Source organism: Balaenoptera musculus, chromosome 13, assembly GCF_009873245.2.
Source record: "Balaenoptera musculus isolate JJ_BM4_2016_0621 chromosome 13, mBalMus1.pri.v3, whole genome shotgun sequence".
NCBI lineage: Eukaryota > Metazoa > Chordata > Mammalia > Artiodactyla > Balaenopteridae > Balaenoptera > Balaenoptera musculus.
In genome coordinates this window covers 12,044,718-12,188,272 of record NC_045797.1, presented here as the reverse complement: position 1 = coordinate 12,188,272, position 143,555 = coordinate 12,044,718, and the positions used below count along the sequence as shown (strand labels likewise).

Below are 143,555 nucleotides of genomic sequence, written 5' to 3'. Positions count from 1 at the left end.
AAAAGAACAAAAAAATACCTCTCAACATATCTACTAAAACCACTCAAAAGACACAGTACCTCTACATTACACTTACTTTACAATGTGTTGTACTGATGGGAAGGCCAATATTCGATGCAATTACTACAGTGAGGGCAGATGCCAGTTCAATACTGAAGCCGCTGTGGACACAAACAGATCACCTGTCAAGAATGGAACTTAAATTTTGGTAAGTTAGCACTATCCCAAAGTTCACGCAATCTTGCTGTGCTCTACCCGGTGCCAAAAACGCCACCAACATCTTTAGTTTGCTCTAACTCCTGAAATCTGCTTGAAATCAGGCCATGAGATTCCTCTTCCCTTTTCCAGCGTTTGAGGTTTTAAGGTTTTCTGGAAGCCCATTCTTAAAGCTTGCACTTTCACTTTGAATTTAGTAAGCATCAGTGTTGGCTCCATAAGGACAGAGATAAAAGCCAAGTGCACATAGCTAGTAACTCTTAGCACACACATCTTTCTCAGAAGTTATTTTGTTAAAAAGAGTCCACTGGAGTTGAACAGATAAATTATGTTTAAGGGCCAGACGATAAGGAAAATCTAAAAAGTTCACACCAAAGAGAGTAACATCGGGAACTTAGACAAACTTGGTTACTTTATGTAGTAGCACTGTACAGTATTACGTATCTTAAGAAAATGAGCATTAACCTAGTAAGACCTGCTTTACCAACTTACCTAGAGGGTGTGATTGGTGTCAGATCTTTCCCCATGGTCTGGATAACTCTCCTTCCCCAAACCCATAGACCAATACAGATACCAACACCACCATAGAGCAGAAGCCATATTGGTGTTGCTACTTTCGAGGAAACATCTCCCGTGTCATAAACCAGATACAAAGCAACCAGAGGACCGATGGCATTGCTGAAAGAAAAAAAGAGGGCAGGGATGATTTTTCTGGCAAAACTAAAACTTGGCAAGAATCTATTTGTTAACTGACTTACTTAGTTTTCTAAAGCAAAGCTTTCATTAGAAACTGGTCTTTCAAAGGAAATAGATGGAACCCCAACATACACAACAGAAGAAAATGAGAGCTCTTCTCAGAGGGGAAACGCCACGCATCTGGTGGCCTGTCTTCCTACAGGCCCACCTAAAGCAAATTTTGGGTTCCAACGAACAGCTGACAAACCACAGAACTAGGACTAACCACCTACAAATTCATTCTAGGGGGCAGTGATTCTATCAAAGAACTGGCTCCCATCTCGATAAAAGGCTTCTCTGTGAAAGATATATGTGTTTATCACCTACAGAGACAAACATATTCTTTGTAATCTCTCTGAAGAAAAAATTTTTCTTCCTGTTTTTTTAAGTCAATTAACTGCTATTACCTCACCCTTTCTACATTATTCAGTGTCCCACGGGTGGTATAAGTACCAAAGCCACAAGCAGAGCCTTATAAAAGGATTAGGCGGTATAAAAATAGCACGAGCAGTGCCAAGAATCATAATCGACTGACCTGACGTCATTGCCACCATGGGCGAATGACCCAAAGCAGGCCGTGAGAATCTGCAGGAACTGGAAGAGGAGAGACACTTCTGGTTTGTCCTGGTCACACCATTCTTCTAGAGAGTTGGTGCTTCCTTTTCTGTCGCCCAGACCCATCTCGGCCTTGACACTCATGTCGATCTCGGATGCTGAGTGAATATCAGACACGGCGTTGCAGTAACTGGTGTAACTGTCCATTCGAATTCGCTTCTTGCTGTCTCCGTTAGGCCACGTCAGCTTCTCCATCTCTTCACCCTTCTGTTCACCTTCTTTGGCACGGAATGAATCCAGGGGCATGCCACAGATCGCCATGGTATAGGAAGTGTAGCTATTATTGCGCCTCAAGGGTTTGTCGCCGGAGTCTCCCATGCAGTCGCCCACCTTGGCAAGATGTAACTTATGGAGCAGCTCTTTGTACAAGCCGGAATCTTTATGCACGGTGTGATACTGATAGTGGCCGCTGGAGTTTATCTGGTTACTGACAGCTTGACTGAACTGAACTAGGTTCCCGTTAGGTAACTGCACTGCACCTGGCCAAGACCAAAAGGTGACACTCAATGCCAGGAGCGTGAAGTCCGAACGCAGAGCCCCGCAGCAGTACTGCTAACAACGGGAAACTCGCCTTGCCCCGCCCGAGGGAGAGTCCACTCACCGTTCACGGTGCCGTCTATGCTGGTTTCCTCTTTCAGGTCCACGCTGGGAAGCCTCTCTCGCTCGGGAGCTTCCTCCAAGTCTCCAAGTTTGAACGAGACCGTTCTCTCCTCCACTGCAGCCCGGAGGGGCCCAGTGGCTGCCGACCCTACCTCCGTAACGGGATTCCTGGTTTCAGTATCACTGAGCGACAACTTTGTTTCTTCATGGTCTTCTTTCAAGCTATTCTTTTTTTCCATTAAGGGGCTTTCAGAAGGACTACACTTGATTTCTCCTAGAAAAGAAGGATGTTTTTGTTTGGTTTTGACCAAACTAACTTGCTCTACACTTCCCCTTTCCCTCACCTCAAAAAAAAAAAAAATCCTTCTTGAAATAAGACCACATGTAAACTTCAGTGAAAATTCAGGATAATTTTCCTGTCTGCTTTATCTGCCGTATCGCTTAATCTCTCACTTGGGAAGAAACCAGCAATACAAATGCAGAACACCCTATTACTAGGGGTTGCAAAGCTTTTCAGTGAAGGGCCAGACGGTAAAATCTTTTAGGCTCTGCGGACTCTGCTATAAATTCTTGTTCTTTACAGAACCCTTCACAAATGTGGAAACCATTCTGAGCCTCCTGCTGACCCCTTCTGAGGGGAAAGCAGCTCAAGCATGGGGCTGAGAGAAAACTGAAAATTCTGACTTCATCTAGTGCACGTTCTTTTTAAAAACTGGCCCCAAATTTCAGTCTGTGAGTTCAAGCAAAATGACACGGCTCAAGGCAGGCAACTAAAGGTGACTTGAATGTCCACCTCTAGAAAACAAAGACATGTGCCTTATGGTTCTAGGTCCCATGGCCAGGTAGGAACGCTTTCTGCCTCTGTACCAATGCCCAGTCTGTTTCCGTGTTCATTCAGGCATCCCAGTCAAGCTACAAAGCAGGATATAGAACATTAGCGAGACCTGTCTCATCTTCTCCCAGACTGAGGGAGAATCAAGGTCACGAAGGCCTGAAGGCCGGCAGACTAGCGCAGGGCCTCTCGGAGGCTCCGGAGCGCAGCTGCATGACGCAGCGCTCTTCTGGTGCCACTGCTGTCTGTGCAGCCCTCCACTTCTTCAAAGAACAAACTTAAATCACTACCCGAGCAGTTGCAGATGAAAAGGGCAGAAAAAGATCATTTCAAGAGAGTTCAAGTAGTAAGGAAAGGAATACAAGATTTAATTAAGACCTATACTAACCAAAACGGTATGCCATATTTGATTATACTGAAATACTCCATACAGTAATGGTCTAAATGATCCCTTCATGACACTTGAAAATGTCTACCTCTGGAATCTGTACTCCGATTCTGAGAATTAACCAAATCTAAAGTCAGATAATATATTAGCATAGCTCTGAATATCTGAATCTGAAGGCATTAGTTTTGGTAAATGTTTCCTGTGAAAATATTTCATACCTACCTTTTATTTTTCATTAAGGTATCCTCATCCCTCTCAATTAATGTAGACTACAACTTCTCTGTATTTATCTAGCATGTCACTGGCAAGTGATCAAGGTACAGTAAAAGAAGAAAAAATAGATTAAGTGCCTAGCTTGTCTGGCGGCCCAAATAAGGTCAAATATGCCTTATGACTAGGTCTCAGGTCATTTTAAGTTAATAAGAACATAGTTTGGACAATAAACCTATATCCGCAAATTTCCATGTAAATTTTCTGGCTTTACCAATCTATCCAAGTAGCGGATTTTTACAGATGGCTAAACAAAAAGCAGCAAGCACAACATTACTAGTTAAAATTTTCTGCTATAATTTGTTACTTACGTTCAATTTTTCTCTTCATCCTGGGACATACAAAGAACCAGACGATAAGGGCACAGAAAACTGCACATCCCACCGAGATGAGGATGGTACCCCACAGAGGAAGTTTGTCAAAGCCCAGCACTAGGAGATAAAATGGTGCATCTTGAAAACCCCAGGGCAACTGCCCCCCTGTAATAACGTGTAAACCCTCCTCTGGGGACTCTGGGGTTCCCCAAGCCAGCCCATCACCCTTTACAGCTGTTGCCAGCCTTAGGTCCACAGGATTTACTGTGTTAGTGGCTATACAAATTTGGGAGAAAAATCCCATAGTATCTGAAATCCACACCGGTCTGGCCCACTTTAAACACCTGCTAGACTGACATCTCCCAAGCTCCTTCACATTAGGCTTTTTCCTTTCTTTGCTTTAGAAGACAGATTACTACACTGAGGATCTGCCAACTGGCTATGAAAAAAAATGGAAGCATTCCACTGCCCAGCCTCCAGATGGGAGCGGCCACACGTTACATTTGCACATAAGATTTTAACGTTAAAAAAGGAAAGTGCCCCAGTCGTCACATTTCTCATACTGATATAATTAGTTCTCTGTGGAAGTTATCACATCCATTGTACTAGCAAAATCCTTTAGAGCAAGATTATCTCTTAGGACGCATTATCAAACTAAGATACATTTACCTATCAAGGGATAAGAATAGTTCAAAGGGCTGTCTTTCACAAAAAGAAAATAGAGTGGTAATCATACTAACAAGCCACATCTTAAACAGAGTCATGCCTACTTCTCACATGGCTCAGGGATCATTAACTAGTTATCTGGTTATCACGTAAACGCCAACAGCCTCCAAGCCACTCGTCTATATTTAATGACAGAAGCAAAGCACTAGACAACACTATTTAAGACTAAAAGATGTTATAATGATCTGTGGTTTATCCAAGAACAGCTTTAGTTACTTGTGGTTGTTTTGCTTATTAGGAATTACTTATAAAATGGAAATTCTATTGTTCTTCAAAATGATTAGTATATAAAAATCAGATATAAATTGAGGCCCCTTCAAAACTAAAGTTCTGTAATGACTAAATCTTTCCATTTTAATTCCTGCTATCAATTCTAATCATGTAGTTAGTCACACAAACTAAAATATACATGAAATTTAATCAATCTCTGTATCACAATTTAAATTTGCCTACGTTCCAAGTCAAAAAAGGGAAATGAGACTGGTTTTTCTTGTAAATGATCGACCAAAGGACAGGACAAAAATATCCACATTCCCTTTTCAAAGACGATTGAAAATGCAAGTCTCTAATTTCAATTTCACTGAACTATGAGCTTTGATGCTACCACATAAAACATCAGTGCTTAGAGCCTCATAGAGACTTTTTTAGTTTAACATGAAGAAGCCAATTTAAAACAGAATGGAAAGGTAGCAGGCAAGCTTTCCTTTGCCTGTAGCATTTGGTAAGGAGTCTGGTATCCCCTAAATAAGATCAACATCCTCATAAAGTTGTCCAATTTCTTTCCTGATTATTCTAATAAAGACATGGTTAAAAATACTTAGCTAACTCCATTTTTTGTCAGTGACTTATTACTTCAGTGAGGTTTATGAAGCAAGTTACAATCCATTAGTCAGAAATAAAATCAATTTGGTGGGCCACAATGAGCATTTTAAAAAGCTAAAAAGAATACTTGCAAATATGAGTGCATAGCACATAACAAGGTTAAGTAGCTTCAAGATACTATTCCAGTTATCCTTCCCTCTCTCCCCCTCCCTCTCTAAGTATGTGTGTGCCGGGCAGCAATGTACAATGTCTTTCTTCCAGTGTGTCACAACAGTCAAAAGATTGAAAGCCACTGACCTGACGGGTCAAAGGCCATCAAGCCAAATGAACCTAGACAGGAAAACTGACTGATCAAGACATGTACCGTCCTGTCTAACAAGTTACAGGTTATCAATCTTTTTCAATTGCTAAATGAAACACGTATCACAATTTAATCCATGTTTTGCCTTCGTTCCAACATAAAAGTCATCAACATTTCAATCTTTATATTCTCACAAATATTTTTCCTCTTAGCTGCATGAATTCTTCTTCCAAGTGCACTTAGGGCAGGTGTTAAACATCCCAACTCTTCTCATTCAAGCAGATTCAGGGGAGTAAATTTAGAAACAAAAAGGAGCTCCACTTGGGAGAGAAAAATGAGACTATCCAGCAAACCAGTCCTAAATGACTGATCATCGAAGACCAAATATAACTAATGACTCTTCAGTAGTCGAGGTAACATCAATTCCGGTATTTTTAGCATAGATAGGAAAGAGGGAGGGAGAAGATCAAATTATCGGTGGATCCTGTGAAGACTAAAGAGTAAAGGTCTGTAGTGATTTAGAATCTGAGCAGGTCTCTTTGGTTGAAAAACTATCTAGGTTAACTCAGCATACACTAGCCTGCAGCCTTCTGAAATGGGCGCAGGCCAGCCACCTTCTAGGAGATTTCAGCCCTGTAAACAAAAAGGGGTAAATTGGGCATTTAATGCAAGTTTTAGAAACAACTTTAAATTCACATTTAAATATTCTGATATGTACTTACAAGGTGCTCCAGTGTACATGATGGAAAAGAGGTTGATTCCAATTGTGCAGGCATAGAACACTGGCAAAGCTCGCAACCCATTAGGAACGGGATCTGCCTGTAAAATATCATTAGCACTAAGAGCAAGATCTTAAAAGCTGTAAAAACTTAACCCATTTCCATAGAACCTTATCAAAGGGCAGCTTCAGGAATTAGTTCCAATAACTATCTCTCCATAGCAGTTTCCAAGGCCAAATGGTCTTCTCTTACATTTGCTCCTGGAAGTTCCCCTACCAAGGCTGATCTCATCTTCTACATCTATCTGAATTTAACTATGTGTTTGGTTTAATGTTTGGGGGTTGGTTAGGTTTTTGTTGCTGTTATTCTTTTTTTTTGGCTTCGTTGCATCTTTGTTGCTTCGCTTGGGTTTTCTCCAGTTGTGTCAAGCGGGGGCTACTCTTTGTTGCAGTGCACGGGCTTCTCATTGCGGTGGCTTCTCTTGTTGCAGAGCATGGGCTCTAGACATGAGGGTTTCAGGAGTTGTGGCATGCGGGCTCAGTAGTTGTGGCTCGCGGGCTCTAGAGCACAGGCTCAGTAGTTGTGGTGCATGGGCTTAGCTGCTCCGTGGCATGTGGGATCTTCCCGGACCAGGGCTCGAATCCATGTCCCCTGCATTGGCAGGTGGATTCTTAAACCACTGTGCCACCAGGGAAGTCCCTGTTGCTGTTATTCTTAACAAGGCTACCTATTACTAGTGACTGGTGGTGTCCTGAATAATCAGTTTCAACCCCCAGGGCTCTAAGGTACCTCATGTCCAGATATAAATCTGAGCACACACCTGAAAATGTACTATATAGGAGAGATCAAGAAACAGACTATGAGATATTAATTTCTTACCTGACTTTATACCTGCAATGACTTCTTAAAAACAAAACATGTAGTAGAATATACCAGCAACAACCATCTTATCTAGACATTTGATAAATATGCCACAACTAATGATTTACCAAAGTGCTAAGATAAAAATCAATCGTACACTAGGTCACCTCCTCATTTAACAGACTGTGCCAAGCACTAAAATGTGGGAGTGAATGAGACAAAGTTCCTGCTCTCACAGAACTGACATTTACATTCTAGTACAGAATCACGCTATGAAGAAAAAAGAAGGGGAAGGAGGCAGGGGTGGAAGGAGGTGCACACTTTAATTCTTGGGGGGTGGGGCAGGAGATAGTCCAAAGACCATCAGTGGAGCAAAGACACAAATGTGTTAGGTCAACAAGCCATGAGCCAGGTACACACGCAGGGGTAGAAAGAGCAGCCAGAGAGCAGGCTGCCTGGAGGGCAGAGTATCCCAGAGACATCAGCAAGTACAAAGACCCTGAGGCAAACACTTGAACTGTCTGAGGAACAGCAAGGAGGCCAGTGTGACTGGAAACAGAGTTAAAAACAAGAGCACAGATCTGAATACATGGGAAGACTAAACTTTAAAGATATTGTGAGGTCAAAGGTTTAATGCTATCTTGAATCACAATCCAATGGAAAATCCTGGGGAGGAATAGACAAGGAGAAGAATCATAAATACATCAGAAGAGTGAGGTAATGGCTTAAGATCAAGGAAACGGAAAGTAGAGGTGCCATTCCAAATCAGCAGAGATGGGCCCTCAACGAAAACCACTCTGAATATTACCTTCCCTATCCGTAGTTTAAAAGAATGCTACAGGTAGGGAATTGGTCAAAACAAAAATAGCCAATAAAACCTAAGCATCAGGGCTTCCCTGGTGGCGCAGTGGTTAAGAATCCACCTGCCAATGCAGGGGACACGGGTTCAAGCCCTGGTCCGGGAAGATCCCACATGCCACAGAGCAACTAAGCCCGTGAGCCACAACTACTGAGCCTGCGCTCTAGAGCTCACGAGCCACAACTGCTGAGCCCATGTGCCATAACTACTGAAGCCTGCACGCCTAGAGTCTGTGCTCCGCAACAAGAGAAGCCACTGCAATGAGAAGCCCGCACACTGCAACGAAGAGTAGCCCCCGCTCACCACAAGTAGAGAAAGCCCACGTGCAGCAACGAAGACCCAACGCAGCCAAAAATTAATTAATTAATTTAAAAAAAAAAAAAAAACCTCATCATCTCTGAGTAACTCAACCATGTAGGTCCCACCCCAAGGGTAGTCAGTAAGGTTATGAACCTGAGGTGTATATACATTTTTCTTCTAAGAACTATCTGTGCTTTTAAGAAATTCTCCAAGGAACCTAAGACCACCCCCCGAAATCAAAATCCATAAGGGTTCTAGACATTTGCAGGGGCTTCTCTTTCTCCCTTTTGCTACCTCCGAACTCCTCTTAGCCACTCCCCCAGGAGGTAACCAGGGCTAACATTTTATTGAGTGTTTACCACCATATGACTCACCTAACACTTAAAACTTACAAGTAAATATCTCATCATCCAGTTATATGGGATGGGAAAGGGGGTCTTCATAACCCATTTTCAACCATAATAGTTCATTTTTTATATATCGGACGTTCCAGTAAACTAAAGGAAAAAGTTCCTGAGTTTGAAAAGATGACCTAGATATATTTAATGAGATTCCTGACAGAAGGGAGAATGCTGAAAGGCCCACTTTCTTTGACTAGAATTTAAACACTCAACAGGAAAGCTCCCTTTCCCCTATTCCTTGTTTACTGTTCCCAATCCTTAACCTCCACTCTGCTTTTTCCTACTAGACTACCCAACACCCTTGGAACATTCAGAAAGTTGAAAATTTTTAAAAGCACTTTTAATGTTAATTTCCAAAACAGAATCTTTAGTTGGAAAGTATCTTAATGGTCAAATATTTAGATTTTAACAGCCAAGACCACCAAAGGTTACTAGTGTAAAAATGTTTTTTTGAGATTTAAAATGTAACAGTAGAGCTTCCCTGGTGGCGCAGTGGTTGGGAGTCCGCCTGCTGGTGCGGGGAGCACGGGTTCGGGCCCTGGTCCGGGGGGATCCCACATGCCGCGGAGCAACTAAACACAACTACTGAGCCTGTGTGCCACAACTGCTGAGGCCGGCGTGCCTGGAGCCCGTGCTCCGCGGCGGGAGGGGCCCCCGGGGTGAGAGGCCCGCGCAGGGCAGTGAGGTGTGGCCCCTGCTCACCGCAGCCGAAGAGCCCGCGCGCAACAGGGAGGACCCAACACAGCCAAAATAAAATAAAATAACAAAATAAATAAAATTTTTTAAAAAATAAATTTAAAAAAATTTTTAAAAAATAAAATAAAATCTAACAGTAACCAGAAATATTCAGCCTCATCACCTAAAAATTCATCTGTTATTGATAGATTAAACACAAGAGTATGTGCCTGCCTGTGTGTGTGTGCGGATAGATTCTCAAAGTCCATATTGAATAGTTTTAAACACTATTCCAATCATTCCAATCATTTTTTTTAATATTTATTTATTTATTTTGGCTGTGCCGGATCTTTTTTTTTTTTTTTTTTTAATTTTTATTTATTTGTTTATTTATTTATGGCTGTGTTGGGTCTTCGTTTCTGTGCGAGGGCTTTCTCTAGTTGCGGCAAGCGGGGACCACTCTTCATCGCGGTGCGCGGGCCTCTCACTATCACGGCCTCTCTTGTTGCGGAGCCCAGGCTCCAGACGCGCAGGCTCAGTAATTGTGGCTCACGGGCCTAGTTGCTCCGCGGCATGTGGGATCTTCCCAGGCCAGGGCTCGAACCCGTGTCCCCCGCATTGGCAGGCAGATTCTCAACCACTGCGCCACCAGGGAAGCCCATGTGCCGGATCTTAGTTGCAGCACACAGGATCTTTTAGTTGTGGCATGCGGACTTCTTAGTTGCGACATGCAAACTCTTTAGTTGCAGCATGCATGCGTGATCTAGTTCCCTGACCAGGGATTGAACCTGGGCCCCCTCCATTGGGAGCAGAGAGTCTTACCCACTGGACCACCAGGGAAGACCTATTCCAATCATTCTTGATCATGTCCATCCTCATACCCCATGAAGAATATATAATTAAGAAGTTAATATATCTAACTTAAGGTCTCTAACTAAGGATAAAAATGCCTGGCATGCATTCCCCAAATGAGAGGTCTGGGCACCTGAAAATCCCACTTTGCACCTGAAAGCATGACCATTCCTCCTCCAGAAAAGAAGTTTATTTTGGCTTGAGACACACAAAGCCTCTCCAGAATCCGAACAATCTGTCTCTCAATAATCCACAAAGACCCAGTGTAAACCCTTATGAGCACAAATCCATAACAGGGGATCCTAGCAATTCTCCTGCTTCTCTGGTAAGGAGCAAGCTATACGGCTCTAAAAATACGAAGAGCTCTGATCCCTGACTACTACTAAGCTTCAAATGGAAGCATCACGTTATCATATTCTACAGCTGTGGGGAGTAGGAGGGTAGGTGCTATTCATTACCTGCTTGCTAAATAAGACAATGCCAAACTTTGAGTCCGTTAATATCAACGAACTGTTTACTCTCAAATTATACCAAGCTATAGAGGTTTCAAGTTTTCAAAGTATTACACTGCTATCTTTTGCCAGACTCAGGCCATGGTAAATAGTGATTAGTGAGTCACTTTACCAGTTATTGAATTTCTATAGAAAAGTACATATCCTTCCCTAGAGAAGCTCAGAACTAGACCAAACAAATGGCTCTGAATACATTCTTACCCCTTGGGATTAAGCTACCTATCTCCCTTCACTCAGATTTCTTCAGTTTAGAAGAATTTTTAAGAACTTACAATGGACCGTTAAGAGCCATTCACCTCAGGAAAAGGACAACTTTGTTTCCTGAGAAAAATGCATTTATTCTTACTGTAACTCAGTCCAACGACAACATCCCTTGTTGTCTACATTTATTTTGGAGCCAGCATCAGACTTCTTGATAAAAAAAAAATGCTATCAGGTCCCTCAAAAGGGATTTTCAAATGGACAGGAAATTAAATGGCTGTCTGGAATTTTTTTTTTTTTTTTTTTTTGCCAAGAAAAACAAAACAAAATTACCTTTACTGGTTCCTTTTTACCTATTCTGAGCTATTAGAGTCAAGTCACTGTGAGAGGTAGGGTGTCTACCATGAAGCTTACAAGCTGGTTTCAATAATCAACACTCTAGAAATAACTATGTAGGGACCCAAACTATTCCACTTTAACTGGCAGCTACGAAAAAGTCACCCAGGACATTGTGATTTGTTGAACCCTAAGCTTACAATTCAGACTGGCTTGCATATGATGGTGATTTAAAGTAGTAATCCGCATGCAGCTAAACAAAGCCACTCCAAATACATTTCCTTAATTTTTTCTTTCAGTCTCTCCAATTTCTTGGCACACTATAGTGTTCAATTTTTCCTTCCCAAATGCCTTCTTGGGTATTGAAAACTTGCTTCTTTCAGAAAATTCAACATACGAGAAGAGGTATACAAAACAAAGAATTTTTCTAACTTTCCAAGGCCACACTCCTACACACCGATCACATTTGCAAAAATGCTATCGGTTTGAATACCATTGAGTGTGACTTATTACAGGTCATGGGGGGAGAGAAAGATTACCTTACGGAGGATGAATGCACGAACAAGGAAGAATAAAATTCCAGACATAATACCAGAAAGCAGCGGTGAAACGAACCAAGACATCACTGGAATAGAACACATTAAGAAAAAAATGTCAACTAATGGAAATCAGGAACCAAAACACACTTTAAATTTTAGTCCTCTCTTCTCAAAACTTTAGTCCGTCCCTCCAATTTTACACCATATTCTCCCATACACAACGCCATGGTAACACGACAAGAAGAAAAGAATAAAAAGCCATTTAGAATTAAACATACCAATTTTTATCAGTTCTGACCACTTGACCCCCTCCTGCCCCTTCGCCACCAGGGAGAAACCAATGGTTGCACCAACGATACAATGGGTTCCAGAAATGGGAAGCTTCAAAAACGAAGCCACTAGTTGCCACACAGCAGAACCTGAAACACATCAAGTTTAATTAAGTACGTGACAAAATTCCATTATGTACGAAGTGCATATTACTGAATGTAATAATCTGAATCAAGGCAGAGCACAAGAATGGAACTACCCATGATAAGAATTTCCTCGCCCACCACTGTTAGGACGATACGAATAAAAAACTTACCAAACATCGCACTGACAGAGCCGGCCATCAGCAGCTCTTGGGTCGAGTTGTACATCTCCACGTCAATCAAGCCCTTCCTGATGGTTTCGCTCACTTTGGCCCCCAGCAGGACGGAGCCCACTGTCTCAAAGATACTAGCTAGGATGCAGGCTTGCTTCAGGGTCACTACACCTGATCCCACGGCTGTACCAAATGAATTTGCTACATCATTGGCTCCCACGGAGAACGCCAGGACAAATGCAATAATGAAGCCCAGGATAAGCATCCATAGGTAGTCCACCAACGGACCAGAAGCGGCAGTAGCAGCAATAGTAGTGGCAATCAGCGTTGCCATGGTAGATGCCATTCTCTAGAGTAGTGGTTCTTTAATTAATCAGAGAATTACTGAGCGGTTTTCGAGATGTGTAAACAGAATATGAGGTATCAAAAATGCTATAATAAATAATATATATTATATAAAATTAAATACTGTAAACTACGGCACAGAAACCGAGCTGGGGAGTTACTGCTATACGCTGCGTATGGGCATCTGTTGTCTGGGGTTTCTTTGGCTCTGGAGGGCTAGAAGCACGGAGCAGAATTCCATGGCGGAGAAGAGAAAGGACGCAAGTTCATCCTGGAAGGGGGGGTGGATAACAATAGCAGCGCGCTCTTGCGGTCCCGCCACCCCGCGACGGCCCACCGGGACTGGGGGCCCCCGGCCTTGCCCGCCGCCCGCGATCCGCTGTCCCGCGCCCCAAGCAGGACGCGCCGGGCGGCGGGCACGTGGCGCCGGGGACCACCTCGGCCCGCGCGCGCCCAGCCCGGCCCCCGCGCCGCCGGCCCGCGCGCGCCCTCCCCGCGAAAACCGGAAAAGGGCCGTTCCCGCGCGCGCCTCCCGGGGACCGCCAAAAAGGCCCGCGGGCGGGCGGATGGGGTGGCATGGGGCGGGGTGGGGGAGGGAGGCGGGTAGAGCCGAAAGCAGAACCCCACCGCGCCGCCAGCCCCGGCCCAGCCGGCCAGCCCCCGCGCCGCCGCGTCCGCGCCGGGCCCCGGGGAGAAGAAAGAGCCTTTCCAAGGTGGCGCCGCCACTCACCAAAGAAAACGAGGGGCCGAGCGGGAGACGAGGTCCAGGCTGCGGCGGCGGGCTAGGGCCACGGACGCACGCACCTGCTGTCGGCGAGCACACGGCCTGGGGCGGAGGCTCTAGGGATGGCTCGGCGGGGCTGGCGACCCACCCAGGAAGCAGCCGCGGACGCCTCAGCAGCCGAGAAGGAAAAGCACTCAGCGCGCGCCGGCAGCCATCACTCCAACAGCGCACCCCACCGGCCTCTACTTATAGCCGGCGCCGCGCACCGCGTGACCGGCCGCGCCTCGCGCCGCCCAGGAGCCCCGCCCCCGGGCTGACGCAGCCCCAGCGAACCCGGAGGGCCGGCCGGATGAGCCCGACCGCGGCGATCATTGGTCCGCCCAGCGCCGGCGGCCACGCCCCCAGCGGGGAGCCTGTCCACGTGGGGAGGGCCAGCCCCCTCCCTGCGGCCTTGCCCTGGCGTCTTGGCACCTTCTGGCCGCGCCTGCTGGTTAGCGGCGGAGGCCGCGGGGTGCCCTCACCCTGCCGCTGGAGGTCGTCAAGCGGGGATTGTAGAGGCCGCGACCAAGGTCATAGTTCCTCCCGCGCGAGCCCAGTTTTAAGGAGCTGGCCGCGCCTCAAGCCGCACTTTCAGCGCACTTGTGACCTGCCGCATCCGGAGGCCACACCTGGCCGAGTTCCCTCCCTCCCGTCCTCCCGGTGACGCTGCAGGAGAGCTCGCGCCCCGGGGCTCCGAATCCAGTCCCGGCACGTTGTCGCACCTGTGACTTGCCCTTGGCCAGACAGGCACTGTCCCTCGCCGGGGGAGGGAAAGGGCTCACGTGGTCGCTTTACTCCCGCAGTCATGCACTTGGGTGAAAACAGACTGAGCAGTCACGAGAACCAGGTTGTCTCCCAGTTATGGTGCAGAGCCCCAGGACGGCTGCGAGTCATCAGTTTCCCCGCGGCAGACCTGCGTTTTCTGCGCCGCAGCTGTGGCGCGTGGGGAAGGACGCTGCTCCGGATTCAAATCCTGACTCCTGCTTGCTGCAGTGTGTCACCTTGAGCGACTTCCAGATCTCTCTGACTGCGTTCTCAGGAATGTAAATTGTTAACAATCCCTACCTACCTGGTAGCGGGGATTAAGTGAGTTAACGTGTGTGAATGTGACTAGAACTCAGTAGGAGTTCAGTGAATGCTAATTTCCATCTTGCTCTTTCCGTGAATATTCCTGTTTTAGAATGTAGAAAAGGTTGTAAGGGTGTTCTCTTTGCATCCCGGAAGCTTTCCTATTTTGAGATAGATTGATTTCTGGCCCCCCTACATGGTATATAATGTAGTTTTGACATTAGTAAGATTTGCTCTGCACATTTAGGGGCATTTCACTCTTTGGCTTAAGTTCAAGACGAACCAATCATGCCAAGGGAGATTAAGGTCATCGTCTCTTGTCAGGGTTGTAGTGAGATTAAAGAATTCCCAACAGAAATATTTACCAGGCTTAGAATGTTCTGGAGCCCTCCCCGCCGTTTGCCATCTCTAGCAGCTGGGCACTGAATAGCAGGAACGAAGACGTTGTAAATCATTGCTATGTCCGGGTCATCTATAGAGGGTTAAACTCCACCGGAGTATCCTCTGACCTGCCTAGAAAATCTGGTGGAGTTATATGAGTAATTTACAAAGCTCTAAGTCCCAAGGTCATGTCCAAAAAAAGAAAATGCATGTCCGGGAGCACTGACCCTGGGGTGCAAATCTGATGTAATTCTGACATCTTAAATTGTACTCCTCCCTCCACCTTTACTTCATTTCCAGGTTATGAAAAAAAAATAAAGGACTGGTCTGTTAAAGGTCCTTAGTGTTCTGCCATTGAAAACAATAATTTTCAAAGCAGTTATTAAGGCAATTGCCTGGAACTTTTCCCAGTATGTGTTTTTTTTCATTCTGTCTGTTCTGTCTACTTTTGCTGGTCTGTGGTACTAGCTCTTTAAGTTGGCAAACACTTGCTGGACAGTGTCTGTTGAAGGCCGTGGGGCAGCCATGGTGCATATCTGTCAAGGCAAGGGCACAGTCCAGGCCTCCTGGGGTGGGTTTGAGGAGAGTGCTGGGGCAGAGATTCAGGAAATTCCCCTTGCGACACACATGAATGCTGTGAACATCTTCAGGCTCTAGAAGGGTTCTACCCTTTCTCCTTAGGACGACACTCAGAGTGAACTGGGCTGTAAAGGGACGTGGGGGGTTGCGTTGGGTTCTGGCCACCTCACCTGGGGAGAGAGGATCAGTGGGGTACAGCCCTTAGAGACCTGGACTTACCATGGTTGGGACGCCTCATCCTCCCATTGGGGAGGAGAGCTAGGGCTCTGCCTATGGAGAGAAGTTACAGTGCCTTGGAAATGGAAAAAGATGGAAAAATGAGGACCACCAATTCACACACAAATGGCGCTGGTTCTGACCTTACGGCTGAACACAGGAAAGAGGGCAGAGATCCCAAGGATGGTGTTTCTCTGTTAGAATCAAGGTGTTGGACACACTCTCTTGGACCCTAGCGAAGCCAGTTGGTCTAGTGGTTAAACGTATGGACAATAAAGCGGAACTACCTGCTCTGCTACTCACTAGTCACATAACCATGGGCAAGTACCTTCTATGCCTCAGTTTCCTCATCTGTAAAGGGGAGAGATTAAGAGTTGCTACTTCCTAGGGCTGTTGTGAGGACTCAATCAATGTACGTAAAGTCCTTTGAAAGGATGTCTACTCCGTGGCTGGTGTGATCTCGGCGCTCTTACTGAATTCAGTATCTAGCTGAAGGCCTACTGTGCAGAGCTCATGTTTAAAAGGAACTGTGTGTCACATGTCAGAGTTGCCATCCAGGCCAAGCTCTTTCAGACTTCTCCCATTGCTGGTAAAGAATGGGGGGCCACGAGAAACTGGGGCCCACTGCCGGGCCCTGCGGGGTGGGATGGGGTATAGTGTGTGCCTCAGGGCACATGAGTGGGCTTGCTGACCTAGGAGTGAGAGGCCTGGCCTGGCTCAGACCCTGACTGCCCCCAGGATCTTTGGTGAGTCCCTGCCACAGAGCCCGGGAGCTTAAGGGTCCCTTACCCACCCTCACCTCAAAGAGAACTGAACAGGGATTTCCCTGGCAGTCCAGTAGTTAGGATTCTGTGCTCTCACTGCCGAGGACCCAGGTTCGATCCCTGGTCGGGGAGCTAAGATCCCACAAGCCAGGCAGTGCAGCCAAAAAATTAAAAAAGAATTGAACAAGACAGCCTGCCGTGTGCCGCTGAACACCAGCCTGGGCACTATGGGTTTGGAGTTTTCTTGGAGATGCTTCCACCTCTCACTGACTCCATGGGTGGAGTTAAATTGTAGAGAGCTGGGAAAGCTGACCCACCAGCCCCTCCAGACCTGCAGAAGCATGGACAAAAGGAAGAGGCAGTACCACTTCTGCACTTTCTGAGCTCGGAGACCCTTGCAGTCAGAGAAATGCATCTGAGGTCACCATTCACTGGGCAGGAAGGAAGCATCCTGGAAAGGGTCTGCTTGGAGGAGGGGGCACTGCAGGGGGGAACGGAAACATTGTGGAGCCAGACCAGGATCCAAGGCAGTTTCAGAGGCCATCCATTCGGACTTGGATGGGAGATGGGAGAGGAACATTCAGGGAGAAGAAGGTGGGAGCCTTTGAGTAAAGGAAAACCACCTCTTCTCTACCCACCACTCCCCTCCGCTTGACTGCAGTCACAAATGAATGAAGTAGTGGTAATATCTACCATGTGTACTCTGCGCCAGACACTGTTTCAGATGCTCTACATGCATTAGCTCACGTGATGCTCTAATAAACCTCTCTTGACGTACTTTTACCTTATTTTACAGACGAAGAAACTGAGGCACAGAGAATGAAGCAACAGTTAAACCAGTGAAGAACCCCACAAACTTCGAGTCTGTAAGTGCTTTTTCCCTGGCTGTCAGTAAGTGCAGAGGCAAATAGGATGCCCTTAGGTGGTAACTCTTCTTTGCACTTAACCCGTTTACTTCCCCCTTCTTTCCTCTTTATTTTTGTTAACTCTGTTGCTTTTACAGCCTGTATTTTAAGCCTCTTCCAACCCTGTCAGAATAGAAAAGGGCATTTCTAGGAGACCTGACTTCAAGATTGCCCTCCCTTTCTCCAGAGTAAGAAGAGGCAGGAAGTCAGAGCACATGTTCTTCCCAAAAAGAAAGTTGATGCAATGGCCTGACCATGTCTTAGAGTTGCTGAAAACTCTGTTCTCTTCAGACTTCTCAAGAAAGGAAACGTGGGGAGTCCCCTGGTGGCCTAGTGTTCGGATTCCAGGCTTTCACTGCTGTGGCCTGGGTGCAATCCCTGATCGGGAAACTGAGATCTCATGCAAGCTGCTTGGCGCAGCCAAAAAAAAAAAAAGGAGAGAAAAGAAAGAAAGGGAACCTGTCTTGTACCCAGCTGTAGTCAATGCGTACAGAAATAGGTTCAAAATAACGATTCAAGTAAGGACCACACATCACCATCCCACCACCACACTCCCACCTGCTCTGGATGTGGCTGGCTTCCATCGTCAAATATTTCCTCACTCCCCATCAAACAGGACTGGCCACCCAGTATCCGTGGCTCTGCCCCCACAAGGTCCAGGGACAGTTCCGGAGAGAGAGGGAATGTAGGGGAGGGACGCTTTCAAGCACCCACACAGCCAAGCTCTGATGTGGAGAGCTGCCTCAGGCCAGCATCCCACAGCTATAAAGAGCTGGATTTTGTTTGTGCCAGACAAACGGGTCAGTCTGTTCTTCTGCCAACACAAGGGGTGGGGGACTAGCCCACCCACTCTAGACTTTCTGTGCCTCCTTCCGACTGCTCATCCCTGGTCTCTTCCCTTTGGTTTTGAGTTCACACACTTGGGCGTGATGTGGCGTAGGACCCAGACAGAGGGGGCAGCACCGAAGACCCAATGCAGCCAAAAAAAAAAAAAAAACCAAAACGAAACAAAAAAAGAAAGAATTCATATTTATCAGATTTGCATTCTGACTGTTTAGTTCACAAACTGTGGTCACTAAAAAAACGATCAAGCCCGTTGTTCCTGGGCACTTCTTCAGAAAGGCCTCTCCGGAGACCTCAACCAGGACTCCTTTTTCCCCAAGGCCCAACTTTCTCAGCTCTTACCAGGGAAGCACGGAAGAAAGGCAGCTCGTTGGCAACTCAGGAACCGTGTGTGATGACACTCCTGTGGCAGAAGGGACAAGGGGTCAGCTCGCCGTCCCCGTGCCCCTGGACACTTGGCTTTAGGCCGAGAAAGTGAGTGGGCAGCAGGATGTGAGTCATCCACACGGCCCTCCCACGGGCTGGGTAGAGGGTAATGGCCTCAGGCGCTCCATTGCTTTCCCAGCTCTTCATTCTTTCGCTCGTTGAACAAAAAAGTCTAGTATGGATCTGGCAGAGCAACAAGATTGACCAGCCCTCGCCCTCACAAAACACAAACTCCTTACACCCAGAATTTCACACCGAGGACCAGCCCTGAGCACAACAGCCAAGAAGGCAAAGTCAACCTTCCACCCTCCTCAGACCTGCCACTCCTGTTCCGGCCCACACAGTTCATCATCCAGGTCACTCTGATTCATCGTTCTTCTCTCAGCAAACATTTCCAGAGCACAGGAGGCTGCCCCCTGCTCTCCATGGGCGTCCCCCCAGCTGGCTCAGGGTCCCTCACTCATCTGATCCCCTCAGCAAGAGAAAGCTCTCCAAGAAGAGCCCGCCAGGGCTCAGTGGGTAAAGCTGGAGAAAAAGCTGTCTGTTAGGGGGGCGACCGGCCCCTGCAGGCCCAGAAATTCAGATGTTTGGGGGCTCGGAGGGGCTTCAGCTGTTGGGAACTGACTCACGGGAGACTGAGGTTCTAACAGAGCCCAGTTTCTTCATTTTCAGTGGGGAAATCCATTTCCAATTTCCCTCTTGCCCTCTGCCTAGAGCCTTGCTCCTGCAAGTGTGGTCTGCAGAGCAGCAACAAGGGAGCTGGCAGAACCCCAGGCCCACCCTAGACCTGCAGAATCAGAATCTGCATTTTAAAAAATGTGTTATTGAAGTATAGTTGATTTACAACATTGTGTTGATTTCTGCTGAACAGCAAAGTGATTCATTTATGCATACACATACATTTTTCATATTCTTTTCCATTATGGTTTATCACAAGTTACTGAATATAGTTCCCTGTGCTATACAGAAGGACCCTGTTGTTTATCCATCCTATATAATAGTTTGCATCTATTAATCCCAAACTCCCAATCCTCCTCCCACCCCGCTTGGCAACCACAAGTCTGTTCTCTAGGTAGAATCTGCATTTTTTTTTTAAATTTATTTATTTTTGGCTGTGTTGGGTCTTCGTTTCTGTGCGAGGGCTTTCTCCAGTTGCGGCAAGCGGGGGCCACTCTTCATCGTGGTGCGCGGGCCTCTCACTGTCGCGGCCTCTCATTGTGGAGCACAGGCTCCAGACGCGCAGGCTCAGTAGTTGTGGCGCACGGGCTTAGTTGCTCCGCGGCATGTGGGATCTTCCCAGACCAGGGCTCGAACCCGTGTCCCCTGCATTGGCAGGCAGATTCTCAACTACTGCGCCACCAGAGAAGCCCGAATCTGCATTTTTAACAAGGTCCACATGGGACTCATAGGCACGTTACAGTTTCAGAAGCAATTACAAGAAGAATAATGATTCTTGTTATCTGGAAAGTTTAGAAACAATATGTTAATACCTTCTTTTTCAGTCGGATGTTGAAAAGCCACCACTATTTTCTATTTTAAATCTGATCTTCCTGAGCAAGCACTCCGAGCATTTTAGCTAAGGGGTAGTTCAGCACCTAGGCTGACTATCTGCAATGAGAATCCTGCTCTACCATTTCCCTGCTATGACCTTAGGCAAATTACCTCACTTCCCTATGCCTCACATTCCTCCTTTGTAAAGTGGAGATACTAGGGTTGTTATAAGGATTAAATAAGTAAAGTGCTTGGCTCATACCTGGCATTTAGCAAGCACTCAATACACTTGGATACTAATTGGATTTGGGTGTCCCCCAATTTTCTATATACTGCACTTACCATCTGTTAAGATGAAATGCTGCTGGAGTTGGTGGTCTCATCCACTATGCACAGATGCTTCCCAGTTTTCTTTCTTTTTTTAAAAAAATATTTATTTATTTATTTATTTTGGCTGCACTGGGTCTTCGTCGCGGCTCGCGGGATCTTCATTGCAGCCTGCAGGATCTTTTAGTTGCAGCCTGCGGACTCAGCTGCGGCATGCATGCGGAATCTAGTTCCCCGACCAGAGATCGAACCCAGGACCCCTGCATCAGGAGCACGGAGTCTTACCCATTGGACCACCAGGAAAAGTCCCTACTTCCCAGTTTTCTTTTCTAAAGTGACTTAATTCCTGGGGCAACCTACTGTTACCCCGAATAGATTCATTTCAGGACTGTCCATTTAATTTATTCCATACCCGCCATCTGCAGGGAATTGAACTTTTTCACTGTGACTTGGATAATGCCTCTGACGATGATTTCTGAAACCTTGAATATTTGTGTAGGGCTCTTACCCTCCAGGTACCTTCAAAGCATTGTTTCATCTTCACAACTGTGTGATGTAGGCAGAACAAGTATTATTACCCTGCTGTACAGGGAAATGAGAATCTGAGAGGCCCATGGCCACACGGTAAGTGGCGGAGCAGGGCCTGGAATGCTGTCTGGTACAGGATGCCCTGGCAGGCCCTGGATGAATGACTCAAAACCCAGCGTTCTTGCCACACCCAGGGTTGCCTCCAATGTAAACCAGAGGAGCGACTTTCAGGGGTGAGGCTTTCAGGCCAGATAAGGGAGAGAGAGCAAAAGGAGAGACCTCAATTTCAAATACTCTGTTCCATTGTCCCCATAAGAATTCATATTTGGACTTCCCTGGTGCGCAGGGGTAAGAATCCACCTGCCAATGCAGGGGACACGGGTTCGATCCCTGGTCCAGGAAGATCCCACATGCCGCGGAGCAAGTAACCCCGTGCACCACAACTACTGAAGCCTGCACGCCACAACTACTGAAGCCCATGTGCCACAACTACTGAAGCCCGCGTGCCTAGAGCCCGTGCTCCGCAACAAGAGAAGCCACCGCAGTGAGAAGCCCACACGCCGCAACGAAGAGTAGCCCCCACTCGCCGCAACTAGAGAAAGCCCCCACGTAGCAATGAAGACCCAACGCAGCTAAAAAAAAAGAATTCATATTCGTATTTATCAGATTTGCATTCTGACTATTTAGTTCACAAACTGTGGTCACTAAAAAAACGATCAAGCTAAATAATACGTGCAGATGTTAAAAACTACACCATACATGGTGGGGGTGTAAATTGGTGCAGCCACTATGGAGAACAGTATGGAGGTTCCTTAAAAAACTAAAAATAGAACTACCATATGATCCAGCAATCCCACTCCTAGGCATATATCCAGAGAAAACCATGGTTCGAAAGGATACATGCACCCCAATGTTCATTGAAGCACTGTTTACAACAGCCAAGACATGGAAGCAGCCTAAATGTCCATGACAGATGAACAGATAAAGAAGATGTAGTACATGTATACAATAGGATATTACTCAGCCACTAAAAAGAATGAAATAATGCCATTTACAGCAACATGGATACCTGAGATTATCATACTAAGAGAAGTCAGACAGAGAAAGACAGATATCATATGATTTCACTTATATGTGGAATCTAAAAAACAAAAAGTGGTACAAATAAACTTATTTACAAAACAGAAACAGACTCACAGACTTAGAGATGAACTTATGGTTACCAAGGGGGAAGGATCGGGGGAAGGGATAGATTGGGAGGTTGGGATTGCCATACACACATTGCTATATTTAAAATAGATAACCAACAAGGACCTACTGTATAGCACAGGGAACTCTACTCAATATTCTGTAATAACCTAAATGGGAAAAGAACTTGAAAAAGAATAGATACACATATATGTATAACTGAATCACTTTGCTGTACCAATACAACATTGTTAATCAACTATATTCCAATATAAAATAATTTTTTTTTAATTTTTAAAAATTAAATTAAAAAAATATACACCATACAGAAGAGTTTCAAGTTAAAAGTGCCCCTACTTAGAACCCCAATTTTCTAATCTAACCCCCAAAATAACTGCTATTAACAGTTCCTTGTGAACTCATGACATCATTTAATATAATTAAATATGTACAGATTTTTGTATGTCAATCATACCTCAACAAAGTGGTTTCTTAAAAAATTCCTGTGACACACACATAGAAAGTATTTATGTTTTTCTATAATATAAAATACATACCATGTTTCTTTTTTTAATCAAGTGAAATCCTACCACGCAGTTATACAACTGGTTGTTTTCACTTAACATTTTTAGATACCTTTGCATATAGAGCTCCCTGATTCTTTTCTCTTAACATTTTTAGATACCTTTGCACATAGAGCTCCCTGATTCTTTTCTCTTAACATTTTTAGATACCTTTGCATATAGAGCTCCCTGATTCTTTTCTCTTAAAATCTGCATAATAGTCCATCATAAGGTGTATGTGTCCGTGCATGTGTGTCCTAGCATGAGTGGCGTAGCTGGATCATAGGCTATGTGAATGTTCTCATTTATAGGGTATTGCCAAACGACGAGTTAGGTGCCCACCTGTAAGCCTATAAGAGAAAATGCCAGTTTCAAGGCTCAGGATGTTTTAGATCTCCTTCAGGTCACACGTGGTCAGTGGCCTAATGGCCCACCTACGTCTCCTTCATCAATATCAACCTCCCTCTTTAGCATCTCTGAACTCTCTGTCAGAATGAGACCTTTTTTTGGGGGGGTTGGGGGGGGCGGTTCCCAGTGCACATAGAAGTTATATTTACGCTATACTGTAGTCCATTAAGTGTGCCATAGCACTGTGTCTAAAAAACAATGTACATACTTTAATTAAAAAATACTTTATTGCTAAAAAATTCTAACCATCATCTGACCCTTCAGCAAGTCATAATCCTTTTGCTGGTAGAGGGCCTTGCCTTGATGTTGGGGGCTGCTGACTGATCAGCGTGGTGGCTACTGAAGGTTGGGGTCGCCGTGGCAGTTTCTTAAAATAAGAAGACAATGAAGTTGGCCTCATCAATCACCTCTTCTGTTCAAGAACAGTTTCTCTGTAGCGTGCCGTACTGTTTGATAACATTTTACCCACAGTCAGAACTTCTTTCAGAATGAGACCTTTGGACCCTCATCCCCAGCAGTAGGCTTTTTTTTTTTCTCCTTCCAGCTCTTTACTTGTCCTTCCTGCACAAATCTGTCTTCCCCTTCACACAGTGCCTCGCAGTGTAGACCAAGACCACTCTCCTTCCTCCGTCCGTCTTCCCTTCCTGCCCTGCACTCTCTAGAGCAGCCTTCCCAGCCCAGCTGTGGTCATGCACCTCCTTCCCCCCTGGGGGTGTATGTTTGCTTTTCCAGTGAGGTCATCCTCGAAGTCACCTCCTTGCTTGTTGATGTTCCTATATCCACAGGGCCTGTTGGCCTGGTGCTCGTTAGGGGGTCAGCGTGGGTAACCAGATCCTGAAGAGACACGCTCTGCCACTGAGAGGACTTTAAATCTGTAGTTACTCACCACCTCAGCAAAGGCTGGCTGAGAACTTGCTGCCAAGAACTCTGATGATTAACCCCGGCCTCACCCCGCCCCCACTTCCTCGTGGTTACCCACTTCTACTTCCTGTCTGTCTGCTTGTGCCTGGGGAGCCTAAAACGGGGGCCAATCAGAGGGCTTCACGGACGTTTCCAACCCTCTGGACAACAGCTACCAGTTCTAATGGGGGCCTCTGCTAGAGAAAGGAGAGTGGAATCCAGGGCAAGAGGGAAAAGGAACTGATGCTGGTGCTCCGGGTCCCAGTGCTGAGCTGAGAACACCCTCGCCTTTCCCCAAAAGTGCCTCCCCTGGCCAGCCGCCCGACTTCCCTCTGCTGCCCAAGCCCAAGAGTGAGGAGCACAGACAGTGGGGGGACCCAGGAGCGGGCCCGAGATGAGGGGTGAGGGCGTGCAGCCTGTTGTGAAATCCAAGCTTAGCATCTCCATCCACCGCCTCCACCACGTCTGAGCCCTCTCTTCATTTTATCATCTCTCCGTAGCAGATTCAGTACTTTTCTCACCACTATCTCCTTCTGCCTTCAAACTTCCAGGAATCTCCTTTTGTTCTTACTGTCACTGAAACCAAGCAGGACCCTACGGGGCCCTCCCAGATACAAAAACCCCTCCGTGTCCCCCCTTTCTTGTTTGTAGAAAAAGGCTTTAGTCTCCTAGAACTTCCCTGAGTTCCAGAGCAGGAACAAGGAGTTACTCAGCAGGGAAGTGAGGGAATGCAGAAACAAAGGAAAAGCAGTTAAACAAGAAAAGTAATGACAATAGTTCAGTGAAAAAACAGAGTCCTGGTTCTATATCCCAGTCCTAGCCCTACATCCCAGAGTCTTCAAGGGATACACATCACAATGTGACACTATCTTAAAGTTTTCTGCCCAAACTAAGACCTCCACCGCCACCACCCCACCCCCCACCCCGCTCCCCCTGCCACCCGGGTACTGGCGCCCTGCAGATGAATGCTGTACCTTCCTTCACCACAACCCGGTGTCGGTATCGGTGACATCTCTTGTATCTACCACGCGCTCCTTGAGATGAGGAGCCTCTTCTCCACCCGTGGCTGTCTCTCTCTGAAATACATGGCCGTCTTCTCCACACCTGCCAAAACCTCTGCCACTCCCTGGCTCCAAACCCCAGCCTTTGCTCTGCTCTGATTTTCCTGAATCCTCTGCACTTGATGATGTCAGTGGACCTCTTTCTTAAGGTTGTCCTCTCTGCTGACATCTGTGTGCTCTCCCTCTCCGATTCCACGCCCGTCTTCTTCCCCAATGCCTCTCTCTCTCTCTTCTCTTTTTTTTTTCCCCCCCTCCACATCTCCCTTGGGATTCTTGCTCTAATCCACTGCCGCCCTAAATCACCACCTCCATCTCTGGGTCCACAGTTCTAAATGCCTGCTACCTATTTCATCCATCAAATGTAACACATTTCAACCAAAATTTCTCAACTTCTCGCCCCACCCCAGGCAGCTGCCTTCTCACGACTTCCCCATCTCCATGATTCAAGAGCTTTGTCTCTGTGCTGCTCTGAAGCTTCAAGCTTAGTGTCCTTGGATCCTTCAGCTTCCACACTGCCCAGTCTTTACATCCTTCAAACTTCCTCCCAAATTGGTACCTCTTTCCGGCTCCCACCCCCATCCGCGCCCCTGCTACCTTCCCTGGATTGTTCTGTGCCTTCCTCATTGCTCCCTTATGCAAACACCTCAGAGGTGCCCCCTGCTGCGTGTGGAATGAAGCCCAGCCAGGTGAAACTTCTCCAGGCGGTCCCCTCCTGGCCTTCCCCTTCCTGGAACATTCCTCCCTAGCCTCCATCCCAACATTCCTCTTCCGGGGAGGCTCAGTGTGCAACTCACCTCTGTACATTCCTCTATCATGACCTCCGTGGGAGATCTCTCGTCTAAACTCCAAAAATAGGATGTGTGTCCCACACACTGGGTCTGGCATGCTCAGTCTTCTTGGCCTGTATGTTTGTCTTATTTTCCCAGCCATCTCAGAAGCTCCTGGAGCATCTTTGTGTTTCTTAGGGTGGGGTTGGTAAATTCATAAGCTCAGGGGCGAGACAAGGAAGGCAAATACAGGAGGCAGAGAGGGGACAAGGGAGATGTGTAATAGAGTGAGAGGGCCTGTGTGGGCCAAACAGAAGCCATCTGCAGGGGGGATGGCCCTGTGGGCCACCAGTTTGACACCCTCACCCAGGTACCTTGCCCTGGCCAGCTGGTCCGTGAATATGTCTTTGATGCCCCAGAGGCAGCAGTCGGTGCCTCAGCATCTAGCAGAGGGAAGAGGGGCAGGGTGACCTGATTTCCTTGGCCCTGAGTGGAAGGAGCCACCGGCCTCAGCAGCCCAGAGGTGTCACCTCCCCTTCTCACCCACCCAGCTGTGCCGCACCTGACGTCAGGTGCTACCCTTTGGCTCGAGCTTCCTGTGAGGTGTAACCAGCACGAGCTTTTCTCACTCACAGACTAAAGAAAGGGTGGCATGCCCCTCCCGCTCATGACCCAGTCAGAGCCAGCCCGACCCCCCTGCACCCAGGGAGCACCCACTGGGCAGCAGCTGCGTTGTCTGAAGCACTGGCTGAGCCTCACGTATGCACTGACCTGGGCGGCAGAAGGACACACAGGGTGGATGTGGGGAGTAGGGGTGGCGTGGAGACAGAAGGAGGAGGAGGACTTCCCTGATGGTCCAGTGGTTAAGACTCTGCGCTCGCGATGCAGGGGGCTGGGCTCGATCCCTGGTCAGGGAACTAGATCCCGCATGCCGCAACTAAAGATCCTACATGCCGCAACTAAAGATCCTGCATGCCGCAACTAAGACCCGGTGCAGCCAAATAAATAAATAAATGAATAGTTAAAAAAAGAAGGACCTGGAGGAGAAAGGCAAAGACAGAGAGCAAGACTTGGGGGAGGGAGGGGGGAGGGGGCTGACAAAGAGCACAGGGAAGCCCAGTTTTGAGTCCTCCCATGGCCACCCTCTCACACCTGCCCCTCCCCTCACTCTCTCCTCCCTCAGTGCAGCCACTCGCCCCTACTCCCCAGCCCGCAGCCTCACCCCACTTCCAACCGAGCTACACAGGTGCCCAGACTAATCTGTTAGGCCATGACTTTCACGAAGGCTCCCTGCACGACCAATGCCAGGACACACTCCGGACGGTTCTGGCTGGCCGGGGCCCTTCTCTGTCCATCCAGCTCTTTTCCACTGATTCACCACAGGAAAAATCCAGTCGGCCTAGTCTGGCTCTTCGCTACCACCTTCCTTCCGCATGCGGAAGGCAACGGGCTCCAACGTCACCCGAGAAAGTTACCGACTTCTCACAAACCTCAGCTGCTGCCACCTATATCCCCTCGTTTCCCTCCTCCCAGCAGGCCTGGGTGCAGTACAGTCATCCTAATTCCAAGGACGAGAAGAAACTGGGGCTCAGAAGGTGTCAGTCACTTCCGGAAACCACAGGGCTGAGACCCCTCTGTGCTCCTCCCCTGGAGGCCTTCCCACTTTACCTGTCTTTTTTTTTTCTTTTTTTTTTTAAATTTTATTTACTTATTTATCTTTGGCTGTGTTGGGTCTTCGTTGCTGCGCGCGGGCTTCCTCTAGTTGCAGCGAGCGGGGGCTGCTCTTCGTTGTGGTGCACGGGCTTCTCATTGCAGTGGCTTCTCTTGGTGCAGAGCACGGGCTCTAGGCACATGGGCTTCAGTAGTTGTGGCTCACGGGCTCAGTAGTTGTGGCTCACGGGCTCTAGAGCGCAGGCTCAGTAGTTGTGGCGCACGGGCTTAGTTGCTCCATGGCATGTGGGATCTGAAAGAGCAAAGACACAAAGCGATTGGGGCCCAGACACAGGCAGCAGCCAGCTGGAATGTTCTGGGATGTTCTCACCCCGGTTCCTTCCTGAGGTGGCGAACCCTCTACGGAGCGGAGCTCTGTGTTTGTTGTTTCTTTCTGCGCGGAAGATGTGTGGTTACCACCAGCACAGGACCAGCAGAACCGTGACTTACATTTTCCGACATAATGTGATGTATGTACCATTTATGTTTCATGATCTGGGTCATTCCTGACCGTTCCAAAAACACTTGCTACCCAGAATATTGGTACATTGGCATGGGAGGTGGAGACACAGCACTGACTGCCCTCCGGCACAATTTTATACTCATCATCTGCTCAGAGCGAGGCACAGCAAGAGAGCAGAGGAAGCTCCAAGGCCCCGGGGTTGACTTTACCAGCAGCGAGTGACCTGGGTCACATTCATACTCTCAGTGCCAGGCCCTGAGTCGGTGGTCATCCGCCATTGTAATCAGGGCTCCAGGAACCCCAGTCCTCAGAGCCTGCCTCAGCACCAAAGTTCACCCTAAGCCCAGATTTATCGTCTTGATTTCTTCAGTTGTGAGGTTTCTGGACAAAGTGAAGAGATAACCGAGTTTTGGAAATTCACTGTTGAATTCCAGCCACTGCCCCTGGGCAGCTCCTGCCACCCTGCTCGTAGCAGCCTGCCCAGGCCTGCCGTTCCTGCGGCAGCTCGGAGCCTTCGGCCACTCCCGACCCAGCAACCGTGAGGAAGAGGTGACACCCGCCGACTCCCTGAGAGCAGTCCTTCATCTCTCCTCACTCACACAAGGCAGTCCTGTTGGGTGGCTTTCCCAGGCCAGGAGCCCTCCAGGCACCCAGGTGAGCGGCCAGCCGCGTGAAGAGGAATTGCATCACAGGCCAGTGTGATAAGACCAATCACAAAGGTATGCACAAAATATAGGTGATGCCCCAAGCCGAGCGAGAGGAAGTCTTTGTGAGGTGGAGGTGGCCCTGTTAAAGGAATGAAGGAAAGATAGAAAAGACTGAACGAGAAAGCTGCAAAGGGCACGCCCAGGCCCAGGTGCTGCCCGGAGTGTGACGTCCAGCATGTATCCACTAACCCTACCTGGGCCTCTGCTTCATAATGAGGCCAAGACCCTTGTCTGCACATCAGAGCTGGCTGAGGCCCTCATTTGTTTACACTTTAATCCTAACCTGATCCTGGCTGGAAGGGAAGCTCTTCTCCTTTCATGCTTTCGGACAGTGGCTTTCCACCTGCCAAGTCCCAACAAAGCATTTAGGAATAAAACGAAATAAAAGAGAAAATAACAGAGCGCATCTAACATAGTAAGTATTATTTCTTGAAACTCTTGTTTCAGTTATATACATGTGTGCATGAGTGTGTAAATTGGATCATAATGTAAAAAATACTTCTTACCGAGGTTGTGGTTTTAAGAAACATTGCTTTAAGGGAAAACATCCATCAGCTATTAAACAAATACTCTCAAAAACTGTATCTTGTTCTAGGGTAGAGAAAAAAGCAAGACTTGGTCCCTGCACTTAAACTCTGGATCCGGGGGTGAAAAGACAAACACACCACTAGGACAGGATGTGAAAAACCACACTGACAGAGGGGTGTGCCCAGCGCCTGGCGAGCCACCGCCTTGCCCAGGGTCCCAGTGCTCCCAACTGGGCGTTAGGGTGTGAATACAGAGCTGCAGGGGTTGGTGTGGCCACCCCGGGGCCAGGGGCTTCTCAGCAGGTGCTGGGGAAGGACGCAGGGGCAATGGTGCCAGGCAGGAGTGGAAAGATCAGAAGCGGTCAGCTGAGGATGTTCCCCTGGGGGAGATGTGGGATTATTCCTACTGTTTCAAAAAGGGGATGACATGGGGCAGGGGCCGGGGCGGGGTTGGGGGAGGGCACGCAGCAGCTTGAGAACCAGATGTTGCGTTTGTCCCTGGTTCAAGGATTCTTCAGGTTTGAACGTTGGTCCTGATGCAAACTTGGAAATACAGTGAACTGTTCATAAGTCTGATAGGAATATCCATATTTTGCTTTCCTTCACGCTTCTGCCTTGCTGTCCAGCTAGACCCAGTGTTGGTGTCTGCCCACCAGGCTCATTACCAGCCTGCTTTCCTCTCATTATCCCTGCTGAGCACCAGTGCCTTCCCCTGATACCTCTCCTTACACCCCGCGAGGGCTGCCTGCAAGCTGGCTGAGAAAGACACAGCAGGGCTGACGGTCTGATGTTCAGCTCAGCAAACAGGGAGTGACCTCTCTTTCTGCTTGTAAAAGTAGAAATGGAGGAGAAAAGCAAAAGCAACCAACAGAGCTAAGATTTGATTTCCCCTTTATGCAAAAACAGTTTTTGTCTGTAGATCCAGAATATAGTGTCTGCCTTTTCCTAGTAATCTCTCTGAGCCCAGTAATTGGAAAGCAACTAGGCAAATATCGATATGCAGCTACCCAAAGGGCTAACTTTTTTTTTTTTCCCTTGGAGTCTAGTTGATTAACAATGCAGAGGGCTAACTTTTAGAGGCTGGGAATCTGCTTTCTTTCCATGATATTCACCTTGACTTTGAACTCTTTTATTTATTTATTTATTTATTTTTTGGCTGCACCACTTGGCATGCGGGGTCTTAGTTCCCTGACCAGGCATTGAACCCACGCCCCCTGCAGTGGAAGCACGGAGTCTTAACCACTGGATGGCCAGGGAAGTCCCTGAACTCTTTTTAAGATGTACCCAGGAGAGTTATAATGTGTCCTTCTGTGTTGTCCATTCTTCTGCAAAGGCTCGTCTCCTTGGCTCTCCACACACCAAGCCCCTCTCTACACCTCTGCCACCAGTATGTTCTGGTGCCTGGAATTCCTTTGCCCATGTACTACACCTACCTGAATCCTACCTACAAGATGTGGTTCAAATCTCTTCTCCTCCAGAAAGCCAACCCACAAGGAGGACTTAGAATTCCTAAAATCTTTATCCTTTTAAATTGTTATGAATAAGGGACTCATTCATTTCCCTATTTTTATAGCCTCATCGTGTTAAGTGTTTATCACTGAGACTGTAGATTCCTGGAACCCAGAGACACTAACTCATACTTCTGTGCCTGGCACGGAGCTGAGTACATAATAGGATCTCAGGATTGATCTAATGCAAATATGATACAAAATATGAGTTCAAGTCTCTGGGACCTTGGGAGCTTCCTTAATGCCGCTGGGCTATAACTTCCTCTCTTGTAAAACTAGGATAGTAATAGTACCTACAATTTAGAGATGTTGCAGAAGTTAAATGAAACTATAGGAAAATGTTTAACACATAGCACAGGGATCTATTATTTACTATAAATTGGTAAGACAAGTCAAAGGACATTCTTTTTTATTTGCTTATTTCTATATCTAATTTTAGGGCTTTCCCCATCTTTAGGAGTTTTATTATATTTTTATTTATTTTTGAAATTTGCAATGTTACAATGGTTCCAAAGGCAAGTCAGAACAAAAAGCTATTTCAGAGAAGTGTCATTCCCCTCATTTCCTTTATTCTTTCAATCCTGTTCCCACTATGCTGTGCAGGTAACTAATCTCATTAGGGTTTTTTTGTTTGTTTGTTCCTTTTTCTGGTTCTTTTTCCTTGAATAAATAGGTTATTGAAACTTATTTGAGTGAAGGTTATTTCCTCCACTCAAATGATATTCTTAAGACCATGTTCTTTTGAGACCAGATTCTCAGGACCCTAGTCATCTTTGCACTTCAGTTTGGGAGGTGTTGCAAGCAGGAGCTCCATGACAATGGGGTCAGTTGGTGCTAATCCTCAAGGGATTAGTCATGGTGAGAATGAGCTGGCGTAAATCCTTGCCCCAGCTCCCAAAGGTATCTCTACGACTGGTAATGGGGCCACAGCCCCATTCCTGCTACTTGGGAGTTCCTGCTACTCGGAGGCTGAAGCGAAAGTTTTGTGCCCTAATGAAGCATCCCCACCGAGCCCACCGTGGCCTGCCGATTCTCCTGAGAGGGCAGCAATGCCAGGTTGCCTGAATAAAAAAATATAAGATTGGATTTTTAGAAAACCGTAGGACCTCATGTCAAGGAGTAAAACCGGAGTAAATAAAAGTGCACAGCCAGGGGGAGATGGCCAGAGGAAGCGAACGCCACAGCTGGAGGTTTTCATTGGAAAAAGCAGTAGGAGGAGAGGATCCTCACTCGGAGTCAGGCTGTCTGCAAGTCAGCTCCGAGGCTGTGACTCACCGCGAGGAAAAGGAGTGCCCTGTATTCCCGGCGAGGCTGCTTGCTCCAAACAGGGGATCGGTGGCCAAGGAAGGAAATGAAGCAATCCAAGACTAATCAGCAGCCGCGGGGCAGGGCAAGCTGGAAGCCCAAGTCATCCCCAACTACTGGAGCTTGATATTGACCCTGTGCCTCCAAGGGACAAACGACACGAAAGAGACGGGATTGGGGTGAGAAAGGGAGTCGGGCCCTATCCTGGGCAAGTAGTTCCCCCCGCCCTTTGCGCCCCTTAGTTTCTCACTGTAAGATGAAGGGGCAGACCTGGCAGTCAGGACCCCAACTCAGCCCAGGGCCATGTTTTATTTTTTCCCAATTAGAAAAACAAGTGAACGGAGGTGCTTTTGCACAAGGCTGGGCTTCCGGTTCACCATCGCCGCTGTAATTCCCCACCGTCTCTCGCCCTAAATCGGCATCACAAATCGAGGCTCACCGCCTGCCTCTGAAGTTATTTGAAATGTCAACTCCTGGACAAGCAGCCCCCCGAGGTTTTTTTTTTTCCAGCTCTGGGGCTCTAGGATTCTATGCCCTGGAAAAGACCGATTTTTGAATAGTGAGTAGAAACGGGGCGAGCAGGCTGCCCTGGGGTGAGAAGGAAATGATCCTTCGCCCCAGCATGCTAGAGAGGGCGAGCGTGGCAGGGCGCCAGGGCTGAGCATACGCCAGGCAGAAGCGACACAGCTTAGGGAGAATTCAAAACAGCATTTTTTTACAGCCTCCTGGTGCATCCTGTTTCTCTAGGGCTGCCACCGCCGCCAGCAAGTGGGCATCACGCCCAAACTGCAGTGGGCAGTGAGGGATAGGTACCCATCTGTCCGGTTTCCTGAGCAGGTGGCTGGGATCCTGGTGCCCAGGCTCCGGCTGCCCTCTTCTGGGCAAGCACAGAAGCTGCTTCCCAAGGGAAGGAGGCGCCCCTCTCCTGGAGTCCCCGCCTCTGGGAGGTGGGAAAGGTCTTCCGCTTTTCTGCCACCTTGCCAGGAAGGCTGGGGAAAGTATCAGCGCCTCCTACAAAGTCTCCAGTAAGACAGTCTCAGGTCTCTTAAGTCTTCTGCATTTAGTGAGAATGATTTTTCTGAACTAGGGTCTGACCCAATGATGTGCCCAATAAATATTAATGGAATAAATAACTAGCTCAGCAGTTACCCAAGGTAGAAACCGCTCCTGGCTTTGTTCGGGAGAACAGTTCCAGTTTATTGTCCCTCTTTTTGGAAATTCCTGTCTCTAGTAGGTCCTTCTCCCTGGCTCTCCCAGTTCCAACTGCTTCTACTGGAGATCCAACCTGGCCTTCTTCCTTCGGGATCCTGGAGGCTTCTCTCTTCTAACCCCTCAACCCAGCTCCCGGTTCCCAGCAGAGATGCTTACAAATCACGTCAGATCTCGTTCACAGCTTCTCCCCTTTCTCTCTCTCTTTAAATGTTTCCTTCTGTGTCCCTTTTGGACACCGGGATTCTCATCTGGCCTATAGTTCCTTGGACTTAGAGATTTTCTCTCTTTCCCTGAAGCAACCCCAGGCCGAGTTCTCTTTCCCTCATTAATTATTAACTGTTGTTACTTGACACTTGCAAATAACGTGGGCCTGGAGAAAGGGCTGGAAAGGACCTGTGGGACCCCCTGGAGTGAGCCTGGGAGAGGGCCTGGGGTAGGGCCTCAGGTCCAGGCCACTGAAGAGTATGATCAGTGAACACTGAACTTTTCTTCAAGCCTGTCTCAGGTGTTAACTAACCAAACCATACTTAAGTGTGTGTGTGTGTGTGTGTGTGTGAGTGTGTGTGTGAGTGTGCTCCTTACATTTTTTCCTATTATGCCTATTTCTCTTACAACTTGTTCTTCCTAATCAATAATAGGGATCTAACTTTTTTCTAAGCTAGGTGACATGTGGTGTTAAAAAATAAACTGAGGCGTATTACAATTTTTAAGAATTTATTTGAGCAAAAATCGATTCAAATCAGGCAGCACCCAATCTGGCAGATAGAAAGGAGCCCCAAGTAGCTGTACAAAATGAAAAACTTGTATAGGCACAAAGGAGCAGGAACAAGAAGTTATATCGGGCAAAAAAGTAGATTGGTTATTGCAAGGTTACTTCCCTTTAGGGGTTGGCAGAGGTCTACTAGGCAGCTGACCTCCTAGTGCTGGTCAGGCAATTCCTGATTGGCTGGGCTAAGATTCCACTTCAGGGAGAGCCAAAAGTATAAATAAGTTTCAGTATGGTGACGTAGGGTTTAGCATGAGCAACTCCATCTTGGGCATGTCATCTTGTTTGTTTGTTTGTTTGTTTTTAATTTATTTTATTTATTTATTTTTGGCTGCGTTGGGTCTTCATTGTGGTGTGTGGGCTTCTCATTGCAGTGGCTTCTCTTGTTGGGGAGCACGGGCTCTAGGCACGTGGGCTTCAGTAGTTGTGGCATGTGGGCTCAGTAGTTGTGGCTCACAGGCTCCAGAGCGCAGGCTCAGTAGTTGTGGTGCACGGGCTTAGTTGCTCCGCGGCATGTGGGATCTTCCCGGACCAGGGCTTGAACCCGTGTCCCCTGCATTGGCAGGCAGATTCTTAACCACTGTGCCACCAGGGAAGCCCCTGTCATCTTGTTTTTAACAATTGGTAGGAAAAATTCAAAGGACTGCACAGAGTCAGTAGAAAGTTGTGCTCACTGCCACTCCTTGCCCCATGTCCCTTGCCCACAGAAAGCCTGCTGCCATTTTCTTGTGCACCCTTATAGAAATAGTACTATGAACATACAGACATATGGGTATAGTCAGTCAATATTTACTGAGTACCTGCTATGATCCAAACACTGTCGTTGCCCAAAGTATACAAAAATTCTTGCTCTAGGGAACTTGCATTCTGATGAGAGGTGAGGGGATCAGGCAACAAATGCGATAAACCAGTCAAATCTATGATATGTTATATGTTGATAAGTGCAATAGAAAAAACGTAAGCAGGGTCAGAGAGCTGGGATGTGGTCCTGACTGCCCTTCCCCTCTGCTGCCCCGGCCACACCCTGAGAACCTGGGGCTGCCCTGGGCGGGTCATGCCTTCGCCACACTCCTCGGTGCTGGGGGTTGTGCCCTGCATGACCAGGTGGGGCTGTAGCAGGTCCTGGGGGGTCAGCTGGAGAGCCTCCAAAGCAGGCTGGGGGCTGCTCATCTTCATTTATCCTGGGTCACAGTTTATGAATATTTTTCTGGCTTTAAGTAAATATTACCAGAATTCTCTACATCAGTAGTTCTCAAAGTGTGGTCTATGGTCCTGCAGCTTTAGGACCAGCATCATCTGGGAACTTGTCAGAAATGCAGATTCTTCAGCCCCCTCCCCCAGTCCCACTGGATCATATACTCTAAAGTTGCAGTCCCGAAATCTGTGGGGTTTTTGTTGTTGTTGTTTTGTTTTGTTTTTTGGCCACATCACACGGCTTGTGGGATCTTAGTTACCTGACCAGGGACTGAACCCAGGTCCTCAGCAGTGAGAGCTCGGAGTCCTAACCACTGGACCACCAGGGAATTCCCTCTGAAATCTGTTTTAAATAGCCATAACATCTGCTCTACAGAAATGCTTTACCAATTCACATTCCTAACAGCTATGGTCATAAGCACACATTTTCTAGAGTTCTGCATTTTTTTAAAAATCTTTTCCAAATTAAATCCTAGGCTAGGGATAGAGATTATATATTAACAAGTAAAAGATAAATCTACTTTAAATGGAGTATAATCTATAAAAGTTTTGAATCATAAACATAGAAGTAAAAGATAAATCTTATAGCTCAATTATTTGAAAATAAGGATCAATTCATGTGATTCTCGAGGACTTAATCTATCCAATCTGTCATGTAAGAATATTCCTTCAACTTGATGGGTGACCTAATCCTAAATTCCTATCCCTAAATTCTGTGTTATTAAAAAACAACAGAAGTTGGAAATAAATGAGGAATAATTAAAAACTGACAATGTGGGTTGTTAAAATACAAATAAATGTAATATACATTTCTATTCCTCTTTACACTTTCCAGAAGAAGAATCGAATGGTATTGATGGTCGTTAGGCTGTATTCTAGGCAGTGTGGAAAGCACCTGGTAGGTAATTTTATCACAGCAGCACAAACAAGAAACTATCAGAAGAATATTTTTGGCTTTAATTTACAGATGAGCAAACAGGCTCAGGAAGCTTAAGGATCTTGCCTGGTATACACCTAGCAAGTGAGAGGATCTGGAATTGGATTCTTTAATCTCAGTCTGTGCTCATTTTACTGAAAGCCACATTTGTAGATAATGGTGCTTATCTGAGCCTAATCCCTGGAGTACTAGGATTCTTTGGACAGAGAGGCTTAGGCAGGTCAGGAGGAAGATAAGTCTTGGCCAGAGTCCATCTCACAGAAGGTCAAGTGGGATCCCAGACACACCTTGTGGCTATTTTGCCAGTCTTGCTTCCCTTACCAGAGGAATAATGTCTATTATGGCAGGAATGGCCAGTTGGAGTCCTGGAAAGGGCCTCCTACAGCCAAGATAATAACCTAAGAACAATTCTGTGCCCCGGAGGACATTGCAGAAATTAGTTCCATAAAGATTTGAAAGATGCAGGGCTAGTGATTTCTACAGCATCTGCATTTACCTTACCTGTCTGGTCAGTGTCACAGGCCAGCGGTGGTGGGGAATAAAGGTAAGTCAACACAGACAACCTATGGGTGTGGGATTGCCTACTCCACCCACAGCACTTCTGCCAGGAGAGAGGGCACCCACACTCAAGGGGAGGGAGTTACACAGGGAAGGCATGTACAGCAGGGGGTGGACTCTTGGGGGCCCCCTTGGAATTCTGCCTGCCACCCCTCCTCCCGCTTAGAGCACGGCTGCCAGCTCTAAGCTGTTTAGCTGCGTCACAGCCTGGGCACCAGACATCATCCGTGGTACCACGCTGGACCCCTTTTGTCTTGGTGTCACCCTGCACAAGGACCACAAGGATCTGGCACCTCTGACTTTTCACTTTCACTCTCTGTGTGAGTCATAAACTGCCTAATCTGAAAATGGGCTCGTTCTTTTTTTTTAAATTCTTATTGGCCAGAGGCCATCTCACAGAGGGTCAAGTGGGATCCCAGATACACCTTATGGCTAACATTTACAATGTTGTGTTAGTTTCTGCTGCAGAGCAAAGTGAATCAGTTATGCATATACATATATCCCCCCTTTTTTAGATTCTTTTCCCGTATAGGTTATTACAGAGTCTTGAGTAGACTTCCCTGTGCTATACAGTAGGTCCTTATTAGTGGCTTGTTCTTTCAGCCAGGCCTGATACTTCACAGCTGCTTAGGGACGGCTTGCCACTTGACAAGAAAATACTGGGCCTGCAGAGGGGGGGAAGGAATTGTCCACCAAAGGAACTGCAGGTCAAGGCCAAAGTGTCCAGCAGGAGCTGGGGAATAGACACGGGACTGGATTCGTCTTGTACTGCATCAGGTGTGACAAAACATAAAGCTGGATAAAGAAGAGCTCATTGATTTGGAAGCACTGCCGTATGGTACAGAACTTACCACCCTAGCAAGGAGCTGGAGAGGGTGCTGACACTCTATTTCGTTGGTTCATGGAAGCTTAGAAAAGCCATGGCTCCCAGTAAGTGAAATAGAACTGCCAGAACCACCATGGCAAATAACAGGTGAAGGGCTCAAAGGCTCAGAGAAGTGGGCATGCTGGAGTAGATATACTACTGAGGACAGAAAACCCACAGGAGGACCTGGAGAACATCCTATTTACCCAAGCGAAAAGGATGCGCTAGTGAGAAGGGCCACCAGCATCAGGGAGTAGCTCAGAAGTGGCTGCCTTCTCTAGGTGGGGGCTGGTAGTGGGAGATGCTGTTACAGACGGAACTGCGCTTCTCTGCTAGTGGGGGTGATGGAATCCTGAAATAGAGGCCAGGTGACAACACTCCACTGCCCCAAGCAAGGTGGTGAGGTGACTGAAACACATGACAAGAACAGACATAATACATGGCAGCCAGAGGAGTCTCTTCCCAGAGAGAATTGCAGAGATGGTAATAGAGCATAGTATTCCCACAGGGCAGGATACAGCCTACTTTACACAACTAAAGGGAATCAGGGTAGATGATAAAGGCTCAAAGCAGCCATCCCAATAAGAAAATGTGATCTCCTGCCCAGTTTTCAGACCTTTGATTGAAAGGGAGGCTGGACTGCTTATGGAAGGATCCTACAGTATCATGGCAAATGCATCTAGTAATGATCCCCTGGTCCTTCTCCAAAGGGACCTGGGGGTCATGTGCTTAAGTCACTAGAAACTGAGGATAGGGGCATAACCGGATATTTCAAGGACCGTTGGATACAGGATCTGAGTTAACACTGAAATCCTGAGGTTTGGGATTTTACGATTGTATTGTGGTTATCTAGGAGAATGTCTTTGTTCTTACTATACATATACTGAAGTATTCAGGAGTGATGATTCATGATATCATCAACTCACTCTCAAATGGTTCTGAAAAAGTCATGATTACATTAATATGTGCATATTTATGGAGAGAGAGAAATTATATGCGTAAAATGTTAACAATTATTAAATCTAGATGAAACATATATAGGTATTCATTGCCTTATTCTGTTTTTTTTGTACTTAAAAAAATTTCAAAATAAAACACTAAACTATAAAAGAAAGAAAGAAAGAAATCCCGAGGTTTAGGGGTTCCCTGGCAGTCCAATCACTAGGACTTGGCGCTTTCACTGCCATGGGCCCAGGTTCAATCCCTGGTTGGGGAACTAAGATCCCACAAGCCTCGAGTTGCAGCCAAAAAAAAAAAAAAAAAATCCCGAGGCTTGAAACGTCATCATTACAGGGGCCAGGTAATAATGGAGTCCTGGACCAGGCCTCCTTAGTGAGTCTACCATGTCCATGGATCCACCTGACAGTCATTTCCCCAATCCACAAATACAGAATTGCAATGGACATGCTTGACAGTTGGAAGAACCCCTACATGGTCCTTAGCCTGTGGGGAAGAGCTATGGCAGTGAGCAAGGTCAAGTGGAAATCTCTGAACCTGCTTCCCCTGACCAAAATCATAAGTCACAAATAATCCCACATCCTGAGGGGGAAGGGAGTTGTGCCTCCCATAAAGATGAAGGAATGCAGAAGTGGAGGTGCCTCTCAGACCCCTCTTTAATCACATCCACTTCAAGCACAAACCAGATGTATCCTAGCAGAAGACGGTGGACAATCGCAAAGGCAGCCAAAGAACAGCCCCAGTGTTTACAGCTGCCTCGCACGAAGAGGTACCCAGGTGTCTTCCTTAGGCAGACGAACAGCATATCAGGTATGCAGTATGGGTCAGTGACCTGGCAAATTGCTCTATTTGCATCCTTATCAGAGCCATCAGTAGTCTTGCCCCAAGGCATAAATCTCCCACCTTCTGGTTCTGGTCTAAGAGGGCTTGGGGTGGAATTAGGGTCCCTGAGAGCACATCAGTGTTAGGTTAAAAAAAACTATCATGCAGTGTCACAAGGAGGGGTAGAACAACCAAAAGTGTTTACAAGGAACTGCATTCACATGCAACCCTTTTGGAACGCAAACTCTGGGGATTTGTGTTCACTTCTGGTACCCCTTCTCCTCCCTCAGGACAGACTGGGCAAGAGACCGTGACAACAATGAAAGGGGTTAATTCTGCAGGCCTTTCAGTCTATCTCCCAAGACCCAGCTTTCTCTCCTGCCCTGGGGCCTGATCACATCCTGTAGATATTTGCATTTATAATGTAAAACTTCCTCCCCAGCCTTTCTAAACAGGAAACCTGTTCCTTCCAGCCTAAAATTAAGCTGGGACCTCCAGCCTTTTCCCGTCTCCCCACCTGTTGGCCCTTAAGCTCCCCTCCCACCACTGCCAGCATTCCAGGCGTCCTTGACCCTCAGCCTCTGAGGCTCAGCCTGTGCCTCCCACATTGAACCTGCCCTGAGGCATTACTGTGAGTCCAGCAGACACAGGCAGATGCTTCAGAGCTGCCCAATTTTCTCTAAAGAATATTTTAACCTTTCTTCCTGGAGACAGCTTCTTGCTCATTTTCAGGCGTGAGTAATCTTTCAGGCAGTCGGGTCACGAGTTATAATAAGCAGGAAAGTCTCTGGTTATTTAACAACCTGAGGTCTCCCCTTACCGTGTATTCTCTTTCTCCGTCATTTGTGCACAAGTACTTCGATCGACAGTTAAGTCTGCCCATACGGGAGTCGACTGTATTCACTGTACTACACCATTTTATATAAGGGACTTGAGCATCCCCAGGGGCTCCTAGAACCAGTCCCCCAAGGACACCAAGGAAGGACTGCAGAGGGTGTGCCCCCAACAGAACTTCAGGAAATTCTAAAGAATGTACTTTGGACAGAAGGAAAGCAATCCAGAAAAAAGATCGGAGATGCAGGAAAGAATGAAGAACATTGACAGTGTAAAACAATAATACTGTCCGCTGGGCTTAAAACAGCAAGATGAACATGTAAGAGGGAGAGGAAGTGAGGTTCATATATTCAAATATCCTGGTGTGGTTTGAAGGACCGTAAAGCTATTCATTTTAGATTTTACTAAGTTAAATATGAATGTCAAAATATCAGGGTAAAAATTATTAAGCTAAAAATATGTCCCATACTTGTAAAAATTAAGAAAGTAATTAGAAAAAATATTTAATTGATCCCAAAACAGCCAGAGAGGAATAAAAATAGAAAAGAAAGCAATATAAAGCCCAAAATAAGATGGAAAAAATAATCCAAAGAAAGCGCTGATTACCATATAAATTGTAAAAGAGTATATAAAATACAAATAACTAAAAATATTAATTTAAAAAGGACAAAGAGGGAACTCCCTGGCGGTCCAGTGGTTAGGACTCGGTGCTGTCACTGCAGGGACCGGGTTCGATCCCTGGTCAGGCAACTAAGATCCCACAAGCCACTCGGCCAAAAAACAAACGAACAAACAAAAAACAGATTGTCAGAATGGATTATAGAAAATACAGCGTTATATTGCTGACAAGAAATATCTAAAGGTTTAATTTTCAGAAAGATCTAAAGTAGAGGAATGCAAAAGGATATACTTGTATTTAGACAAACTACGGGAAAGAAAGCAGATGTAGCCATGTTATTATCAGGCAAAATAGAATTTAATGCAAAAAGCATTACTAGAGATAAAGAGGATCACTCCATTATGATAAAAGGTTTATTACGCCAGGAACATAAAACAAATACAAACTTGTGTGAACCTAACTAAATAGTCAAAATACTGTATATAAATGAAAATGGACAGAACTACAAAGAGAAATTCACAATGCTACTCTCCATGGATTTTTTTTTTTTTTTTTTAATAATTTGGCTGCCCTGCGTGGCTTGTGAGATCTTAGTTCCCCGACCAGGGATTGAACCCGTGCCCTGGGCAGTGAAAGCGGGAGTCCTAACCATTGGACTTCCAGGGAATTCCCTCCATGGGGTATTTTACACATTACTTTCTGCAATATTCAGATCAAGACGTTACTCTATTGACTAAACTCTGCAACCAAGAAGCTTAACTTTTGGGTAGAAATAGAACAACAGTGAATCTCATAGGGAACTTTTATGAAAAAAGATCCCACAAGGTTATTTTCATCAGATCTTTTTTTTTTTTTAATTTTTTTTCTTTTGTTTATTTTTTATTTTTTTATTAATTTATTTATTTTCGGCTGTGTTGGGTCTTCGTTTCTGTGCGAGGGCTTTCTCCAGTTGCGGAGAGCGGGGGTCACTCTTCATCGCGGTGCGCGGGCCTCTCACTATCGCGGCCTCTCTTGTTGCGGAGCACAGGCTCCAGACGCGCAGGCTCAGTAGTTGTGGCTCACGGGCCTAGTTGCTCCACGGCATGTGGGATCTTCCCAGACCAGGGCTCGAACCCGTGTCCCCTGCATTGGCAGGCAGACTCTCAACCACTGCGCCACCAGGGAAGCCCCATCAGATCTTTTGAGATCTCAAAAGACTGATTCACTCTCTGGTTCAATTAAATTAGAAAGTATTAACCAGCTCTTGCGCTCTCCTGTTAGTGAAGGGTGGTGGCTGTTCAGTGGAATGCAGATAACCTCTGCCGGCACAGGGAACATCTCCCTGCCTCTCCCTTTCCCCTTGCCTCCAGTGCCCAAGCTCGCCAGCATGTGCGTGGTGCCACAAATCAGTCGCAGACCCGCTGGCCCCGGTGTGGGGGGGGCGGGGGGGGTCAACCAGGTCAGCAACAAGTACATCCAGCAGACCAAGCCCCTCACCCTAGAGCACACCATCAACCTGTACCCTCTCACCAATTACATTTTGGTACAAAAGAGCCCCTTTATGAGAAGGACAGCTCAGGCCTTTTGGTCGGAGCCACCATCTTCCAGTAATTCGCCAAAATGACCAACACAAAGGGAAAGAGGAGGAGCACCTGCTACGTGTTCTCTAGGCCTTTTAGAAAACATGGAGTTAGTTGTTCCTTTGGCCACATACATGCAAATCTACAAGAAAGGTGATGTCGGGACTTCCCTGGTGGTGCAGTGGTTAAGAATCCGCCTGCCAATGCAGGGGACACGGGTTCGAGCCCTGGTCCGGGAGGATCCCACATGCCGCGGAGCAACTAAGCCCGTGCGCCACAACTACTAAAGCCCGCGTGCCTAGAGCCCGCGCTCCGCAACAAGGGAAGCCACCGAAATGAGAAGCCCATGCAGCACAACGAAGAGTAGCCCCCACTCACCGCAACTAGAGAAAGCCCCTGTGCAGCAACGAAGACCCAATGCAACCAAAAATAATTAAATAAAATAAATTTAAAAAAAAAAAAGAAAGGTGATGTCGACATCAAGGGACTGGACACTGTTCAAAAAGGAATATCCCACAAGTGTTACCATGGCAAAACTGGAAGAGTCTACAGCGTTACCCAACCTGCTGTTGGCATCATTGTACACGAACAAGGGCAAGATTCTTGCCAAGAGAAGTAATGTGCCTAGCAAGCATATTAAGCATGCTAGGAGCTGAGATTGCTTCCTGAAATGTGTGAAGGAAAATGATCAGAAAAAAGAAGGAAGCCAAAGAGAAGGGTACTTGGGTTCACCTGAAGCGCCAGCCTGCTCCGCCCAGAGAAGCACACTTCGTGAGAACCAATGAAAATGAGTCTGAACTGTTGGAGCCCATTCCCTATGAATTCATGGCATGATGGGTGTAAAGAAAATAAAAGACTTGGACTCTACAATGCTTCTCTTAATTGACTGGAAATGTTGTGTCCCCTCCCCCAAAGAAATATTTCAAGCACATTTTAATTGTGTTCAAATTCAGTGGGTGACGTCTTTACTTTCCAAATGTAGTGGTTTTGCTTCCTGAAAAATGTGAGGTAGTTTGTTGTGCAATATACTCCATTGGTTAATAAACGGCCAGATATTACTTATAAAATAAAATAATAAGAATTAAAAAAGAAGAAGTACAGCTCTGTTGCAGCCAGATTTCAGCGCATGAGGGAGGAACTTGATAAAATTGGCAAGAGGAGGACTGTAGAAGGGGTTTTGACTGTCCCTGAGCACCGGCTACCCCATGTGTTGCTGCTACAGCTAGAATTTCTTCAAATTACCTGGTGGTAGCTTAACCCAGGGGAAGATGAAGTCGACGGACAAAAATGCTTAATGACAGAGCTATTGGGTCATCAAGATGGAGTCCTGCAAGACGGGGACATTGATTACCGCACTAGTAACTGGTGGAGACCAAATTCTGAGCCTCCTCAGTATCCATAGATTCCTGCACATATTACAAAACCTAAGGAACATAAGAAGTTGATTTTGGTTCAACTTCAAGAGAAAGCCTTGTTTGCAGTCCCTAAAAATTACGAGATGGTAGCTGCACCACTGTTTGACCTGTATGACAATACACCCAGATATGGACCCATCATATCTAGCCTCCCCCAGCTTTTGAGCAGGTTCAATTTTATACACAACTGAATTCCTGCGCAGCAGAAAAGTAAGAGAAGCCGTCTTGGTGGGGAGGGATAAACTGGGAGATTGAGATTGATATATACACATTATTATATATAAAATAGATAACTGGGTTTCCCTGGTGGCGCAGTGGTTAAGAATCCGCCTGCCAACGCAGGGGACACGGGTTTGATCCCTGGTCCGGGAAGATCCCACATGCCGCAGAGCAACTAAGCCTGTGTGCCACAACTACTGAGCCCGTGTGCCACAACTACTGAAACCCACACACCTAGAGCCTGTGCTCTGCAACAGGACAAGCCACCACAATGAGAAGCCTACACACCACAACGAAGACCCAAAGCAGCCAAAACAAAAAAAGATAACTAATAAGGACCTACTGTATAGCACAGGGAACTTATATATTTATTTATTTATTTGTTTGTTTGTTTGTTTGCACTGGGTCTTAGTTGTGGCAGGTGGGCTCCTTAGGGAACTCTTCTCAATACTCTGTAATAACCTATATGGGAAAAGAATCTAAAGAAGAGTAGATATATGTATATGTATAACTGATTCACTTTGCTGTACAGCAGAAACTAACACAACATTGTAAATCAACTATACTCCAATTAAAAAAATAAAATAAATTTAAAAAAAAAAGGAGATGCTGTCTTTGTGAGCACAGCTATACACAGTGTAGAATAAACATGCTAGAAAAGTCTTTTTGGTTTTATCTCTTTCCCAATCCCTAAATTACCACCTACTTTCTGTTGTTTGAATAGTAAAGTTAATATGAAAAACTAGATTGTGGTGTAAACAAATGTGATAATGTTTATTTTTGGTTCTACACATACTTTCTGTACAACATTAAAGAAAGTAGACTTCTTTCTTAATAAAGAAGAGAAAAGAAAAGAATTAACCAAAAGAAAATCAGAAAAATACCATATTTGGAAACTCATGAAATAACTTCTAAATAACTGATGTGTTAAAGAAGAAACTCTTGTGGAAATCACTTAGTATGCAGAAATGAAAAATAATGACAATATACTACCATATCACAAACACTCTTTAGATATTTATAGCCTTAAATGCTCGTGTAAGAGAGAAATAAAGGCTGAAGATTCAAGATCCATGTAAGTATCCTACTTAAGAAGTTGCAAAAAGGACAAAAGAAATCCAAAGAAGCTGAAACCTTACTTCATCCGCTGGAACAAGCATTCATTTTCCGTGAACCAGGCCCTTGGATCCAGTAGAGCCTCAAGTTGCAAGTTGGCAACCTACTCATTGTGAGTCAATGTGAGAAAAGGCACTCTTCATTCTACCCCTTGATTCCAGAACCTGTATATTCTGGTTATTGGTACAATGCATAGACTGCATCCCCAGAGGAAGAAGAATGTCCTATCCCTGAATGTTGTTCCCAAGATGGTGCCAGGGCTGAGGTTTCAATGGGGCATTCCAAACATTTACCTGGCTGACTACTTTTGGATGGTCTGGTATATGGTAGAACTAGTGGGTTCCGTTATTAGGTACCCATGGTTATGTGTCATTCAAACTCAAGGAAAATCAGGCATTCAGTGAGCCTTCACAGTGGTGCTGGCAGAGACACTTCAGGCAGTGAATTACAACCACGTGTGGAGTTAGGCTTAAACTTTAGTAAGAATGAATCACTGTCCCCTCCAGAATAGAAGAGATCAGATGTAATCAATTTGCCACCAAGAGGCTGGCTGTTTTCCTCCAAGGGATGGTACCACGTGGCACAGTTGGTGACATGGTAAATGTTAAGTTAGATCAGCCTTGGACAGATGGAGCCCATGCCGTGAATCACACAAGCAATGGAGTTATAAGAGACAGAGCCTAGCTGATATCCACCAGATATGTCATCCTGCCCACACGGCTGCTGAGTGCATCTTCTGATGTGGATGCTTTTGGTGGGCCCTGACTTGAAACACAAAGATACACACATCTTGTGCTCATGCACACAGGTTCATCCTCCTCCTCAGACCCCTTTGTCTCTAATCTTCCCATCTTACTCCTTCTAGGTCCCTGACCTACTAGACAAACTACTCATCACAGCTCAGGAGTCCATACACATACCTACTTCAGACCTCTTCTCTTGAAATACAAAGTATATGTGGACAAAACTTGTTTCCTTCCATTCCCGTAAACTAAGAACGTTGCCTGCCATCAGGCCATCACCCTCTGCACGGTGCTCCCTGAGGGGGATTCTTCAGGATGGAGAAAAATAGACACTGGCTTTAGATAGTTAAGATGCATATCAAACGAATGATTTCAATGATGCAGACTCTTGCATCTTCCCATACATAGAAAAGCACTAAATTCATTAAGTTGTCTGTTTTTTTTGTGATTAGCAGTAATTTTTTGATGTTCAGCTACATGGGTTTGGTTTTCTTTTTTTTTTTCTCCAACAAAAACTCCTAAATATCCTGGCTCCTCTCTTACCTCATTGGAACAGTTGCTCAGAGCTATCTGAGAGGCTGTCTCCTGTGTTATAGTCCTCAATATGGCCCCCAAATAAAACATAATTTCAGGTTGTATGTTTTGGTTTTTGTTGTTTTTCAGTCAATATACACTACTCACAGCTCTGATTGCTGGGAAGATTTCTCCTCATTGCTTTTTTTTTAAAGAAGTTCAAAGGTGTAAGCGAGATGGAAGTTGTCTTTTTTTTAAAAAAACTTTGGATTTATTTATTTATTTATTTATTTATTTATGGCTGTGTTGGGTCTTCGTTTCTGTGCGAGGGCTTTCTCTAGTTGCGGCAAGTGGGGGCCACTCTTCATCGCGATGCGCGAGCCTCTCATTATCGCGGCCTCTCTTGTTGCAGAACACAGGCTCCAGACGCGCAGGCTCAGTAATTGTGGCTCACGGGCCTAGTTGCTTCGCGGCATGTGGGATCCTCCCAGATCAGGGCCCGAACCCATGTCCCCTGCATCAGCAGGCAGATTCTCAACCACTGCGCCACGAGGGAAGCCCCTCATTGCTATTTTTAAGGCCACCTTGAGTAGAGCTGTAATGTGGTAGCTGTCCATTTCAGCTCACACTAAGAAAGCCCAAGATTTTCTTTTGTCAGTGGATCATACAGATCCCCTGAGGTTATATGCATGAGCTGAGAGAATGGTGTCAGTGCAACAGAGGTGGATGACATAGGGATCTGGACCATTTATCCATTTAACTTACTTGTGTTCTCTGGACCTGTTCATTTCCCTTATATGATGAACTGTTGCTGCAACGTGAAAGGCAGCTCCAGTTGCAAAGTCATCGGATGCCCCATGATCAATTTCAAAGTCCCTTTTAGGGCTCAGTGGCATTACAGGAGCTGCTTCTCAAATGAATGGCAAATAGTTCTTTGTTACAGAAGGTAGAACCTCATTCCAGATCCCTAGATGTCTGTGCTGTAGACTTCCTACTGGACCTTCCTGAGACTCTGCATGGCATCTTTACCTATCAAGGATACCTGGGCACCACAGGTCCTGCTAAGTTGCAATGGCCAAGGAGCAGGCAATTTGCCCTATATTCTGGATCTACTGCAAATCTCCTCTTGCTCTGGACATTATTTGAACTAGGAAATAAATGAATCAGTGCTGTATTTCCAACGTGATGTATGATGCCTCAAATCCAAAGAGCTCCAAAAAATACTATTTTTCTTTTTTATACTATTTGTCCCTTTCATAGTGATAGGGGGTGCATAAGGTGCAGCATCTTGTCCCAAACCAGTGGACCTCTAAAGATTTCACCAATGTGGCAAAGGCCTTGAATTCTGAGGGAGTCTTTTTTCCCACTAGTTGGCATCTGGGCATCCAGAATACTTACCATATTTTGTTCAACAAAGTTCAGTTAGTATCATGTTCTGTAGAATATCAAGATGATCAAGGTCTCTGTGGATAATATTGTAACAGAAAGCAGGAGAGTTAATATAGCACTGGGGCAAGACAGTCAATGTATTCTGCTGGCCTTCCCACATATAAACAAAATGTCTTTGAGCCTTTTTAATGATGGAGATTGAAAAGAATGCATTTACCAGATCAATAGCTTCATACCAAGTGCCAAAATCTGTATTGATCTGTTCAGGTAAAGATCCAGCTCAGTGGGACTTCCCTGGTGGTCCAGTGGCTAAGACTCTGCGCTCCCAATGCAGGTGGCCTGGGTTCGATCCCTAGTCAGGGAACTAGATCCCACATGCTGCAACTAAGAGTTCACATGACACAACTAAAGACCCCGCATGCCGCAGCTAAGACCCAGCGCAGCCAAATAAATAAATAAAAAAAGAAAAGATCCAGCTCAGCAACTACAATTGGCACTATCACTTGGTTAAGTGGATGGAAATCCACAGCCATCCACCATAATCTATCTGTTTTTTTATATTCATGAGAACCAAATAGGTATATGATAGGGAGTCCTGCATCTTTTAGTCTGATATAGGTGCTAATCTCTGCAATTCCACCCCTGATAGGATATTATTCTTTATGTACTGTCTTGTCACTACACCCTAGGCTTTCCCTAACATAATTGGTGAGGGAACCAATATGTGAGTTCTGCTAGCTCTTAATCCATTACAGTTAGGAGATGTAACAGCAGGATGGATCTGTGGGCCCACTAGACCCACAGTGAGACAAACATGAGTCAGGATTTCATTTATTACCTTTCATCTCTCAGCCTCATTCCAGCCAGGGGAACCACAATGGCATTTCAGATCCCCTGGTATTGGTGTCACCTCAGAACCCAGTATTTCACAGCCCTCGAGAAATCTAGGAATTCCCTTTTCCGTAGTGGACAGTTTCTCTAGAAAATGGCCATGAGTCCCTTTAAGGAGGAACTAGAGGAATATTGTGCATATTTGCAGTGGCCTTTCCAAGTCCTTCCCCACAGGGAACTGGACTGCCCATCTGTCAGTCTGAGAACTGACTCAGATCTAGAAACTGGGTGAGAACTTGTGATTTTCCACTGTAGTGAAGGCCATCAGGCTTCAGCTCCCTAGCTCTCCATGTTTTCTGGTTATACAACCAAACAATACTCTATTCAGATGCCGTCATATCTCCTTCCCAAAGACACTATGGATCATTAGTCATTGCCACAGATCTCTGTGTATCAAGATCCCTGGTTGCTACCTCAAGCTTGCTGCCCATTCCAGTAATTATGTCCACATTTCTGACAGTTAAGTAACCCCACCTGCCTCTGCTTTTTCAGAATCCTGTTATTCCCAGTAACACAAGACAGTCCAGTTCAGTGGTACCATGCCTTACCATCACCCCAGCCTATGGAGGACCCCACCACTGAATTTCTCATTGCTACCAGAAGCTCCCTCACCAGTGCGCTTTGTATTACACCAGGAGTTAAAGGCCATGATGTTTGCAACTTATTCTCAAATTGTTCAGGGAAAAAAAAAGTTAAGAACATAGAGAGAGAGAGAGAGATAGAAAACAAACAATAAAGCAAATAAGGCAAAATGTTAGCAATAAGTAAATCTGAGTAAAGGGTATATGGGTGTTTGTTTTGTTTTGTTTTACTTTTTGGTATGCAGGATCTTAGTTCCCCGACCAGGGCTCGAACCCATGTCGCCTGCATTGGCAGGAGGATTCTTAATCACTGTGCAACCAGGGAAGCCCAGGAAATTTTTGTAATAGAGTGGCACACAGTAGTTTCCAGACAATTTCTGGTTACATTTCCTTTCTAATTTTTTTTTTTTTTAACTTTTTGGGTTTATTTATTTATTTATTTATGGCTGTGCTGGGTCTTCATTTCTGCGCGAGGGCTTTCTCCAATTGCGGCAAGTGGGGACCACTCTTCATCGCGGTGCACGGGCCTCTCATCATCGCGGCCTCTCTTGTCGCGGAGCACAGGCTCCAAACGCGCAGGCTCAGTAATTGTGGCTCATGGGCCTAGTTGCTCCGCGGCATGTGGGATCCTCCAAGACCAGGGCTCGAACCCGTGTCCCCTGCATTGGCAGGCAGACTCTCAACCACTGCGCCACCAGGGAAGCCCCCCTTTCTAATTTCTAATGCATCTCTTTTAACTTTTTACTTTCTTTTTCCTTAGTCAGGCTCCTGAAGAAGCAACTTGGAATTCATCCTTTTAAGCCTTTTTTTTTTTTTTTTTTGCTTTTTTATTTCCTGTTTCATTAACATCAGATTTTAATTTTATTTATTCCTCCTTTCTGCTTTTTGTACCTCAAGAGCTCAGACTTGGACCAAGCAAAATCTTTTTTCCATAATACTGTCATCACTATTCTATGCATGGCCTGCTTTATTTATTTTGTTATTTAAAATATAATAGAATAAACCCATGCACAGTCTGTGTCCAACTTCAGAACTAGAAAGAATAAACTATATCTCTATGATCTTGAGCCGTTTAAGTTAAGGTGTTATAAACTGGATTGTACTTTAAATCATTAAGTTGTGTCTCAGATGTTTTTTTTTTTTAGAAAAGTTAATCTTTTTTTAAAAAGTTCATTTATTTAATTCATTTATCTTTGGCCGCGTTAGGTCTTTGTTGCTGCACGTGGGATTTCTCTAGTTGGAGTGAGCAAGGAGGGTGACTCTTTGTTGCCGTGCGTGGGCTTCTCATTGCGGTGGCTTCTGTTGTGGCAGAGCACGGGCTCTAGGCTCGTGGGCTTCAGTAGTTGTGGTTCTCCGGCTCTACAGCGCAGGCTCAGTAGTTGTGGCGCATGGACTTAGTTGCTCTGCGGCATGTGGGATCTTCCCGGACCAGGGCTCGAACCCGTGTCCCCTGCATTGGCAGGCAGATTCTGAACCATTGCACCACCAGGGAAGCCCAGAAAAGTCAATCTTTTTGGACTGTAGATGAAAACAAAAGGATGACAACATGGCCTGAATGACTGTTATCAAGAAGTTCTTCCCCAAAGCTTTTTATACTTTACATGTTCACTGATTTTCCTCCAATTTTTTATTTTGGAAAACTTCAAACCTACAAAATGTTGCAAAAATAATACAGTATATCCCTTACCTTGATGTATCAATTATTAACCTTTTGACACATTTGTTCTCTCTAGATAGATAGATATAGATATATGTTTATATATAGTATGTATATATGTGTACATATGTATAAATATACATATGTGAATGATAGGTATAGATGTATATGTAATACTTATAGTTATAGGTATATACATATATACACTCACATTTCTTTTCTGAACTGTTTGAGAATAAGTTGCATTTATTATGAGACTTCACCCCTAGACACTTTAACGTGTATCTCCTAAAGAATTCTTATATATTATATAATTCTCATATATTAAGCAACTTTTTTTTTTTTTTGGCCACACCACACGGCTTGTGGGATCCTAGTTCCCCAACCAGGGATCAAACCCGGGCCCAAGGCAGTGAGAGCTCGGAGTCCTAACCACTGGACTGCCAGGGAATTCCCTATAATTCTCATTTATTAACTCAATATCATTATCAAACCCAAGGCACTTAACATTTATTGTCTAATATACAGTCCATATTCAAATATCCCCAATTATCCCAATAATGGCTTAGAGATGGATGGCCCAAGCAATGTCTCTTTAGCACCAGTCCCTGGACTTTTTCTGTCTTTCACGACACTGATGTTTCTGAAGAGTCCAAGACACTCATTCTGCAGACTGTCTCTCAATGTGGATCGTCCTGAGGTTCCCTCTTTCAAGTGGGGCCACAAGTGAGACGCTTATGGCACTGCTGTGAAAACATACAGAAGTGGAATCTGGCCTCTGAGGAGGGCAGGGACAGAGCAGACTCTCTAAGGGACTCTGGGCTGAGCTCAGGTCTGAATGATGAGAAGGAATTAACTAAGCACACTGGCCATGGTGAGCAAGAGCCCTCCAGGCCCAGGAGCAATGACATGGCCGTGAGAAAGAGCGAGGGGGCCAAAGGAAATGACAGACAAGCTTGGGAAGATGATGCCTTTAGTTCTGGATGGTGAGTGTTCCCTTGGAAAATCTGGGAAAAATCCATGTAGTCGGGGGAAGGCCTGTGGCAGAGGCCTGGGCTGAAGGAAACCATCTGTGACCCAACGAATTGTTTGCAATTCTCTATAAGAAATTATATCACTGCAGAGAGTAGAGAATAGAAGAGGCCTGGTTCAAGCCTTGAAGAATACCGCCAGGGGTGGGAGTGGGTGGAGGGATGGCCAGAGAGGCAGGAGGAGGCCTGAAAGGTGTGTACAGAAAGACAAGGGAAGAGGAGTTTCAGGGAATGGTTAAAAGAGCAAGGTTAAAGCTTAATACTGACACTTGTGAAAATGGTAAAAAAAAAAAAGGCTTTCCTCAGGACTGTTGCAATAGGAGTACTGCAGTAGGGCAGAGATATCTGACTCAACACTGAATACAACAAGGACAAGGGGGATTTAGAGCCAAGGGCAGCGTGAAGGGCTCAGTGGATGGAAACTGACTAAGAGGAGACTTCAAGGAATTCTTGCAAAACTGACCTAACAGAATTCTTGCTCAGGCAGGTGAAGGACTTAGACGTCAAAGGTGGGGCATGAGGAACTTGATCAGATGTCAAAGATGAGGGAATTCTTCCTAAACCAACTTAGCAGAATTCTTTGCTGAGACTGGGTTGGGCAGGCCAGACACAGGATGGCAGCCAAGGTTGAGACCTAATCAAAAAGAGGGCCTGGGGGAAACTGACTCAAGTTTGATCAAGCAGAGTCTTTGTCAGAAGGCAACCCATCAAGAGCGGCCAAGAGGAGGACTGAAAAGTGCTCACTGCATGTGGAGGTCACTGCGGCCTTAGCAAGAGCTGTGAAGAGTTTGAGGATATTTTGCATATAGTTCTATGTATATATGGGCTGAGAACACTTAATTTTAAGTATAACTCATTCTTTATATCCATAAAAGGAAATATTATGTAGCCATAAAAAGAACGAGAGAATTATTTAGGTACTCATAATGGAATGATCAAGAAGTTAAATTTTTAGGTGAAAAAAGACCTAGAGATGATCATACTAAGTGAAGTAAGTCAGACAGAGAAAGAGAAATATCACATATCACTTATATGTGGAATCTAAAAAAAAATGATACAAATGAACTTATTTACAAAACAGAAATAGACTCACAGACATAGAAAACCAATTTATGGTTACCAAAGGGAAAGTTGGGAGGAGGGATAAACTAAGAGTTTGGGATTAACATACACACACTACTATGTATAAAATGGATAAACAACAAGGACCTACTGTGTGGCACTGGGAACTATATTCAGTATCTTGTAGTACCTGAAATGGAAAAGAATGTGAAATACTCTTATATAACTGAATCACTTTGCTGTACACCTGAAACTAATACAACATTGTAAGTCTATACTTCAGTAAAAAATTGTTTTGAAAAAAAATATGTATAGTAAGTTAGCATTTGCATAAAAAAGGAGGATCAAGATACACATACATGTGTGTGGGAATGTGCCCACATATGTATGCCTTTGCTGGTGTATACATAAGATGCTCCTAGAAAGATATACAAGAAACTGGTAGCATAGGTTGCCTGTAAGGAGATGAACTTGATGACCCGGAGCAGGGGTGACAGGGAGATTTTTCAGTGGATAGCCTTTTCTACCTTTCGAATTTTTGTACCATGTGCAAATACTATGTATTTTAAAAATTAATGTATAAATATTCTTCCTGAGATCACACTATAATTACAGTACAATTTGCATTTTATTGGACATCAGTTCAGATGACAATATAAGAAGATCTGTCTTTGTTTATTTGTTTTTGGCCATGCCACGTGGCATGTGGGATGTGAGTTCCCCAACCAGGGATCGAACCCATGCCCCCTGCAATGGAAGTGCAGAGTCTTAACCACTGGACTGCCGACGAAGTCCCTGTCTTTGTTTTTAAATGACCTGCAACCCATTTTTTTGTCCAATGTTTCCAATTTTTATTACTGTGAAATGCATTGCTGGATGCTTTCTTGTACACTTACATCTGTACACTCATGATTCTGTAGCATAAATTCCTACAAAGGGAACAAGATTCTTCCACATTGCCTTCCAGAAAGGCTGTTCCAGGCCACACACCTCTCCCATCCACACCAGTGTGTGCCTGGTACTCTACTTATTCTACAGCCCTGAGTATTGTCCCCGAATTATGCAGGGTACCTATGTGGCAAAGACAGTGCTGAGAGCTTATTTGCTTTGCCTCTGGAGCACACAAGTAGGCTACATCTCTCAGCATCCCTTGCCGTGAGGTGGGGCCGAGTTCTGGTTGGTGGCAGTAGTGATGTACACCAGCACTTCCAGAACTGGCCCCTAAAAAACCTCTCCATGATCCTCTAGCTCTCTCTCTTCCTTCATCTGCTTGACGTGTGCAGAAGGTCACGTGGAGGTCTCTGAGCCCTACAGCATTACTAGGTTGAGCAGAGAAACAAATTTTTACCATATCTCATTGCTGCCCCCTCCCCTCTCTCTGCACTGAGATTCGATCCCATGCCCTGGACCTGGTAGCAAGTCTTTGCTCAAATGTCATCTTCTCAGAGGGCATTCCCTACCACCTGATTTAGCACAGCCTGCCTACAGATCTGAGCAACTTGGAGGGATCTGGCTGTCTTTCAAAATAAGATGATACTTGCATTTCCAGTGAAACTTCTTCCCCAGACGATGATGCAACCTTGATAAACAGACTGGAGCCACTTAGGGCAGAGGTGAGGGAGCGCAACAGTGAACCCCTGGGCCCTGAGGCCTCAGCCTACCTTTTCACCGCCACTCCGGGGCCCCGGACCTCACCACGACAGCTCCAGCCACACTTCCCAGGCTGTGACCTGAAGAGAGCATGGTGATCACCTCCTTCGTTCATTCTAAAATATATATTGAGGGAGATCCTGCTGGTCCAGTGGTTAAGGCTCTGAGCTTCCACTGCAGGGGGCACTGGTTCAATCCCTGGTGGGGGAATTAGGATCCCACAGGCCATGCAGCACGGCCAAAAATAAAATAAAATAAAATAATAAAATATTTATTGAGCACCTATCAGACACTATCCTCAAGGCTTTGGTTATACCAATGAACAGATGAGACAAAGATTCCTGCCTATTCGAGTGGGAGAGACAGACCGTAAGCAATAATACTAATAAATAAGGTAGGCGAAGAGGTGATAAAAGGAAAAGAGCTGGTTATCCGAAGCGCAGGGCAAGAGGTAGGTATCTGTGCTAAGTAGGGTGGCAGGAAGTTGACATTTGAGAAAAGACTTAGAGGTGACAGTCACATGTTTCTCTGGGAGAAGAAGGTTCCCAGCAGAATTAAGCAGAGGCCCTGAGGCAGGGCCACTCCTGGAGTGTTCGAAGAGCAGGAATGAGACCACGTGGCTGGGAACTTGGAAGGAAATGAGGTCAGAAGGAATGAGGAGGAGGGTGCCCAAAGGGCGCAGGGCGTCACAGGCTACCCTACGGACTTTGGCTTTTGCTCTGAGATGATATACCTTTGCACAGTTTCAGATGGAGAAGTGACAGATATTCTGACTTACATATTTAAAAGGATCCCTCTAGCTTTTGTATTGAGAACACACTCAGGGTGGGAGGAAGGAGAAGCTTGGAGAGCAGGGACGAGGCTGTGCAGAAACCCAGGTGTGAGGGATGGTGGTTCCTGCTGGATTTGGTAACAGGAGGTACTGAGAGGTAGAGGGATTGTGGATATATTTTGAAGAAGGAGCCAATGGGATTTCCAAATGCACTGGATATTGGGTGTGAAAGAAAAGCGGGGTTAAGGAGGCTCCCAAGGTCTTTGGCCTGAGCAGCGGGCAGAATGGATCTGCCCGAGTTAGGGAAGGCAGGAGTGCAACAGTTTTAGGAGGAGAATCAGAAGCTCAGCTCTGAACACGGTAATATTGAGATGTTTCAAGACATAAAAATAGAAACATTGGGGGCTTCCCTGGTGGCGCAGTGGTTGAGAATCTGCCTGCCAATGCAGGGGACACGGGTTCGAGCCCTGGTCTGGGAAGATCCCACATGCCGCGGAGCAACTAGGCCCGTGAGCCACAACTACTGAGCCTGTGCATCTGGAGCCTGTGCTCCGCAACAAGAGAGGCTGCAATAGTGAGAGGCCCGTGCACCGCGATGAAGAGTGGCCCCCACTTGCCACAACTAGAGAAAGCCCTCGCACAGAAACGAAGAGCCAACACAGCCAAAAATAAAAATAAATTAATTAATTAATTTAAAAAAAAAAGCCAAACACATTTCTATTACTGACCCATTTATGATCATTTAAAAAAAAAAAATAGAAACATTGGGACTTCCCTGGTGGCGCAGGGGTTAAGAATCCACCTTCCAATGCAGGGGACACGGGTTCAAGCCCTGGTACGGGAAGATCCAACATGCCACAGAGCAACTAAGCCCGTGCGCCCCATCTACTGAGCCTGCGCTCTAGGGCCCGAGAGCCACAACTAATGAGCCCACGTGCTGCAACTACTGAAGCCCATGGGCTCCTAGAGCCTGTGCTCCGCAACAAGAGAAGCCACTGCAATGAGAAGCCTGCGCACCTCAATGAAGAAAAAAAAAAAAGAAGAAGAAACGTTGGGTAGGCAATTGATATGCAAGTCTGGAGTTTGGCAGAGAAGTCTGAGTGGAGATTAAATTTCAGAAGTTGACCACCTGCCTTTTTTTTTTTTGGCCGCGCAGCACGGCTTGCGGAATCACAGTTCCCTGACCAGGGATTGAACCCGGGCCCCCTGCAGTGGAAGTGCAGAGTCCTAACCACTGGACCGCCAGGGAATTCCCTGCCACTGTCGTTGTTGTTTTCCTCCCAATCTATAATTTGACTCAGAGTACTGAATCCTCCATTGCTGCATCACTCTGAATGATGCAACTTAAATGTGTAACAAGTACATTGTAGTTGTATGTTAATACTCTGTCTCTGTGGATTACCTGTTGTACTTTGGACTGGGACAGTGATAGTTTAATATTTAACATTGTGAATATCGTGACTTTGTTTTCTAGGAGTTCAGATAATGAAAATGAGAATAATTATAGTACCAATGCCAGCATGACCCAGATAACACATAAGACACAGACTAAATGTTTATGTTATTTTATGACAAATGGAAGGACATATATAACTGGATTAGGAACGTAAGTAACCAAAATAGATCATACAGCACACTATGCAGAAAAAAATTGGGGATTGCACATGGTGGAAAAGAGTATATGAAAGCACATGTGGAGATTGAATCTCACAAGTTCAGGATGAGACAGGCAAGTACTTCTAAATCTATCAAAAGCCAGTGTGTTGGGACTTCCCTGGTGGCGCAGTGGTTAACAATCCGCCTGCCAATGCAGGGGACACAGGTTCGAGCCCTGGTTCGGGAAGATCCCACATGCCGCAGAGCAACTAAGCCTGTGCGCCACAACTACTGAGCCTGCGCTCTAGAGCCCATGAGCCACAACTACTGAAGCCTGTGCGCCTAGAGCCAGTGCTCTGCAACAAGTGAAACCACTGCAACGAGAAGCCCGCGCACCACAACGAAGAGTAGCCCCCAGCTCACCGCAACTAGAGAAAGCCGGTGTGCAGCAACGAAGACCCAACGCAGCCAAAAATAAATAAATAAATAATATAATAAATTTATTAAAAAAAAAAAAGCCAGTGTGTTTGTTTGCTTGTTTGTCTCCCCAAAAGACACCAAAGCTCAGCTGAAAACAGCAGCCGTTGAATTGACACAAACATGTACGATTAGTGTATTGTTCCCTTGACTGCTCTATGAAACTGAGTAGAATTACATTTCCTCATTCAGATATTGCAACTAAAATGTCTTGTGGGCCAACAAAAGGGTAAACTCTAGAGCATAACAGATGTGTTGGCCCCTTAGAGTGCAAAACTGACTCCATCGGATCTCACCAATGATCATACGTTCTACAGTGACTCAACTGAGGCATTGCAGCCACAACAAATGTTCCCCTTAGCTCTTAGGTACATTTTTTATGAAAACTGGAGTTTCAAATCATTTCTTAATTTCTATGAAGGTTGCCCTGAAGTTGCAGAAAACATAAAACAAAAAATTGCTGATCTCTTATACAAATACAAACTAGACTTTGCTTATTTATCTGCATATTCGGCAGAGAGTGCAAATGTAAATTGTGGCAAATCCCATTCAGTATATAAGCTCCTTACCAAAGAAAATGAAAAGATCTTACTTGCTAAGTGTCCTGGACACATTTTGCTAAAAAGAGATGTGATTTACTTACCTGTGATATTGAGGCTTTCATAATGTGCATTTTGGTCACTTTTCCTTTTCTTGAAATGTAAAGAATTAAATGAGGATTTTTTGTTTGTTTTTTGTTTGTTTGTTTTGTTTTACTTTATCACTTTTACTCTATTACATAAAATTCACTTTGCCTTGAAGTTCTACTCTCAGAAGGCACACATCACACTGATTCCTGGTGTCAGGCCAATGTGATGACATCAAGCTAAACATTCTCTCAACAAAAGCATTGAACACGGAATCATTAGGATTCTCAGTTTTACCACAAAATGAAAGAAAATAAGACATCCTAAAGACTGCAGGCAGTTTAGAGAATTATTACTGGAAAAGGAAGCAGAAAAAGCAAAACTATTTTACTGTATCATCAGACAGGAAGAAACATATTGTCATTTTTATTCTGTATAGGTTATATCCATTTAAATTAGTACTATTTTATTTACCATCTTCTTTTTTAAAGTCTTGCCTTTACATGTCTTAAGAACATATGTAAATATGCTTCCCTGGACTTGGTTCCCTGGGGCTCACGCTCTGCTGGGTACAGAATCTTTGGAGTTGTTCTCTTTCTCCATTTTTCCGATCTGCATTTCCCCCCTTTTTCTCGCCAGCACCTCACACTGCTGTATCGAGGTCACCGTGTTATCTTCAATGTCTTCTCCTGGGAAGTAAGAGATTTGACTTTGGACATGCTCCGCAGCCAGCACAGTCCCAGTGGCAGTGTCCAGGCCTCTGGCCTTGGAAGACTCAGGAGGGCAGGTCCCCTTATTGCACAAACTTGTCCATGTCCTTGACATTTTTGCTGCTTAATGCTTTTTACAGTGACACCCTTTCCTTCTGTCCAGTTGAACTGACACACCTTGCATCCCATAATTTCTGGCCCATCAGAGAAGGAGGAAAGGATGTAAATTACTTAGATCTGACCTTGTTTCATATGTCACCACCTCACTGGTAAATATTCATTGGGTTAGAAAGAAATACTACTGTGACACTCATAGGCTCCCAGACTCTGTAAATTCTAGATCATCAGGGGCTTCAGAAATAGGGTCAACAACTTTCAGAACTTTATTTACAAACAAGTTAATATTACAAAACGCAGTCAACCAAAAATGAGGAATTCCACCAGGGCAGTGGTTCTTGGTTGCATATTGAAATAAAATTAAAAATCGGTATTTTATATTTATTTATTTATTTATTTATTTATTTATTTATTTATTTTTGGCTGTGTTGGGTCTTCGTTTCTGTGCGAGGGCTTTCTCTAGTTGCGGCAAGCGGGGGCCACTCTTCATCACGGTGTGCGGGCCTCTCACTATCGTGGCCTCTCTTGTTGCGGAGCACAGGCTCCAGACACGCAGGCTCAGTAGTTGTGGCTCACGGGCCTAGTTGCTCCGTGGCATGTGGGATCTTCCCAGACCAGGGCTCGAACCTGTGTCCCCTGTATTAGCAGGCAGATTCTCAACCACTGCGCCACCAGGGAAGCCCCCCAAAAATCGGTATTTTTAAAAAAATACCCATGTCTGGGTCTTACCCCAGGAGATTCTGATTTAATTGGTCTAGGGTGTGGCAGCAGGACTTTTGAAAAGCAGCACACTTTATGTGTAAAAGCTAGCTTACTGGGCTTCCCTGGTGGCGCAGTGGTTGAGAATCTGCCTGCCAATGCAGGGGACACGGGTTCGAGCCCTGGTCTGGAAAGATCCCACATGCCGCGGAGTGGCTGGGCCCGTGAGCCACAACTACTGAGCCTGCGCGTCTGGAGCCTGTGCTCCGCAACAAGAGAGGCCGCGATAATGAGAGGCGCGCGCACCGCGATGAAGAGTGGCCCCCGCTTGCCACAACTAGAGAAAGCCCTCCCACAGAAACGAAGACCCAACACAGCCATAAATAAATAAATAAATAAAAATTTAAAAAAAAAAAAAGCTAGCTTACTTTCTTTCAAGATTATTAATTTCTTTAGAGATCTGGCTTCTATTTGCACACATTCTGCCTGAAAGTTTCTGATGGTATAAATGAGGTGCTTACCCTTTGAAGGTAAGTGCTGACTGAAATATTTATTACCATTAATATAGTGATTATCTTGGGCTTCCCTGGTGGCGCAGTGGTTAAGAATCCGCCTGTTAATGCAGGGGACAGGGGTTCGAGCTCTGGTCTGGGAAGATCCCACATGCCACGGAGCAACTAAGCCCATGCGCCACAACTACTGAAGCCCACATGCCACAACTACTGAAGCTTGTGCGCCTAGAGCCCCTGCTCCGCAACTAAGAGTAGCCCCCGCTCGCCGCAACTAGAGAAAGCCCGTGTGCAGCAACAAAGACCCAACGCAGCCAAAATTAAATAAATAAAAAAATTAAAAAAAAAAAAGTGATTATCTTTATCATCCAAGTCAGTATGTTCAGTGACAAGCACAAAATCCTCAGTTCAACCATCAAAGGTGAAAATGATGACCCTCGAAGACTCTGCTTTCTTCTTCACATACCCTCCTCCTCACCTTCACACACCTTTGACTGGCTTTTTTTTTTTTTTTTTCTTCCAGTTTTGCTACATTTTAATGGTAGGTTTTTTAAGGGATTAGTTTTAGGTCTTGTCAGCAACATCAAACAGAAGGTACCGAGTACTCCACAAGGTACAGAGCGCTGCCAAGCACCTCAGAAAATGTACGTGACATGGCGAACATGTGGTTCTTACCCCCTGAGGAGCTTACAGTCCGGGGGTCAGCAGGTGGGCTGGCAACTCACAGTCTAAGAGTTGAGTGAACAACAAAGTAATTTATTGAGGCAAATTCTTCATCCCCTCAAGCTCCTGTGGATGGAATCATTTTGGAATTAAACTAATCAAGAGAGAGGCAAGACTAAATTTGGTTGAGAATTCTCCAGGCTCATATAGTTTTTTAACATCCATCATAGTAAACAGAACTGACCTAACAGACAACTGAAAGTGGAGACTAGGTCTCTTGAAGTGCAAGGGCTAGAACTTGACTGTGGTTACTTACTTTAAAAAGCAAACATACTGAACTGTATGACTAGGCTTATTACACTAGTTTAAAAATAGGCCAAGTACTGGCGCTGCGTTCCCCTCATGCTAGCATTGGTCATTTAAAATAGTGAATATTAAATATGTGGGCCCCACATCTAACCCACAGAATGCCCACCCCCAATCTTAATGTTCTGTGTATCAAATATCCACCTCGTGTGTACTATGAAAGTTTTATTTATGCCCCATTATTAAGTCAAAAGAATGTAAATAGTCAAATTTTAAAAAGCTAATGACCTGCATATTTCCATATGGATTAATGGCAGTATATCTACATAGGAAATAAATGGCAAGCCTATCTACCTATATAAAAAAAAAATAGAATATCTCCAGATTTGCATACTCACCACTATAAGAAGAGGTAGGCAGGTTTTAAGGTTTCACAATCAGTTGTCAGAAAAACAGCAGTTATCCCTGCGGTATCTTGTTAGCATCTGACTCAAATTATTTTTAGATTACATGATTTAGAAGACATTATAAACCCACCAAGAATTCGTAATTATTCTGAGATGGTTCCATCATTAACCCCAGAATCACTATCAGAAAGAGTGATGTACGATGTGATGTAGAAAGAAGCTAATCAACATGACTAAAAATACGCTCACTTTCAGAAAAACAATCTGGTCATCTGGAAAAATCACAGCTACAACCTGCGAACACGCCCATATGGGATACTGATTTGGCCAAGGCACACTATTTCTAAGCAGGAGAACCATGAGATCAGGGTGAATCAAGGCCGTCTCCAAGGAGCAGCCTATAAATTTCCAGACTGACCTTGGGCAGCATAATTGGTCCAATTCCTCTCAAAGACAGTTTCATACTATCCTACCCACATCAACCCAAAGTCTGACATTAACTCGAAAAACCGAAGAGCATGTTGGAGCAGAAGTGGACAGGTGTGCAAACTCTAGCACACTCTTATTGCTGTATTAAGTGTGAAGGTGAGCACATTCCACCCACAACAGTGTCGTTCCAGGAAGCAGGGCAGGGGTAGTGGCAAATTAGAAAAGAGGCTATTCATTGCACAATTAATAGAAAAGTGAAAACGTTTCAAGATCTACAATAAGCCTGTATCCAAAGGAGTCTTTTACATCAGTGACGTGCTGGACTTTGAATTCTGTGCTACAGCTTTGTAATGGACTCACTCTGGCCTGCTGGCCTGGGTACGGCTTGCTTCCTGCCTGTTTAAGGGTGACTAGGCTACACAGAGCTAGGATGGTTTCTACTGAGTGGTAAGATTCACAGAAGTTCCAGGGTATTCATGTCACGATCATTCCTTGTGCAAAGTTTGATGCAGATGAAGATAAAGTGGTTTCTTGGTCAGCAATTGCAATTTCTTTCTTTTAAAGTCAGTGGGTTTCTTGTATAGTTCTATTACAATTGGCCCAGGTTTAATTTCATCCATCTCCATGAAAGCAAAACACTTGGTGCTGGTAAACCTTTTTTTAGGCTTGTAGTGTTTGAATTCAAAGAAAATAGCTGCACCTTTGGTTAATTTTTCAACATGCTTCTGGAGCTCCATGTCCACATTAAAATGAACATACATATCTTCTTCTCTTGAAGCCACCAGTGTATCTTGCACAGGAGTTACATCTATGCCATTCAGATCTTTTACACTAACTGTGATATAGGGATCAATGCATTGCCCAGCATCTTTCAGGCCAATTTTCTCAATTCTGATAGTGAGTAACGTCACTCCTGGTTCTGATGGCAACCTTGGTAATAAAGTATGGGGAACTCTAGCAGGAAAGGCATCAGGAGACCCTGCTCTAGCACCACCCTCTTCTTCATCTTCTTCAAATTCCAAATTCTCTTCTTCACCAGGTGCTAAAATTCTTCTTAAGGGGACAGGCTGAACATCAAATGGGAATTCTTTATTATATGTAAGAATATTCTTTAGGATTGGTTCTAGCTTCTTCAGATCCTCCAGTTTAAATTCTTCTTGGTACCGTGTGGCTTGTAAAGCTGCACTTTGTAATTCCAAGCATGTTGCCATTTTGCCCATGATTCTCTTTTGTTCTTCGGTGAATTCAGAATTACTGTGCTGAGCTTGGGCCTCTTTTTGTAGGTGTCTTGCTAATATCTGATACTCCTCTATCGCCTCCACCAGCTGGCCCCAAGAGTCGAAGTTGGAGCCTCTCCTAAAGCTGGCACCCCAGCGCTGCAGCAGACTTCGGGTGACCTCCGACATGGCCGGTCCCCACCCCGTCCCCTCCCGCCCCTACCCCAGCGAGGCTGGGCTCTAGGGCGCCATCCTCCCCGGACCTGGTCCCCGACATTCACAGGGCCAGGAGGAACCGCTAGGCCACTGCTACCACCCGCCAAGGAGCTGCCCAAGCCCCTGTGCCGCCAGAGCCGAACTTTGCGGCTCTGAAGCCTTGACTGGAATTCTGCCTCCTCAGAATCCTGACGTTATCAGCTCACTCAACCCCTTCAGCACCCACACACGTCCCCCCAACACTGCCGTCTGTCCCTCCCCACACTCTTCCCAATGCTTCCCCCGCCTTCACGCCCACCACTTCTCATCGGCCTCCTGGGTTGAATGTAGCCATTCTTTGCGAGCGGAGTCAAGCATTTTGAAGGCATTCTTGTTGTTTTAACACCTCCACCAATGGTGGCTACGGTGGGAGGTGGTGATGGCATCAGTAGCGACAGGCAGCAGAGGTGGTCAGGATGACGCTGGCTGCTGCGGCAGCCGTGACAGAGGGCAGCAATGGCAGCCGTGACAGAGGGCAGCAATGGCAGCCGTGACAGAGGGCAGCAATGGCAGCCGTGACAGAGGGCAGCAATGGCAGCTGTGGCCACAGGCGGCGGCCACAGAAGTGAACCCAGTGGGTGAAGCAGGCAAGGCAGCTGATCTTTGCTGGAGAGCTTCCTCTCCACCAGAGCCCACTCTGCCTGGTGTGTGGCAAGCGGGAAGTGGCAGGGAATTAAAAATCCATCCCCTTGGGACTCCCCTGGCGGTCCAGCGGTTAACACTCTGCGCTTCCACTGCAGGGGGCACGGGTTCGATCCCTGGTCAGGGAACCAAACTCCCACAGGCCAAACTAAAAAAAAACAAAAGACCCCACAAAAAACAAAAAAACCCATCCCCTTAAGTAGCCCTCAACCAAATGAAGGGTGTACAGATGCCCTCACCACGAGAGTGGGAAGCCTATTTCCACTGCTTCCCAGAGTTGCCCAGAGAATGAAGCTGTTTCCCACAGTGATACCTTGTTTGCAAATGCACCTCTGATGTGCTGCCTTCCCTTCCCTGCCTCACTTCCCACAGCTCTACCAGTGCTTTCTGGGATCATCTCCCAAACCCTTGTCTCAAAGTCTGTTTTGGGGGGAATCCAAGCTAAGATAATGCATCATGAGCCAAGGATTCAAGCACATATGGCACATTAACAAAAACTGACCATATGCCAAGCCAGAAAGTCTCAACAGATTTCAGAAGAATGAAATCATATAAAATATGTTCTCAACCCAATTGCAATTAGGCAAGATAACTAGAAAAATCCCCATATGTTTAGAAATTTAAAAATACAGTTTTAAATGTGTAAATAATCTGAGATCAATGAAAAAAGCAAAACAGCCATGCTTTGGGGAAAAAGTGCATATATTAGAAAAGGGAAAAGGCTGAAAGTCAGTGAGCTAAACATTCAAAAAGGTAGAAAACAGAAAATTAAATCCAAGAAAAGAAGGTAATAATAAAGAAGAGATTTAAATTAAAAACAAATATAGGAAATAGAGAGCACCAACAAAGCCAAAAGCAGATTCTGTGAAAAGATGAATAATATTGATAAACTCCTGTCAAGACTCATCAAGAAAAAAACGAAGAAGACACAAATAACCAATGTCAGAAATGAAAAAGGGGGCAATTCCCTGGCGGTCCAGTGGTTAGGACTCCACACGCTCACTGCCGAGGGGCCGGGTGGGAACTAAGATCCCACAAGCCACATGGCTCAGCCAAAAGAAAAAAAGAGAGAAATGAAAAAGGGGCCTTTGTTACAGGTTTGACAGACCTTAAGATAATATGAGGATATTAAGAACAAATTGATGACAATTTAAAAATTAAGATCATGTGAAAAAATTCTTAGAAAAATACATTCTACCCAAACAGACGCAAGAGTAGAAACTATGAAGTTTTTATGGGTAAATATGGGCAAGAATTCTTCACAGGCAAACGCCATCAAGAGGTGGAGTCCCTTTCCCGCCAAAAAAGAGGCAGAGTCTCCAGGGCCTTGAGTCTGGGTTGGCCTCATGACTTACTTCAACTAGTAGAATGTGGTAAATGCGGTGACGTTGTTTCCATTTTTGCTCTCGTGGACCCCTGAGACCCACCATATAAGGAAGCTGGTCTAGCCTAGTGGAAGACAGGCCTGTTAGAGATGTTCTAAAACGTGGTCTCCACCTCCATTTTGTCTGCTCTTATCACTTCTTTCAGTCACATGGAGAGAACCCCACCCTAGCTTACTCAAGTAAAGACAGGTTGGCTGAAAACATACACAGAAGTCTGAGGGCTCGATCCACAGCCCAAGGAAACTGGAGCTGGGAACAGAAAGCCACCAGGACCCAAGCAGCCCTTCCAGGGACCGCAGGAACTGATGACAATCCTCTCTCCACAACCTGGGTTTTCTTGTTTGGGCCACATGGCATCCAAGGGCCCCTGCAACCCTGACTGCATAGGACTCCCACCCTGGCTGCTAAGCCAACCAACAACTTCCTTTGTTTTAGGTGTCAAATCCCCAGGAGAGACCCCCAGCTCATTTTGCCAAGCCAGAGCACAAGCCTTAGATTTCAAATGGCCAGGCCGGTCGGCGCTGACCAGTCACTTCCAGTTTCTGTAAGTCTGGATTACGCTCCAGGGCAGGGCAACTTATCTGAATGGTGAAGCTGGGTGCACGCTCTGGGCTCTCTCTCTCTCTCTCTCGGCATACTTGCCTGTCTACCCTCCTCTGCCCTTTAGGACCTGCCCCTGCAGGAAGACAGATCAACCAGCTATGCCCACGGAGCCTGTAATCCTGCAGAGCAACATTAAGAAGCTGCAGCAACCACTGCTGGTACCTACCCGATCCACTCAGCACCCTCTCCTGTGTGCTGAAGGCTGCTCACTTGACTTCCCACTGCTCTCTGCTCAGGGCCCTCTCTTGGTGGCAGGAGGGCACTCGACCACGCATAGGGCAGTCAATGCCCATGAAAACATCCCTCAATGTCAGATGGGGAGTTGGTGTACATACACCCCAACTTCCTTGCCCCTGGGACGGGAGAACTGAGGTATGTTCTGTGCCGTCTCCCAGAAGTCCCAGGTGGGACTGAGCCTCAGTTGCCCACAGCAGTGACCGGCTTGGTAATGCACCTTTTACTGGCTGCCTTCCTCTCTGTCACACCTCTCCACTTCCCTACGAGTGTTCCTGGAATCATGCCCCCAGATACTACCTGCACTCAAATTCTCCGGGTTGGACTCTGGAAGGATGCAAACCAAGACAGAAGAGAAGTCCAGTGCAGCAAACTAAGCCACATCCGTCAATGCAGCTCTTTTCAACACAAGAGCCAGTGTTTTCACCTGCACTGCCTCATGCCCATGTCTATTGCTCAACTGGTTCTGAACTCAAGAGGGAAGGAGGTGTGTTATTTATTGCCCCCTAAGCCTCCAGGAAACACTCAGTGAAGACTTGTAAATGCTAGAGTTAAAGTGAGAAGGAGCCCTTCTCCGTATCCGTGCGGCAGGAGACAGGAGATTGATGTTGGCAGAGCTGAGGGGGGAAGAGGGGTCGCCTTAACCCTGGTGAACAGACAGAGCAGCTTGCCCCATGCCCCAGGCCCCTCCTTGGCACACTAGGTGAAGCTGGGGAACAGGGCCCCGCAGGTGCTGAAGGCAGGAACCAAAGCCTGGTATAGTCTTTATTTATTGTGAGTCTTGATGTCCAGGGAAGCCAGGCCCATGTCCACAGCCCTCAGGACGCCACCTGGCCATTCTTCAGGGGTGGAGGCATCAAGTGCAGTCACTCATGTCCAGTTCTCCTACGGTCTGAAGGGTCCTCAGGAGGCAGGAAGTGGCTGTGCCTACAGAAAAAAGCCACATCGACATCTACTAGCACCTCTTGTGTGCCTGGCACACACAAGAAAAATTAAAAACAAATATAAGAAATAAAGAGCACCAACAAAGCCAAAAGCAGATTCTGTGAAAAGATTAATAATATTGATAAACTCCTGTCAAGACTCACCAAGAAAAAAAGGAAGAAGACACAAATAACCCATGTCAGAAATGAAAAAGGGGGGCTTCCCTGGTGGCGCAGTGGTTAAGAATCCACCTGCTAATGCAGGGCACACGGGTTCGAGCCCTGGTCCGGGAAGATCCCACATGCCGCGGAGCAACTAAGCCCGTGTGCCACAACTACTGAGCCTGTGTGACACAACTACTGAAGCTCACGTGCCTAGAGCCTGCGCTCCGCAACAAGAGAAGCCACCGCAATGAGAAGCCCGCCCACCACAAGGAAGAGTAGCCCCCGCTCGCCACAACTAGAGAAAGCCCAGGCGCAGCAAAAAAAAAGAGCCAACGCAGCCAAAAATAAATAAATAAGATAAATTAAAAAAAGAAATGAAAAAGGGGGGAATTCCCTGGCGGTCCAGTGGTTAGGACTCCACACTCTCACTGCCGAGGGCCCAGGTGGGAACTAAGAGCCCACAAGCCACATGGCTCAGCCAAAAGAAAAAAAGAGAGAAATGAAAAAGGGGCCTTTGTTACAGGTTTGACAGACCTTAAGATAATACGAGGATATTAAGAACAAATTGATGACAATTTAAAAATTCAGATCATGTGAAAAATTCTTAGAATTTCCTGGCAGTGGATGCAGCAGACACACATCTCTGACTCTAGGGAGGGACAGACAACCAGTGAACAAAAATGTGTCAGCGGGTGAATCCTATGAAGAAAACTACATCAGGGTACAGAGCAGAGGTGTGCGGAGAGGGAGGTACGAGCAGCACTTCACGCTGTCAGCTGCGTCAACGTGAGACGTCTTTATACCATGTTTTATGAGATGAGCCTGTGTGCTTGCTATCGTGGAGACTAGAGAAGAGAGGAGGCCTGAATCTCACTGCCCCCAGTCAGAGAGGGAAAGCTGCGGCTGGGATGCCGTCACCGGGAAGGAGCGCACAGTGAGGAGGAGCCGGGTGTGGGCTTAATGTCTCCGAGCGCACTGGAAAACCACAGGCTTTGAAGGGGACAGATGTGACCCAATTTCCCTTTTTAAAAGCTCCTTTGGCTACCAGCGGGGAGACAGAGAGTAGCGGGGGGCAGGACAGGGGTGACCCCAGGAAGACCAGGGAGAGCCTTGGTTGCTCATTCCATGAGGGAGGGAGCAACTGGCCCTAAGATAGGAAGGTGGGGTCTTTGTTCAGATGCTCAAAAAACTTGCAAGAAGTATCACCAAAACAGAATTAATAAACTAGTGTGAACAGTATGCAATCATTACTGAATATTTTCTGAAAGTCCATCTCACTGGTGTCTGCTCTTGGAACCTGAACCTTTCACTTATCTGTGCCTTATTAAAAAAAAAAAAAAAACCCAATGTCTACAGAGCCTGGTAGAAGGGCATTTCCCCAGTCTTTAGCCAAGAACGCCTCTGAAACAGGCGATGGGAGGGAAGCAGTTACAAGGCAGTAAAATACAAGCCATAGTGGAGGGAGCACAGGCATCTTGGGAGGATGGAGATGGGCCATGATGGGATTTTCTGAGGGAGGTGACATTGAAGCTGGAATAAGAATTAGCCAGATGGAATAGGAAGGGCAGTCCCGGCAGAGGGAAACAGTGAGATAAAAGCCTGGCAGCAGGAGAGACCGGCATTCGAGTAATTGCATGTTCACTGGGGCAGGAAACACAGAGCTTGAGGTGGATGTCGGGTAGAGATAGGGCCAAAGGCCGTATCCTGCAGGGCCCGAGAGGCTGTGCCGGAGTGTAGACTTGGCCTGGTCAACGCGAGCCATGAAGCAGTACGCAGTCAGAGTTCCTTTGGGATCACTCTGGGACCTTCACGGAGAATGGACTGACTGAGGTAAGACAGACAGCATGGAGGTCCAAGACAGACAGCATGGAGGTCCAAGAGAAGGCTTCTCTTCTGGGTGCGAATAGAGAAGATGGGGCCCCAGGAACCGAGAGAGGGGCAAATGAGAGGGGCTTGAGAGGGAGCTGGTGAAAGATGTGTCTTTTGCCTTTGGAGCTTCCAGGCCAGTGGGGGAGACAGTAAACATCTAAACCAGCGTTTCTCAACCTTTTGCCCCCACGAGGAGTCTTTTTAGACATTTTTAAAAAATTGCACCCATCCATGACATTTTAATACCATAGATATACTGTAAATCTGTTTAGGTACTGTATACATTAAAAACAGTTAAGACTTTTTTGCCCCATCCTTACCCCCATTGCCCATACAGCTGAGAGGCAGTGAGGAAGAGAAAGGGAGAGTGGGTAAGGGAGGAGGTGGATCAGGTCAGCCTGGGGAAGAACACAGAGAACCAGCAGGAACCTGGGATTTTGTTCTCAGTGTGGATGAGAAGTCACTGAAGAGCTTTAAGCAAAGGTGTAATGTGACTAGTTTTCAGTTCCTAAATGTTCTCTCTGGCCACCGCACGGAGGCAAGGTAAGAGGGGATTCAGGGAGACCAGGGAGAAGGCTGGGGCAGGTATCTTGGCTGTGGAGGGGTGGAGGAGATGGCTGGACTAAAGCAGGGACTATGGAATGGGTAAGAGGGGAACACGTTCTGATGTTCTGGAAGCGGGATGCATGGTAAAGGTCTGCGTGGGGCTGAGGCTGACCCCAAGGTCTTTACTCTGAGCAGCTAGAAAGATGAAGGGGTGGGATGAGATGCTGAGCCGCTGTCTTACCTCTGCGGTAGAGGGTGTGTGTGTCGGCTGCACCTGCTCAGCACACTGCAGGAAGCGGCGCACATGTTCTGCGCAGTTGCCCACGGCTGCCTCGTTCTGTCTAAGACATTCCTCAAAGGCCTCAAAAGGCTCCGCACAGGCCTGGCGGATCTGCCGGATGACTGGGCTGCAGGGGCAGGGCATTTCAGGCCCAGGGAGACTTCCACCCCACTGCCCACCTCCCCCCCCCGCAACCTGCCCCGTACTTGCCCACACTCACTGGGCGGACGTGCACTGCGCAATGCTCATCTTAAGGTGGTGACAGTCTCGTTGCCATGACTCAGGCTTGGCTGCCACACACTGGCCATACTGCTCCAGCTCCCGGCCACAGTAGCGAGCAGTGATCTCCAGGGCTGCCTGCCTGTGGGACGTGACAGTCTGAGGATAATTCCAGGCAGTAGGCAAGAAAGGGAGTTCTGATCCGAGTCTGGGGTGTAGACTCACCCCAGAGTGAGTATACAGTATATATACTTTTAATGTATACAGTACCTAAACAGATATACAGTATATCTATGGGGTCTTGGGCAAATCTCAGAGTCTGAAGGGTCCTGGGATAAGGCCAGGGAGGTAGAGAGGTAAGGCATGAGCCTTGGGGGTTGTGGAGCAGGCTGGAAGCTTCTGGGGAGATAGTGGAGGTCCTGCATAAAAGGTCTGATTATTCCAAGGCAGGCTGTGGAGGTCCTGGAAGAAGGGTCTGGGAGTCTAGGTATCTGCCAGTTTAGGCTTGGGAATCATGCAGAGAAGGCTTAGGGCCTTAGAAGTAACACCTAGAGTTTTCCGAGAGAACCTGGGAGCCCTAAATGAGTTCGAAGGCCCTAAAAGTGAGGGTTAGAGGTCCAAGGGGTGAGGTCTTCGGTCCTGGGGAAGGGTCTCTTGACCAGAGGGTCTTAGAGATGAGACCTGAAGACAGGGGTACTGAAAGTGAGACTTGAGGCCCTGGGGCAGGTTTGGGGGTCCTGGGGTGGGTCTCAGGGTCCTAGGGGCATGATCTGGAAGCCCTGGGTGAGGCTGGGGCTCTGGGGTAAATCTGGAGGGTCCTACAGATAAGCTCTTCAAGTTCTTGGGAACAAGGTCTGGAACTCCAGCGTGAGATCAGTGGTGTCTAAGAACAAGTCTGTGGGCCCTATAGGTGAGGTCTGAGATACTCGACAGACCCGGAAGTTTCAAAAGGTAAAGTCAGATGATCCAGGGGGAGGAACCTGGAGCTCTAAAAGGACGGCTCTAGGAGTCCTAGAGGTCCTGGCAGAAGTCTGGAGTCGTAGGGTTGCAGGGTCAGGGACGAGACCCGGGGTTTTGGGGGTCAAGTCTTCAGGTGTTGAGAGCCTGGACCTGAAAGTCCTTCCTTATCACCCGAAAGAGGGGCGGAGCCTAAACGCTCAGAGGGCGGGGCCTGAACACGCGGAGAACTGGGGCTCGTGAAGGACAGCGCTGAATCCTAAGGCTCGGATCTCCAGGGAACAGAGAGGCCAATCCTTCTTCCCGGAGTCCTGGCCTAAGTCCAGATCACTGGGGAAGAGAAAGAATACGGGGGCAGGTACGGAGTAGGGGCTCCCGCTACTCACATCTTGAGGCCGATGCCGGAGGAGGATCAATGAGGAAAGATAGCCCCGCCTTTTCCGGTATCAGGTTGTCATGGCGGCGCCCAGCCCAGCCCTCCTTGCCTCGGATTTTCCCGGTCGCAGAGCAGACAGGCAGCCCCGTTCCCTTTAGGCCCAACCCGTCATGGCGGCGCCCTGCCTCTCCTTCCGGCCCTGACCGCTAATGGTGGCGCCTTGCGTAGCCACTTTCCGGCCCCAGCCGGCTCGGTACATTGTGCCCTTCCATTTCCGGCTGGCCCTGGCGGCCCGGGAATTCACCGGAAGTGCTGGGAAGAATCGCGGTACCTCCGCTCTAAGGGGAGTGCGGCGCCGGTGTGCGCCGCTCCTGTACTTGGCCGCAGCCGCACGCGCCTTTAGCCGCCTTACTGGAGCTGGTGGCCAGCGGCCGCCGCTGCTGCGACCCCTTGACATGCTGCCGTTCACGGCTTGGTTGGGCGCTGTGGCTGCGGGCTGCTGGGCGCCCGGACACGGAACCTGATACCTGATGCCCCTCTGCACGTTCTGCTCTGCGCGTGCGCTCACTAGCCTCTGGGGACGCTGGCTGTACGCGAGGCGGAGCGGGCGGGAAGCGGGTCACCCCGGGAGCAGGAGAAGGAGGCCTGGACCTCTCGTCTACTCAGCCTGGGTCACCCAGACCGTGTCCCCTACCCCTTGGCATAAATTATGAAGCCAGGACGGACGTGAGTTTTAGTCTTGGCTCCCTGCCACCTTGGGGAAGTTAGTTCTCTGTAATTCTTCATCATATGACAACGTTTCCGCTTCCTCGGCTGTCTTCAGGTATGAGGCTCCGTGTGAGTATCCCTTGGTCAGAGAACTGAGCGTCAGTCCTGCTGTCTTGTGTGCAGAGGTTTTTCCAGACCCAGGGTGAGCCAAAATGAACATAAAATGTAGTTAATCATAGTGGCTTAGAGGAACAAGAACCATTTGTGAGCAAGTGACAATTGCTTGGAGTCTCCGTATGTTACCGAACTGAAACAGCACAGCTCAGATGGGACTGGACCCCATGGGCTGGGACTCGAACCCACTGTCTTTTAATGGAGATCGCACACCTGGTCTCAGGACTTAAGGAAGCTCAGGTTTTTTCTGTCTGGTTGCCGAAAGAATTCAGTGAGACACAAAGTGATAGGAAAGAAGTGGATTTATTTAGAGAGATACACTCCGTAAGCAGAATGCAATCCATCTCAAAAGGGGAGAGTGGCCCGGAAATATGGAGTGGTTAGGGTGGTTAGTTTTTATCGGCTGGGTAATTTCTTAGGCAAGTGGGAGGAGCATTCTAACTGCTTAGGGGAAGGGGCGGGGATTTCCAGGAATTGGGTCCCTGCCCACTTTTTGGCCTCCTGTGGTCAGCCTCAGAACTGTCCTGGCACCTGTGGGCATGTCATTTGCATATGCTAGTGTATAATGAGGTTCAAGGTCTCCTGGAAGTTGAATCTTCCTCCATCTTGGGCCTGATCGGTTCTAGCCAGTTTTTGTCATACCTGCAACGGCTATGTCATTCTTTTATTTTTTTATTTATTTGTTTTGGCCACGACACACAGCTTGAGGGATCTTAGTTCCCTGACCAGGGATTGAACCCGGGCCCAGGGCAGTGAAAGCACCAAGTCCTAACAACTGGACCGCCACGGAGTTCCCAGGGAAAGGTTTTTAAAGACAGGGTGAGGGAGCGGGGTTGTGGGGTGTGTGATCAGCTCCAGACATTCTTCTCATTGGCTGGTGGGAGTCAGCATCGTCAGCTTTCTGGTTCCAACCAGTCTGGGGTCTACGTGCCTCCATCTGGTGAGGGTCTCAGTATGTGCAAAACAGCTCAAAGGACACGGCTCAGAATATTATCTGTAGCCCCTGAGGAGGAGCTAAAGGGCCTTGACTTTGTTTAATGGCTGAACTATTATTATTTTGTCTTGTTTGAGTGTTTTCCTTTCTGCATTTTCTCACTTCTCTGATTAAATTTACTCTTTGGTACTCGGGGAAGGCCCAGGAGGCTAAAGTTTTTCTACAGACAGAAGGTAGGCAGAGGACATGGGGAGGAGGTGTGTTCTGGGAGGGCCCCAAAGGGTCCTGCTTGGTTGCAAGTGTGCTCATCTGTAAAATGGGGATGATAGCAGTGAAATTCTTCACATAAGACATAGTGTATGTGAGCGTTTTAGCATGGAGCCTGGAAGAGAGGAAGGGAACAGCGTCAGCATCTCTTCTCTTTGGCTTCAAATGTAGACTAAATTCTCAGGTTTTCCCTTCCTGGGAGAGTGAAATCTTAACCTGTCCTATGCCCTCCCCCTGAGTCTTATCCCAAAATCCAGGTAATATGCTTCCTCCAGGGAAGGGTTTCAAACGTCTGACACTCATGCCTCCAAACTTCTAGTTGCCTTTTGGCCTGTGGCTGAAGAGTGTAACTAACTTCCTCTCTAGGAATCAAAGGTAAGGGAGACCCAAGTGACCTTAGGGTTTGGAGTGAAGCAGATCTGCGTTTGAACCTGAGAGCTCGGACAGAGTACTTCTCTCTGTGTTTCAGTTTCCTTGTAACAGATGTTTCAGGATTTCCTTGTGAGTAGAAACTGAGATGACATATGCGAAGCACCTGGTATGGAGCACTTTGTATTTTCTTTCTAGCCTTATCAGAGTTTGTTATGTTGACCTAAAACAAATAGGCTGCCAGTTATCTCTCCAGCAAAAGTGGGTTTATTCGAGATCAGTAAAGAAATACAGTTAACAGGTCTGCAACCATAGCAAGCCAGGTGCAGGTCCCAGCATAGCAAGTAGAGGAGAGCTCTTTTAAAGAGGGGAAAAGGAAATTGGGAGGACTGTAGTAAACAAAGAGTCCATTGGAGGGATTGGGAGTTTGAACTTTAGCGGCTTTTTATTGGCGAAGTCCTGACAGTCTCGTCGGCTGAGTTCTTGCTAGGGAAGAAGAGCCTCTTCCTGTTGGGTTCAGTTACGTGTTAGGGTGTGAGTGCGCCCCCTTCTGACCTCCCGACTCTGTTTTAATTTTGGTTCTGTTTATTGCTTGTTACAATTATTACTGTATATATGCGTTGGCTTATTTTCTGCCTACTTCAAAGCCCTGTGAAGCCCATGAGAGAAGGGGCTGTGTATCTGTATCATGGTCACTGCTGGCTAGCCCACAGCATGGGGCCTGGCAGAGTAGTAGTGGAATGAATGAAACAGCGTGCTCATAGGATTGCATGAGGATAATGATGAAATAAAATTGTTTTTAAGGCAGGACAAGAAAACATTTAAACATAAAATTCTCAAAATAAAAAAAGGAAAACAAAATTCTCCCTCTGCCCATTTGAGCCACTACCCCCTCCCTTTTATTGTGCATTGGGCATCTGCATTATACATCAACTAGATCCCCTAAGAAGACACAGAAATGCCTACTTGACAAAGATTAAAAAAAAGCGATTTCCTCCTGGCACCAGCAAAGTAACTCCTAGGAGATAACATTTGTTTCTCAATCCTGTAAGCAATCACGATGACCCACTACTCTCCTTGTTGGACTGTGTAAACTGTCAATATGTTACTTTGATGTATAAGCCTTTGTCTCAAAAACTTATATAACTGTGCCTTGACCTCTAACAAGCAGAACAGTCCTCAGAACTTCCTGAAAGACTGTCTCCTGGGTTATAAGCCTCAGGTTGGCTTGAGTAAAATTTTCCATGTCTTAGATTGACCACTGATTAATTTTTTGTTGACAGTAACATGAGATCCAGTTATTCACTGTTGACGAAAAACTGATCAGTTGATCTAAGAGAGAACTGGAAATTTTTATTTTATTCTTAAAAAATATTTATTTATTTATTTAGGTTGTGCCAGGTCTTAGTTGCAGCAGGCAGGCTCCTTAGTTGTGGCATGTGAACTCTGAGTTGCGGCATGCAGGAGGGATCTAGTTCCCTGACCAGGTATCGAACCCGGGCCCCCTGCATTGGGAGTGCAGAGTCTTACCCACTGTGCCACCAGGGAAGTCCCTGGAAAATTTTATTCGAGCCAAATTTGAGGATAATAACCTGGGAGGAGCATCTCAGAAAGTTCTGAGAACTGTTCCACCCTTTAGAAGTCAAGACACAGTTTATATAAGTTTTTTGAGACGGAGGGCTGTACATTAAATGATGTATTATTGACAGTTTACATAATTCCAGATTTGAGCACCATCACAGTGGGTCATGTGACCCTTTATAAGATCAAGAAGGAACGTAATTTTTTAAGGAGTTGTCTATTTGTGCTAGGAGAATGTTGCTGTTTATGGTTGAGTAGGTATTTCTGCTGAGTGGGGAGGTTTGGTCAATGCATAATGCAGATACACAATGCACAGTGCGGTGGGGAGAGGGGAGACCAAAGGGCAGAGAAGAATTTTTATGTTCACATTTTTCTTGGGCTTCTCTGGTGGCGCAGTGGTTGAGAATCTGCCTGCCAATGCAGGGGACCTGGGTTCTATCCCTGGTCCAGGAAGACCCCACATGTTGCGGAGCAACTAAGCCCATGAGCCACAACTACTGAGCCCACAGGCCACAACTACTGAAGCCCGCATGCTCTAGGGCCTGCATGCCACAACCACTGAGCCCACATGCTGCAGCTACTGAAGCCCGCATGCCTAGAGCCTGTGCTCTGTGACGAGAAGCCACCGCAATGAGAAGCCCGCACACCACAATGAAGAGTAGCCCCCACTCACCGCAACTAGCGAAAGCCCATGCACAGCAACAAAGACCCAACACAGCCAAAAAAAAATTTTTTTTCTTGTCATAAATATGAATTTTATTTCACACACTAATATGATACTTATTAAGTGCCATATATGTGCCAGGAACTGTTCTACCAGCTGGGGAGACAGCAGTGAATAAAACAGACAAAAATTTATACTGATAAAATGTTAAAGAAGACAATTCAGGTGATATAAATTTTAACACTTCGTGAAGCAGACAGTCTCCAGAGAACCACAAAATGGGGTGGAAGGCAGGAGGCTTTTATAGGATGAAAAATAAAGAACAAGGAAGAGAGAAACAGAAAATATCTGATGGGCTCGGGCCACATATTCAACCTTGTTTGAGGTGAGAAGGAAGAAGGAAATAAGCCCAGAGTTGGCTTGGCATTTGGGGATTGGCTAACTGGACATACTGTGCTTCTGGTCAAGTGGAGCATTACAGGGATATGAAAGTTACCTAAGTTTCGGTTTGCAGGCCTGGCACCCAGGGCTGCATTGGCTCTATCTTGAGCCTGTAAAGTTTTATTTCAACAGTACCAGAGTGGAACTTAACATTCTAGTGGGAGAAACAGTCATCACAGTAAATAAGAAAAGCAAATACTGGGCTTCCCTGGTGGCGCAGTGGTTGAGAGTCTGCCTGCCAATGCAGGGGACACGGGTTCGAGCCCTGGTCTGGGAAGATCCCACATGCCACGGAGCAACTAGGCTCGTGAGCCACAATTACTGAGCCTGCGCATCTGGAGCCTGTGCTCCGCAACAAGAGAGGCCACGATAGTGAGAGGCCCACGCACCGCGATGAAGAGTGGCCCCCGCTTGCCACAACTAGAGAAAGCCCTCTCACGGAAATGAAGACCCAACACAGCCATAAATAAATAAATAAAATTTAAAAAAAACATCATTTCTCAGTTTGAAATCAAAATAACTGATTAACTTGTCTCTCTCTCACTCTCTGCATAACTCAATCCACCACACTGCTGCCAAAGTTATAAAAAAAATTTAAAAAATAAAAAGAAAAGCATATACGAAATGAGTGATGAATGCTAAAGAGGATGATCAAACTGGGAAGGGAATGGGAAGTGTTGAGAGGGTGACAACTTTCTCGGTAGAATGTCCAGGGAAGGTGTGATGATATGATTATAACATACATTTGGTCTTCATCCACTGTTCAGCACAGAGCGCCTGAAATCCTTGGAATTTCCTACGAAATGAGAGCAACAAAGGTGTCTTTTGTTATGTTAATGAGGTGACTTTGGGGCCACACCTAAGGATGGGGGCTGGTTGCTAGGAGAAACAACCCTGTGATTAGATGGTTGGAGCTTTCAGTCTCATCCTCCTGACTTCTGGGGATAGGGAAGGGGCCAGAGGTTTAATCAATTATATATGGCCAGTGATTTAATTACTCATGCCTGTGTAATGAAGCCTCCATAAAAACCCAAAAGGAAGGGGTTTGGAGAGCTTCCAGGTTGATGAACACGTGCAGCTGCGGGAGAGTGGCCTGTTGCAGAACTTGGAAGCTTCATTCAAGCCCTTTCCCCATACCTTGCCCTATGCACCTCTTCCATCTGGCTGTTCTGAGTTACATCCTCAGTTATATCCTTGGTCATATAGCAAGTAAAATGTTTTTTTCTGAGTTCTGCGAGCCACTCTAGTAACTTAATTGATCAAAAGGAGGGGACTGTTGAAACCTCCAATCTGTAGCCAGTTGGTCAGAAGCACAGGTGACGACCTGGACTCAGGATTGCCCTCTGAAGTGTGTGTGCGTACGGGGGGCAAGGGAAGGCAGTCTTGTAGGACTGACCCCTTAAGCTGTGGAATCTGATGCTATCTCTCAGTAGATAGGGAAACTCTGCCCCAATGGGTTAACAGAAACTGGTGACTAACAGAAATTCTTGAGCTTGTCTTACAGAACAGCAGGTAAGGGAACAGCTTGTTAAAAAAGTTTGCGTGGGGCTTCCCTGGTGGCGCAGTGGTTAAGAATCTGCCTGCCAATGCAGGGGACACGGGTTTGAGCCCTTGTTCGGGAAGATCCCACATGCTGCAGAGCAACTAAGCCCGTGTGCCACAACTACTGAGCCTGTGCTCTAGAGCCCACGAGCCACAACTGCTGGAGCCCGCGAGCCACACCTGCTGAAGCCTGTGCGCCACAACTACTGAAGCCCCTGTGCCTAGAGCCCGTGCTCCTCAACAAGAGAAGCCACCGCAATGAGAAGCCCGCACACCGCAACAAAGAGTAGCCCCCGCTCACCACAACTAGAGAAAGCCTGCGTGCAGCAAGAGACCCAACATAGCCAAAAATAAATAAAATAAATAAATTTTAAAAAGTTTGCGTGCCCAACACACAGTGAGGCTAAATGAACTGAAACAATGAGGTTTGGAGCAAAGAAAGGTTTATCGCAGGGCCAAGCAAGGAGAACGATGCCTTGTGCTCAAAAACCCCAAACTCCCCCATGGTTTGGGGGGGAAAGTTTTTATATTCAAAATTTGGGTTGAGGGCTGCAGGGCGTGTGACTTCCTTCTGATGGAACTTTTAGTTCCTGCTTTTGCCCCTTTTTTGTTTGTTTGTTTGCTGCGCTATGCGGCTTGTGGGATCTTAGTTCCCTGACCAGGGATCAAACCCAGGCCATGGCACGAGTCCCAACCACTGGACTGCCAGGGAGTTCCCCTGCTTTTGCCCTTTCTTAAATGATTAATTGCTTGAGTCTCTTTTCTGAAACTTGAGAAACTAAGACGGAGGTGGGGGAACATGGAGGGGCCTGCCACTGGGACGGCCTTGCAGGGCTCCGCTCAATTTCATTAAGACTGGTTGAGACCACTGACCCTAGAACTGGGCCTGCACAAGTGTCGGATGAATGACTTTTTGATGTCAGAGCACTGGAAACTCCACCCTCAGATCATGCTAATGATCTGAACTAACTTTTGAACATGCATCTCATGAAGAAGCATGTAATTCAGGTATGCCTGAGCAGAACACCTCACTTTTCCCTACCTGCAGCCACCCCTTCCCCATGCCTAACTAAGGCCACCCTGCTTCTTTTCTTTTTTTTTAATTAATTAATTTAGTTAGTTATTTTTGGCTGTGTTGGGTCTTTGTTGCTGCGTGTGGGCTTTCTCTAGTTGCGGCGAGCAGGGGCTACTCTTTGTTGCGGTGTGCAGGCTTCTCATTGTAGTGGCTTCTCTTGTTCTGGAGCACGGGCTCTAGGCACGTGGGCTCAGTAGTTGTGGCTCACGGGTTCTAGAGCGCAGGCTCAGTAGTTGTGGCACACGGGCTTAGTTGCTCTGTGGCATGTGGGATCTTCCCAGACCAGGGCTCGAACCCATGTCCCCTGTATTAGCAGGCGGATTCTCGACCACTGCACCACGAGAGAAACCCCTTTTTTTTTTTAATTAATTTATTTTATTTTATTTATTTTTGGCTATGTTGGGTCTTTGTTGCTGCACACGGGCTTTCTCTAGTTGTGGCGAGCGGGGGCTACTCATTGTTGCAGTGCGCGGGCTTCTCATTGTGGTGGCTTCTCGTTGCAGAGCACGGGCTCTAGGCGCACGGGCCTCAGTAGTTGCAGCACATGGGCTCAGTAGTTGTGGCTTGCAGGCTCTAGAGCACAAGTTCAGTAGTTGTGGCGCATGGGCTTAGTTGCTCTGCGGCATGTGGGATCTTCCCGGACCAGGGATTGAACCCGTGTCCCCTGCATGGGCAGGTGGATTCTTAACCACTGCGCCACCAGGGAAGTCCCATCCTGCTTCTTTATCCCATAAATATCCCTTTGGAGAGGCAGATCTGAGACTCGTTCTGCCGTCTCCTTGCTTGGCTGCCTTGTGAGTAAACTCTTTGCTGCAAACCTCGGCATCTCAGTGCTTGGCTTGCTGCGTGTTGGGAAAATGAACCGAGCTTGGTAACAATAGGATCAGAATTCAGTTGAATTATAGGACACCCAGCTGGTATCTGGAGAATTGCTTGGTGGTGGGGAACACTGCACCCTTTGGAATTGGGTGCAGAACTTTAGAAGACCTCCCTGAGAGGGTACCATTGAGCAAAGGCCTAAGAGGCTGAGGGAGGGAGCCGCAGGGACAAGTGTCCCAGGCAGAGAGAACAGCCAATGCAAAGGCCCTTACCTGAGGTGGGAACATGCAGGATACATTCAAGGAACACGAGGACAGGCCAGTTTAGCTGGAGTAGAGGGAGCCATGTGGCGAATGATGAGGGAGATAGGGCAGCAGCAGGAGGCTGGATGGGTGAGGCCTTACAGGCAATTATAAGGACTCTGGCTTATACACTGAGTGAGATGGTGAGTGGGGCCCTGGATTCTGTTTTTAGTGAGCTTCCCAAGGTAAGTCTACCCATAATAGTGTTTGAGGCTTCAGTGAGAAGCCAGAGAGGCAGAAAGGAAGCCCCTCCTTTAGGCCAGTTCATCTAGAATGGAGGTCCTAGTATTGCTGCCCTTGAGGAGTGTCCTAGAAGCAGAAACACTCAAAAACAGATATACAAAAACACAACTCCCCCTTGAATTAAAGATTCATTTAGGTTGGGCTTCCCTGGTGGCGCAGTGGTTAGGAATCCGCCTGCCAATGCAGGGGACACGGGTTCGAGCCCTGGTCCGGGAAGATCCAACATGCTGCGGAGCAGCTAAGCTGGTGCACCACAACTACTGAGCCCGTGTGATGCAACTACTGAAGCCCGCGCGCCTAGAGCCCATGCTCCACAACAAGAGAAGCCACCGCAACGAAGAGTAGCCCCCGCTCACTGCAGTTAGAGAAAACCCACGCGCAGCAACGAGGACCCAACGCAGCCAAAAATAAATAAATAAATAAATTTATTTTTAAAAAAGATTCATTTAGGTTAAAAAGTACCTATTCAAAAATGCAAGCCCCTCTGAGCAGGGTTAATAATTGCTTTCTTCCTGACACTTAGCTGAGAATAGCACTGAGAATTGGGGGAGATTGAGAGGGAGACGAAGAATCAGCTGTTTGATTTTATGTGAGATTTGCACATTTCAGCAGGAAGGGAGAAGGGTGTGGTGAAAGGAACAGGATAGGGGAGCAGGTTGTCTGGAAGGGGACTGGCCAGGGAAAGAGGGAAGGGGTCAGGGTACATCAGGGTTTTGTTTTGTTGTTCCCCTCTCCCCCCAGGTTTAATGAGGTATGTATGACAAATGAAAATTATATTTGTACGGTGTGCAATGTGATGTTTCGATATACGTATAGATTGTGAAATGATTACCACAATTAAGCTGGTTAACGTATCCATCACCTTGAAACCGCACTCATTCTCAGATGGAACTTGAACCCAGCCAGAACTCAGATTGGGACTTGAACCCATGACCCCTTACTTAGGAGGGGACTCGAGCCCACTGTCTTTTCATTGAAACTGCTCACCTGGTGTCAGGACTTACTGAAGCTCAGGTTCTTTTGTTTTGATGCAGAAAGGATTCAGCGTGAGGTAAAGTGGCATTCAAAGAGTGAGTTTATTAGCATAGGACAGTTGTGAGAGAGACAAGCGGGCGGGCAAGGGAACGCAGCCCCGAGAGCAAAGAGGGCTCCATTTTTATAATCAAAGAAAAAGTGAGGAGGGGAGAAGACCACCTTTTTCTTCATTCTTGGGTAGACATCAAGGCTTACATCATTAGTTCCTCCTTTAACCCTATATGGTCTGAGACCGTCATGGTGCTATTTAAATCCTATGTATATTAGGGTGGTGACATATACTAAAATATGGTAATTAATCTCAGGTTTTGGTATAATGTCCCCTTTCACCTAGTTTCTTCACCCTTTCACCTATACAAAGTCCTGTCTTGGCTACATGCAGAAATGATACTTTTCAGGGACCATTAACTCCCCGACTTCATGTAACAAGACATAGACCCCATATCTATAGTCTTGTGGGGTGTTTTTTGTTTTTTTGGCCACGCCACATGGCTTGTGGGATCTTAGCTCCCCGACCAGGGATTGAACCTGGGCCCTCGGCAGTGAAAGTGCAGAGCCCTAACCACTGGACCGCCAGGGAGTTCCCTATTGTGTTGTGTTTTAACTATCAGGATTTGTGGCTTGAGTGTGCCTGGCACTTGAATGCGCCTGGTGTTCCTTCAAGGTAGAGTAGATTGTTGCTAGATTACTGGATCCTTTTCTTGAGTATCATTAGCTTACAACAGTCTCCCAGACTCTCTTAAAATTCCTTTTCTGTCTTTAATCCCCTAGTGGGATTTCTAAATTAACCATTTAATTATCCTTCTCTATCCCTATCAACCTCACATAGTTACCATTGTGTGTGTGTGATGAGAACATTTGAGATCCACTCTCTTAGCAGATTTCAAGTACATCATACATTATTGCTAACTGTGGTCACCATGCTGTACATTAGGTCTCTAGGACTTACTCATCCTATAACTGAGTTTGTGCCCTTTGACCAACATCTCCCCATTTCCCCCACTCCCTGAGCCTGGCTACTCTGCTCCTATGAGTTTGACTTTTTAATTTTATTTATTTATTTATTTAAATTATGTTTTAGCTCCACAGAGTTTGTTGTTTTTATTCATTTATTTTTGGCTGCGTTGGGTCTTTGTTGCTGCACGCCAGCTTTCTTTAGTTACAGCGAGTGGGGGCCACTCTTCATTGTGGTGCGTGGGCCTCTCACTGCAGTGGCCTCTCTTGTTGCAGAGCATAGGCTCTGGGCACATGGGCTTCAGCAGTTGTGGCACGTGGGCTTAGTTGCTCCACGGCATGTGGGATCCTCCAGGACCAGGGCTTGAACCCGCGTCCCCTGCGTTGGCAGGCGGATTCCTAACCACTGCGCCACCAGGGAAGTTTGACTTGTTTAGATTCCACATATCAAGTAGATCATGCAATGTTTGTCTTCCTGCGTCTAGCTTATTTCAGGGAGTATAGTGCCCTCCAGGGAGGGTGTGTCAGAGTTGGTGAGGGGCAGGGTTGTGTGATGGGGTGGGTGCAGGGTGGTGGATGGGAGGATGCACTTGTAGACTGACCTGGAGAGAGTTTCAGGGCTTCGATCCCTGGCCAGACTGAGGGCCGTCACGGATGGCAGCACGGACATGACTTTGACCAGATGATCTCCGACCTGGCAGCAAAGTGAGTGCTGACCCTCGATCCCTTGAAGGGGCTGCGAGGCAGCCTGTGATGGTGCATGGTGTACAGGTGGTTTCCTGACGGGGTGTTACAAGAAGGCTCTGTAGACCAGGAGAGGGTCTCTTGGTCCCATGGGCTCCTCTCCTCTCGGGTGGCTTTGCCCACCACCCTCAACTCTTGGACTTCCTTCTATCTTTTCTGGAAGCTCCCCACTCCTGATCTGAGGTTGTAGGGCATGTTGGAGGGGAGGCAAATCCTGAGGAGCCCAGCACATGCAAAGTCTCCCGGTGTGAGGACAGCGGTGAGCGGGTACGCCCTGCCAGCCACCTTCCACCTTTTCTCAGTGACGTAGACCTTCAGGGCCTCCCCTCCTGTGGAAATAGTGGCACAGGAAATTGTTAGAGGAAACCACATACTCTGAGGGGGTCTCTTGCCCCCTTTTCTCCATCATAGGCCCTTTAGTTTAAAAATCGGAACTGTGATAAATTCCATCCTCAGTGGGGACTTCCCTGGTGGTCCATTCGTAAAGAATCCACCTTCCAATGCAGGGGACGTGGGTTCGATTCCTGGTCAGGGAACTAAGATCCCACATGCCGCGGGGCAACTAAGCCTGCGCGCCGCAACTACTGAGCCCACACACGTCAACTAGAGCCCGTGTGCCGCAAACCATAGAGCCTACGCACCCTGGAGCCCGTGCTCCACAACGAGAGAGAAAAACCCGCACGCCACAACAAGAGAGAAGCCCGAGCGCCGCAACAGAAAGATCCCGCATGCCACAACGAAGAGCCAATGCAGACAAAAAAAAAATTCCATCCTCGACTCCAGCTTCTGGATTCCAGCTGTTTGCCGGTCTAAGCAGGGCAGGGAGGCCTGGAGGAGGGTATACCTGCAGGTTCCTGCCATGCTCTCAGGCCTGTATTAAGGTGCTGGGCAGGGGAGGATTTGGGGAAGAGGTGGAAGCTGTGGCTGTGTCCTAGAGAAGCTACAGAAACAGCCTTCCTGAGTGATGGCAGGCACGCTGCAGGTGAAAGGAGGACGCGGTGCCCTCGTGAGGCCGGACTCAGACTCTTCTGCCCCCTGGGAGCAGGGGAGCAGCTCCCTCCTGGGGACCAGTCTTAGACAAGACCTTGGCCACCCACCCAGGGCAACTTTTCCTCGTGCACTGGGCTGGGAGCTGCTGGGGCTCCCGTGGGCCTGGCCCCCTCCTCAGCACTGCCCGAGCCTTCCTTACCCGCTGCAGGTTCATGGGGTGCGAGGCTTAGAAGAGGTGCAGTTTCACAAGCTGCAGCTGATGAATGGGTCCCAGCGCCCAACTCCTTCCTCCAGGTCCTCCAGAGCTGTGGGCCAAAAGGAGGCCAAAGGAGGCGCACAGAAACCGGTCACAGATGCAGGACGTTGCCTTTTTTTTTTTTTTTTTTTTTCTCTTTTTTTTTTTTTTGGCTGTGCTGCAAGGCTTGCAAGATCTTAGTTCCCTAACCAGGGATTGAACCTGGGCCCTTGCTGGTGAAAGTGCAGAGTCCTAACCACTGGACCACCAGGGAATTCCCTCTGCTTTGCCTTTAAAGTGCATTCGATGTTTCAAACAGAACTTGGCACCTCGTGGGAAGGAAAAAGGAAGCATGGGAAGGGTTAATTAGGTGGTTTGGTTCTCTGACAGCCAGTCTGGGCCCCTTCACCTCCCGCTCACTGATCCCAATGGAGGTACCTAAATTTCACATTTAGAGCCCATGCTATTCAACGGTGTGCTCCACCGGGCACTGCGCTTCGGCTGGGTAAGTTTCCTGAGGTTGTTGAACAGTCTACCACAAACTAGGTAGGCAGAAATGTGTTCTCTCACAGTTCAGGCCAGAAGTCCAGAATCAAGGTGCTGGCAGGTTGATTCCTTCAGGAGACTGGGAGAATCTGTTCCAGGCCTGTTTCCAGCTTCTGGTGGTTGCCGGCAGTCCTTGGCCCTCCTCGGCTAGTAGACACATCATTGCAATCCTGTGATGTGGCCTCTTTTACCACAAGACAGATGGGAAGGAGTCACAAGTGGCTTCTCATTAGGAACGTAGATAAAAGAAAGCTCGTATCTTGACTGCCAGAGGGATTGAGTGCTGTGAATCTACCCCATAGATATGTCTTTGTCTCCGAGTGGGCTGGGCCTGGAGGTCTGACTTCTAGCAGGACCCAGGGATGGGTACTGCCAGGAACCAAAATCTGTCATTCAATTGTGTATTTACTTCTTTCATTTAAGGTACTCATAATAAATTCTTTAATTATGCAGCACTTTATTCATGATTGTAAGTAACTTATTCAGTTTTACGTTTAGCTCTATCTTCCCATTGAAGATATTTTTCTCTGCTTTTCATAGAGTTACATAACATATTAATTCAATCTTTTGAGTATATTTTTCCTTTTAGAATTTTTTGCTTGTTCTCCTATTCTTCATTTATTGAGATTATATATCTATATATATTTACACATGAATTTCACACACACACACAGATCTTGTATATACCATTCTTACTTGAGTAAATACATTCATTTGGGTTCACCAACACTCCATTCACAGAGATACAAATCATCATTCAGTGCTGCATATGGCAGTTTGTTTCAGCAGACACCCATTTGTTCTGCCAGCAATCCATTCACAGGGGAAAACCTTTCAGGCTCATTTCTAAATCCTTCTAAATCCTTCCTTTTAATAGGTACAATTGCTTATATTCTCATACTCCAGATACATCATTTGTGTTCACAAACACTTCATTTATAGATCCAAACACATCACTCATTCTCATTAGATACTCGTTGTTGTTATACCAACATTCAACTCAAGAGATAAGTAACCTATCATTCAGTGTTGTGTACACCACTTTTGAGTAGATATATTCCTTTCCATTCTAACCACATTTTATTCCAGGGATTCACAATATGCATTGTATATAGGTGTCTTCTTTCTGTAGACACCTTCTTTGGTTTCTGTTTTCTACCAACATTCCATGTATAGGTATATTTTGCATCATTCTCTTTTGTGTATAAATCCTTCCTTTCAGTAGTTACATTCATTTAGATTCATAAACTCTTCATTCAGGGAGATATAAAAGTATAATTCAATTACGTATATGGAAATGTCTTACGTTAATATATTATTGTTCTGCCGACATTCCATTCATAGAGATACACAGCATATAATTGCGTGTATAGTTTTCCCCATTCTACAATAGTTTATTCTAAAAAATACCATTCATTCTTATGTTCAGGTATTTCCTTTGAGTAGATAATTTTGTTTTATACAAACTGTCCATTCATAGATATACTTTATATCATTCCGTGTTGAGTATAGCTCTTTGTAGATACATTTTTGTTCTAGTCACATATAGAATTCAGTCTTAAGTTGTATTTTTCTGTTTTAGCAGCCATTCACTCATAGACATGTTGCACATACCATTCAGTTTTATCGCTCTTTTCTTCAATAAATAATACATTATTTTTTGTTATACCAAGACCCAGTTTCTAGAGACACATATCAGTCTTCTGAACAGCTGTTTTTATGGGGCGATATATTCATCTGTGTCCTATCCATAGTCCATAGGGTAGATACCAAGTTCAGTGTTCTTACCATAAAAACACCAAGAAACAAAACAGAAACAACAACCCAAAGGAGCACAAGGAAACTTTTGGAGGTGACATTTATTACCGTGATTGTGGTGATCATTCACAAGTGTATGCATATGTTCAAACCCACCAAATTATATACATTAAATATGTGCATTTTTTGGTATAACCATTACACTTCAAAAAAGCTGTTAAAAAATTTTCTACCTTTGTTTTTACTTCAAGAAAATACAAAATTACATATATATGTCTTACATTGTTTATTTATATTGGACTGCTCTGCTCTACATGAACAAATAAATGTTTGACAGTCACTGCCTGCTGAAAGCAGGATATGAAGAACCTGGGTGTGGAAAGACTTTTCCCTGAATATCCTTCTATTTATCAGTGTATAATTTGTAAAGAACAACAAATATGCTGATAATCATCTTCAGTAGTTATTATACCAGAGCAACTCAGAAACTCTGCATTCTTAGTTGCCAGGTCTTGGTTGAGAACTCTTAACCTTGAAAAACTCCAGAGTAACTGTTAACAGCTTCAATGAACTAAAGTTACATTTTGTTTTAATCTGATAGCAATCTTGACCCAAAAGGCCAGCGTCAAGTTAAACAATATCCAGTTTCACTTTGATGTTCATAGCTGCCAGTTCAGCTACAAAATACCGAAAGACGTAAGGCACAGAGACAGTGTCGATGGTGTCACTGCGATTACACAGAGTACAGTTGTACTTCCTGTTGCGCATGGCAGACCACGATGGGGGTGGCTTCTCCAACAGCGGGGAGAGCAAACTACCACACTTCACACACACGTGGGCTACAGACCGATCCGAGCAGTTGAAGAGCCGGTCGTGAAGGAGAAAAGACGTACCATGGGCTAAAAGAGCGTCCCGCTCCATCTCCCCAAAACGGATTCCACCCTGGACATTTCTTCCCCCGATCGGCTGGTTAGTGACTTTGTCTCTGGCTCCTGTTGTCCTAACTTGGAATTTGTCTGAGACCATGTGGCGTAAGCGTTGGTAATAAACCACACCTATGAAGATGTCTGCATCCAGCTCTAGCCCGCTGGTGCCACTGTACAACCTCTCAGTGCCATAGTAGTTGTAGCCAGCAGCCTTCAACGTCGCACCAAAGTATTCCAGGGCCGGGTTCTCCTCTGAGAAGATGAAGGGAGTAGCATCATGGCAGAGACCATGTAGAGCTGCAGACTTCCCTGCCATACTCTCAATCAACATACCGATGGTCATGCGGGACGGAAAACCATGAGGATTGAACAGAATGTCTGGAACCATCCCGCTCTCAGTGAATGGCATGTCCTCAACTGGCCACAGTCTGCTCAAGATGCCCTTCTGCCCGTGACGACTGGCAAATTTATCCCCGATAGTTGGGTTCCGAGGGACTCTCATCGTGATGCAAACGCACTTGAATTTGCCATTTCCAGTGTCATTACTGCACACTTTGATGTTATCCACAATACAATTTTCTTTACTCCTAGGAAAAAATAAACCAGACAAAATGTCAAAACGTATAGAGATACTAAGTTTTACTGATATATTTAGTGCTTCATAAAGGATATTTGCAAAACTTATTCTCACCTCTATTCTCCAAATACAAATAGAGCTGGTATCCCTAAAAGTATTTATGAATAGGGCTACTGATTATGTTCACTATAGAAGTGTGTTCATCTGAAAGAATACTAGCAAGAAAGGCAGCTGAAGACCTACTACTGAAACCAATTTTACAGTTGTAAAATAAGCTTAAAAATTTTATTTTTAGTAAGAGGTATAATGAACTCAACATTTTAGCTAGGAAACACTACTAACATGTCTGAGAGAGATGCTCAAGTTTGAATAATATAGTTTTAAAATAAATCACAGATAACTGATCAATTGTAGTAGACTGACAAGAAAAGTAGAAAAACAAAGGCAGTACAACAGACCACAGAACTTTGTCTCATTTAAGAAATGTCCATTCAGTTAATAACTAAGCTACTACTTACATTTCCTCCAAAAATTCTCCTGTTGAAAAATAACTTTCATTGACCTCCAGCAATCTCACTGAGAAACAGCCTTTAACAAATAGCACTGGTTATGCGAACTTACTTATAGTACATCACAAAGCTTTCCCCAGTGTTGAGGTTCAGGTAGCTGTAATATGGATCTCCATACTGCAGCTGTGCTCCAATAAATGGCAATCCGTCATCATCCAACTTCTGCAGAATCCGTGGGTCACCAGGTTTGACTCCAAACACCAGACTATCATCTCCTTGTTTGATTTTTTCAGACAGATCTATACACTCAGACTTGTAGACACTTCCATGGGCAAAGCCTCGTTCCCAAGAGGCCTTATTCACAATCTGTGAAGTCAATCATTAAGAGACTGAGACCAAATGAGAGTTTTCAAAATAAAGCCGGTTAGAATTACAACTGGTTTAGGCATTCGATTTTAAAACTATCCACATTTCCTAAATCACCTATGCTAACTATTAAAATCCAGACACATATAAAGGTAGATATTTCCAAGACTACTTTACATTCATTTGACATCTACTTATACTATGCACTCAAATAGGCAGGCTATATGCATATGAATATTTAGTGATACCCCTCAAGGCTTGTCACTTTTAACTTAGACCAGGAATTAACTATTTAACAGAATAGTCATGCACCAAATACCAGGCACTTGGGCACACAAGAAATACTCCTTCAGTGATCTGATGGTAAACAAAAAAGTTAAAAATTAAAAAGGATGGAACTACATCTCTTGGTAAAACTTACCATGGCATCTTCCATATCATAGCCAGTGTAAGAAATAACAGCAACAATGGCATTTGTCCCAATCGGATAGTTATCCATGTCATAATAATCATACATGTATGGTCTCACTAAAGGGCTTTGTGGAGTCTGAAGACGATACAGTTTATTATCTGACCGGGCTTGAAAAGTGAGGAGTGGAAAGCCCATAGTCTGCTTACCTACAAAGGGAAAAAAATTAGCATTTCGGTTTTTCCTCCTTGATTATAAAGGTGACATATAAAATTGGAAACTAAATATTCATCATAGGGGAATGAATAAATAAATTAATCATGCTGGTTTTGTTTACTACAGACTAATACTTGGGGTGAAAATGAAGTAGACAAATGCGTATCAACGTGACCCATGAAAACAATGCTGAATGAGAAAAAGTACAGAATGACATTTAATATGATGCATTCATGTACATTTGCCACACAGCCCAAACAATTCTAGACCTAGTTTATGGACGCACATGTAATATAATAAAAGCATAAAAAGGGGATGTAAAGGATATATACAAACTACAGGATATTACTACTACTGGGGGGAGAGATGGAGTGACAGAAACTATTATCTAATTAGATTACTTTCTTACACACAGACACACAGACACAGTAAGATGTTGGTATTTGTAAATTGTGCATAGTGAGGTAGGTACAGGGGGCAGGTAAGACGCTTCTTTGTACTATTACCTTACAGTACAGAGAATCAATTCAAAACAAAATGATTTTAAAAACTAAAATAGGGCTTCCCTGGTGGCGCAGTGGTTGGGAATCCGCCTGCCAATGCAGGGGACACGGGTTCGTGTCCCGGTCCGGGAAGATCCCACATGCCGCGGAGCAACTAGGCCCGTGAGCCACAACTACTGAGCCTGCGCGTCTGGAGCCTGTGCTCCGCAACAAGAGAGGCCGTGACAGTGAGAGGCCCGTGCATCGCGATGAAGAGTGGCCCCCGCTCGCCGCAACTGGTGAAAGCCCTTGCACAGAAACGAAGACCCAACACAGCCAAAAATAAATAATAAAAATAAATAAATAAATTTATTAAAAAAAAAAAAAAGAACAGCTTCAAAAAAAAAAACTAAAATACTATATACACAGAGGAATTTTTTTACAAAAGGGAGACTTCCAGTTTCCAGTATAGAGAGCTACTCCTACAATATCACCCCCAACATGTACGTATAAAATCCAGAAAAGAAAATCAACTACATACATATACACACTACCTGAAAGCACTGAAATGTAATAAAAAATAGAAATTAGAGAGGGATTAACATTTGGACAAAAGGAACTTCAGAGTGAATTTCCAGTTTTTTCAGTTATTAATGTCTTGTTTCTTGTTTTTAATTTTTTGCCTGATGGCTCAGTCAGTGTAGTGGCTAAAGCTCAGAAACCCACAGTCTTATTGGCTTGAAGAATCAAGGAACAGAGTTCAGAGCATGACAGCAATTGGAAATGTAAGGGGGGAAATTTCGGAAAGGAGAGAACCATAAAGGGAGAGCCTTACATTCTGCATATAAACTGAGTCCAAATCTTTGGTGGACTCCGTCCAGCACTATGTGTGGTGGGACAGACATGAGCAGCCTACCTAAGGCTAAAGCGTGCACTTCAACAGCTGCTCAGCTAGCTGCCAGTAATCTAAAAACCAGCCCTCTTCCAAGGAACAGAATAGAATCTAGTCTTTACAACATATTTTCCGTCCACAATCCAATCCAATATTATTAGACATACAAAGAAACAGGAAAACATGCCCAAGACTCAAGAAAATTGCAATCAATGGAGACTGATCCTGAGATGACCCAAATGTTGGAACTGGCAGACAATGATTTAAAAATACCTGTTATAACTATGCTCATGTAATGGAAAATATGTTCACGATGAATGTAGATAAGACTCAGATAAAACAGAAACTATAAAAATGAAACAAATGGAAGCTCTAAGCTAAAAAATTAAGTTTCTGAAATAAAAATGCACTAGATGACAGTGAACATGACAGATCAATAAAAATGATCCAATCTGAAGAAGAAAAAAAGATTGAAAAAAGAGAACAAAAAACCAGTGGCTTATGGGACAATACTAAAAGGCATAACATATATGATGCATAACTGAAGTCTCAGGAGATGAGCGAATGAGGCAGAAGCAATATTTTTAGAAATAATGGTAGAAAACCACACAGATTTAATTTTTTAAAACAGATTTAAGGGACTTCCCTGGTGGCATGGTAGTTAAGAATCCGCCTCCCAATGCAGGGGACATGGGTTTAAGCCCTGGTCCGGGAAGATCCCACATGCCGTGGAGCAACTAAGCCCATGCACCACAACTACTGAGGCTGCGCTCTAGAGCCCGCGAGCCACAACTACTGAGCCCACGTGCCACAACTACTGAAGCCCGAGCGCCTAGAGCCCATGCTCCGCAACAAGAGAAGCCACCACAATGAGAAGCCTGCGCATTGCAACGAAGAGTAGCCCCTGCTCGCCGCAACTAGAGAAAGCCCACACGCAGCAACGAAGACCCAACGCAGCCAAAAATAAAAAATAAATTAAATAAATAAATTAAAAAAAAAAATACAAGCCCTTTTCTTCTGTGACTACCACCACCTTCCCCTCCACCTTACCCATCTGGCACTGGTACATGTTTCTCGGACTCTGGTTGTGATCAGAGAAAGGGATGAAGCTGGCGATCACACTCAGCAGGCTGTGAGGGAAGAGCTCCTGGTGGGTGGTAACTCCAGCCAAAACCTCATCCTCAAAGACAGCAACGTTCATGAAGATCTGGAAAAGAGGAAGGACGAGGAAGTTCAGGGCATAAAATAACTGTGACTGCTGACACGTATTAGCTCTCTCTCTCAGAGTTTAGTTCTCACAGGCTTGAAAGAAAAACTTCCCACCCAGCATCATGAAGGGATCCACAGTTAGAAATACCACACACCTTACACACTTCATTCTAAATCTACCCTGGTCCAATTGTGAAGGGATATAGGAAGGGGGAAAATTTTTTTTAAAGTAGCACAAAGCCCAGAGTTTTGCAACTGCAGAAATGTAGGCAAAGATTGAGAGTGATTCTAACGGAATGTTTCAGTCTCACCACCCGAGGCAGAGCTGGCTGCCAAGGAATGTGTTGAGCGGGATGGGAAAGGCAAGTAATGCAACTGCCAACCCTCTCTCAAGTTTGATGAGCATGAAAACTGCTTCATGCTGGTCACAGAAGAGGCAGAAAATAAGCTTTGACTTTCTTTCAAATGCCCCGACTGTAATTATAACAGTAACACTTTTAAAAAAGAAATAGTTACTAAGTCTCTGAAAGTTGCATACTATACAATCACAAACAGTCTGTGTACCTGCTCCATAGTTCCAATTAGTTCTTCTTTGCCCAATTCCAAGTTCTGCACAGGCCGTACCAGTCTACAAGGAGTGGTGAAAAGGTACAATCCTGGGTACAGACTTGGTTTTCCTGTCATTGGGATCAGGACCACCTCCATCCAGGGAGGAATTCTTTTTTCTCTCAAAACCTGTTTTCAATTATAAAAAAAAAGAGTTCAATTAAGAATAAATGAAGTGGGCTTCCCTGGTGGCGCAGTGGTTCAGAATCTGCCTGCCAATGCAGGGAACACGGGTTCGAGCCCTGATCTGGGAAGATCCCACATGCCGCGGAGCAACTAGGCCCGTAAGCCACAACTACTGAGCCTGCGCAACTGAAGCCTGTGCTCCGCAACAAGAGAGGCCGCGATAGTGAGAGGCCCGCGCACCGCGATGAAGAGTGGTCCCCGCTTGCCACAACTAGAGAAAGCCCTCACACAGAAACGAAGACCCAACACAGCCAAAAATAAATAAATAAATAAATAAAAATTAAAAAAAAAAAGAATAAATAAAGTATTTTACATCTATCTCCCCTGCCACCCAGGAGGTGGGTATAGTGAAGAAGCAGATCAAATATGAAAAGCAACATCTTTAGAATTAAATCAGTTTTGCAGGTAACAAACCTAGTGCCCTGCCAGTCTCAACCCCACACAGACGGCATTTGCCCCATATCCAGAGTTGGCAAAAGCCCTACTTTCTTGGGGGCTCAGTCCCAGCATCAGGCAAACTGCGTACAACTGAGACTGGGGAAAAGGTAAACCAAGAATGTGTGTGTAGACATACTAAATGAAATTCTATCCTCTGATGTCTAAACCATAGATTACTGGGGACTTCCCTGGTGGTCCAGTGGCTAAGACTCTGCGCTCCCACTGCAGAGGGCCCAGGTTCGATCCCTGGTCAGGGAACTAGATCCCACATGCCACAAGTAAGAGGTCACATGCCGCAACTAAAAGGTCACATGCCTCAACTAAAAGATCCCGCATGCCGCAACGAAGATCCCGTGTGCCTCGACTAAGACCCAGCACAGCCAAATAAATAAATACTAAAACAATAAATAAATAATATACAGATTACTGGTGTTATTTTAGAATGTATTCAGTGAAAAGGCCCTTCCACCTGGGAATTAAAAAACAAAAAACAAGCAAAGAAACCTTCTATGAACTCCTGGGTGAAAGGAGATATACGAACTAAAATTACAGAAATGTGAAAAAATAACAAAACCAGTATAGCAGAACTTACGGCGATTCACAGTTAAATTATCAATAAAATGAAAGAATGAAAATAAATGAATTAATTCTTAGCTCAAAAGCTAAAACAACAAAACAAAGTACAAGAAATCAAACTGAAAGTAAAATCTGAAATTAATGAGGCAGAGTACAGAAAAACGTTCAAATTAATAAATCAAAAAATTCTCAGTTCTTAAATTAACGGTACCCACTACTTGATCTAATCAAAAGGAGGGGATGAATATATTGAGTAAAAAATGGCAAAGGGGGAAAAAAACTGTTGGCACAAAATTTTAAAACCATGGGTCGCTTTGCATATCTCTCTGAAACCAAGATGAAATGAATAAAATTCAGGTTACCAGAACAGGCCGCAACAGAGATGAAAAGATTAAAGACCAACTTCTATATTAGAAATAAAGGTATCAAGGAGCTATCCCCAAAGAAAGCACTAGAGCTGGATGATTTCACAGGTGAATTCTAGAAGACCTAAGACCAGATGACCCAATGCTGCACAAACTGTTTTGGAGCACTGAAAACTAAGGAAAACTTTCTAATTCTTTTTATAAAGCAGAAATTTGTAAATGTTGACTATAAAAAATCTTAAATAAAATATTAGTCTTTAAGGAAGTAGTAGTATTTATTAAGTATTAAAATAATGACCAAGTGGGATTTATTCCAGGAATTTAAGGCTCATTACTCATCATTATTATTAGAGAATGATCATTGTTAGGGAATGAATTAATATAATACACTTAATACGTCTAAGGGGAAAAACAATTTTTTCCTCCATGGATGCCAAAAAATTAAACATAGAATTACCATATGATTCAGCAATTCCACTTCTAAGTATACACCCAAAAGAACTGTGTGTGACACACACACACACAGGACTATTATTCAGCCATAAAAAGGAATGAAATTCCAACACATGTTACAAAACAGATGAACTCTGAAACATTATGCTAAGTGAAATAAGCCAGACACAAAAGGACAAATATTGTATGGTTTCTTATGTACCACTTACACGAGGTACCTAGCAAAGTTAAATTCATGAACAAAGTAGAATAGTGGTTACTAGAAACTGGGGAAAGAGGGAATGGGGAGTTACTGTTGAATGGGTACAGAGGTTCAGTTTGGGATGATGAAAAAGTTTGGAAGATGGATAATGGTGATGGTTGCACAACAATACGAATGTACTTAATGTCACTGAACTGTACACTTGAAAACTGTTAAAATGATAAATTTTGTTCTATATATTTACAAAACAACCCAGGGACCAGTCCAGAGTAGTTCCCACTAGCCAAATCTGACACAATTTGAGCATCAAAATAAATGATAGTAAGAGAACACTCATGAAATAAAATAAGCATCTATAAATCCACGCTAATAAATGAACACATAAATAAATGGAAACAGGAAAACTCTGCCTTACATAATAGCAACTAATAAACATAGAACAAATGATGGCATTAGAAAACAACCATTTGGCAACCATTACAGTAATAACTAACTCAGCAAAGAATCATCAATGGAATGGTAATAAATTTGCAAAGAATTCATCTACTAGTGGGTGAAAATTTGATGAGGAAAAGGGCTTTCACAGAGCTTCCAAATCTCTCTCTACATATTACTTATTACAGAAAAAATTAGTAATAGTACAGTGGACTTAATCTAAAGAAGAGAATCTTAAAGTGATCAAAGTTAATGTCACCAGCCAAAAGACCAGCCAACATCAAGTGCCTCCTGAAAAGATATCCTGAATCTCATCATAAAAAAGCTACATAAAACAAGAGTGTCTACAAAACTGGCCTGTACTCTTCAAAAAAAAAAAAAAAAAGTCAGACATTAAAGGCTGAGGAACTGTTCCAGATTAAAGGAGAAGAAACAGGCCAACTACATGTAACACGTGATTCTGGACTTGGTCCCAGACAAGGAAGAAAAAAACTAGCTATAAAGGACATTATTCAAGACAAAATGGAATAATCTGAATATCAGCTGTGGATTCCACCAACCTGACCTTCCCTAATTTTGGTAAGTGCACTGTGGTTAATGCAGAGAAAATCCTTGTTCTTAGAAAATATACACGAAAATCTTCCTGGAAAAGGGGACACATCTGTACACTGCTCTCAAACGTTCAGAACTAAGATGTACACAGCATTTAGAAAAAGCATACAAATGATAAAGCACATGGGGCAAAAACAACTAAACAGGACAGAGCGTATACTACAAATTCGTCCTACTGCCAAACTAATGGCCATTATCTAAGCAACAAAGACTCTTATTAGGAGGAAATTTTAAAGATTAGTTTACTCAAAGAATGTCATTCTACTTGACTTTTAAAAAATGTATTTCAAGGGACTTCCCTGGTGGTCCAGTGGTTAAGACTCTGTGCTCCCAATGCAGGGAGCACGGGTTCGATCCCTGGTTGGGGAACTAAGATCCCACATGACGCATGGAGCAAATACCTGTCACTGACCATAACTGATGAGGTCACTACAAGGCAAGACGCTGCCACCAGAGGGAATGTATGGGCACTTTTGTAATTAGCTTCTGACCTCCAGACCCCCTGACACTCGAGAATGCCCTGGGGCTACCTCAACAACTAGAAAATGACTGAAAACCTAAGACGGAAGGACAGAACAATTCACAGAGACTCAAGATCACCTTAAAATGTCGGAGAGAATCGGCAATGCCAGGAACAAGCTCCTTATCCACCCAGCCAACCATGACACCGTCCAGCAGGACAGGGTAGCACTCGCTGTACGGCCTCTGTGGAGCTCCATCAACTGGAGTGACGCCTGGTGAAGTGAGGAAACGGAATGATCACATCGGGATGCTTTTCCCAACATTTAACTTTCCCTCCAGATTCAACAAGTGTTTCATCATTTTAGCTATCTAGTCATCTTGTCTCTAAAGCGGAATGTTTTTGTATTGCCTGAGTAAATATCTAAATCATTTCAGCAAGGACCCCCCAAATCTACTGTCTCTAATTGCCAGTGAGGAGAGTAGCAGGGGGACAGGGGTTTAAGGGAGACTTTTCCCTGTACACCTTTTGTATTTTGATTTCTGAGCCATGTAAACATATTAACTTTTTCCCAAAAATCTAATTACATTTGATCCTCATTGTTCACATATCGCAAATTCGCCTACTTGCTAAGATTTATTTGTAACCCCGATATCAATACTAGTGGCGCTTTTTTGATCATTTGAGGACACGCAGTGAAAATTCTGAATCGCCGGATACACGTGTTCCCAGCTGAGGTCAAACCAGGTGACGCACTGTTTCAGCTCATACTGTAAACAAGCGTCCTTCCCGCACTCTGTTCAGTGCCATGTTTTTTGCATCTTTTGCTTTTGTTGGTGATTCTGCTGTTTATAATGGCCTTCAAGCACAGTGTGAAAGTGCTGGTTCCTAAGCACGAGGCCGTGCTGAGCCTTATGGAAACACGTGTTAGATAAGCTTATCGTGACAGTGCTGTTGGCTGAGAGCTCAATATTAATGAGTCAACAATATACATTAAATAAGGCATCTTTAAACAGAAACACACATAAAGCAAGACTATGTACCAGCTGATGAAAACGCTGTGACAAGAGGCTCACAGGAACCTAATCTTTTGTTTCCCCAGGAACAACGGCTCAGTATCTGCTAATTCAGTGCCAGTGGTGACTTTACAGAAGTACTGCAAATACCAAGAATCGACTCTAATTAAATAAAGAACACTCTTCCATGAGCCATCAACACCTTCTGAAGACAGCAAGTGCTTTACAAAATGTCACAGGTTATCCACAGTGTTTCCTCCACCCATCACCCTTACAAGAATTCTCTGCTCAACCCCCAAAGAAGCACAACTTAATAGCTTTGCACCTGTTAAAACCCACACGAGCAAACAAGACAAGACTGCTGTACACAACCTACCCAAGTTGCAGAGCAAAGCTGGAATCGATGCTGTATACACAAACTGTGTGACGACCTCACATATGGCGGTTAAGTGGTTCATCAGACCACAGGGCTCCCCGTCGGGGGTGTGCACGGGGCAGAGGAAACCCCAGGACTCCGGCAGCAGCCTGCGTACTGTGGTGGTCCGCATCTTGGCAAAATCTGCCCCTCGGTGCACACAGCGGAAATGGGAGAGATAGCGTATGAAGTTCAGCTTGTCAGCCACAACACAAAGTCCGGAGTCTTGCAGGAAGCCAAGACCTTAATAAAACAAATGTCATTGAAAATGGGCTAAACTTAAGGGAAAAAAAAAAGCCTATTTTCTACTGGAGGCTCTGATAAGATAAAACCTCAGAGTACACTAGAGATCAGAGAGTGGGTTATCACAAAGTTTACTCAGCTCTGGTGAGGGGAAGGGTTTAAAAACATAGTCAAGATCCCCAGATTTCACACATTGTATTAGCCTCGACTGTTTCTCCATCTCCTCTACACTATCTCCTTTGTGGGCAAACATTAAATGAGTAATAAAATAGCAAGTAATTAAATGGGATTCATCCAGGAGGGCTGGATAACACACAAGCATTTGTTAGCCCTTAAGGAATCTGCACCAGTATCATCTGTTTAAAAAAAAAAAAAAAAAAGATCTCTGGGCCCTCAACAACCACTTTTTAAAGTTTTCCGGTCATTCGAATACAACTGGTTTAGGGAGGGGCATGTCTAACAACCCTCCCAGACAACCCATCTAGTTAACCTTTCCTCAGAGATCTAAGCTTTCTTTAGTTTTCTAGAAAGAGGCACAAGAAATGCATTTGATCATTAAAATTAGATTTCAACTATACAGACAGCCTGTCTACAGCCCAATATACACCCGTCAAAATTTACAACGTGAAGTCTGTCTAACGAGAGTAAGAAGTTCACTTTTGAAAAGAATCTCTCTCAGCAATATATAAATCTACATTAAGCAAATAATTTGAAAATCATAACTAAATGAAGCCTCTCTATTTAATTTCACCTGTTTTAGAACGTAGATTCCCAGTAGCAAGAAGATATTCAAATGGTTTTGTAAGGTCTGTTCCCAGATTAAAAATCTTCAGCAAATTTTCAGTGTTTAAGGACACGTTGGTCTTCTGAGCCTTCTTGTCTATAGCTATTTTAATAGATACTAACCAAGCTTCCAATTTTTCCTGAAATAAGAAAAAAATTTAAATTTTTAGGTATTTTAATTACCACAAGTTGGATATTTACTCCTACATAACCTGCACATCCATAACAGAAGCCCACTAATTCATACATTTGACACGGGAAACTTCTAAACTATAAACCTGAAAAAACAGCTTTTCAAAGTACTATTACAGCTCAGGCATTTCTTAAGGCAGAAGACAGACTTCTGCAGTGCTGAGCGTCGCCTCGGCACTGTGGGCCTGTGGCTGGACAGTTCTTCGCGACAAGGGGCTGTTCTGTGAGCTGTGGGACGGTACAGCAGCACCCCTGGCCCTTACCCACAAAAATGCCTCCAGACACTGTCAGGGGTCCCTTGGGGTGGAACAAAATCGCACCCAGTCGAGATTATCCACACTAATGGAAAAGAACCAAAGCTGGTTTGCTTGGGCCTTAGAAAAGTTTTTAATTCAAATGCTCTTACCAAACAATCAAAAGACCTTCAACCCCAGAAACAGGCAACAACAACAAAGCCCTGAGACAAAGCAGCAGCCCGCTGGCCCAAGAACAAAACAATTAAGAGGAGCCCGAAGTCCCCAAATGACACCCAACACACAGGACCCCTGACAAGCCAGTAGGAAAGACCAACACGTTCTTCTCATATAAGAGTTGAAACATAATGGAAAAGGAAGAGAAAACAAAAGAGAAAAGAGGAAAGAAGTCAGAGATGAGGAACAGAGATGTGGGTAGAATGCTCTGGAACTGGAGACGGGGAGGCAGAAAGAGTGAGCTCAACTTTCCGCCTGGGTCAGAGGCCTGCCCGTGGTCTCTTCGAGGTCAGCTAGCATTTACTGGGCATGTACAACAAGCTGGCGCTCTGCATGTTTACTTCAGCCTCACAACAAACTTTTCCTCAGGAAGCACTGCATTACGAGACCTCTGAAAACCCGTGGGCCAAATGCATTTCAGTATTAAGAATTTTTTAGGCTTCAGAAAGGTGACAGGCACACAGACCTTTTATTACCTAACACCCATGATGGAGACTGAGGCACTGGCTCATAATCAAACACACTTCTACGCTGAAACACAGACTGTCATACTAAGTATAGCAAATGAAAGTTATAAACAGCCTCCTGTCGGTTCCGATCAGGTTTTGCTGCCAACTCTCATGTTTTTTTTGGTTCTCATACTTTCTGGATCTGGAATTGCAGGTGAGCGACTGTGGACCTGTCTGTGCGGTCTGCACACTCAGTACAAGCAGAAGCAAGCGAGAGCCCTCCAGCAAGCCTTCCCATGAGGCTCACCAGCCTCTCTGGTAAAAGGGCTAATCCGAAGAGATGGGCGGACAAGCCTGTGGAGAGCGAGGCAGCGCCCAGAAGGAAGAACAGCTTCTCCCCATCTGCTCTCACAGTTCAGAGGGGAATCGCTTCAGCGTCCCTCACTCCCCAACCCTGTTAAGCAGCCTCGGACCCAATCACAGGGACCTCAGTCTCGGTGGCAACACTCACTGAGATGGTTATGCAAGCCTGTCATTCATATCAGGTCACTCTCGTGCACCTTCTGAAGATTGCTTTCATGTCCCGAATTCAGAGGTTTAAAAGCTTGAGTATAACGGAGGCAAAGGTAAGGAAATCAGACACTTTTAAGCAATGAATTCTCTGAAAAAGTCCCAAGTTTTCTTTCCTCTGTTGCTGAAACAGGTCACCTTGGTAATGTTGTGCAACTGAAGATACTTCTAACACGGCCGGCTCCCAACGAACCCACATGCTTCAGTTTAAGGAGGAGGGAAATGTAAATTAGTCTTTAAAGGTGACTGAAACTTCTGCCTGATTTGAATTTTTATCAGGGAAATTCCAGGCTACCAAAATTTTTCAATCTAATTTTATAGACAGAGCAGACAGAAACAGAAGTTATTACCTTCAAGTAAGAATTTAATTATTGACTAGATTAGAAACTTGGGAGTTTTAACTTCAGTCCTCTCCATCTTCCCTGCCGTTGTTCTGTTATCTCTTAGATTAAATCTTTTTTAGGGATGATATTCAAAATATAAAATGCCACCAAATCAACTTGCTTATAAAATGATTTTTGTGTCAGGCCAACATTCTCTCCCAACACACACAGAGTTCTCACTATTTACAGTAATCATGTCCTGTCCTGTCTCTGTGAACACTGCACTGGTGAGCACAGAAACACTGCTCCTAGGGGAAATGCAGGGTTAGACTTCAGGGAGTCTCTGGTCATTGACAACATTTTCATCAACTGATCAATACATGACCTCGTTTTTTGTGTTTGTTGAGAGACACCTTAGTTTATACTGTTGACTCACTGCCACTGAGCTCAGAGCAAACAGCACCGTAACTCATGCCTGAACAAAGCCCGTCTAATACAAGTGTTTCCTCCATAAGGAACGTCGCAGCCTTCTTGCACTTAGGAACACTAGACGGTACTTCAGCACTGAGCCTGGGGGTCACTTTAAACAGCAAAATCACCAACAGAAAGCACAGAACTGAAAAACATGGTAGCAGAGACCCTTGTTTACAGCTCATCAGACCTCGGCTGGGACCGTGAACATCAGGAAACCCCACTTCTCTAGCACTCTGTGCGTGTCTGCAAATGAGCATGAGAGTGCTGATACTGCTGGTGTTCCAAAGAAATTTTAGCGAGTAGGTGAATTCACAAGTACAGGCTCTGTGAATAATGGGGACGGACTGTATGTGTGTATATAGGCCATTTGCATTTTATCATTAATGTTATGACCAAGATTTGATATTGTCTTTATTTAGCTTCTATAAAAACATTAAAGAAATTTCTGAACCTGGCCAAGCTAAGATCTGTAAGTCCCTTACTGCTAAACAATCAAACAAACAAAAAATAGAAAAAAAAAGACTACATAAAATGCCCAAACTAGAAATTTTAAACAAGCAGGAAACAATACTGCCGGAAATGGCCACATCATCCCACAAGAGGTACGACTGCTCCGGGGTGAAGCAGCGTGCATTTACCTTCAGAAACATGAGGAAGAGCTGCCCGGGGGTCAGGACCTCTTGATTCACTAAACTGTCAGGATTCTCCTCCATGCACTCGCCTTTGGCTAAAGCAAAGAGCTTCCGGGTCATGAGACAAAGCACATAAAACTTTTCAGTGTTGGATTTCAAGTGGATGCAGATGCACTGGCTGCCAAAAGAGAAAGAAAAAGCTTGAAGCGACTCAGCTGCTGCTACTACTCGATGTCCTACTGAATTCAGCTTCTCCGCTGCACTGGCCATTCAAATGCTCAGCACGTGGCTCGCGGATACAGATCGGACAGCGCTGGTCTAGAGCAGGGCTCCCTTAATAATTACACAGTGGTTACAGAAGACAAAGTCCTAGCCTTGGGGAAATAAAGGGACATGATGCCTGCAACTTCCAATGATGCAGAAAGAAAAACGTTGATGATATGCAGAGGAAGCAACAAAGCAAAGTGGTAAAAATGTAAACAACTAGTGAACGACAGTGTCCAGTGTACTATTTTTGCAGCAATTCTGGAAGTCTGAAGTTATTTCAAAAGTTTTAAAGTACAACAGAAGGTATGAAGCTACCAGAAAAAAGAAAGGCGAGGATGGCTGCAGAAACAAAGCTAGGCCCTACTCTGCTAAGCCAGAACCCCACCCCCAGGGCCACTGTGATTCCCAGATGACTCACCAGCCCCAGCTGCATCAACACAAGGAAGCATGGACACCCTCCACCCCCAATAAACAAAAGCACACATACCTGAAGAGAAACTCTGCAGCGTGTTCATTTGGGTACCAGTCAGGAAGACTGAGTTTTACTCTGAAGCGTTCACCCAGATAGCTAAGGACCTGTTTTTGTGTGGAACATCCCTCTTCCATTACAATCCTTAACATCTGAGAAACAGAGTTCCTCAAGAAAGAGTCATCTTCCTTTCCTTTGATGAGCTCCTGAAAAATCTGATAATCGGAAAAGCTCACAAGTGCCTAGAAAAGAAAAAAAGGTTCTTTTTTAAAATTGCTAATAACTGAACCATCTTAATCATTTAGTAACCATCCTGTTCTATTTTTTTTTTTTTTTAATACCCGAGAAAAATTAGCACTCCACTATCGCTGAATCTAAGTGAGCTCTTCAAAATCAGGGCAATGCTTGTATGATAGACACCAAGATGGTCCAATGATCCTCACCTCCTGGTATCCACAACCTTGGTCTCCTCCACACTGAGCCAGGGCTGGCCTGTGTGACCGATGGAATATGGTGGAGAAGTTGAAGCATGACTCTCAAGGCTGGGTCGTAAAGGGCACTCCAGCTCCTGCCTTGTTCTCTTGGCTAACTCTCTGGGGAAGACAACTGCCTCAAAGCAGCCTGTGGAAAGGCCCACGTGGAGAGGAACTGAGACCTCCTGCCAAGAGCCCACAGTGACTTGCCAGCCATGAGGGAACCGCCTCGGAAGGGGATCCTCCAGCCACGGGCAAGCCTTCTAAACCACAGCAGCCCCCGCTGACATCTCACGGCAACCTCCGGAGACCCTGGCCAGAACTGCCCAAATCTGGAGCCACTTCCAAACTCCTGACCACAGAAACTGTGAGAGAAGTGTTTAGCGATGTTTTAGCCACTGCCTTCTGGTTAACTTTTTTTTTCTTGGCCGCGCCGTGTGGCTTGCAGGATCTTAGTTCCCCAACCAATGATCGAACCCCGGCCCTCGGCAATGAAAGCGAGGAGTCCTAACCACTGGACCACCGGGAAATTCCCTGAGGTAACTTGTTATGCAGTAGTAGATGCCAGCACAGCATGAACTCTATGAGGACAACCCATCCACCCCGCACAGGACACCACTTCCAGTGACTCACTCCCCAACGAAAGAAGTATATGCAGTAAGTCACACCTTAAGTGCAAATCCCAAAGGAAAAAAAAACAGTTCTTTCCGGTAAATAAAGTTCAACATAACCGTGCCATTTTCCAAGTAGTGAAGGTTCATATTGACAGCGGAATGTTCTTCTCTCACACAGTGCATTGAAACTCCTATTTAAACAAACAGAGCAAATAGTCAGAAACTCAGCAATACTACCAGTAAGTATAGTATGCGTGGCTACAATTAGAGACTGATTTTTAGCTCAATTATAAGAATAAACTGTTTAACTATAGGGCTCATGAATGCAAAATGCTATCTTGTGAAGCCAGCCACTGTCACGGAGAGTGATCAAACAGAGGCCAGGTCACTGTGAGCCAGAGACCGAGGGGAGTGCCACATACCCTGAACCAGAAGACTTCCGAGGCCTGTACCTACACCTGGCCAAGTCAGCCGTCCTTCAGCACCATAAGCAGTAACATAAATACATGTGTTCATTCGGTTTGAAAAAAAATTGAACACAGTAGAAAGGTTTCCCACTATGAAATTATAACGCAGAAATGCTTAACAGAAAAACAAAAAATTATACATATATGGGAGAAAAATATCAAAGACTCTGTTTGTATGCATCTACTTTTTAATATCGGGTGGGCCAAAACATGCCTTCAGTTTTTAAGTAAAAATAAAAGACATATTTTTCATTTTCACCAAGAACTTTATTGAACAATGTATTCACCCTTTTGCTCCACCACCTTCTGCCATTTTTCAGGCAACTTCATAATTCCATCTTCCCAAAACTTATCTTTTTGAGCAAAGAACTGTTCCAGGTGCCTTTTATAGTCTTCCAGGGAATTGAAATTTTTTCCACTAAGAGAATTTTGGGGCTTCCCTGGTGGCGCAGTGGTTAAGAATCCACCTGCCAATGCAGGGGACATGGGTTTGAGCCCTGGTCCAGGAAGATCCCACATGCCGTGGAGCAACTAAGCCCCTGCGCCACAACTACCAAGCCTACGCTCTGGAGCCCACGAGCCACAACTACTGAGCCCACGTGCTACAACTACTGAAGGCCACGTGCCTAGAGACGGTGCTCCACAACAAGAGAAGCCACCGCAATGGGAAGCCCGTGCGCTGCAATGAAGAGTAGCCCCCGCTCGCCGCAACTAGAGAAAGCCTGCGCACAGCAAAAAAGACCCAACGCAGCCAAAAATAAAGTAAAATAAATTTATATAAAAAAAAAAGAGAGAATTTTGTAAAGACCAAAATAAACGGAAATCCGAAGGAGCAATGTCTGGTGAATATGGAGGGCGAATCAGAACTTCCCAGCCGAGCTGTAACAGTTTTGCGTGGTCATCAAAGAAACATGCGGTCTTGCATTATCCTGATGGAAGACTATGTGTTTTCTGTTGACTAATTCCAGACGCTTTTTGTCGAGTGCCACTTTCAGTTGGTCTAACTGGGAGCAGTACTTGTTGGAATCAATCGTTTGGTTTTCCGGAAGGAGCTCATAATAGAGGACTCCCTTCCAATCCCACCATATACACAACATCACCTTTTTCGGATGAAGACCGGACTTTGGTGTGGTTGGTGGTGGTTGATTTCGCTTGCCCCACGATCTCTTCTGTTCCACATTGTTGTACAGTATCCACTTTTCATCGCCCGTCACAATTTGTTTTAAAAATGGAACGTTTTCATTACATTTCAGTAGAGAATCGCATGCAGAAATAAGGTCAAGAAAGTTTTTTTTGCTTAACTTACATGGAACCCAAACATCAAACCGATTCACATAACCAAGCTTATGCAAATGATTTTCAACACTTGATTTGGATATTTTGAGTATGTCAGCTATCTCCCGCGTGGTATAATGTTGATTTTTAAAAATTTATTTTTTAATTTTTGGCTGCCTTGGGTCTTCGTTGCTGTGCGCAGGCTTTCTCTAGTTGCAGTGAGCAGGAGCTACTCTTCGTTGTGGTGCAAGTGCTTCTTATTACGGTGGCTTCTCTTGTTGCAGAGCACGGACTAGGTGCGCGGGCTTCAGTAGTTGTGGCACGTGGGCTCGGTAGTTGTGGCTCGCAGCGTCCAGAGCACAGGCTCAGTAGTTGTGGCGCACAGGCTTAGTTGCTCTGTGGCATGTGGGATCTTCCTGGACCAGGGCTCGAACCTGTGTCCCCTGCATTGGCAGGTGGATTCTTAACCACTGCGCCACCAGGGAAGTCCTATAACGTTGATTTTTCTCAATTAATGTCACGATTTGATCGCTATCAACTTCAACTGGTCTACCCGACCATGGAGCATCGTCCAGAGAAATCTCCAGCATGAAACTTTGCAAACCACTTTTGACATGTTCGATCACTCATGGCACCTTCTCCACACACTGCACAAAATTTTTTTTGCATTTCAGTTGCGTTTTTACCTTTCTTGAAATAATAAAACATAACATGCTGAAAACTGTTGCTTTTTTTCTTTCATCTTCAATATTAAAATGGCTACACAAAAATTCACTAATTTTGAAAAGTCTTTTTTTAAATGCACGCTGATATGACAGCTGTCACATACAATCTAACAAAATTGTTTTGAATGAAGTTAAAGACAACTAAGAGCTATTAGAGCCATCTTATGGAAAAAAACGAACGAACCTTTTGGCCAACCCAATAAAATAACTTAAATTTTTCTAAAAGAACATTCCAAAAAATCACTACAACTTACCATACTGAGTATAGCCAGGCCCTCTGCTTTTCCATTTTGGTCTTACCATTGCAATGGGGAAATTTCTGCGAGGCATAATCAACATTCGGATGACTTTTTCGATGCCATTGATTATAAAATAGCCTCCCATTTCCTGCCAAAGAGATGAATTAAAATTTGTTAAACAAAGATATATAACTACCCGTAAACATGAAACTGACCAACTGCAATCACCACCCTCATTCTTAAACAGATGTGCAGAAGAGGGGCACTCGGGCAAGAGGAACTGTGGATCCCTTGGAAACTGCAGACTTAATTTTAAGTCTTCTTAAGCACATTAAAAAGGCTGTAGAGACTTGGGAGAAAACTATGGAAGAAAATCATAGCACTTTCTTCTACCAGACAGGCTGAACCTAACCTGCCTTTCTGTCCCTAAAATGACTGCAGTCTTCAAATGATGTTAAAAAACAAAAACAAGTTACTCCAAAGACAAGTCTAAAGATGAAAACAGTAATCGTTCAGCTTCCAGACAAGTATGGTTTCTTGAATAAGTTAAAAAACTTCTGACTGTATGAAAGCTCTGGAAACCAGAAATTTGGATTAGCTAAATAGGAAAATATTTTTAATATTTAATTTTTAATAAGTTAATAGAACATTTCTGTAATAAATAAGGAGCTACTATGAAGCAGGCATATCACACTGAGTGCTCTATGTCAGCATAACATTTAATCCCATAATAATGAGAGAGAGCTATATGCCCATTTTCAGAAGAGAAAACTGAGGCTCAGGGAGATTAAATTTCCCAAAGGTGCGGGACTGGTAAGCGGAACAGCTGGGTGTCAAACCCAGATCAGCCACCAAAACCCTCTTCCCAACACACAACACAGCCCCTCTGTTGTAAGCAGAGTCTGCATGTCTTGATTACTTCAACTTAATACTGCAAAGCCACCTAACAGGGATTGAATGGAAGGTATATGAAGCATTTAATACGTCCACAGAATCTGACTGTGGGTAAAGCAGACATTTTAGACAGATATGTGGGTTAAGACAGCTTTAAAAAAAACCAAATACATATCTAAATATGTATCGGTAGGTAGGAAAAACCTACCAATTCTTTCCCCATAATAATAATATTCTCTAACTGGAGTGTTTGTTTTTCATACACTGTCTCATCTGAGACTCGTTATGAGGCCTATGCAGTGTGCAGACAAAACATCAATGCCCCACGTTACCTATCCGGAGACTGAAGCAGAGAAGGAAATCTGGACACCCCTCCCCCACTCCCGACAAGCTTCCGGTCCTCTCACTCGCAGCTCAGGCGCTTGCTACTGTCACCTGGCCTTTCACTGCACGGGACCCCGGCAGGTACCTCTGCTTCCTCGTGGTGCTGGATGAGGGCTTTTGGAGGAAGGTTGTATAAGTTGCAAAGCTTGGATTTCACCATGATGGGAACATAGCCAAGAAACTGTTTAATGATTCCTTTTGAGATTCCATTCACTGCCCAGCTGATATCAGCCTAAATGAAAATGAGAAAAAAAAATTATTTAGTAAAAAAGGAAATATTCTGGGCTTCCCTGGTGGCACAGTGGATAAGAATCTGCCTGCCAATGCAGGGGACATGGGTTCGATCCCTGGTCTGGGAAGATCCCACATGCCACGGAGCAATTAAGCCCGTGTACCACAACTACTGGGCCTGCGCTCTAGAGCCCATGATCCACAACTACTGAAGTCTGCGTGCCTAGAGCCTGTGCTGTGCAACAAGAGAAGCCACTGCAATGAGAAGCCCGCGCACCGCAACAAAGAGTAGCCCCCGCTCACTGCAACTAGAGAAAGCCCGTGTGCAGCAACGAAGACCCAACACAGCCAATAAATAAATAAAAATTAAATTAAATAAAAATTAAAAAAAGGAAATATCCAGATCTACAAGAATGAGCATTTGAAAAGATTAAGGCAGAAGACCATAAACTAAATGATTTTATGCTTTAGATTTAAAAGATGGGATCTCTTGGATGACAGCACAAAGAAAGTAGAATTCTGGTATAAACTGTATTAGGCACCAGACTTATTCTCAAAAATGTACAGTGTGCAAGTCATAAACTGTCTTTTGTACTCACTGTCAGCTTTCCCCGGTAGGTGCTCCTTCGGCCCCGGCATTCTGCTGGATAAACATTGAGCTCTTTACAGATGCTCCCTTTTGGAACTGTGGGTGGACTGATGACAGCATCCACAATAGTAAGAGAGATCCGCTCATCTTTGAAAGCAAATTCAAAGGGAGGGATGGCCTGAAATACAATTCACACTGTTAACTGCTTGCATTTCCAAGGTACTTTTTCTCTAAGACTCTTTCAAATCCCATGTGTTCTATAAGCATTGATGGCTATAATGCTAATGTGACACATCTGAAAAACAGCTAAAGCTACATCCAGTCTACTCATATCCTCACTAAGTACCTAAAACTGTAATGCATTAACAAGATTTTTTTTGACTATCTACTACATGTCCGATTCTGTAGTAGGTTCCAGGGATACAGCTGTGTACAGAACAAAGCTGTTCTCTGAACCAAGTGCTTGACTTCTCTATTCTTATATATAATACACACACACACACATCTATTCTTTTTCAGATTCTTTTCCATTATAGTTTATCATAAGATATTGAGTATAGTTAGTTCCCTGTGCTATACAGTAGGTCCTTGTTGTTTACCTATTTTATATATAGTAGTGTGTATATGTTAATCTCAAACTCCTAATTTCTCCCCCACCCCTCCCATTCTTACCTTGTAGCCTCTGCATGCATAGCAAGACCAATGGGACTCCTGCTCACAGAGCAAGGATATGGACACACCCTCCTGATTCAGCAACAGACACTAATAAATGCCATTCTTTAGGCTGATCTTTGTACATTTCATTCCACGGTGGCCTCATACTAAAGCCAGAGCCACGCAAGGGGTTGGTGGTGGTCATGGTGGTTCTTCCCCTTCCACAGCAGTTGCTTCTTTGTACCACTCCCTGGGGGGAGCGCTGCTGAACTGAGGAAGGGGCATCACTGAGCTCTCCTACGTATTAACTCTGAACAACCTCCTGGCCTTAGTGCTAAAATAGCAAGAATGCCAAAAATGGAGCTAAGAAGCGATTATACTCCAATAAAGACGTTGATCATCTCAACACTGGGCTCTTTTTCATTGTTTTCATAAACCCCAGGGCCAATTAACTTTTAAGTAGATATAATTATATCTACTTAAAAGTATAACTTTTCTCATAGACATGATACAATGAGTCCAGGCATGATAGAAATTATTATTTCCCATCAGACAAAAATATCTTGTCTTCTGCAAACAGGTCAAGGAATAATTAAACTTCAAAGAAGCCTCAATGGCTCCATATTATTTGCGGAATAGAGTTCAAGCATCAGAGACTGGCACAGCTCTCCACATTCTCTCCACCCCTCCCCCAATGCAAGCCCTACCCAACAAAAGCGCAGGGTAGAGTCCCCTTGAGCTCTGCTCCTTCACTTCCCCTGGAGGGAACGCACTTTCCTCTTCAATTCGTGTAATCCTGTCCTTTCTCACACAGCTGGACTAGCGAGACCTCCTCTGTGCTTCCAGAGAACCACGCGGCCGCCCCTTGTCAGAGCAGTGCTCAAGTGTACCGGCGCCGAGTGACTTCACAGCTCCACCTCCTCCACCCAAAACATGATGCCAAGCAAGAACTGTCTCTTACAGGCCTGCCTCTCCCTCACCCTTAGAGCCCAGTGCCTGGAGACATGGCGACGCTTACTAAATGAGACCCTCCCCCACCATCTTCACCTGAACTCTGGTACCATCACCCTCTAGACCAATCACCTTAATGTGGACCAAATGTTACGTAATGATGGTACCAATCACTTCCTGTGGACCAAATGGTTGCTACTGAACCTCGTTTTTATGCCTCACTGATACTTTCCTCAACACAGACCCGCGCTGAGCCTAGCACGGTCAAGGAGTTACAACTATTTGAAATTATACTGCGACCTCCCAGCCCTCTCTCTGGGACCCCTGCCCGCGGCCTGTGTCCCATTCCCCCCGCCTCCTGGATCTCCCCCTCCCAGGCCCCGAGCCTCAGTCACCTCTCCCCCGGCCCTCCTCCAACGCCTCACACGCCCCCCACCCCTACCCTCGCCGGGCCCCTCTCCTCCGCCCGCCTGGAGCAGGGGCTAGGGGCGCAGGCGAACCCAGAGCTGAAGGGAGCCTGGGTTCGCCCGAGGACGCCGCGCTCACCTGCACCGCGTGGCTGAGCCCCTCGCGCACAGCGTAGTTGAAGGACTCGACATGCGCCCGCGTCAGCTCCTGCAACGCTGGCTTTTGCTGCTCCCGCGGGATCCCGTAAGAGGGGTCGGTCAAGTGCTTTAGGCTGGGCCCGCTGGGTAGGTGCCGCCACCGGCCGCCGGGATCCATGAGTCCGCCTGCACACCGGATGCCAGCAACGGCTCCACACGCCCCGGAAAGCACGGCCGGCGCCGGGCGCCTACGGCTTGCTGGGAAATGTAGTTCCTCTTGTTCCTCCGGCCCCGGGTCCTCCGATTTTACGGGGTCGACTTGAAACCAATACCGTGGAGCGAATGGGCCAGTTTAAACCTGTGCGGAGTCGGAACGTGGCGGACTCGCCCGGCCTCCTCTCTTCCACCGCCCCCTCCCATATCCCCCTTCCGCTAGACGCCAAAGGCGGGAATTCGCTCCACGGGCAATTCCGCGTGTGACCGCTTTGGCTCTCATTCGTGCTGTTAGGGCCGGCTGAGAGCGGTGTTCAAAGATTTCCCTCCCTTCCCTTGACCGCTTTGCGATCCAGTGCTGATGCAGACCCTTGGGGTGACACCCAGCCGGAGTCTTGGCTTCAAGGAAAAAGCAGTCGGGCACCAAACTGACTGCTCTCTACCCAACTCTGAAGTCGAAGGCTCATCACTAGGACGGTCAAGCGGTGGTCCGCCCTCTCTACCCACTCCCCGCGTCGTCTGGACTGGAGTCTTGAGCCGGGCGGGGCCGGGGCGGGCCGGCGGGGTGGGAAGGCGGGTGTCCGAGGGGCCTTCCAGCCTTAAGATCCTTTGAGGATCTGTGAGTCCTATGAAGTACTTATCTCCCCAGAATACGGATTTTATCAGGGACCACCTGCAGCTGTCTTTCAACTTCATCTTTTGTGTGTATGTGTGTGTGTGTCACAGCTCTATTCTGTATTGAGGTATAATTGACATGCAATAAACTACACACATTTAAAGTGTGCACGTTGATAAGTTTTGGCCTATTTATACACCCATGAAGCCATCACCACAATTAATGAGTTAATTCACCACTCCCAAAAGTGTCCTCCTTCCCCAGTTTCACCCTTACCTGGGTCAGCTGGTAATTTTCACTCGTCTATCGCTCCCCCACCCGCATCCCATGCCGTGTGGCTTGCAGGATCTCAGTTCCCGGACCAGGAATTGAAACGGCCTGGCAGTGAAAGCCCTGAGTCCTAACCGCTGGACCGCCAGGGAATTCCTCTTATATCACTTTTAAAAAGTTATCTTCTGTTTCTGTCTTTTGTCGACATCATCAAATCTCCCAAGATGCGTGCAGCTGTGACCTAAATTCTGCCTTCTCTTCCTTTACAACGTCTGCTTCTTTTAAGGAAAACTCCTCCTTCATTCCCTCTCCCTTTGTCAGGGTCTCCTGGAGGGCAGGAGAATGCAGGGATGATGGCAGGAGCAGTCATTTCCATCAGCATACAAACTTGCTGGAAAAGCTGTTAAAACAAAAAAACAGCTCACTGATCTCTTTTTTTTTTTTTTTTTAATTTTATAGCTACTTTATTTATTTATATTTTTATTTTTATTTTTTGGCTGTGTTGGGTCTTCGTTTCTGTGCGAGGGCTTTCTCTAGTTGCGGCAAGCGGGGGCCACTCTTCATCGCGGTGCGCGGGCCTTTCACTATCGCGGCCCCTCCCGTTGCGGGGCACAGGCTCCAGACGCGCAGGCTCAGTAGTTGTGGCTCACGGGCCCAGCTGCTCCGTGGCATGTGGGATCTTCCCAGACCAGGGCTCGAACCCGTGTCCCCTGCATTAACAGGCAGATTCTCAACCACTGCGCCACCAGGGAAGCCCAACTCACTGATCTCTTGTCCCTCTTCAGCTGCCACAGGAATTCTCCCCTTCAGAACACAAAAAGCGTCCACCATCCTTACTATCTCTCCACTGCTTTTAAGGTTCATCCATGTTTTAGCATGTATCAGTACTTCATTCCTTTCACTGCTGAACAAGAATCCATTGTATGGATACATATTTTATCTATTCACTGGTTGATGGACATTTCGGTTGTTTCCACCTTTGGCTATTATGAGTAATGCTGCTAGAAATATCCATGCACAAGTTTTTGTATGGACATATGTTTTCAATTCTCTTAGGTATTACAGCTAGGAGTGGAATTTCTGGGACATATGGTAACTCCATGTTTAACTTTTTGAGGTACTGCCAAATTTTTCCAAAAGCAGCTGTACAAGTTTACATTCCCTCTAGCAATGTATGAGGATTCCAGTTTCTCCATGTCCTCACCAGTATTTGTTATTCTCTGTTTTTTAAAAACTATATCCACCCTAGTACATGTGAAGTAGTATCTAATTGTGATTTCTGTATTTCTCTAATGACTAGTGATATTGAGCATATTTTCATGGGTTTATTGACCATTTGTATATTTTCATTGGAGAAATGTCTCCAATGAATACTTGGTCCATTTTAAAATTGGGTTGTCTTTTTTATTGTTGAGTTGTCATACTTCTTTGTATTATTTCTATACTACTTATCAGATATATGATTTGCAAATATTTTTTCCCATTTTGTGGGTTATCTTTTACTTCCCTGGTTGTGTCCTTTGAAACCTAAGTTTTTTTTTTTTAAGAATTTTTTTTTTTTTTAATACATGGCTTTAAATTTATTTATTTATTTATTTATTTATTTAGGCTGTGGTGGGTCTTCGTTTCTGTGCGAGGGCTTTCTCCAGTTGCGGCGAGCGGGGGCCACTCTTCATCGCGGTGCACGGGCCTCTCCCGTTGCGGAGCACAGGCTCCAGACGCGCAGGCTCAGCAGTTGTGGCTCACGGGCCTAGCCACTCCGTGGCATGTGGGATCTTCCCGGACCGGGGCACGAACCCGTGTCCCCTGCATTGGCAGGCGGACTCTTAACCACTGCGCCACCAGGGAAGCCCCTAAAAGTTTTTAATATAGATGAAGTCTAGTTTATTTTTTTTCCTTTGTTGCTTGTGCTTTTGATATATCTAAGAAATCATTGCCTAATCCAAGATCATGAAGGTTTACAGCTATGCTGTCTTCTGAGTTGTGTTTTGTTTTTGTTTTTGTTTTTGTTCTTTTAGCTGCAACTCTTACATTTAGGCCTTTGACCCATCTTGAGTTAATTTTTGTATATGGTGTGAGAAAGACATCCAACTTCATTCCTTTGCATGTGGATATTTAGTTCTAGCATCATTCGTTGAAAAGACTATTCTTTCTCCCATTGAACTGTCTTAGCACCTTGTCAAAAATCAATTGATCATAAATATGATGGTTCATTTCTGGACTCTCAGTTCTATTGCCTTGATGTGTATGTCTATTCTTATACCAGTACCATACAATCTTGGTTAATATAGCTTTGTAATAAATTTTGAAATCAGGAAGTGTAAGTCTTCCAACTCTGTTCTTCTTTTTCTAGGTTGATTTGGCTATTCCTGATCCTTTGTATTTCCATATGAATTTTAGGGTTGGCTTGTCAATTTCTGCAAAAAAGGCAGCTGAGCTATTTGATAGGGATTATATTCAATCTGTAGATCAATCTAGGGTCTATATTCATCTTAGCTATAATTATCTTCCAACCTATGAACATGGGACGTCTTGCCATTTATTTGGGTGTTCTTTAATTTCTTTCAAAGATGTTTTGTAGTTTTTGGTGTACAAATGAACTTCTTTTGTTGAATTTACTCCTAAGTATTTAATTCTTTTTGATGTTGATGTAAATGGAATTGTTTTCTTCATTTAATTTTCAAATTGCTCATTTGTAGGGTCTAGAAATACAATTGAGTTTTTTTTTTTTTTTAATTATTATTTTTTTTTTTTAATTTTTTTTTGGCTGTGTTGGGTCTTTGTTTCTGTGAGAGGGCTTTTCTCTAGTTGCGGCAAGCGGGGGCCACTCTTCATCGCGGTGCGCAGGCTTCTCACTATTGCGGCCTCTCTTGTTGCAGAGCACAGGCTCCAGACACGCAGGCTCAGTAGTTGTGGCTCATGGGCCTAGTTGCTCTGCGGCATGTGGGATCTTCCCAGACCAGGGCTCGAACCCGTGTCCCCTGCATTGGCAGGCAGATTCTCAACCACTGCACCACCAGGGAAGCCCTACAATTGAGTTTTGTATATTGATCTTGTTTCTGGCAATCTTGTGTGAACTCATTTATTAGATCTAATAGGTTTTGTGGATTTCTTAGGATTTTCTGTATGTTAGGTCTTGTCATATGCAAAAAGAGATAGTTATATTTCTTCCTTTCCAATCTAGATGCCCTTCCTTCTTTCCTTTCTTCCTCCCTTTCTCCCCTCCTTCCTTCCTTTTGAACCCTCAATCCAATGTTGAACAGAGTGGCAAGAATAGATCTTTGTTTTATGCTTGATTTTAGGGAGAAAGCTTTCAGTCTTCCACCACTAAATATGATGTAGGCTATGGGTTTTTCCAAAGATGCCTTTTATCAAATTGAGGAAGTTCCCATTTCATTCCTAGTTTTTTGAGTGTTTTTACAAAGAAAGTGTTGTTTTGTCAAATGCTTTTTCTGTGTATATTGATATGATCATGTGGTTTTTATCTTTTGTTCTATAAAAAATGATTATATTGATTGAATTTTGTGTGTTAAATGAATGTAGACTTTTTAGGATAGATTCTACTTGATCATGGTGTATACAATAGTATATACAGACAGTCCCCAACTTACAATGGTTCGACTTATGGTTTTTCAACTTTACAGTGGTGCAAAAGCGATACACATTCATGAGAAAACTTACTTCAAATTTTGAATTTTGATCTTTTCTCGGGATAGCGATATGAAGTATGGTACTCTCTCATGATACCGGGGAGCAGTAGTGAGCTGAAGCTCTCAGTCAGCCAAGCGATCACAAGGGTAAACAACCAATACCCTTGTAACCATTCTATACCCAGACAGCCATTCCATTTTTCACTCTCACTACAGTATTGAATAAATTACATGAGATAGTCAGCACTTTATTATAAAATAGGCTTTGTGTTAGATGATTTTGCCCAACTGTAGGCCAATGTAAGTGTTCTGAGTGCATTTAAAGTAGACTAGGCTAAGCTATGATGTTTGGTAGGTAAGGTGTATTAAATGCATTTTTGACTTATGGTATTTTCAACTTACAGTGGGTTTACTGGGACATAACCCATCATAAGTCAAGGAAGATCTATAATCCTTTTTATATGTTGCTGGATTTGGTTTGTTAGTATTTTGTTGAAGATTTTTTCATTTCTATTCCTAAGAGATATTGGTCTGTTGCTTGCTTTTCTTGTGATGTCTTTGTCTGGTTTTGGTATTAAAGTATTAATAGTGACCTTATAGGATGAGTTGGAAAGTGTTCCCTCCTCTTCTATATTTTGGAAGAGTTTGTGAACGATTGGTGTTAATTCCTCTTTAAACATTTGGTAGAATTTACCAGTGAAGCTATCTGGTCCTGGGCTTTTCCCTGTGAAAATATTATTTATTATTAATTCAATCTCCTGTTAGGTCTATTCAGAATTTATCTTCTTGAGTTAGTTTCATCAGTTTTGTGTCTTTCTAGGAATGTGCCCATTTCATATGTTACCTAACTTGTTGGCATATTATTGTTCATTGGATTCCCCCATAATCCTTTCTATTTGTGCTGTAGTAATGTCCCTCTTTCATTCCTTATTTTTTCTTGGTCAGTCTAGCTAAAGGTTAGTCAATTTAGTTGATCTTTCAAAGCGCCAGCTTTTGGTCTCATTGATCTTATCTATTGTTTTTCTATTCTCTATTTCATTTATTTCCACTCTAATCTGTATTATTTCTTTCTACTTACTTTGGATTTAGCTTGTTCTTTTTTAGTTTCTTAAGGTGGAAGGTTAGGTTAACGATTTGAGATCTTTTCACAATATAGTCATTTAAAGATATAAATTTTCCTTTAGGCATGGCTTTAACTGCTTTCCGTAAGTTTTGGTATGTTGTGTTTTCATTCTTTTTTATTTATTTATTTATTTATTGGCTGTGTTAGGTCTTTGTTGCTGCGTGTGGGCTTTCTCTAGTTGCGGTGAGCGGGGGCTACTCTTCGTTGCAGTGGGCGGGCTTCTCATTGCAATGTCTTCTCTTGTTGCACAGCACGGGCTCTAGGCACACGGGCTTTAGTAGTTGCAGCACGCAGGCTCAGTAGTTATGGCTTGCAGGCTTTAGGGCGCAGGCTCGGTAGTTGTGGCGCACGGGCTTAGTTGCTCCACAGCATGTGGGATTTTCCCAGACCGGGGCTTGAACCCGTGTCCCCTGCATTGGCAGAAGGATTCTTAACCACTGTGCCACCAGGGAAGCTGTGTTGTGTTTTCATTTTCATTTCTCTCAAAGTACTTTCTAATTTCCCTTGTGACTTCTTTCCTTTGGCATTTTTAACTTCTACATACTTGTGATTTTCCCAGATTTGTTAATGATTTCTAGTTTTATTTCATTTTGTTCACAGAACATATGTAGTTTGATTCCAATCATTTTTAATTCACTGAGGCTTTATGGTGTAGCATATGGTTTATTCCTGAGAAAGTTCCATGTGCAGTTCAGAAAAATGTATATTTTGCTATTGTTGGGTGGAGTGTTCTATAGATACTTGTTAGGTCTAGTTGGTTTACACTGTTTTCTATGTTCTTGTTGATCATCTATCCATTATTGAAAATGGAAAATTGAAAGCTCCAATTATTACTGTTGAATTGTCTATTTCTCTCTTTAGTTCTGCCAGTTTTTGCTTCATGTATCTTGGGACTCCGTTGCTAGGTGCATTTGTTTATAATTGTTATATCTCCTGATGGATTGATCTTTTTATCATTATAAAGTGTCTTTCTTTGCCTGTAATAATTTTTTTTCTTAAAGCCTATTTTGTCTAATATTAGTATGGCCACCTAAGCTCTCTTTTGAGTTACTGCTTGCATGGTATATTTTTTCCCACCCTTTTACTTTCACCTGTTTGTGTCTTTGAATCAAAGTATGTCTCTTGTAGATAGCACAGAGTTTGATCATGTTTTTTTTTTTTTTTTTTGATCCATGTTGCCAATCTCTGCCTTTTGATTGGAGTGTTTAATTCATTTACATGTAATGAAATTACTGATGTTAGGATTTGTGTCTGCATTGTGCTATTTGCTTTCTAAATGCCTCTTACCTCCCCATCCCTTCACTACTGCCTTTTCTTGTTAAATATATATTTTCTAGTGTAATATTTTAGTTCCCTTGTCCTTTTTACTATATATTTAAAGTTATTTTCTTAGTGGTTAATGTGTCTTGGTGTGGATCTCTTTGAATGTATCCTACTTAGTTTATTGAACCTCTTGGATGCATTTTAATGGTTTTCATCAAAGTGGGAAAGTTTTTGACCACTACTCCTTCCAATTTGTTTTCTGCCCCCTTCTCTCTCCCTCCTTTCTTTTAGGATTCCTGTTACATATATGTTGGTGTATATACATGTTTGTGGAGTTCTGTTCATTTTTTTATTCATTCATTTTTCTTTCTGTTCCTCAGACTGGATGATCTCAATTGAATTCAGATTCACTGATTCCTTCTTTTGCCAGCTCAAACCTGCTTTTGAACACCTCTACTGAATTTTTCATTTGCATTATCATACTTTTCAATGCCAAAATTTCTACTTTGTTCTGTTTAAAAAACAATTTCTCTCTTTAATGATATTGTCTCTCTGGTGACACATCATTCTGTCTCCTTTAGTTCTTTTTTTTTTTTTTTATTTTTTTCAATTTATTTATTTATTTATTTATTTTTATTTTTTGGCTGTGTTGGGTCTTCGTTTCTGTGCAAGGGCTTTCTCTAGTTGTGGCAAGTGGGGGCCACCCTTCATCGCGGTGCGCAGGCGTCTCACTATCACGGCCTCTGTTGTTGCAGAGCACAGGCTCCAAACGCGCAGGCTCCAAACGCGCAGGCTCAGTAGTTATGGCTCACGGGCCTAGTTGCTCCGCGGCATGTGGGATCTTCCCAGACCAGGGCTCGAACCCATGTCCCCTGCATTAGCAGGCAGATTCTCAACCACTGTGCCACCAGGGAGGCCCCTCTCCTTTAGTTCTTTAAACATATTTTAAATAGCTGAATTAAAGTCTTTATGTATTAAGTCCAATGCCTGGGCTTCTTCAGGTATGGTTTCTATTGACTGTTCCTTCTATGGGCCATACTTTCTTTTTTCTTTGCATGTCCCGATAATTTGTGTAGAAAATTGGAAATTTTAAATAATACGATGGGACAACTTTGGAAACCAGACACTCTTCCCTCTCCAGGGTTTCTTGTTGTTGTTCTTTATTTAGTGACTTTTCTGAACTAATTCTGTAAAGCTTGTATTCTTTAGTGTGTGGCCACTGAAGTCTCTGCTCAGTTAGCTTAGTGGTCAACTAATGATTGAACAGAGCTTTCCTCAGTTGCTTAGAACCAGTACCTCTCCCAGTCTTTGTCACAGGACTGTGTGCATGTCTGTGTGTGTGTGTGTGTGTTGGGCATGCTTTCATGCTCAGGCAGGCAGTTTACAGCTCTGCCTTAGTCTTCACTTCCTGCTTGTGCAGATCCTCCTAGTCAGACAGAGGTGAAAGCTGAGGGAATTCAGGTCTCCCCTGGGCATGTACACAGCCCTACACCTGTGTGTGGCCTTCCGTATTTTTAGGAATATGTTGAAACTTCAAAACGTTTTATGGACATCTCATTCCCCATCTTTCCCTTCTAAATTTTTTGGTCAGCAGCTTCTTTGTTCCAGCTGCTAAAGCCATCTCAGTAAGTTGAGATGTTAAACAATTGCTGCTGATTATTTTTAACAAATGCACCTAGGGAAAAGGCTGCTCACACTGGGCACACTCTGAGACAGGTCACATAAAATAAGCCCTAAGATGGGGACTTACATAGAAGTCCTTAGTGAAGTCTTAGTAAGGACTTCTTGAACTTCTAGCTATTTGGGGAAGGAAGCTCACTTCAGAAGCCCCTCTACCTCCATGTTTAAAGCACACATAACTCCTTCACAACCAGGGGTCTCACCTCACAATCTGCAGCATGATTCAGACAATACACATGACATGTGAGACATGATGGACTGGATTTTGGCAGCTGAAATTGTTTCAATGCTTCACCCTGGAGCAGCTCATCACAGTTTCAAAGGACAATGTGTTGGCTTACGTATTGAGTAGCATTCTGGGGTCAGCAAACGATGGCCACATACGTGCTTGTTTTCATATGGCCTGTGTGCTAAGTTTTTTTGGCTTTGTTTTAATATTTTTTAAGAGTCGGGGGAAAAAAAGAAGAATATGCAAAGGAGAACCAGTTTGGCTTGCAAAGCCTAGAATATTTACTACCTGGTCCTTTATAGAAAAAGTATGCCTACCTCTGGGTAACAGAATCATGCATTCAAATAACCAGTGATATCCTAGGACAGTCAACACTCACAATAAGATGACAGACCCAAAGGGCAAAGAAACGCTTGAAATATGATTCCTTTAATGCTCCAGGCATTTTAAACATTCATAAAATCGCCTCGTTTCAGAAGTCATTTCCTCTTAGGTACAGATTCTGTGTCCAGGATCAAAGATAGTTTTCTCCATGGCACCCATGTGCTGTGGGGACCCACTCTGGCATCTAGTCTTCTCTGGCAGAGTCCCCACCACCCACAGCGGGGCTGGATGCACCCCTGCTTGACATGACTTCAATTCTTAATGGCAACACCTTCTGTAGCATCACTGCTGCTTGCGGGTCCTGCGGATCCCATCCATTTCCAGCTGGGATGTCCCAAGTCTGGGATGATCACCCTGAGGCACTCGTGAAACATCACGTCAGCTGGTAAGTTCACCAGCACCTGCTCCACTGCATCAGACAGACACTGAGGCACTTCCACGTCCTGGGGAAGTGGAGTTTATAGTTACCATGGGAGTCCAGAGGGAGGGGAGGGGATTTTTCTATCAATAATTCATTTATAATCTTAACACATATTTAGCAGATTTATAAATTCATGTCTGTTTATATTTGCTGACAAGGCTTCACAAACTGTTTAAGTAGATGAAAGCACAGCTGAGTTTCCAAAGGCTGTGACGGGGAGCAAAGAAAAACCTGCTTGGACTGGCACTCGCTGTATCACGTCAGCATCCGGTCATTCTTAAGGGAATGCCTAACCTTCTAAAAGGAATTTTTTAAAAAGCCCTAAACCTTATCTGATTCTTCCAAGGTAATAATGTGTTTGTCCTTCCTTCTCAAGCAGTGGTTCAAGGCATCTCAAAGCATGCTGATGCCTGAGGTTCTGACTTAATGGGTCAGGGGTGTGGGAGGGGGAAGATGTGGACACCAACATTCTTTAAAAGCTTCCCAAGTGATTCCAGCAAATAGCCAGCATTGAGAACCTTGGTACTAGAGGTTCTCCAGCCTTCCTAATCTCATGTGTCCTCACTAAATGCCCTTGAGGTAGTCGCTGGGTCAGGCAACGAGCTCTTCCGTGAGATAAGAAACTAAGGCACAGAGAGGTTCACGGGCTCCTCTGATGCTGTGCAGCCAACGACAGAGTCCAGATCAGAATCGACACCTCCAAAAAACACCACCTCCTTCCCCAGCAACTGGAGACACGAACACAGACTACAGGTATGAAGACTGACTGGGGGCGAGGCACGACCACCTGTGTCACAGATATCATGGAAGGATACGGAACAGTTCTGAGTCAACCATTCCACCTGATCAGAAATAAATGCATAAAATAGATACTTATTTGAAACCATGCGAGGAATGAAGCAGAATTTTCTTTTTAAAGCCTTCCTTCCCTCACATATATTGCTATTGATTCAGGTTTCTTAGAAAATCCATCAAGATCCACAGACTTCCTACACCTGGATTCTTAGCTCTGTCACCGTAAGAGACACCGTAAGAGAAAATTCTCGAATGTCCCTGCAATTCAGGTCCAAAAGATCATTACAAATCTGCGTTCGCATGTGATAGCACTACAAACACCTCCAGGCTTTCCCCATCACCCTACACCTTCTACATAGGTGTGCACCTCACCACGATCTGCTCAGAAGCCCCCAGCACTAACCCATCAGCTGTGCTGGGCCTTCACAGTTCCCTTAACACTGTCTTATTTTGCTCTGGATGGAAACTTCATTATCTATATATTCTGGGTAACCGCCCGCACGTTATTTTGTAATTCCAAACACCCGGGAGGGCCGAGCCAGCTGGCCCTTCCTCCACTTCAGCCCGGACATAACACTTTCACATCCCACACGCACTGCTGCATCCATTGAATCATTTCCATCCTGATTCCTTTTTTCACTGTAAGCTCCCACATCTCATCATGTTTGAGGTGCTGCTTTTTCTTCTCTATGTAAAAAAAGTCGTCTCCCCTGGCTGCAGAACTGTTTTCTCGTGCCAAGTAGAGACGAATAATGGAGCACACACGTGCCAGAGGGAAGACCCCGCCGCGTCCTGGGGAGGAGGGAGCCTGTTCAGTGGGTCTGCTGTGATTCCCAGCGCACCATTCACTCACTCATCTTACACTGGACACAGATGGCATATGGGGCTTCCTCTCGCTAGTGACATGGCCTCCTGGGAAGTCTGCAGAAAATTCGTCGATCCCGTGAGTAGAAACTACATCTAACGGGACACCATTAACCTCTGCTGACTTAAGAGATGCTGAGTGCGGCTCTGAAACCGCATCTTCCCCATTTTAAGAGACTCTCCCACTCAGGTGAGACGCACACTGATTCAGAGCCTCTCCGTGATGTCGAGAGGCGCAGCAGACGGAGAATCTTCCCTGGAACAAAACCTGCCTGTCCAGCTCCCACAGAAGGTGCTAGAAGAGCAAGAAAAACAAAATGGGGAGGAGCCCCCTGGGGTGGAGGGGAGGGGATTTCTACCCTCTCCTGATCCCTGGAAGGGTTTTTACAAAAGTTAAATCCCCCAAAAAACAGAACGAAAGGGAACTTGGCCAAAGGGCATGTAGAATTCTGGTTAAAACAAAGAGAACTGAGAATCATATTTCAAAGACTCCCCGCCCACGCAACTATTAAGTAAAGCAGGACATTGTGTTTTTTCCTCTCTCATGCTTATTGGATGCTTACGGGTTTGCAGCAAACTTACTGCTTGGTTTCTAAAACATGCAGAGAGCAGACTGAGAGCAGCGTTTGCTGTTCGGTGCCCAGCCCACGCCAACCCTGGCCAGTGACCAGCCAGATGCCATCAGGACCAGGACGAGCAAGCCTCCTGATGGCGAGGCAGCGTCTGCAGAGCCCAGCGCCCAGGACAGTCGGTGCGCGCTTGTCCAGATGCCTGTGGGACTAGCGGGGGACACATAGGCAACCTCCCAAGTGCTCTCACATCCCGCCCCTGCCCCAGACAGGAGGCTGTAGCTGGGCACAGAGCTAAGGCACTAATGCAGAGATGGACAGACCCCAACCAGATCCAACGGCTGCCACCCCGGGCAGGAGAGGCGCTGCTCACAGCACTACCTTAGGGTAAAAATCAGATTTTTCAAAGGATGAGAGCGTAAAATAAGCACATCCCTGTTTTTGCCCCTCAGAAGAATATTCTGCTCTCCCATTGGCGAAATTTGCTGCAGTTTTCGAATCTCAGTAGCAGTGCCAAGAGCTCCACCTGGGAACCCCTGGGCAACCAACCACTCCTCGGGGAAGCTGCCTTTTCTTCTTCCAGCACGTCTCTGCAGGTTGTCTCTCTTCCTCCTGTTTGGCGTGATGACGAGCAATTCGGACACTTCTCCTTCCCCCGGGGCAGGGCCCCCTCGTGCTTCCTCCGAGGCAGCTTCGAGCACCTCCCTCGGTCACAGCTTGATGAAGGCGGCCGGCTGGGACGGCTGCTGCTCCGAGTCGGGGGGCGGGAAGAGGCTGGCGATGGCTATGTCCACAATGCCCTGGCACAGCTCGGCATAGAGCTTCCTGAAACGGGTTCAGAGAGCTATTACTGAGGATGCTCATCAAAGCGCAAGCGAAAAGTCAACGCTTTTTTCACCAGGATCTGCCCTAGAAATTCCACCTCACGTTTCTAAGACTGGTGTCTGCGGACCATACAAATCCTGCAGGAGGTACTGCAGGAAGAGAAAGCAGCCACTCAACAGATACTTCTGGAAGGTCTTGCAGGTGAACAGACAAGACGACTCCTGCTCCGACTCGAACTGCAGGGAAGACAGGCAATTCCAAAGAGAACGGGGGCCGTCTTGCCTGTCTAGGGGGACACCTGGAGGCGCAGGCTCTCCCCAGGGAAAGCGCCCACGCAGTGTGGCTGAGGGGCCTTCAGGAAAGACTCCCCGCAGTGACAGCTCAGCTGAGACCCGCAGAGGGAATCACATCGGACAGAGAATGGATGATGGGATAGGAAACAGGATGAAGGAGGGGGAGCCGGACACAAACAACGAGGGAGAGATGCGGACAGAAAGGAGGGGAGGGAGAAAGAGATACTTGGGCGGGAGAGAAGAGGGGCAGTGCAAATGGAAGGAGTGGTACCCACTGAGGAGAGAGAACTCAGGGCATCTGGGGAACTGGACCATCGCAGTGCGAGGCTAGGGACAAGGCAGGGGCCAGGCCATGCAGGGTTCTGATGCCACGTGCAGGGGTCTGGACTTCAGCCAGAGGCAATGGAACCACCATAGCAGAAAAGCTAAGGAGGAAAACCTCCCATCCAGTCTCTTCAGAGGAGCGATGAGGCCCTCTAGCTCCCCACTCACTTATTGCCTATAGGATTTTCGCCCGTTTCACATGGCAGCACATGAGGCCCCAGAGCCAGCTCTCTCAGGACTGTCTCTAACACAGGGAAAAACCAGAGACATATGGTCCAAAGAGAAAACCCACATTTGGGATGATGCTCTAGACCTGATGTGCCTTCCCAACTCACTCAAGACACACTTGGAATCCAGGTGGCTGGAGCCAAGGGTAGGAGCCCAGGCCAGCTCGACCTAGAGGAACAGAGGTCTTTACTGCCCTGATTTCCAGAAGATGCTATGTCCCAATCTCCATCAGGTAGGAAATCTTCACAACCGAATTCCCATCCCTCCTGATGCAATGGCAAATCTCTGCTATCATCCTCCCCATCACAGAAACTTTCTCCCACCCCCCATCCCCTTCTACTGCCCTTGAAGCTGGAACTTGTATGTTCTAACCTCTTGTAAGGCCCTCTGGGAAGAAAGCTCATGCAAAGCCATGCTTCCATTGTCTGTCTCAGGAAGTCCTAACTGCCAGCTGACCTTCATCTTTCCTGCTGGATGTCTGTTCTTCCCTCTCTCCCCTCTCCCCAGTCCCCCAGCCTCTGCCCCTTCTGTCTATGAATCAAGTCCCATTTTCAACAGTTTGGTGTGGCCACACCACTCAGCCTCCCACTTCTGAAGGGATAGTGACCAGGAGGCCTGCAAGGGAGTGATAGCGGCTACTAAACTGGGGACTCGGCAAGTCACCAAGAGCCACAACCGTCAAAATACAAATACACCATGTTTGGTGTTTCGTGATGCTTGTCATTAGCCACCTCGGGAAGGCATTTCCCAAAGGGGATGCTGGGGGGAGGGGAGGACGCAGCTTCAACCTGGTCAACTCATATATTTGGTATTTCTGGTGTAGGAGGTACCTGACATACAGGCAAGAGTGGGCCTTTGAACATCCTGCTCGTTTTCATACAGCAAGATGAGTAAGTCCTATTTTAACATGTACACAGCAATGGAAACTGTGGTTCCTGAATAAAGACTTTCCGGGACTTCCCTGGTGGCGCAGTGGTTAAGAATCCGCCTGCCAATGCAGGGGACACGGGTTCGAGCCCTGGTCCAGGAGGATCCCACATGCCACGGAGCAACTAAGCCCATGTGCCACAACTACTGAGCCTGCGCTCTAGAGCCCGCAAGCCACAACTACTGAGCCCGTGTGCCACAACTACTGAAGCCCATGCACCTAGAGCCTGTGCTCCGCAACAAGAGAAGCCACTGCAATGAGAAGCCCACGCACTGCAACGAAGACCCAACACAGCCAAAAATAAATAAATAAATTTATTTATTTATTTATTTAAAAAAAAAAAGACTTTCCTTTGACTACATCATCATGTCATCGTCTCCATCGACCCTCTCCCCCCGTTCGTCCTTTAGGAAGCAAGGACCCAAGAACACTCCCCACTCAAAATCATGCACCTAAAAGATAGAATCTGAGGGCCTTTCCCAGTGGTCCGGTGGTTGGGACTCCACGCTTTCACTGCCGAGGGCCTGGGTTCAATCCCTGGTCGGGGAACTAAGATCCCACAATCCATGAGGCTCGGCCAAAAAAAAAAAAAAGATGGAATCTGTTTCTTTTCTATTACAGCAACTGTAACACAGTATGATTCATATAATAATTAACTGGGCAGTGTCTGTCTCCCTCCTCCAGTCGACTCCTTGAGGACACTCATTTTTACATGTTCCTAAAATCCCCGCTCTTTCCCTGGACCCCACTGCTCGCATCAGGACCCTGAACCAAGGGAATCCAACAGGCAGTGAGTGGCTGTGTGGGAGCTGGTGAGATGGAGCCCAGAGAGGACAGTGAACCCTGATGCCCAGGGGTTTATCACCAGAGGCCTCTGTTGGGCTCCAGCATGACCTGATCCTGCAAAGCACCTCAGAAAGCAGGTGAGTTTCCACCAGGTGGGTGGGTGCTACTGTTGGGGAAAGAGGTCAAAGCCATTACTCGACACTCCAAATGAACTAAGAAGTTGCTGTTTCTCTGCGCTCCCTAGCCTTCAATCCTTACACGGAACAAAAGAGGCAGATTCACCTTTTCCAATCCAGAGACTGGAGGTCCACCCTTGAGCCAAAGCCCTTAAGAGCAATGGTAAATAAAGGGTCCAACCTCTACGGAAAGTGTTCAGTTATGAGGACCTGCACCAGATTACCTGTATCTTGACCTAGGATAATTTATGCTTGGAATCAAAGAGCTACCCTGGAGAAAAAATGCTTAGTGAACATCTCATAAGCTTCAGGAATAAACTGAAACAGAATCACTTTCGCCCGCAAGACAGTGGGATTATTTTATTACTTTCTTACCTTGTATCCTTGAATGCCTGACTGCATTTTAGATTCTGGTCCTTGATTCACCATCAAGACATGATGGCATCCTTGTCTTTAAACACTTAAAGCTGCCATTTAAACATTCCCAAAGCTCTTCACAGTAAGCAAACAGAACCTCCCTGCTCCCTGAAACCCCATCCTGGCTGATGTGTAAGTTTGGGCCTACTGATAAATAAATTCTATGCATTGAAGCACCAATGTCATTAGGGAGTATTAGGACGATAGAAAGATGTCTCTATGTAAATAAAACCTAAGCAAGTACTGAGTCAGGTGAGTAAGAGTGTTAACCAGGAACACACACTATGTCCATCCAACTACTATTTGCAGACTAGGATGTGCCAGGCATGGTGCTAGGTGCTGGGACTCCAAGGAGAACAAGAAAAACAAGGCTACTGCCCTCACGGTGCATACATTCTGTAAAGAAAACACAAGTGGGTTGATTTGACGGCAATTAGTGTAATGAAGTAAACTACAAAGGCTCTGGCTGGAGAAAATCAAAGATAGGATTGTTCAAGACTTGTGGTTGCCAAGAGGAGGGGGGGAGGGAGGGATGGATTGGGAGTTTGGGGTTAGCAGATGCAAACTATTATATATAGAATGCATAAACAACAAGGTCCTACTGTAGAGCACAGGGAACTATATTCAATATCCTGGGATAAACCATAATGGAAAAGAATGAAACCATATGAAAAAGAATGTCTATATATGTATAACTGAATCACTTTGCTGCACAGCAGAAATTAACATAACATTGTAAATCAACTATACTTCAATAAAATAAATTTTTTAAAAAAGATGGGATTATTCAGGGAAGGCTTCCTGGAGATGCCGTTTTGACAGGGTAGGAGCAGCCCTGGTAAGACTGGGTCGGGGGGGAGGGTAAGAGCAAGCCAAAGGCCCCACAGCAGGTAAGCGTCATCAGGGAAAGGACGCTCTGGGTGAGGCTGGAGAGGCAGGCGGGGGCAGTAGCCGTGCAGGCGGAGGGGAGGCAGGTTTCGGTCCCAGGCGCAGGGGGAAGGCTAGAGAACAGCAGGGCCTGGTTTCCGTTTATCTGGCTGTTCAGGGGAGAACGGACTCCAGTGGGGCAAGAGCACGAGCAGGGACCCAGTCAGCAGGCTCTCTGCAAAAGCGAAGGTGGAGGACGGTGTTTGGGAGAGCAAGGGCAGCGGGCGGGGGGCGCAGAGGGCTGGCGAGGCTGGAAGCAGAACTGACCGGGACAGAACCTGAGGGTAATGGAAAGGCGGGGGCAGGGTCTTGGGCTCAGGACCTGGAAAGAGGGGGGCTGGACATTCAGTGAGATGGGCGACTCGGGGCGGGGGGGTGGTGCCTACTGGACATCCACACACATCCTTGCAGGACGCCGGGAAGACAGGTGCAGATACTGGCCGGGAACTCCGGGTTGCAACGTCATTTGCTGGTTTTAAAATCCTGGAGTGCGATATGGACTTGGCTGGGGACGTGCAAAGAACAGTTTCTGTGCAGCGGCTGGGATGGAAGCCAGCCTGGAGTGGACCAGAGCGTGGATGGGGACAGAGGACAAGGAGACAGCGTGTGCACATGTGGCTTCTCCAGAAGTGTGGCTGTGAAGGGAACGGGGAGGGGGTGGTCACGGGAGCAGGACGTGGCATCAGAGGAGGGCTTTTCTCAGTCGCTGGGGAAATCTGCTGAGTACCACATGCTGGTGGGAACGATGCAGCAAAGAGGGAGAAAGCAGATGAGGAAGGCATCCTCATCCCGTCCTCTTGCCTGGAGGGAGGGGATCGCGTCCAGAGCACAAGGAAGGGACAAACCTCTGACAGGACGGACAGGAGAAGACGGACACCCCTGTGAACTTGGGGAAGGGAGGATGTGAAACTTTCTGCTCTCCTCCACCCCGGTCTCCTTAACTTTCCTTTCTCCTTCAGATCTCGGTTCCAAACATCACCTCCCAAGGGGACTTTCTGCTCAATTATGTTACCTTCTAACATCTTTTACCCTACGAAAGGGTGTGTCCCAGTTTGTAATCTATATTTGTCTCGTCCTGTGTCTCGGCCGGTCTCCCTCCACTAAGGGTGGGGCCTGGGTCTCTCTGCTCACAACGGTGACCCAGAGCCCAGTCCGGGGCCTGGCGGGTTAGGGGTATCTGACAAGTATCCGTTAGCTGCAGGCACGGATGAATGAGACGGAATCCCACCTGCCAGGTCGCAGCCATGAAGCAGGAGGCAAATGACAGAACTGCTTACGTGTTAACACCGCCCCTTGGAGGTGCAGGCCTTTTTCCTGCGCCGTCAGAAGATCACCTCAATTTCTCCAAGACGTGGACGTGGGGAACCGTGAAAGGGTCTTGACACTAATGAATGTGGATCCTCAGAAGAACCAACAGCCTTTGAGGACGAAGTCCAAATGACTCCCTTACACGTAAGGCCTCCCACAGTGGGGCCCCAACTCACCTTTTCACCCTCCCCTCTCCTTGCCCCCCGACACTCATGCCACGCTGCAGCCAGGCTCCTCCCAGGAGGAACAGAAGTTCCCCGAGGGCAGGGTCTGTTCATCAGTGCGTCTCCCCTAGAGGCTGGCCCAGAGCAAGGTCCCACTGGATTCTGGGCTCCCTCCCCCTTAGCGCACATGACACTCTCCTCTTACACCCCAGCCTCAGCTCCACCATGTCCATGGTACCTTCTCAGACCACTTGCTGCCCAGGGAGCCTCTGAACTCCTTGGTCGTCACTTTCTCCCTGACTCACAGGACGCGGCTGACTCATCACCTTGTCACAGGAGAGGGTCTCTGCTGGTATTACTAGCTTTGTTTAGAACTCTCACGGCATCCACCACCCACAGGTGCTAAGTGCTCAACACATACAGGGAGGAAAAGGGATAAGAAATGACTCAGCAAAGCCCCCTGCTGGCCGGGGTCCTCCCAAAGCCCTCCCGTCGCTGGTACAGCCTCCTTGACGGCACTCAAAGGGTCAGTGGTTACCTGTCCCAGGTAACAGGAGCTCACCACCTTGCCAAGACAGACTACTTCCGCTGCAGAACTAACTTCCCACATGTTTTAACCCAAACCCTTCTCTCCCAGGGACTCAAGGAGACTAGGACTTTGTGTATTTGCCTCCCACCCCCCCATTTTAAATTTTATTTTATTTTTAAATGCATTAAAAATTGTGCTAGTCTCCTCTGCTGCGTGGACTTCAAACTGCATGAAATGCAGTAAATCTCATTTTAGATTAAAAACAAACAAACAGACAAAAACCCAGTGGTGTTCAGGCTTACTGAGCACAAGCAGGGGCGCCGTTGACCTCAATGAGCCAGACCTTCAGCTCCTCATCCACCATGAAGTCGAAGCCGAAGAGCTGGAAGCTCTGGTAAGGGAGGTGTCGGGTGCTGATGGCGGGCTCCACGCTCATGAGGCAGCTCCTGCAGGGCAGAGGGGGAGCTCACTGAGGATGGGGTGGTCCAGGGAGAAGGACCATTGGGGGAGGTGCTTGGATGATTTTACGTCGAATGTGCTGATGAAAATTAGGCTTTGGCTTAATTCTCTTTTTTAAATGTATTACCAATAGATTATTCAAGATGATGTGACTTATTTGTTAGAAAACTCTGCCATCACTCTTGTTCTTTACAAGTAGTGGCTGCTTTCCCAGCAAGTGCTGAGTCACCGTGGTCCCTACAAATGTGGACTCCTCCAACAGGTGGACTGCTGCCCCATTTGTTTATAATAAGCAAAACATTTCTACGTATTTTTGCTATATTAAAAAAATGGACCACCATTTAGTGATGAGCAGAATTTGCAAAAAGAATGCTGACTTCATTCATTTCTTTCACTAGCTCCAGTTCAAGTACCAAATAGTTGCTTTTAAAGCTTTATGTAAGAAACAAGATATCGAAGTACAGAATAGGATTATTATTATGATCAACGACTGTTTGCAAAAATTGGAGGATTTTAGTGACACAGAAAAGTTGAAAGTGAATCTCAGAGACATAATGAAAAAGTACATGATGCCTGAGGTCAGGCTGCTGAAGCCAGAAGCTCGGACAAATTTTTTAACCTCTTTAAGCCAAGTGTTGACTTCACTGTCTGTAAAGTTGGGGTAAAAATAATACTTACTCCCAGTGCTGAGATGGTTCAATGACATAATTACATAAGGAACTTGGCATGACTTCTGGTAGCTAGGAAGCATCTAATAAATGTAAGCATATTTTATGAATTTATCATTAATTATGATAATCATGAATCTATTGTTTATGAATAATAAAGAACTGTTATCTAGTACAACCATCCCAGAAAAAACCTACGCCATTTCTGTTTTATGAAGCTCTTCACTGATTTTTCCCTCAACTAGATGTTGGGGCAAAATATTTACCTTAGTAAATGCAATATATGTTATGATGACTCTAAGATTACCAGAGATAGCTGTCCTTCTACACAGCTGTATATTTAGAAGGAAAAAGATGTGTCCTTAAAAAAAAAAAAAAAGAAGAAGAAGAAGAAATAGAAGGGGAGTTCGCTGGCGGTCCAGTGGTTAAGACTCCGCACTTCCAATGCAGAGGGCGCGGGTTTGATCCCTGGTCGGGGAACTAAGATCCCACATGCCGTGTGGCCAAAAAGAAAAAAAAAAAGATGTGTCCTTATAAGTAGCTTTTTTTTTTTTTTAATTAATTAATTAATTTTTGGCTGTGTTGGGTCTTCGTTTCTGCGCGAGGGCTTTCTCTAGTTGCGGCAAGTGGGGGCCACTCCTCATCGCGGCGCGCGGGCCTCTCACTATCGCGGCCTCTCTTGTTGCGGAGCACAGGCTCCAGACGCGCAGGCTCAGTAGTTGTGGCTCACGGGCCTAGTTGCTCCGCGGCATGGGGGATCTTCCCAGACCAGGGCTTGAACCTGTGTCCCCTGCATTGGCAGGCAGATTCTCAACCACTGTGCCACCAGGGAAGCCCTATAAGTAGCTTTTGGCTTACGACTTTAAAAGAAGAACTGAGGCTTCTGTGAACTTGGCACCAGGGTCTTGCTCCCCTCAACCTCCCTCCACCCCAAGCATCAGTTTCCTTCTTTTTTTCTCGAAGAGGAAAAATTTTCTATAGATGCGTTTAAACCTTTAAAAATCACTTTGGACAGTTAGTCACTTAAGAACCAATTGGAATAAAAATTTCTTCTCCCATTCATCTCTAACCTGCAAGCCACATATCACATGTTTTTTCTATATTTCATCTCTATTCTACAAGAGAATACCCTTTTGTTTTTATTAAAATGCCCTTTAAAATATAACTAAGAAAAAAATTTTAATTTAATAGGTGCTCATGATAAAAAAAAAAAAACCCAACAATACTGAAGGATAAAAATTGAAAGAAACATTACACTCCAACACTTATAGGAAAAACTGAAAGCCAGAACCAAATCAAAACAAAATATTTTTTTATCTGCTGGGAGTTCAAGTTAATAATTCACTTTAAAGAATTTTTTTTCATCATCAGGGACTTTATATAGTACATCTTTTTTTTTCAGCTGGAGTGGGAAGTTTGGGGGAAGCTAGCTGGGGAAAAAAAGAACATGAGAGCCGTGAGGTGCGTTAATAGCACCAAAGTAGCAACACTCTCTGAAGTGCACAGAACAATGAGGAGGAGGGGGTATAGCAAATATCAAATAAATCTTTTGCCTAAAATATGAATTCTTTCTTCAGTATACTTGACTTATCTGGTGTCAGAATTCTAACCACATATAATCCCTGAAGAAATGGAACTCTGAGCCCCGTAATTATTCTGCTAGACTCTGTGTAAGAATACATTAAGGAAAAAGGCTCAGTCATCATGACAGAGTGGTAACGACAGGGCAGATAAACAGACCACGGAACAGAATAGAGATCCCAGGAAGAGACTCTCACATAAACGGCCACCTGATTTATAACAAAGGCACACCAAAACGCAGTGGGGAAAGGACAGTCATATGTACTAGTGACCTGGGGTCAATAGGATATACTTGTGGAAAAACATGACACTTGACATATAACAATTCAGATAGATTACAGGTCTAAAATATAAGAGGAAAACCCAGAGGTCCATCAACTCCAGAAGGGATAAACCGCGGAAAATTCACACAATGGAATATGACATAGAAACGATATTGAAAAAAGCTGAACACAAAACAAGAAATATAGTATAGTTCCATTTACATAAAGTTTAAGAACAAGCAAAAGGAATCTATGGCATTAAAAGTCAGAAGAGTGGCTATCTTTGTCAGGGAGTATATATTTGAGGGAGCTCAAGGGTGTCTTTTGGGATGCTGTAAATGTTTTATATACTGATTTACATTATGATTAGGTGAATGTATGCATAATTAAAAACTCATTATGCTATGCATTTAAGATTTGTGAACTTTACTGTTTGCATGTGATACCTCAAAAAAAAAATCTTTACTATTGCTATATACCTGAAACTAACACAATATTGTAAATCAACTATGCTTCAATTAAAAAAATAAAATTTAATTTAATTTAATTTAAAAATATTTACTAGATTTAATATGCTGTAATAAATGAATAATAACATTACAAAATTATTTCCAGGCATATTAAGAAACAGGACCAAGAGGGAAAAACAGACAACAGAAACAGACTTGTAAGTCAAGGGTTGGCAGAATTTTTCTACAAATGGCCAGATAGAATTATTTTAGGTTTTGCAGGCTATATACAGTCTCTGTTGCAAATTCTTCTATTTTTTTCACAACTGTTAAAAAATGTAAAAACCATTTTTAGTTCATGAGCTAAACAAAAACAGGCTGTGGGCCACATTTGGCCCGCAGGGTATAGTTTGCTGACCTCTGCTATAGGTAATCCAGGATTTGGAGTTATCAGACAAGGACATTAAAGAATTGCCATTAATATGTTCAAGAAAATATAAACCATAAGTAGGAGAATTTCACAGAGAACTGTAATCTAAAAAAAAAAAGAGTCAAATGGAAATTCTAGAATGAAAATGCACAATAACTAAAATCAAGAACTCAGATGTGTTTAACAACTTTTAACTTTTTAAAAGCTATTAAAAACAGGTTTTAATAGCTGAAAAAAGAGATTAAAATGGCATACAAAATCCATAGGAGAAACGTGAGACAGTGAAAAGGATTAATATCCATGTAATTAGAGACTCATAAGGAAAGAAGGACCAGGGCAAAAGCCATAACTGAAAAGATACTGGCATGAATATTCCAAAACTGATCAAAGATATCAAGCCACAGATTCAAGAAGCACCATGAAAACTGTGCAGGAATAAGTACCAGAAAAACTATACCCATCTTATAGTAGAATTTATAAAATCAACAAGAAAGATCTTAAAAACAAAGAAAAGATACATTAAGAGCAATACTAAGATTTCAGCTGACCTAACAAACGATGGAAGCCACAAGATAATGGTATGACACCTTCAAAGTGCTAAGTAAGTTAATTGCTGATCTTTGTTTTCAGAGCAAATGTCTTTAAAAAATGATAAATATATTATCAAATAAATAAAAACTGAGATAAATCATCACCAGCAGACCTTACTTTAAAAGCACTAAAAATTAGTTTTGTAAGAATAAGGAAAATGATTCTAGACAAAAGCAAGGAAATGCAAGAAAAAAAGAGAAGCAACATAAAGGGTTAAAATGTATGGGGAAATCTAACAGGATATTAACTATACAAATAATAAAAATAATGACTTGTGATTTTAAAATATATGTAGCACTAATGACTACGCATATACTTACAATTCAATACCTTTAAACCCCCTCCTTGGGTCCCTCCTGCTTCCCCTCCAGAGTTAACAACTATTTTGAATTTTGTGTTTATCATTACTTTGTTTCTCTCTAGATTTTTACCACATATGTACATTCCTCCAAATAATGTATTACTTAGTTTTGCTTGTTTTTCAATTTATATGAACAGGACCAATTTGTAATTTTTTGCTTGACATTACATTTGTATAACTCCAGTGAAAAAAATCCTTCAGGAATAAGGTAAAATAAAGACATTCTCAGATGATGGAAAATTAAGAGGACTTATCACCAGCAGAAGTGCTCTAAAAGAAATGCTGAAGTCTGAAGGGAAATGAAACTTGGAACTTTAGGACTGAAGGAAGAGCAAAGGAAATTGCAAATATCTGGGTAAATGTAAAAGAATATTTTTCTCCCTTTATATTTAAAGTGGGTTTCTTGTAGAGAGCATACAGTTTGGTCTTTTTTTTTTTTAATCCAACCTGACAATCTATCATATATTAAGTATGTATATAATAAACCCTGGAGTAACCACTAAAACAAACAAACAAACAAAAATACAAAGAGATATAGCCAAATACTCAATGGAAAAATTAAAATGGAACTCTAAAAAAGTTCAAATAATTCAAAAGAAGGCAGGAAACAGGGAAATGAAAAACAAACAAACAAAAAAGAAGGGACAAACAGACAATGAATAATAAAATGGTAGACGTAAATCCCATCAAGTCAGTAACTACTTTAAATGTAAATGGTATAAACATGACAATTAAAAAACAGAGATGATGATGAATTGGGCAATTGGGATTGACATGTATACACTGATGTGTATAAAACTGATGACTAATAAGAACCTGCTGGATAAAAAAATAAATAAAATAAAATACAAAAATTCAAAAAAAAAAAACCAGAGATGATATATTGGATTAAAAGCAAAAGAAAACAAAATCCAATGATACGATGTCTACCAAAAGCCCATTTTAAATATAGAATAGACTAGAGAAGAAGGGTTAAGGGATGGAAAGAGACATACCATCAATCAAAAGAAAGCTGGAGTGGCTACATTAATATCAGAGAAAATATACTTCAAAATAAGAAATATTACCAGAGATAAAGACAGAAACTACATAATGATAAAGAGGTCAATTCCCCTCAAAGAGATAACAATTCTAAATTAAATGTATATGCACCTGACAACAGATCTTCAAAATGTACAAAGCAAAAACCTAATAAAACTAAAAGGAGGGACTTCCCTGGTGGCGCAGTGGTTAAAAATCCACCTGCCAATGAAGGGGACACGGGTTCGAGTCCTGGTCCAGGAAGATCCCACATGCTGCGGAGCAACTAAGCCCGTGCGCCACAACTACAGAGCCTGCGTGCCACAACTACTGAAGCCCGTGCACCTAGAGCTTGTGCTCCACAACAAGAGAAGCCACCACAATGAGAAGCCCACACACCGCAATGAAGAGCAGCCCCCGCTTGACACAACTAGAGAAAGGCCACGTGCAGCAACGCAGACCCAATGCAGCCAAAAAATAAATAAATAAATTTATTAAAAAAAAAAATTAAAAGGAGACATAGATAAATCCATAATTATACTTGGAGACTTCAATATTTTACCTTTCAATAATGTACAGAACAAGTAGAACAGAAAATGATCAAGGATGTGAAAGACTTGAACAACACTACCAACCACCTTTGCCTAAAGCGCGTTTATAGAACACGCTGCCCAGCTATAGCAGAATAAACATTATTTTTAGTGCATGTGGAACATTCATTAAGATGGACCATATTCTGGGCCATGAAACAAACTTTAACAAATTTTAAGGATGTAAAACCATACAAAGTATTTTCTTTGACCATAATGAAATTAAAATTCCTGGAAAATCCCCAAATATTTGGCGATTAAGCAAAAATTTCTAAATAACACCAGTCAAAGATGAAGTCACAAGGGAAACTAGAAAATATTTTAATAAAATGAAAACAGGCTTCCCTGGTGGCGCGGTGGTTAAGAATCCACCTGCCAATGCAGGGGACACGGGTTCGAGCCCTGGTCTGGGAAGATCCCACATGCCGCAGAGCAACTAAGCCCGTGCACCCCAACTACTGAGCCTGTGCTCTAGAGCCCAAGAGCCACAACTACTGAGCCCGCACGCCTAGAGCCCATGCTCCACAACAAGAGGAGCCACCACAATGAGAAGCCCGCGCACCGCAAAGAAGAGTAGCCCCCGCTCGCCGCAACTAGAGAAAGCCCATGTGCAGCAACAAAGACCCAACACAGCCAAAAATAAAAATTTTTTTAAATAAAAGTAAAAATAAAATGAAAACAAAAACGTGACATAGCAAAATCTGTGGGATGCAGCTAATGAGTACTTATAAGAAAACTGATGGCCTTAAATGCTTATATTTTTTAAAAAACTAAATCTCTCCGATCAATGATCTAACCTTGCACTTTAAGGAAACTAGAAAAAGAAAAGCAAATCAAACCTCCCAAAAGCAGAAGGATGAAAATAATTAAGAACATAAATCAAAGAAACTGAAAACAGAAACAACAAAGAAAATCTATAAAGCCAAAAGCTGACTTTTAGAAGAGATGAATAAAATTGATAAGCCTCTAACCAATCTGTCCAAGTGAAAGACAGAAGATATAAATTACCAACATGAGGTAATTACCAACAGAAGGATTAAAAAAAGTGACAGCATTACAGATCCTATAGATATTAAAAGGATAATAAAGGGATATAACAAATAATTTTTGTTCTTAGACAATGTAAATGGAATAATTCCTTGAAAGGCACAAACTCCCAAAGCTCCTTTAAGACACATTTAACCAAAAGAGATATGAATAAGTTACCTTATTATATGTTTGATTTGTAGTAAGATACTACTTTCCAGGGTGATGTTCAAAGCACTTGTTAGGTACCGATTGAACTCCTCAAAGAACATTTCGTTCCCTTCTTCATACTTCCCATAGTTCTTTGAGTACTCCTTTTGAATGCAGTGATTAGTCAAATGGCAAGTTTTATCTTGGAAATTATCCACATGATACGGTTCTGAAGCAGTCCGAAGTACACCCTCTCTATAGAGGTAGATATTATACTGATGATCCACCAAGACCCAGCTTCTGCAAGTCAATAAAATATTCAAGTTACCCAAAGTTTCTGCATATTATATATATCATCCCCACACCTTGATCTTTCTGGGAGGAAACAGAGGAAGGAGGTATGTTCTAAAATTATACGAGGCAAGCCGTAACAACATTGTAAAGCAACTATACTCCAAAAAAAATTAATAAAAAAAAAATATACAAGGCAAGCCATGACAGTGAGCCAAGATAGTGGCTTATCACCATAATGAGGCAAAGAAAACATTTCACCATAACTGACAAGGAGACTTTGATCCATTCAAAAGATACAGCATTTCGAAGAGATCTGAGTGGCTTGGTTTTTACGGTTAATCTATGAAACCTCCAGTTGCCATGTTTGCTCTTTTAGTAATCTTAAGAAGACCTTCTGCTGAAGCTGATCTGACAGCACTGGTGTTCGAGAAGCAGCAAGTCAATGTGAAGGCACCTAAGTGACAAAGAGTCCTGGATGGGGAGACGACAGTAAGGCTCAGGGCAAGCTGGGGCAGGGCCTTCAGCTTTTGAAAGCACCATGCAACCTCCTTCTCCTTGCAGGTCCTTTGCTCGGAAAGGTAAAGTCCAAACCCCTGAGGTGTGTTCATGAAAACCTTAAAAAGTGGGACACTGATAATAAAGTGAGGACAGGCTCTTTGGCAGGATCCCATGATCTGCTGTGACTGTATTATGTGTTCTATGTATATCTCTCTGCTTCTTTCATAAAGCAAGCCCCACACACTGATATCCTTTCTTTGGATCCACAAGTCATCTTCATTAAAGAGAATATTTAAAAAAAAAAGAAAAGAAAATTCATCATCTCAATAACATTTTCTAGAAAGACAAGACAAAGAGTGAAAGAAAAACAGAAGCTCGGTTCTGTTCAGCCGCACTCAACTCGGGGAACATTAAACGAAGTCCAATACTTCTCTATAGTCCACGTCACCCTCTTCATCACACACCACTGCAGTTTTTCCAGATTTGTAAAACAAAAACTCCAGACATGGAAGCATTACCGGATGTCAAACTTGCGATGACCTGGCTCCAGAAGCAGCGGGCGCTCAAGGTATTTCTGGATCACGTGCACCTGGCCCTGGTTGTCTATGAAATCCAGCAGCTCCGCAGCGTCTGAGGAGATGAGGATGCCTTCACCTAACAGGGCAAAAGCAAACCATAATCAGTCCAGTTCGTCCCAAGAGGAAAAGCTCTCTGCAAAGCCAGAAAGGAAATTCTGACAGCAGGTAAAAACCGACAGGAGGCTGTTACTGGCCGACTCGCTTTTCGTTCTCCATCCTTTCCCTCCTTCCATCTCTCTCACTCTTCCCTCTCCCCACAAAAGCACCAGGGTTATCCAACCCTCTCTCCATGTAGGATTGTAAACACTGTCATGGCAGGCTCCATGAAATTTCATTCTTATGGATATTCGAAGGGTCTAAGCACCATAAATAAAGGCCGCTCTACTTTTGGTCACTGGCTACCACAGTAAAGGCTGTATGCTGCTTATGACCAATAAACTGACTGGAAACACTATATCTAGTAGAAACATCAGGAGGTTAGGGCATAAAGACAAATGTACAAGAACATTCCTGCAGCGGTGTATTAGAAAAAACTGGATACATTCAAAGCATCCATCAACCTAGAGATTGCCATACTGAGTGAAGTAAGTCAGACAGAGAAAGAGAAATATCCCATGATATCACTTGTATGTGGAATCTAAAAAAATGGTACAAATGAACTTATTTACAAAACAGAAATAGAGTCACAGATGTATAAAACAATCTTATGGTTACCAGGGGTGAAAGGGCGGGGGGAGGGATAAATTGGGAGATTGGGATTGACATATACACACTGCTATATATAAAATAGATAACTAATAAGGACCCACTGTATAGTGCAGGGAACTCTACTCAATACTCTGTAATGGCCTATATGGGAAAAGAATCTAAAAAAGAGTGGATATATGTATATGCATAACTGATTCATTTTGCTGTACAGCAGAAACTAACACATTTTATTTATTTATTTATTTTTTACTTTTTTTTTTTTTTTACAATTTATTTTGGCTGCGCTGGGTCTTCGTTGTGGCACATGGGCTTAGTTCCCCGACCAGGGATCGAACAGAGGCCCCCTGCATTGGGAGCTCGGAGTCTTAACCACTGGACCACCAGGGAAGTCACGAACACAGCATTTTAAACCAACTATACTCCAATAAAAATTTTTTAAAAAGAGTGGATATATGTATATGTATAACTGATTCACTTTGCTGTACACCTGAAACTAACACAACATTGTAAATCAACTATACTCTAATAAAAAGTGTCCATCAATATTAGATAAATGATGCAATATCTTTTTAAACAGCTTTGAGATATTTTTTATATCCTACAAAATTCACCCTTTTAAAGTGTAAAATTCAATGGTGTTTGGTATATTCAAGAGGTTTGCAACCATCACTACAATCTAATTTTAGGACATTTTCTTCACCTCCCCCCAAAGCATACCCACCAAGCAGTTACTCCCCATTCCTTCCTCACACTAGCTCCTGAGGACTACTAACCTACTTTCTGTCTCTATGGGTTTGCTTATTCTAGATGCTTCATATAAGTGGAAACACACAATATGTGGCCCTTTCTGGTCCGGTTTCTTTCATTAACATAGCGTTTTTAAGCTTCACCCATGTTATAGCATGTGTCAATATGCCATTCCACCTTCCTATGACTAAATATTCCATTGTATGGATATACCACATTTTGTTCAATCAATTGATGGACATTTGGGTTGTTTCCACTGTTGTTTGGCTCTTTTTTAAAAATTTTATATTAGCGTATAGTTGACCTACAATGTTGTGTTAGTTTCAGGTGTACAGCAAAGTTATTCAGTTATACATATACATATATCTTTGGCTCATGAATAATGCTGCTATGAAGATGTGCATTGCAGTTTTCGTGTGGACGTATGTTTTCAACTCTTTTGGAAATATACCTAGGAGTGGAATTGTTGGTCATATGGTAACTGTTTAACTTTTTAAGGAACTACCAAACTGTTTTCCAAAATAGTTTGGTAATGGCTGTACCATTTTACATTCCCATAAGCAAAGGGCAAGAGCTCCATTTCTTCACATCCTTGCCAACACATGTTGTATTCTGTCTTAACGATAGCCATCCTAGTGGCTGTGAGGGAGATGGTATGTTATTATGGTTTTGATTTGCATTTCTCTAATGACTTGTAATGTTGAGCATGTTTTCACATGCTTATTGGCTATTTATGTCATTTGTTTGTTTTGAGAAATGTCTATTTAGATTCTTTGCTCATTTCTTAATGGGTTATTTGTCTTTATTACTGAGTTATAAGAGGTCTTTATACATTCTGGATACAGGTACCTTATAACATATGATTTGCAAATATCTTCTCCAATTCTGAACAGTTCCATTATTGCACAGAATCCTCACATTGCCCTTTCAAAGCCACAAGTACCTCCCCACACCCCACTCCCTGACCCCTGGTAGCCGCTAATCCGTTTTCCATTTCTATAATTTTGTCATTTCAAAAATGTTACATAAATAGAATTCTATGTGATCCTTGGAAGTTGTTTTCTTCACTGATACTCCCCTGGAAATTCATCCAAGGTGTTGTATTTATTAATGGTTCATTCTCTTTTATTACTGGGTAGTATTCTACGGGATCAATTCATCCCAGTTTGTTTCATCATTCACCTGTTGAAGGACAGTTGAGTTGTTCCCAGTTTGGGCTATTACAAATAAAGCTGCTGTGAACAATCATGTACAAGTTTTTTGGGAATATAAGTTTTCATTTCTCTGGACAAATGCCCACACGTGTGGAGTTGCTGGGTCATATAATTTCAGGTTTAGTTTTATAAGAACTTGCCAAACTGTTTTCCAGAGTGGCTCTACCAATTTAAATCCCCACTAGCACTGGAAGGGTGATCTAGTTTCTCCTGACCCTTGCCAGCATTTGCTGTTGTTACCATTTCCTATTTTAGCCATTTTAATGGGAGTGCAGTGATAGCTCACTGTGGTTTTAATCTGCATTTCCCTAATGGTTAATAATATTGAAAATCTTTTCATTTGCTTATTTCTCATCTGTAGAACCTTTTCAATGGAATGTGTTTTCATGTCTTTTGCCTGTTTTCTAATTGGATTCCCCCACCCCCTTTTTTAACTGTTGAGTTTTGAATATTGTTTGTATATTCTACATATGAGTCCTTTGTCAGATATAAGGCTTGGAAATATTTTCTCCCAGTCTGTAGCTTGTCTTTTCATCCTTGTGGCTGGGTCCTTTACAGAACAAAAGTTTTTCATTTTGATGAGGTTCAACTGATCAATTTTTACTATTATGGATTATACTTTCAGTATCAAGTCTAAGAATTCTTTGCCTAGCTTTATCTCTTATTTTTTTCTGAAAAATTATAACTTTATATTTTACGTTTAAGCCCACAATCCATTTTGAGTTCGGTTTTGTATAAGGGGTGTGGTTTATGTTGAGGTTCAGTTTTTTGGTCTATGGCTATCCACCTGCTCCAGCACCATTTGTTGAAAAGTCTATCCTTCCTCTATTGAATTGCTTTTGCACCTCTGTCAGAAATCAGATGGTCATTAATGTGTGGGTACATCTCTGTCCCACTGATTCATATTTCTATCCCCTCCATCAATACCACAGTGTACTGATTATTGTAGCTCTACAATACAGTTTGGGATCAGGGACAGTGTTTCCTCCCACTTTTCTTCTTCAATATTGTGTAAGCTATTCTAGGGCCTGTGCCTTTCCATATGAATTTTGGTAGAAGCTTTATGTTTACACAAGAACCTTGCTGAGGTCTTGACACCAATCACTTCAAACCTATAGAGCAATCTGGGGTGAAGTGACATCTTTACTATGTTGAATCTTGCAATCCATGAACATGATATGTCTACCTGTTTATTTAGGTCTTCTTTGACTTCTTTCATAGTTGTTTTGTAATTTTGAGCAGATAGGCCCTGTACGTGTTTTGGCAAGTTTATACCTAAGTGTCTCATTTTCTTTGGGGTGACTGTAACTGGTATTGTATTTTTAAC

General features: G+C 44.9%; 5 protein-coding genes, 1 non-coding gene and 2 pseudogenes across 9 annotated transcripts in view; 2 read left to right on the top strand and 6 right to left on the bottom strand.

The window, feature by feature from the left end:
* The window catches only part of SLC20A1 (solute carrier family 20 member 1), a 15,696-nt gene extending 1,746 nt beyond the window's left edge, over positions 1-13,950 (bottom strand). Inside the window, exons 1-10 of the mRNA XM_036873102.1 lie at positions 13,736-13,950; positions 12,661-13,276; positions 12,353-12,493; positions 12,075-12,160; positions 6,542-6,638; positions 3,968-4,087; positions 2,168-2,440; positions 1,487-2,045; positions 709-894; positions 77-161 (exon numbers count right to left, since the gene is read on the bottom strand). Of these exons, the coding sequence (XP_036728997.1) occupies positions 77-161; positions 709-894; positions 1,487-2,045; positions 2,168-2,440; positions 3,968-4,087; positions 6,542-6,638; positions 12,075-12,160; positions 12,353-12,493; positions 12,661-13,006 (1,893 nt within the window). The 5' untranslated portion in view covers positions 13,007-13,276; positions 13,736-13,950. The remainder of the gene's footprint in view (positions 1-76; positions 162-708; positions 895-1,486; positions 2,046-2,167; positions 2,441-3,967; positions 4,088-6,541; positions 6,639-12,074; positions 12,161-12,352; positions 12,494-12,660; positions 13,277-13,735) is intronic.
* Positions 13,951-42,533: 28,583 nt separating this feature from the next.
* On the top strand, positions 42,534-44,332 carry LOC118906307 (annotated as a pseudogene).
* Positions 42,767-43,560, top strand: LOC118905983 (annotated as a pseudogene).
* Positions 44,333-56,941: 12,609 nt separating the features above from the next.
* TRNAG-UCC lies at positions 56,942-57,014 on the bottom strand. Its single transcript has one exon. It is a non-coding gene; the product is annotated as a tRNA-Gly (tRNA).
* Positions 57,015-61,169: 4,155 nt separating this feature from the next.
* On the bottom strand, positions 61,170-63,710 carry LOC118905982 (axin interactor, dorsalization-associated protein-like). Its single transcript, XM_036873103.1, has one exon. It carries the CDS (start codon positions 63,708-63,710, stop codon positions 62,790-62,792), a length of 921 nt encoding a protein of 306 aa, XP_036728998.1. The 3' UTR covers positions 61,170-62,789.
* Positions 63,711-67,392: 3,682 nt separating this feature from the next.
* CHCHD5 (coiled-coil-helix-coiled-coil-helix domain containing 5) lies at positions 67,393-72,167 on the bottom strand. Its single transcript, XM_036873105.1, has 4 exons — positions 71,986-72,167; positions 70,644-70,784; positions 70,385-70,550; positions 67,393-67,567 (listed from the first exon to the last, which is right to left on the bottom strand). Coding segments are annotated over exons 1-4 (333 nt in total). The 5' UTR covers positions 71,988-72,167; the 3' UTR covers positions 67,393-67,543.
* A 15,271-nt stretch (positions 72,168-87,438) lies between these two features.
* On the bottom strand, positions 87,439-112,353 carry POLR1B (RNA polymerase I subunit B). The gene is made up of 15 exons (XM_036873101.1): positions 111,621-112,353; positions 109,480-109,647; positions 108,735-108,881; positions 107,387-107,519; positions 104,720-104,856; positions 103,597-103,820; positions 102,849-103,020; positions 99,701-99,872; positions 98,668-98,949; positions 97,416-97,549; positions 93,507-93,677; positions 92,784-92,940; positions 90,156-90,352; positions 89,481-89,734; positions 87,439-88,869 (listed from the first exon to the last, which is right to left on the bottom strand). Exons 1-15 carry the CDS (start codon positions 111,795-111,797, stop codon positions 87,987-87,989), a joined length of 3,408 nt encoding a protein of 1,135 aa, XP_036728996.1. The 5' UTR covers positions 111,798-112,353; the 3' UTR covers positions 87,439-87,986.
* Positions 112,354-121,078: 8,725 nt separating this feature from the next.
* TTL (tubulin tyrosine ligase) overlaps positions 121,079-143,555 on the bottom strand; it is a 38,241-nt gene continuing 15,764 nt past the window's right edge. For 2 of the 4 annotated variants that reach the window (XM_036873410.1, XM_036873413.1), the window contains 4 exons: positions 139,500-139,635; positions 138,220-138,489; positions 130,904-131,047; positions 121,079-124,521 (listed from right to left, as the gene is read on the bottom strand). In XM_036873410.1, the coding sequence (XP_036729305.1) occupies positions 124,407-124,521; positions 130,904-131,047; positions 138,220-138,489; positions 139,500-139,635 (665 nt within the window). In that variant the 3' untranslated portion in view covers positions 121,079-124,406. Of the gene's footprint in view, positions 124,522-130,903; positions 131,048-131,738; positions 131,812-138,219; positions 138,490-139,499; positions 139,636-143,555 lie in introns of those variants that run through there. The other 2 variants (XM_036873411.1, XM_036873414.1) reach the window with 2 other exon arrangements.

Bases quoted from the DNA above. Each gene is read 5' to 3' on its own strand.
- LOC118905982 (XM_036873103.1), bottom strand. From the start codon at position 63,710: ATGTCGGAGGTCACCCGAAGTCTGCTGCAGCGCTGGGGTGCCAGCTTT.
- POLR1B (XM_036873101.1), bottom strand. From the start codon at position 111,797: ATGGATCCCGGCGGCCGGTGGCGGCACCTACCCAGCGGGCCCAGCCTA. The intron at 104,857-107,386 runs GTAAGTTGTAGT...TTGTTTAAATAG, and splicing joins GCCTGGCTATACTCAGTATG to GAGTTTCAATGCACTGTGTG. The intron at 90,353-92,783 runs GTAAGGTGGAGG...TTCCCTTTGTAG, and splicing joins CATGTACCAGTGCCAGATGG to GTAAGCAGACTATGGGCTTT.
- CHCHD5 (XM_036873105.1), bottom strand. The intron at 70,551-70,643 runs GTGAGTGTGGGC...CTGCCCCTGCAG, and splicing joins GCGCAGTGCACGTCCGCCCA to CCCAGTCATCCGGCAGATCC. The intron at 67,568-70,384 runs GTAAGACAGCGG...TTTTTTCTGTAG, and splicing joins ACACACCCTCTACCGCAGAG to GCACAGCCACTTCCTGCCTC.